Source organism: Eumetopias jubatus, unplaced genomic scaffold, assembly GCF_037043125.1.
Source record: "Eumetopias jubatus isolate StellerSeaLion01/CBP00866 unplaced genomic scaffold, mEumJub1_p1.0 scaffold_15, whole genome shotgun sequence".
In the NCBI taxonomy this organism is placed as follows: domain Eukaryota; kingdom Metazoa; phylum Chordata; class Mammalia; order Carnivora; family Otariidae; genus Eumetopias; species Eumetopias jubatus.
Genome location: NW_028274821.1, coordinates 64,605,322 through 64,749,500, shown reverse-complemented (window position 1 = coordinate 64,749,500; position 144,179 = coordinate 64,605,322). Strand labels below are relative to the sequence as shown.

General features: G+C 40.9%; 2 protein-coding genes across 3 annotated transcripts; one reads left to right on the top strand and one right to left on the bottom strand.

Moving 5' to 3' along the window:
* The first annotated feature begins 12,899 nt into the window (after positions 1-12,899).
* On the top strand, positions 12,900-17,242 carry LOC114213433 (acyl-coenzyme A amino acid N-acyltransferase 2-like). The gene is made up of 3 exons (XM_028108635.2): positions 12,900-13,362; positions 13,601-13,803; positions 16,652-17,242. The coding sequence occupies exons 1-3, from the start codon at positions 12,900-12,902 to the stop codon at positions 17,240-17,242; spliced, it is 1,257 nt and encodes a 418-aa protein (XP_027964436.1).
* Positions 17,243-29,415: 12,173 nt separating this feature from the next.
* On the bottom strand, positions 29,416-142,277 carry PLPPR1 (phospholipid phosphatase related 1). 2 transcript variants are annotated; one of them, XM_088018920.1, is made up of 8 exons: positions 142,200-142,277; positions 73,036-73,095; positions 72,451-72,639; positions 59,287-59,419; positions 42,328-42,578; positions 38,627-38,803; positions 34,771-34,902; positions 29,416-29,448 (listed from the first exon to the last, which is right to left on the bottom strand). In XM_088018920.1, exons 1-8 carry the CDS (start codon positions 142,275-142,277, stop codon positions 29,416-29,418), a joined length of 1,053 nt encoding a protein of 350 aa, XP_087875046.1. The 2 variants fall into 2 exon arrangements, with proteins under 2 accessions (XP_087875046.1, XP_027964657.1); XM_028108856.2 differs by lacking the exon at positions 73,036-73,095 and having other exon boundaries at positions 142,215-142,277.
* Positions 142,278-144,179: the final 1,902 nt, after the last annotated feature.

The following is a 144,179-nucleotide window of genomic DNA, read 5'->3' as shown; positions in this document are numbered from 1 at the left end:
TGGCAGACTGTTTCTATAAAGTTCTACATAGCAAATATTTTCAGCCTTGTGGGCCATGAAGTCTCTGTCACTGTTGTTGAGCTCTGCCATTCAAGCACAAAAGCAGTATAGATAGGCTGTAATGAATGATCGTGGCTTTGTTCCAATTAAACTTTATTTATGGACACTGACATTTGCATTTCATATAGTTTTTACATGTCACAGAATAGTAATTTTCTTTTTATTTTTTTCTAAGCTTTGACCAATGTAAAAGCCATTTTCAGCTTATGGACAGCAGAAAAACAGGCTGTTGGCTGGATTTAGCTCACAGGGCATAGTTTGATGACCCTGGGTGTAAACAGTCCAAATTACGTTGTCCAAGGTCAAGTCTGACGCATTTTCTCTAAGGGGTAAGTCACAGCCCACATATTCCTGAGCTACTGAATTGCAATGGATGGAAGTGGAAGGTGAGTAGGAGATAATCAAGTGAAGATGAACCAGTAAAAAAGGGTTTTGAATGATTCCTTAGTTGTGGTGGGGAAGCCAGCGAGGAATGAGAGTAATAGAAGTAATAGGAAGACACTTCATGGTACCTGCCTAAACTCTTTTTCTTTCATCTGCTTTCTGATGCTCCCTCTGTTTAGAGTAAAATCATTCCGTTCAGGATGAGTGAGGCTATTAGCCTCCCTCCTTTCTCACTAGACAAGTTTTCACATTTTCCAGACCCAGTCAATCAGACCACATCACTCCTTTGACTCTAATAATCATGTAACTGCAATGGCTAATACCACCTATGCTGTATGCTACATGGTAACGATGTGGGTTAGATGCTGTATCATTAGTTATATACGCCATATGCTATATAATAGCTATCATAGTGAGTTTAGTGGGTATAATTATTTTTGTTTCCTGTTTTGGACTTTAGGAAGAATGCTTATGTTTATGAGATATGATGTTTGTGTTTGGTCTAATATATATCCCTTGATTTACATTTTGTGGATTTTCAGAACCAAGAAGGTTTTGAATTTTTTTTTTTCATATATTCTTTTCCATATCACTACTACAAAGGTTGGCAGGAATGCAGATCAAATAACCATTCTTGGCCAGCTTCTCTAACCTCTTGGAAATGTAAGCGGTCTGATCTCCAGGCATTGACCTCTTGTGTGCACTGATAAAGTATCTGCACCTGGTTAGCTAATAGTGTGTCCTCTCAGCGTGGTCCAGGCCAGCTGGCAAAACCACTCTCACCCTCTGCTTTTGGCCCACTTGGCTTTTATTGTCCTTGCAAATTCTAAGTGTGAGTTGTGTCTTCTATCAGGTCCCTGGTGGATGCATATACCCCATCTCCTCTGCTAAAGGGTCAACTCACACACAGCCACAGCAATCCCAGGGCAGACTTGCTGACCTTCAGCTCTCAGCTGCCTTCCATGCCCATCACCATGAGAATCTGGGAGCTTGCTGAACTCTTTCACACACCAGGAGTGCAAAGGGAGACTTGCATGTGCTATCTCCTTCTGCCTAAACACACGATGTCCTGTTAACACTGTGCTTTTCAGAACTCCAAACAGGAAGCAGGAAAAAAGCTTCTGTGGACTTCAGTTTCTCATAATCCATTCCCACCTTGGTCAAGGCTCAGACCTTCTCTCTAGGCAGGGTTGCCTTTTTCTGAAGGACAAGCCCCAGGACATAGCCTTAATGTAATAAAGCTTCCAAGGAAGAATAAAGCAATTACCGAGAACATCACTGCTGTCAGGGAGGCATTAATAAAGATCATCCTTGCCTTATAAGAAATAGGTCAGGGGCGCCTGGGTGGCTCAGTCATTAAGTGTCTGCCTTCGGCTCAGGTCATGATCCCAGGGTCCTGGGATTGAGTCCCCACATTGGGAATCCCTGCTCAGCAGGAGGCCTGCTTCTCCCTCTCCCACTCTGCCTGCTTGTGTTCCCTCTCTCACTGTCTCTCTCTGTCAAATAAGTAAATAAAATCTTAAAAAATAAACAGGTCAGAGTACACAGATATAGCTAAACTCATTATGAAACAATGACAAGCATGTTTTGGAGTACTGATTTTTGTCAGCCTTCTCATAGCTGAGTAATAGACGTGCAGAGAAATTTTCACGATGAATTGATAGCAGGGCTGGAATCAGAACCCAGGGACTTAGACCTAAATTTTCTCTGTTACTCTGTGTTGAGATTTTCCCCCATGGCCTGTTAAACTCTATTCTCTGGAAATTTGAAATAAATTTGGGTCTATACATTAACACATTGTTTTGGTTGTTTTTAGCTTAGGAGAGCTAGAGACACTTCAAGTTCTATATTTACTCTGATTATGGAGAAATTTTTTAGGTTCTAATGATGACTAGGGACACTATTGGGTCTACCATTGAGAAGTCAGTTTTCCACTGATTGTTGCAGCTATGTGGAAGCTCAATGAAAGTACACCTGTAACTTTACCCCATTAGAGTAGTCTTCATTCCATAGTCACTAATTTTCACGCTTTTCTTCTTTCTCCTTTGAAGGAAACCAGAATATGTCACCCCAAAATATGCCTCTTTAACAAAAATTAGCAGTTAAAAAAAACAGCAGGTACAAGAAGGGCCCTCTGACCCTTCCTTTTTCCCTCCTGAAAGCAGGAGATAAAACTCCCAGATGGAAGGTGTCCTCCCTATACCAGAAGGAAAGTAAACTGCCCACATAGTTTAGTTACTTTTCCACAATTGTCTCTGTCTTTGTTCAAGCTAATATAAAAGCGAGTATTTGCTTTTCTTTGGGTCTCATTCCTTATGAGGGCTCCTGTGCCACATAAAACTTGCATTAAATACTTTTGGGTGTTTTCACCTCTTAATCTGTCTCATGTCAGTTACATTCTCAGGCCCTATAAATATACCTAAAGGTATGCGTAGAGAGAGAGGGAGAGAGATTGATGGATTTTAAGGAATTGGCTTGTGTGATTGCAGGGGCTCAAATCTTCAGGGCAGGTCAGCAGGCTTTGGGGTCCCAGGGAAGAATTGATGTTGCAGTCGTGGGTCTGAGGGCAGACTGCAGGTAGATATCCTTCTACCCTAGAGGACCTCAGTCCTTTCTGCATGGTTCACGCCTGCTAGTGATAACTGCTAAGGTCTCTTCCCTACACGGTCATCACTTCACTGCCCGGTGTCCCCACTCCTCATTTGCTGTAGCTCTTAGGGGCCCATGGACTGCTAGGTTCCCCAGTATTTTCCATTCTGGGCAGCAGAGTGGAGAAGACCTGGCTCTGTGCCAGCCTGACCTGCTCCCCTTTGATTACCTGGGTGCTGGAGCCTCCTGACTTGTGTTCAGGAGGCTTTCCTGCACTGCTCTTAGAATCTTCATGAAGGGGCGCCTGGGTGGCTCAGTTGGTTAAGCGACTGCCTTTAACTCAGGTCATGATCCCAGGGTCCTGGGATCGAGCCCCGCATCGAGCCCCGCATCGGGCTCCCTGCTCTGTGGGAAGCCTGCTTCTCCCTCTCCCAGTCACCCTGCTTGTGTTTCCTCTCTCACTATCTCTCTCTGTCAATTAAATAAATAAATAAAATCTTAAAAAAAAAAAACTTAAAAAACAAAAAAAGAATCTTCATGAAAATGACACTGAACCCACCCTGGGACCTGATCTTGGGAATTAGTCCCTCAGCTGGGAGGCTTGCTATCCTGCCAAGGTACCTCTCATCCACAGGGAGAGTTGTGTGCGGAGGCACCATTCTCTTTCCTTAGTACCTCCAACCTGCCCATGACTTCCAAGATCAGCCTCTTCCCTCAAGGCTTATATTTCACCTTCAATATATTTACATATCACTCCCATTTAAGAAGTCAGAAGCACAAGGAAAGTTAAGCAATCTGCCAGGGGTCAGTCACATGGATAGTTGAGGAGTGCAGGTTCCAGTCTAGATCTCTCTGATTCCAGAGACCCGTGGTCTCCCAGCTACACCTCACTGGCTGCAAAAGGTGCAAAAATGAAAAGACACAGTGCCCTCCCTGGGCGCCTGGGTGGCTCAGTTGGTTAAGCGACTGCCTTCGGCTCAGGTCACGATCCTGGAGTCCCGGGATCGAGTCCCGCATCGGGCTCCCTGCTCAGTGGGGAGTCTGCTTCTCCCTCTGACCCTCTTCCCTCTCATGCTCTCTATCTCTCATTCTCTCTCTCTCAAATAAATAAATAAAATCTTAAAAAAAAAAAAAAGACACAGTGCCCTCCCTCAAGCAAGTCACCACCAGGAGGCACAGTCTACAATCTGTAAATTTGATCATTTGTACATTTTTACAATGGACATCGGCTGAGGAGATTAACAGTGGGGCAGGCTTCAGAGGTTCTGGCCCCGGAGAGGCATTTTTTTGCATTGGGAGGGCTTCTATTGTCCCTTGGAAGAGTGGTTCACAAACCCAGCTATGCCTTAGCAATCCCCTGCTGAACATACAGATCCCAGGACCTTACTCCAGTTGGAATCTCCAGGTGAGGGGGCCCAGGAAACTTGACTTAACGGGCCCCTCGGGTGAGTTTTCAGCCCACACTGCTCGGAGGCTAGATATCTGGGACTTTCCTTGTTAAACACGATCAAAAAAGGCAGTTGCCTAAGAGAGCACCGACTCCAAGGAGGAAATGGAGAAGGGTTTGCAGGAAAGAAGACCAGAACTGGGAGTGGAGAGGAGTCAGGGAAGTGCTTAAAAACCAGAGCTATGTGATGAAACCCGAGATCCATTGTGAAACACCTGGACTGAGAGGTGCCCCAGCTGCACTGAGACCCTGCCCTGACCCCGTGACAGCATGGCCCATAGTCCCGTCACTGGGGACATAAGAGGAAGGAGCAGCTGACAGTTTTGTGAGGGAGAGCAGGCTAGAGGGCGCGTGGCTGGCTCAGTTGGAAGAATAGGCTGAGGAAGCCTCCAGTGCTTCTAGTTGGCTCAGCAAGCTGCCCTACTCCAGACTGCTCCAGGCAGGTGAATTCAGGGTGAGTGTGGGGGAGTCGGCTTGTCGCAGCCTGGCCTGGCTGAGGGCTGCACGGTATTTGGCAGGGCACCCAGGAAGGCATCTTTCATTCAGCTGTGTGCGTTCCTCTCAGCGGGGCGGCTAGCGCAGCTCACTGGGGGACCTGCGAGGACCATCGCCTCCCTCCTGGGTGGCTGATTGCTTGGCCACGCGGATCTATGTTTTAGAAGCATCCACTTAACAAGAGATCCTTTAGAGACTGTTTCGGGGGCAAAGTGAACACTCGGCTGCAAAGTCAGGGTCCTCTTACTCGTGTGAACTTATGGAGAGATTGTTTCTTGACTTGGGAAATTTGTCTCTGAGACTTATTGCTTGGAAGATGGGGTGGGGGGTGGGAGGAAGTACCCGTGATGAAGGAAGAAAAGACCCTAAAGGGAAAGGACTTTTGTTTCTTGATTAGTAAGTTTAACTCCTGTGGGTGACCTTTTGCTCTTTAGTTGTTTCCTGCCATCTATTGTGTTAACGTCCTATCAGTTCTTGGCTGCCTTTTCTCCAGGATGGGTCAAGTTCTCCCAGGCGCGTAACCTTGATACTCTTCCCCGTGGGAGTCTGGAAACTGCTCCACAAAATGGCTTTCGGCTTTCAGCCCAAAAGGTTGCTTCCACATTGCCTAGGGCTCTCTCTGCAACCACTGGAAGGCTTATCTCGTTTGAAGCAGCTTATGTGCCTGACGTTGTTCTAGAAACTGAGGAATAGAATGTTGAGCAAGGTGTAATTCTTGCCCTTGAGGAATAATTAACAATCCGGACTAGTGCTGTTCAATGGAATATTCTAGGCCGATGGAAACAGTCTCTATCTGAATTGCCCAATGTAGTAGCCACTAGTTATGTGTGGCTATTGAGCAATTAAAATGTGGTTACTGTGACTGAGGAATTAAAATTTTATTTGTTTTTAATACATTGAAATTTAATTAGCTATATGTGGCTGGAGGCTACTACATTGGATAGAGCAAAAAGGGAGGGAGATAAAGCAGCAGATTTTTACAATATCATAAGCTAAGTGTAATAATGAGATGGTTGGACTAGTAAGTAGGTTGGGGTGACTTGTAAAAGCTTTGATTGAATCAGATTGTTATAACGGGCACCAAACACAAAGGGAAGTCCAACTCCAAGACTGACAGATTCAGCTGGTAAAGAAATAGTGAGCCCCTGTTAGATTCAGACAGTTTATTATTTACATAGATAATGAAGGCAAGAGAAGCCAAAGGCACCTGCTGTCTGAGTCCTGAATGATGGCTCTGAAACAAAAGGGGCCCCGCGACCTCAACACAGTTGCAGTTACCCTGTTGCTGAGGATCCAACTCCAGACTGCAGCAAAACTGTCACAGAACCTGCAGCCGTGCCCCAAAGTCCTCTATGCCTCTCTGGAACCAGGGAGGTGGGTGGAAAAGCTGTCTCATAGCGGCCTCCTGTAAGATAGGGAGAGACAATTAAGAGCTACAAACTTCCACGTATAAAATAAATAAGTCATCAGGTACAGCATAGGGAATATATAGCCAATAACATTGTAATAACTTTGTATGATGACACATAGTAACTAAACCTTTCACGCTGATCATTTGGTAATGTATAGAAACTAATCTCATATGTCCATTCTATTCCAATTAAAAAAAAAAAAAGATAAGAGGGGCTCCCGGGTGGCTCAGTTGGTTAAGCGACTGCCTTCGGCTTAGGTCATGATCCTGGAGTCCTAGGATCGAGTCCCGCATCGGGGTCCTTGCTCGGCGGGGAGTCTGCTTCTCCCTCTGATGCTCCCCCTCTCATGTGCTCTCTCTCTCTCTCAAATAAATAAAATCTTTTAAAAAAAAGAGGATAAGAGAGACAGGTGAGAAAACAATCTTGTGAAGCCCCCTCGAAAGATTGCCTCTCTTGCCACATTCTTGCGATTGCAAGGCCTGGTGGTATAAGTTTTGCCTGTGGACACAGGGAAACCGTCCGGGGTGTTGTGGTGGAACCATTACCCTGCAAAGGGTCTTAATGCTAGGCCAAAGGATTTGGACTTACCCCATCACCCTTCAGCCATTGGAAGTTTAAAGCAGGAGAGAGATTCGATTATTTTTGTGTTGAGATCTGACAATATTGCAGAGGTTAGACTGGGAAGTGAAAAAGCCTGTAAACAGGGAAGAAGAATTAGGTAAATGGATGAGAGTTTATGCGAATGAAGTGGAGCACAATCAATAAGCATTTTTTTTTAAAGATTTTATTTATTTTTTGACAGAGAGAGAGAAAGAGCAAGAGAGGGAACACAAGCAGGGGGAGTGGGAGAGGGAGAAGCAGGCTTCCCGCCGAGCAGGGAGCCCGATGCGGGGCTCGATCCCAGGACCCTGGGATCATGACCTGAGCCGAAGGCAGACGCTTAACGACTGAGCCACCCAGGTGCCCCAGTCAATAAGCATTTTGAATAATCAGTTGAATACCAGGAAGTGAAGGGCTCCGTGTGCAGTGAATGTGACAAAGACAAATCAGACAGGATCCTGCCCTCAAGAAATTTACGGATTCACAGGAGAGCGAAAATACAGCGTAAATGGCTCTATGGTGTTTCAGTAACATATTAAGTGCTCCGAGTGGCATGGCAGAGAGCCCAGAGGATAGAGCCATCTTCAGCTCGGTGTCCCCGTATACAGTAGGTGCTTTATTGATGATGATGACAATACAGCGTTGGACAGGATAAGCATTAAGGCTTCTTCTTTTTATTTTTTATTGAGAGAGAGAGAATGGTAGAGAGCATGAGAGGGAGGAAGGTCAGAGGGAGAAGCAGACTCCCCGCTCAGCAGGGAGCCCGACACGGGACTCGATCCCGAGACTCCAGGATCATGACCTGAGCCGAAGGCAGTTGCTTAACCAACTGAGCCACCCAGGCTCCCAGCATTAAGGCTTCTTATGACTTATTCGAGAAAACCTGTGAGGGACTGCTTCTGAGAGGCAATAAGCCTTATTAACTAACAAAGGTATTAATTCCTATCACAGTATGTGGATTAGTTGGGATCCAATGGAGAATAAGACAATAGAAGTAGAATACAGGGAAAGCAGGAAAAAAGTCACAAATATTAAGTGTGGTGAGAGGTAATAAGGAGAAAGTTGGAGGGCTTTGGATATTAGGGGCAGGGCTAACTTGCCCTACACCACTGGAGATAATATTGTACGAGTCCTTACCTCCCCCTTCCCACCACTGTATTTTGGTATTTCCATTTTACCTTGTTCTTCTACCTGAGGGAGATCGGTTCCCCTCAGTGCCTCAGGAAACGGTGGCACAACACAAAGGGAAAAACAAAAAAGTGCTTTCCTGCCCTTTGGGTTACAAAAAGCCTAACAGGATGATGTGAATTCCAAAAGTCACAAATAGGTGTGTTTTGTTTGGTACCCACCTTGGGGTTTTTGTTGTTTTTGTGTGTATGTGCTGTTTTGTGTTGTTTTGTTTTCAGGAGAACACATTTGAATGTCTTTATATTGGGCAGATCTTCTTCAGTTCACTACAGTCTTTTTTTTTTTTTTAAAGATTTTATTTATTCATTTGACAGAGAGACATAGTGAGAGAGAGAGAGAGGGAACACAAGCAGGGGGAGTGGGAGAGGGAGAAGCAGGTCTCCTGCCGAGCAGGGAGCCCGCTGAGGGGCTCGATCCCAGGACCCTGGGATCACGACCTGAGCCGAAGGCAGACGCTTAACAACTGAGCCACCCAGGTGCCCCAGTTCACTACAGTCTTATATTGCATTCCTTCTGACCTTTATCTGCAAACTGGTATGACCTGCTCGGCATTCATTGTAAAATTGGTTTTGGAAGAAGGCATAAAAACATAGGAGCAGGGTGTTTCGGCCAAGTGTTTTAGCACTGTACAAGTCACTGGGACTTACTTGGACTGCAAGGAAAAGCAGAGTGCTCTAAATTCTGTGAGTACATCTCTGCCACCTGGAGGAACAAGGATTCAAAAGAGAAATTACGTTGAATCTAGAATGATAGGAAAACATCGCATTTTGTGCACATGTGGGTTTGTGGACTAAAATTCAGTCCTACTATTCTATTATCAGTCCTGCCATACTATGCTTCAGGCAGTATCTGTCACTAAAAGCTTCAGAGTCAGGGAAAGGAAAAGATGAAACCAAAGACAAGAAAGTAGTAAAAAAGAAACAAGGGTGGGAGAGGCCAGGAAAAAAAAATGCACATTCACATTTCTACTGTCATTTGGGGAAAATAAGATTTACATGGAAGGTCAGATAGCATGGGTTAAAATTCTTGTTGCACCGTTAACACAGGCAAACTTGGGTAAGTCACTTAACTTGCTGAGTTTGATCTCCTAACTTATAATGACCAGGAAAGGACCTTGAAAATTGGAAAGGCTTTATTATGGGAATTAATATCACCCCCGGCTAGGTTTTAGTAAGTGCCCAATAAATGTTTGCTGTTAGAGAAAAAAAGGGAACCAAGGGGGAGAGTAGAATTCCAGTAGCCATTTAAAAGAACCAGGCCCTTTACTTGTCAAATGATTGTGGTGTATGATTGCCTTTTCAGTTTTCCTGGAGCCGTTGCTGCATTTTAAAATTATTTGTTAAAGACAATGCACATGGGACAGGACAACTTATATTACCAGCTAGTGTAAATCCCATCGGTTGGTAGCTTCATTGTAAAGACAGACTTTTTGGCGTGTCGACTCTTGTGAAATGACTCAGAAGATGGTAATTCTCCATTTCTGATCTCATGAGACATGTGTCTGGTCCTTTAATCCTCTTCTTCCACTTTATTTTTATTTTTTTAAAGACTTTTATTTATTTATTCATGAGAGACAGAGACAGAGAGAGAAGTAGAGGGAGAAGCAGACTCCCCGCTGAGCAGGGAGCCCGATGTGGGACTCGATCCCAGGACCCTGAGATCATGACCTGAGCTGAAGGCAGACACTTAAACCATCTGAACCACCCAGGCGCCCTCTTCTTCCACTTTAAATTTATCTTCAAAAATCAGCCTATTGGACCATCAGACATGTTTATAAAAGGCAAATGCTTACTAAAATAAAAAAGCGGTATAATAAATAACCAAGGGAGAAAAATTCTTTTTTTTTCAAAGATTTTTAAAAATTTTATTTATTTTCAAGAGGCAGACAGAGGGAGAAGCAGGCTCTGCACTGAGCAGGGAGCCCGATGTGGGGCTGGATCCTGGGACCTGGGATTGGGACCTGAGCCGAAGGCAGACCCTTAACCCACTGAACCGCCCAGGTGCCCTGAGAAAAATTCCTCAAAAAACAATTCCTATTACAATGCTCTTCTGATCCTGCCCCTACTTCACGATGCCTTTCTTACTCAGTCCACACTTTGCAATGCTTACAAATAATAGCAAAGTGTCGGAGCTCAGAGGAGTTGCAGTGTGTAAGAATTCATTTTTTGGAATGCAAATTTCCCTCCAATTTTCCCTTATAGCAGTAGGGTTTGTTTACTACCTTAACTCATTTCACAAAGTGGAAAGGGAGTTTGGAGTACGTGATTGAGGAAGGAGAGGCAAACATCATCAGCCTACCATCATCCCCATGCAATAGAGTGCTCACTAACCATCAAGGACCTCCTCTGTCTTGGATCCAAAACTGAAAATGAACATGATCCTTTTGCACACTGCCCTCATGGGATGAAAAACTTGTAAAGAAATCACTAATAGGACCACTCAATCACTATCCATCATTATGTGCACCATAATCACATGACACTTGAAGTTCAAAAACAGTTTCTTTTTCTCTCAGTTAAGAACTCTAGTGGAAACCCCTAGTAACATTTCACAAAACCTCAGGGTTCCTCAGAACCCCAGGTGTATAGGTACCAAGTCTTCTTTCACATGTGTGTTGTGTATGTGTGTATTTTAATTCTGGACTCTTCTTGTTTCTTGAATATAAGGGAATGATGACACAGAGGCTTGTTAAGTCTGAGGACTGTTAGATTCACAGCCAACTTCTGGGAAGGCAATCTGTCAAACTTTGCCTTGGATGCCTACCAAGTCCTCACAAAGGTACACCCATCACAAGATAGAAGGTGTGAAAGACACTGACTTTATTTAGCCCATACTGCAAGGGGCAATGACTATGGGGTTACTGATCATCTGGTCCCTTCTTTGTCTTTGGTAGGGAAACCGAGACAGCATTCACAAGCACACACTGTTGGCCTGACAAGTTGTCTTTCTCTCTCTCGTTTATTTGTTTCATGGTTTCGTTTTTGTCAAATCCATATAGTTTTCTTGAGAGAACTGCTTCTTATAGGAATGTCACTCTCATCTAATCTCTGGCACACACTTTGGTGGAAATAGCAAAAATGTACACATAGAGTAAGAGTGACCATTATGGGGAATTTCTTTTTTTTTCCTTTAAATTTTTTTATTGTTATGTTAATCACCATACATTACGTCACTAGTTTTTGATGTAGTGTTCCATGATTCATTGTTTGTGCATAACACCCAGTGCTCCACGCAGAACATGCCCTCTTTAATACCCATCACCAGGCTAACCCATCTCCCCACTCCCCCTCCCCTCTAGAACCCTCAGTTTGTTTTTCAGAGTCATTATGGGGAATTTCTGACAAATCAGAGTGACTGGTGATCTCTGGGTCCCCATTCTAAATAGGTAAGGGAAAAATATCCCTGGCGCATCTTGAATCAGGTATTCAGCCCTGATCCAATCCTCAGTGGCCCCAGGTTGAGGTCACATGGTATCCACATAGCTGTTGAGTCTCCATCCCTGGGCTTTAGGAGGCTTTTCCATCACTACAATTTGTATCAAGATTTTGTCAAAAAAATGGCACATACCTATGTCAAAGTTTCATATAAGAAATTTCTTATAGAGCTAAACATTGGAAAGACCTCTCTTTTTCCTTTCCCCTGAGGACCTGGTAACTTTTTCTATGATAATAATTAGAACAATGGAACTGACCAAGTTACCTTTTCTCCTTTGGCTGTCACAAATTCTGTGCCAAACTTACAGTCCATAAAAAGCTTTACTTTTCATGCTGTAGGTTTTCTTTGACCAATGCCTGATTTTGGTTCACACTTTCCCAATTCTATTTTATTCTTATTTTACTCTGCATCTGTTATCTGTAAATAGGTTCAACCTTTTTTTTTTGGTGAGTATGAGGTATGGAAGAAAGGAGAAAAGTGAGGAGAGAGAGAAGAAAGGAAAGGAGAAAGGATGTAAAGAAGGAGGAAATACCCCAGATTTTGCTCATTAATGGAGCAGAGAACGAAATAGCTGACCCAATGTCTTTTACAGTCTCTTTACCACAAATGATATTTTGACATTTATCAGTCCATCAGAAAGGCATAAAAGAGACAAGATCATGGAGTTTTATTTTCCCTTAAAAGGAATAAATAATGGGAACACACAAAAAAGCTGGAAGTTGGTCTTATTTAGAGACTAAAACAAAAAATATACAACACCATAGTATATTTCTTGTTTATGTAACTCTACCCAGGTAGGTATGTGGCTTGAAAAGTAGCACTGATCCTTCCTGTAAGGGCTTTTCCATGCATTACCTCCTTAGATCCTAACAAACACCTGGTGAAGTAGGTCACAGGGGTATTATCTCAACTGAGGAATTAAAGCTTAATTTACCCCAAACCATAAAATGAAGGTTTACTACAGTGTTATAATGGATAAGAGAGGAGGCTGCGGGTATCAGCTTTAGCTTGAATTTCCAGTTTTACTGTTAATTATTTATGAGGTTTTGAGCATGTCACTCAACCTGTTTCCTCATGTGTAAAATGAGAATAATGAGTCCTCTTGCACGTCTTCTTTCCCCTCCTCCTAATGTTCTATATATTTTGCATGAGGTCTCTAGAAGTAGAGCTTGGCCAGACCTAATGCAAGCCTTGTCTTGATCTTTCTCCTGGGATTTCGGTCTCCAACTCAAAGTCTCCTCTCACCCTCCAGGGCAGGGAATACCACCTGGTCCCTTTGTAAGCTGCCAATGTTCCAGCTGACAGCCACCCCAGCAAGCGCCCTTGCAGATGAGCCAGTGCATATCCAAGTGACAGGCCTGTCCCCGTTGCAGTTGGTGACCCTAACGGCGTCTCTGAAGGATGAGAAGGGGAATGTGTACCAGTCCAAAGCCTTCTACAAGGCGAACGAGGTTGGTGAGCTGGACCTAATGCGGGCTCCTGCATGTGGAGGCGACTACGTGGGGGTCCACCCGATGGGCCTCTTCTGGTCTCTGAAGCCCCAGAAGGGTTTCAGGAGGCTGCTTAAGAAGGATGTGATGAACAGCCCCTTTTGGGTCACTCTGAACCTATATGACTCAGTTTGTTTCCAAGATTTGATCATAGGTGAGCCCATGGCCAGCCAGGTGGTCCAGCGCTGGTTCTCAGCCCCTGGGGTACAGCGTGTGCAGATCCGAGAAGGTCGGGTGCGAGGAGCCCTTTTCCTGCCTCCAGGTGAGACTAATCGTTGGTGATATAGGAAATGTTGTTGATGGATATGAAAACAAAAACAAATGGCATCACATTATTGGAGAACTATTATTTCTCACAATAGTTTAAAAGCAACATGCCATTTTGTGTGTGTGTGTGTGTGTGTGAAGGTGGAATTCAGTTTGTTCACCTTGTACTTCCCCTCTTAGAACCTCCTTCCACTCTTTCTGATCCCATTCTCTTTTCTTTTTGTTGCTTTCAGGGGAAGGTCCTTTCCCAGGAGTCATTGATTTGTTTGGGGGTGGAGGGGGTCTGATTGAGTTTCGGGCCAGTCTTTTGGCTGCGCATGGCTTTGCAGTGCTGGCCTTAGCCTACTTTGCCTACGAAGATCTGCCCAATTTACTGCAGGAGATCGACCTGGAATATTTTGAGGAAGCTGCTAACTTGCTACTAGCTCATCCCAAGGTAATTTAGAATACTTTTCATTCTACCTTGCAACATTATAGCAAAAAAAAAAAGAATCAGAAATGGCTGTTTTGCCTATTTTACCAATCTGTTTAGATTTGGGCATAGCACAGTTTACCCTTAAAATGGGGATGATAATGTCGACCTCGTAGAATTGTTGGGTTGCCGATCAGCTTTCTGGCACAAAAGACAATAAATGGTGGATAGATTATGGTTATTTTCAGCGGGGGAGAAAAAAAGCCAAGACTCCTTACGTTTGAAGTGCATGTGACTTATTCATCAGTGGCTCTTCAATTTTTATCAGCCACTGATCTCAAATGATGAATTCTCTGGCTTGCCGTGGTTTCAAACTTCAATGATTGTCTCTGCATGGGGTAATGCTCCTGAGACTGAGAATGCGCAGAAGTTCAGTTTTAGAGCTGGGCCACAGGAGCAGAGCAGAATTATCAGCAGAATGGAGGTGGCTGCACCATCAGATTAGCTGAATTAGCTCTTCAGTTAGTATCAGATCTAGGAGCAGAACTAAGCCCCAAGTAAGTATCCAAGGCCCCAAGCCGGGAAAGGAATCTAGAAAGGAAGGATCATTTTAGTACTCTGTCAAGTATTGTTGTACCATCGAAAATGTGGCCCACTGTCCAGAGGCCTTGGTGTGACCAGAGAGCTGTTTGAATGCAGACTCTCAGGCTGCAGCCTGGCCAGCATCTGCATGTTAACAAGATCCCCAGGTGATGCGGATGCACATTCACATTTGAGAAGGATTGAACTAGTACATCTCTTAATCCAGCTTTTTTTCTAGGATATAATATAAATATTAGATGAATTATAATCTAGACCTCTTGAAGATGTCTCGAAGGACTGATGTTTGTGTTAGTGACTAAAAACAGACACATGGGAATAAATATCACATGGTCAGGTGTCTGGGTTGACATTCTGTTAAGTTGAAACATAATAATTCTGGTTTTCCAGTTTGAAAACGTTCAAATATCAGCTATGTTCTATGGCTCAACCTGTCATGGTAAAACAATCATACCAGCTAACATTTATTAAACGACTCTGTTTGACTCTCTGCTAAATACTCTAAAAGCACTCTTATTTAACACTCACAATTACTTTGTGATGTGAGTACTGTGGACATCCTCATTTTTCAGATGAGAAGGCACACTCAGATTAAGTCATGTGTCAGAACTAGACAGCCCTTGTGGCAATGTCTTTGCTCCAAACCATTAGGTTATCCTGACTCAGTGACTCGTATCACTCTCTCCCTGGAGAGCCTTGACTCTTCTCTAGGAGGCACGAGGCCCTGTCTCCTATCAGAATATTATCAGTATCTTCATCTTCAGTGTTACTGCCATCATCGGCATCAAACATATGTGTGATTTTTCTAAGCATATTTGGCTCTCTTTACAGGATTGTTTGGAAGGAATTAAATCCCAGATAAAATGTTTTCAAGTTTAAAAACATTCTTTTTTCATTTCAAATGTCCCTATTTGTGACATTATCCGAGGAGGAAGTGCAATTGGCAAAATTCAATTTAGATTCGGTATCATCAGAAGAGAGTCAATTCCCACCTCGGCCCCTTGATACTGTTGTAACCTTAAGCAAGACTTGTAGACTTCCTGAATCTCTGGGTCCTTATTGGAAGGACAAGCTGAGACAATTTATGTGTAAAGCACTTAGCTGAGGACCGAGCATACGGTAAACTCTCGATAAATCAACCTTGTCATCCTTGCCCATCAATTTTCCCCCTCTCTCCCTTCCCTACATCCTCAACCAGTCCCAAAGTGCTTTAGGGTCTATTCCCCAATCTTTCTCAATACGTCACACCTTCTTCACGCTCCCTGCCACTGTTTTAGTTTGCTGCCTCATCACTGCCCCCCTGTGGTACCGCCATTGTGTAGTTCCCCGTCTCCAGTGATGATAGTCTCCTCCCTCACTCCCAAGTCTGTTCTTCTTACGGATGGTTCCCAAACGTAGAAGCACACGGGATTTCCTGGGGGGATATGCACTAGTATGAGATTCTTGGGCCCACTCAGACCTATTGCAGTAGAAACTTGAAAACTGGATCTCAGAAAGCTCTAATTAAAAAAAACAAAACAAGACTTTTTTTTATTAGGTGATCTGATGACAGGTGCTGGGCATACAACTGTAAGCAAAGTAAACATATCAGGTTGCTATGTATTTGCTTCTCTCTGTCCAAAATGCCCTTCCTTTCCCTACTCATCTGCCAAACTTCTTCCTTCCCTCTGCTCCCTCAGCGTTCCACAGAATTAAGGGCCCCTTCCTATGACCTACTACTTTTCCTATTAGACAGGGCGCTGGAATTCAATTGTTTATAAAATTCGAGTCTTTCATCTTTACCCTCCCAATGCATTCATGATTAGCTCTTGGATTAATGGATGTGCAAAACGTGTGCAACTGTAAACTACTATATAAATATGAATAACACCTACATAATATTCAAAAGAACCCGGGAAACCTCTTTTCCTAGCTGGAGAGAAGAATTTGATTCCTAAGTTTACCTGCTTCTACAGGTGATGTTGAATGTTGCTGGTGCATTTAAACTTTTTGCTTTTATGGAACTCTGCCTTTGATGAAGAGTTTTTATTTCTATTGTTTCACTAAATCCTTCTAACAATCCTGCAGGGTAGGGAATATTATCACCCCCGTAAGACAATAAGGCTTCCAGAAGGCAAAGAGGTAATGTTTTCAGTCACAGAAGCTGGTAAACCCCAGCGCTAGGATTCCCAGCCCATATTGTCTGACCGTTTCCATGACACTAGCTTACTGGCCTGCAGGGCAGCTCCTTCGAGTATGGCATCTGATGGGTTCCCTTTATTTTGTGCTGCAGGTCCAAATGCCAGGAATCGGAGTGATCTCTGTGAGCAAAGGTGCAGAGATCGGGCTGGCCATGGCCTGCTTCCTGAAGCAGGTGGTAGCCACCATCTGCATCAATGGGCCCAATGCCATCTATGAATTTCCGCTCAGGTACAAAGATCTGGTTATAACACCCATCCCCTCGTTTTTGGAGCGCATGCAGTATGACATCTCAGGGTCTCTGCGCCTCCGCCACTACAGGGGGGACCCCCAGGATGAACTGAGTCAGCAGAGCGTGCTTCCTATTGAAAAGGCCCAGGGTCCGATCCTCTTCGTGGTTGGAGAGAATGATGAATGCTCGAATAGCAGGAAGTATGCTGAGCAGGCCCTGCACCAGCTCTGGAGCCACGGGAGAAACAATGGAAGGATGCTGTTGTACCCTGGGGCGGGCCATCTCATTGAGCCGCCCTATGCACCCCTGTGTTATGCCTGCCCAAACAAGAACTATTCTTGCTTCCTGCTCTGGGGAGGGGACCCCGTTGCCCACGCTGCAGCCCAGGAGCACTCCTGGGGAGAGATCCTGAAATTCCTCAGGCAACACCTTATTCAAAGTAGGAAACTCTGAGCCAGGGCTCAGTGTGATGATGAAGTGGGGAGACAAAAAATGAGAATAAGGCAAGCATATGATGGGAAGAGGGGGTTCTTCTGGCTTCTCTAGATTCACAGTTATCTTGAATCAGTTGGAAGGAGACAGGGCAAAAATCAAGGGCCAAGGGCACAGGTTCAATATCTGACAAATTTGTATGTGATTTGAATTTTTTGTAAACTGAATCTTAGTTTATATGCACCAGGGTACATTGCTATCTCAAAATTGTGATACCTTTGCAAATTGAATAATCTTTTGTTTCCCAGGTAGGGATCCCTTGGACCCAGGTATTGCCAATCTAGATGAATACTCTGGAACTTCCAAGTTACTTGTGGAAAAACAAGTAACTTCTGTTTAAAACTGAGTTTCTGACATTTGATATGAAAAGTTCTAAGGCCACCATCAAACGTAACGCTCGTTATAGATTTCTGATAGATGCTTTATTTTTTTCTCAGAATAGTGATGTTTCTTTTTATCCCTAAAATATATTTCTTTTAATAATTTAATCAGGAATGGGATTGAATTTAATCACATGCCTTTATAGCATTTATTGAAATTAGTTATTGAAGTTAGTTAATATAGTTAAAGCAATTACAACAGTCCAGGTATGTAGCGATCAGCGTATCAGAATTGGCTATAATTATTTTCATAAGGCTTTCTTTCTTTTTTTCTTTTTTTTTGTTTTTTGGGGTTTTTTTGTTCTTTTTTGTGTTTTTTTGTTGTTCATAATGCTTTCTTCCTTCAATCTGTTAATGTGGTGAATTACATTCATTAATGGACTCATGTTGCTTTTGCATCTAATTTTACCAGATGATTTTCTCATATTGACTAATATGGGTTTTAAAGTTTCTTTTGGAGCCAACCTGGTCATTCCTATTTTCTCAGAATTTCACCCATATTTTCTAGAACAAATTTTTCACTTATAATTTTGTACGTATCCCCTATTATTTATTTGCATGCTTTCTCTTTTTTCCTCTCAGTCTGACTTACCGAATATTTTTCTATTTTTATTGATCTTTTCCAAGAACAGTTTTTGGGTTTTTTTTTTGGTCAAGTCTTTTCCTCCTGATTCTTTGATTTCTGTTGTTTTAAAATAAATTCATTCCTTCTGCCATTTTTGTGTTTATTTTTCTGGCAATGTTCTCATTTTGTTAATTTCTAGATGGTTTCTGATTTACTCCCCCCCCTCCTTTAAATCCAAGAGTAACTTTACCAAAGCACAAGGTATCAGACTGTAGATACTTATTGATCATAAGGGGAAGGCGTGAGGAACCTAGCAGTGGAGGATCAGATTGTTACCACCTGAACCCACTGGTCAAACTTAGCATCACTTAAAATGGTCATTTTTACATAATGTGCGTCATGAGGAGATGTAATGTGGAGTGCCTAGCACTACTTATATTACTTCTAACAATGCGATTAAACTTGCACCTTGTCAAACTTTTAGATCAAACTTCTTATTGATACAGTGGCTAGAGACCAGTGAAACAATCCTATAAAGAGACAAACAAATCCAGGTTGTGGGTCATTGTCTAACTTGGTCTCACCATAAGTTAATTAGCAACTGACCTGGTTTTTTTCAGAAGCTGGTTGCATGAAAAAATTTGGGACCTTTTTTTCTTTGTGGGATTCCCCCCCTTTTTTTAGTTGGAGTGAGCTGTGGGACTATCAAGTATTAAGAGACTTAAGAGACATATCAACCAAATGCTATCTGTGGGCTTCGTTTGAACAAAATAACTGTAAAAAGATATTTTGGGGACAATTAGAAAAATCTGAATATGGACTGGATACTAAATGATACTGTGAAATTGTTATTATCTTGTTAGGTGTTATAATGGTATTGTGGTTATGTAAAAAGTCACTTTTAGATAAAGATGCATACTGATATATTTAAAGGTGGAGGGTTGCGATATCTGGGAATTGTTTTAAAATACTGCAGGAATATGGCAAAATGTGAATAATTATTACTTCTAGATTATGGCTATAGTGAAGTTTGTTATAATATTTTTTATGTGTGGCTGTAATTTTTTATATAAAAAGCTAAAAAAATAAAAGATACAATCAATATATTTACCTTTCTTCCCCCAAAGGCAAGAACTTTAGCATATACTAAATCTTTTTCTCCATGGCAGCCCCATTAATTTTAGATTACTGATTGGTTTCACAATAAATACATATTTAACAGCTATGCTTCAATGTGTCTTTCCTGCTTTTACAGCCTGACTTTTAAATTCTTGGCTTTATCTTCCATTTGGCCATTTCCTAAAGGATAAACTCAAGTAATCATTTTAAAAGATTCCTATTCAAAGAATCTGAAGGAAGGAAAAGCGCAAAAAAAAAAAAAGATTCCTATTCACCTGAATCTTAGCAAATTTAAAAATGTCTCTATTTTGCTCACTTTGCAATAATGGAGAATTTCATACTTGTAGAATTTGATGTTAACGGACTTTGATCTTTTTATTTTGGCATCCATTGTTGTCAGTGAGAAGTCGAAGTCTTCTTACTTTGTGGGATTTTTTTTTTTCTCCTTTGTTTCAGATTTTCCCAATTCTATTTTATTTTTCTTTTACTCTGTATCTGAAAGCTTTTTACAATTTTCTCTTTGTTCTTAGTGTTCTGAAATTTCTTCAAGAAATGAGTAGGGGTGGGTTTATCATTACTATGTTAATTAATTTTGCTTGGTCCTGTATGGGCCATTCCAAACTCAAGACAGCTATTTTCAGCTTTTTTTTTTTTTTAAGATTTCATTTATTTATTTGAGACAGAGAGATCACGAGCTGGGGGGAAAGGTAGAGGGAGAAGCAGGCTCCCCACTGAGCAGGGAGCCCTATGTGGAACTCAGTCCCAGGACGCTGGGATCATGACCTGAGCTGAAGGCAGAGGCTTAACCAACTGAGCCACCCAGGTGCCCTGTTTTAGATATTTGCTTCTATTAATTTTATGATCACTTTAACCTTTACATTTTTTCTATTCTCTCCTTCTGGAACTCCAGTTAAGAGAATTTTGGAGTTTCTGGATGTATCCTCCATGAATATTAAATTTCTCTCATACTTTTTTTGTACCTCTCCCTGCCGCCCCCAGCTCTCTGTATTCTTGGAGAACTTCACAGTTGAATTTTCACCTCACTAATTTGTGTTTCAGCTGTGTCCAATTTGCTATTTGGCTCATCTCTTGGGTATTATTTTGTTGATCATTATTTTCAATTTTCCCTTAGAGTCTGTTCTCATTTTTCCTTTCAGCTTTATTGAGATATGATCGACAAATAACACTGTATAAATTTTAAGGTGTACAACTTGATGATTTGATATACATATATATTATGAAATGATTACACAATTAGGTTAGTTAACACATCCATCACCTCACATAGTTATCAATTTGTGTGTGCACGCGCGCGTGTGTGTGTGTGTGTCTGTGTGGTGAGAGCATCTATTCTCTTAGCAAATTTCAGGTATATAGCACAACGTTAGTAACTACAGTCACCATGTTGTACATATCCCGTTCTCATTTTACAAATACATCATTAGATCATCCTTTCTTATTCCTGCTTTCACCTGTGGCCTTCAAGAACACGCACATTCTGTGCAGGTTACTGTCGTTGTATTTAAAAAGCAGTATAAGCCATTGGGGTTAAGAAAACCCACTTATCCCAGGACCACATGGATATTACTTTTCAGGGATCTGATTTCAGCAAAATGAAACCTATCTTTTTATGGTCTTCTATCAAGGCTTTCTAGGATCTCAGCTTCCATCTCCATTATTTCGTTTCCCCCTGTTATTTGATTAGAAAAACCTGACTAAAAGTGGTTTACACAGTGGGCTAATTATTGTCTCTTATATAAAGAAATCCAAAGGAAGGATGGCTTTGGTTTACTCACCAGTTCAGCAAAGTCATGATGAACCGAGTTCCTTCTATCTTTCTGCTCCCCCATCCTTAACAGGTTAACTTATTCTCTTAGGCTAGCCCCCCTATTGTTCTTAAGATGTTGACCACCAGCCCTGGTATCTCATGAAGAAGATCTCTCTTAGATTTCCCCATGTCTCAGTGGCCAAAACTGGGCCACATGTGTATGCCTAAAGCAATCGCAAGCAATGGAAGGGAGATCACCACAACAGCTTAGACAATCAAGACTTAATGTTAGGGGCCCAGCATCACTGAAGAACATGTCCACTTGGCAGATGGTGAACAAGAATGAAATTCATTATCGGCAAGGGCTACTGAGTTGCCAATCAGCACAGTTTGCCCCACGTGTGTTTCCTATTCCCTCTACTGTTTTCATAACAAATGAAAATTGTGAGTGGGGGGAGGGGCTCTTCTGGTTCCCCATGCATTCCAAATGTTTTTGTGAATGTGTGGACCAAGATTACTCTTGAATTGACCTGTCCAGGCATTTTGATTCTCTGAGCTCTGCTCTTCTTCCTTGTGTCCTTTGGCACACTGCAGCTGTCCCTCTGGTTTAAATAAATATGTAGGATACTACGTATCTTCCTATTATGTGTAACTAGGAGTCCCAATACTTTCACTCCATAGTATTCCCTTTCTAGGGTGGTTAGACAGTCTACCTCAAAGGCAAAGATTTATGTGCCTTTGAATATGTATAATTTGCAATACAGGATCTGGCAATGCCTCAATCTCTGGATTTCTTTATTCCTAGGGCTTGCCATTCTTCATTACACCATGACCAAACATTCTTGTCTCATCGTTTTTATGTGCTCTTCACAGATTACTGTTGCTTCTGGTAGAAAGTTACATTGGTTTTAGAACTCTGTGGCATGTTCTCTGGGTAGCCTAAAATCCTCCCTTCTAATAGTACCCAAATGTGTCCTTGGGCTTCAGTGATTCTAAACTTACTCCAGCCCCCACAGGTGAGTGCTAATTGGTGTAGACCAATCATGGTGGTTATTTTCCTTCATCCAGTAAGTAGTGTAGACACTGACATGAGACATAATTCTTGTCAATAGGATGTCAGAGACATCTGAAGAAAATGAAGATTGTCTGAAAGAGACATTCTGGGAATTTGCGGGAAGTCTTTCTTATCTTAAAAAAGCAAAGAAATGTGGGGCGCCTGGGTGGCTCAGTCGTTAAGCACCTGCCTTCGGCTCAGGTCATGATCCCTGGATGCTGGGACCGAGCCCCACATCGGGCTCCCTGCTCAGCGGGAAGCCTGCTTCTCCCTCTCCCACTCCCCCTGCTTGTGTTCCCTCTCGCACTGTCAAATGAATAAATAAAATCTTAAAAAAAAAAAAAACCCAACACACAAGGTCTGGCCAAATGAGTTGCAGAGAAATGGAACCGAGGCTCTAATTATGTTGTTTTCATGGATGCTCAACCCTTGGATTTCTTGTTATTGGATTAAATAAATTTCCTTATTTGTTGAAGCTATTTACATTGGGAATTTCTTTTCTTTGCTACTGAAGACCATCATGATCACGGACACTTCCCTCATCACAGCAGCCCACCCTCTTTTGGATTTGGCCTGAGGCAGTATAGAAGGACAAATTGCACAACCTAATTTTTTAAAAGAAAGGTGGGCAAGATGAATGGATAAGAAGATGTGGTATATGGAATGGAATATTATGCAGCCATCAAAAGGAATGAAATCTTGGCATTTGCACCAATGTGGATGGAACTAAAGGGTATTATGCTGAGCGAAATAACTCAATCAGAGAAAGACATGTGTCATATGATCTCACTCAATCAGAGAAAGACATGTGTCATATGACCTCACTGATATGAGGAATTCTTAATCTCAGGAAACAAACTGATGGTGGGGGGTGGGAGGGATGGGGTGCCTGGGTGATAGACATTGGGGAGGGTATGTGCTATGGTGAGCGCTGTGAATTGTGCAAGACTGTTGAATCATAGACCTGTACCTCGAAACAAATAATACGTTATATGTTAAAAAAAAAAAAAAAAGAAGATAGCAGGAGGAGAAGAATGAAGGGGGGGAAATCGGAGGGGGAGACGAACCATGAGAGACGATGGACTCCGGAAAACAAACTGAGGGTTCTGGAGGGGAGGGGTTGGGGGGATGGGTTAGCCTGGTGATGGGTATTAAGGAGGGCACGTTCTGCATGGAGCACTGGGTGTTATACGCAAACAATGAGTCATGGAACACTACATCAAAAACTAATGATGTAATGTATGGTGGTTAATGTAACAATAAAAAAAGAGTGAAAAAATTAATATCCATCTGGAATTTCATGAGACATTTCTTAGACTTTTAAAGTTTCATAAACTCAAATATGCATTACCTGAGGACCATGTATTGTTGCTAGAAGTGATTGTATTATATTTCGTTTGTGGTGATGGGATAGTGGAAAGAAGAAACCTCCTGTAGTAAGTAGAGTCACCTCCTGAGTGGAAATGGGCTGAAAGTAAGCCACCTATTTTGCAGAAACACAGACACAAAAATGCTTATTGAATGTTTACTGTATAGAAATGATGCTAAAACCTTTTCATGAATCATTTAATTGAATCCTCACAATCTTTATGGCATACTTTCCCCATTAATGCCCTCACTTTAATTGTAGAAAACTATGAGGCTGGGAGTTTGACTTGCATTGTGATTCAGCTAGTTACCAGATAAGATTCTGGGTTTGATTTTTAACAATCTCAGCCCTATGGCTACAGAAGATGAGAATCTTCTTCAGAGAGCACATAGAAGCTTTCAGATCATTTATGGGGCACATACATTGGGAATTTAAATCCCTAAGTTCAACATTTTCCCCCTACTTTGTCCAGTGACATCAAGAACAGCTAGCCACTCTTGTTATATTCATTAGTTTGCCAAAAATGTTCAGAAGTATCATATACAATGCCGCTCAGTCCCTTGCTTCTTATTAGTGGGTTGATTATGAGTATTCCATAGTGATGTTTTGCATATCCCTATTGCCAGATTATGCCATGGACTATTAGTGTTCTCTTTACTACTTGAAATAGAGTCATTAGCATCTTTGAGTCTAATCAGAATAAAGAGCCAATTCGAGAAACCCCAAAACCCATGCAGAAAACTCATCCTTAAAATTATGTTTCTTTACAAATAATGCAACATATGTTAAGAAAAAAGAAAAAGAAGAAGATAGCAGGAGGGGAAGAATGAAGGGGAGTAAGTCGGAGGGGGAGACGAACCATGAGAGACGATGGACTCTGAAAAACAAACTGAGGGTTCTAGAGGGGAGGGGGGTGGGGGGATGGGTTAGCCTGGTGATGGGTATTAAAGAGGGCACGTTCTGCGTGGACCACTGGGTGTTATGCGTAAACAATGAATCATGGAACACTACATCAAAAACTAATGATGTATGGTGATTAACATAACAATAAAAAATTTTAAAAAATTATATTTCTTTAGAATGTTCTCAGGACCAAAATCTGTATTAGAGAAACAGAACCAACATAATGTATATAAAGAAATTTATTATGAGGAATTGGCTCATACAATTATGGAGGCTGAGAAGTCCTAAGATCTGCAATCAGCAAACTGGAAACTCAAGAGAGCTGATGGTGTAATCCTAACCTGAGTCTGAAAGGCCTGAGCACCACGAGAGCCAATAATAGTGTAAGTTCTAGTCTGAAAGCTAACAGGCTTGAGATCCAAGAAGAACTGATGTTTCAATATGAATCTGAAGGCAGGAAAAGACCAATGTCTTAGTTCACAAAGTCAGGTGAGAGAAGTTCCCTCTCACTTGAGGGAAGATTAGACTTTTGGTTCCATTCAGCTTTCCGTTGATTTGATGAAGGCCACCTACCCTAGGGAGGGCAATTTTCTTTACTTAGTCTACTGATTCAAATGTTCATGTCATCCAAAAACTCCCTCATAGACATATCCAGAATAACGTTTGATCAAATGTCTGGGCACCCTGTAGTTTAGCCAAGTTGGCACATAAAATTAACTATCACAGCATAGGTAGTCCCTAAATCATTTCCATTTTGTAGATGAGTATACTAAGCCTTGGAGAGGTTAACTTATCTCAGGTCACACAAGTAGAGATGACTTTATAATACAGATGAATTTACAGTCTTCCTTTAAAACTCATGTAGCTATTCTTGACAACTAGACTTGACACCTGACAACAGTAGCTACACAAGTTGCTGTAGCTCGGGATGAAACAATTCAATCCTTTCTTACCTGTTATATTATAGCTTCCACTATACTTGAGGTCAGATGTGGTAAGGGTCCTTATAATTCTTCAGTTTGATTAGCTCAACACACAGTGGTAAAGATAGACTTTCTCTTGGTCCAGAGACACAGGGCCCAGAATATTTTAATTGAGATTACTATACACACAGCAAGGAAGAGCAGACCAAGCAGAGGTGTGTTCTGGCCTCAGTAAGAAAGGTTCAGTGAATGTTGTCCAGCATTGCCCTGAATGAGAAAAACTGGGACAAAGAAGAAAACCCACTAATAGAAAAAAATCTAGTTCAGTCAACTATAGAAAAAAAAAATCTTGGCCATCAGGGTACGGCTATGTGCAAAGTAAGCCCATCTCTTTTTTTAAAGAGACTGTCTTTAATGAAAAGAGCTTCACATTCACCTCATTCTTCACTCTGCGCATAGGTTTACTTGGTTTCATGGGAAGGCTCTAGATTGTAACCTTTTATGGATGCTGACACACACAGGATAGCAAAATGCACAAGCCCGGCTGAGGACAGAGGCACCAGCCTCGAGTGGTATAAACGTTGCTTTCCCAGGCAGAGGTCATTTCTAATTTTAGAATTGTGTGTGCAGTTAACTGGGCTCCACAGGGGTCAATGGGCTGGAGAGTAGAGTATCAATATGTCAGTTGATCCTGGGATATCCATGAATGTGTTAATTGATCCTGGGACATCTGGATCAAGAACTAGAGTGCAAGCCAGGGGCTTGGTGCTCACTACACAGTTCTCATGGTAGTCAGTACAGAGGATGACAGTAAATGGCAGACTAGTTCTAGTTCTAGTACACATCTTGAATTGGGCAGGGCAGGCTTAGTATAACAGCCTTACTGCAACCCTACTCCTTAAAACAAACTAGGGCAATCTGGTATTTCACGTGTTCGTCTCTAAGATATTTAGTACCCTTGAGAGTGTAGCTGTATAAAATAAGGAAATCAAGCCAATATTTTGAAACAAAAAGGCTCCTCCTGGCTCTTCTCCTCTTTAAATCATCCCATTTTACCCACTCCTTCTCTTTCGGAGTGTGGTATCATGCCTGTTTGCATTCTCTGATTCAGAAGAACAGCATACAGCCCTTCTATCACAGCTTGACAGGGAGATCTTTAGAATTTGCCAGAAGAGGCAGCCACACATTCATGAGTGCCTTTCCTCATCCTTATCATTCCTTTATCTAAATATACTTATCATTCAACTATCTGCAGGCTCCATTCAAATTCTCTTTATTTCCAAATGAGTCATTGTCTCCTTTAGCCAAATTAGGAGGATGTTTGGAATCCATCTATTTGGCAAATTTTAGTTATTTGCTCTGTGAAGTTGTTCAGGTCAACAGGCTTCCTTAGCCTTTCTTTTGTTCTTTCCCTCTTCCCTCTCACAGGGGGTCAGACTTCACAGGCTCCTCTGGGCTTTCCTTAAAAAGAGGAAATCTCATTACAGGATTCATTCTGAGGCTAGAGTGACCACCCATCCTATTTAGACAGAGGGCTTTGTCTTTGGTAGAAGGCCCACGTGGAGAAGTCCCTAGCCCTAAGAAATAAATCTCAAAGGACAGGCTTGAAAGATCAACTTGAGGTCTGTGAAGTGACTTGGGGCTAACTAGGGGCAATACTAAGGTTGCCACAGCATAATGCAAGGAATCAAACTAGCTCAGTGGTCCCAGGGATGCTAGCCCAGAGATGCCTCTTATTTCCAAGTGTCACAGTGTGGTGTCCTCTGAGCTTGACTCAGTCATGTACACATACCCCCCAAGCCTAAGACTAGGAAACTAGAGTCTGTGGCTAGAGCTCTTGTAACACTTGAGAGGTCCTTCCAGATGGAAACCAGAAAGGAAAGTAGAAGGATAACACTCACTCAGAAGTCAACTTATGTTCTTGGAAATACCATCTGGTAGTCACACATTTAAATGGCCTCTCACTGTGATGAGAAACGGGTAATGTAAAATCAATAAAGCCTGCCAGCATTTTTCAGAATGTCTTACCATGAACAAGAAAATAAAATCAAGTCCTCACTGCTGTTATTAAAAAAAAAAATCCTAAAATCTGTTTAGAAAATGAATCACTCAGAAATTGGGCAACATTATGCTTAGGTAGCTTATACAAAGTGGAGAGCTCCAAGCCTGCAAATTATTCCTTCTAATGAGCAGAATTCATCTTTCTCATTATGTGCTTTTCTTACAGACACCATCCCCTGAACTACCTAAGCAAGTAGATCAGGTTGAAAAACCTTTGAAAAGACGCAGCCTTGGTTCAAAGGCATCTTCTATGATGGCATCAGGAAGACCGGGATTCTAATACCAGTGCTGACAGGTAGAGCACCGCGCTGGGGTTGTCCTGGCTTCCCTGGGCTGCCTCAAGGACAACCAGATTATGTCCGTGAAGACATGTGGCATGGCATCTGGGATGAACAGAGCTTTCAGTACTCTTTCCTTCCTTGCCTGCCTACCCCACTTCATCAGCCAGACAGCACTCAGAAGATGTATGTGAAGGTGTGTGCATAGAAACGTAAATAACTTCAGGCCAGAATGAGATGAGAAATCAGGCAAAGTTTTATTTATCAGAGGTAAGTTTTGTTCCTAAAAATGACTAACTTTTTATTGACAACTCAATATGGGCAGGCTGAAAACCAAGGTAGCTTGTTAGGCATCCAGACTGTGTTTCCAAGTGTCCTAACAATTTCAAGAATTTTTAAATTTTGCCTACACACACCCACACCCCCTCCTCACACTCACTCACTCACTCACTCACTCACATACTCCCCCATGAAAGGACCTACCAGTCATGCCTCTAGAAGGACTTATCTCAGCAGGCATGGAACTAAAAAGTATAAACATTTATTGAGTTCACTTCATTGTGACTCTTCAAATACCTTTGCCTGGTGGATGAAGCTTAAAACAAACGACATGAGCCAGAATACATTTTGTGATAATTTTTTTTCTTCTCTTTAGAAAAAAAAATATGTACAAAACAAAGCTAAGAAGAGCCAACATGGAAGGTGTCAAGAAAACATTCTGATAGGTACAGACAAGGGAGCTCCTTCTCTCAAAGGAGTTACACGTTAGTTATTACCATGCTAGAAACATGAGATGCAGTTAAAATTCTAGAACAATTAAAAGCCACAAAGTCAAGCTATTGCTCTGGGGCTCTAGGTTGGAGATGCTCTGATACCGTTTCCATAAAATAATACTGTGCAAAGTGTAAAATATTCATTTTCATATAAAGTCCATACAATATGATATATAAAACTGCTGAGTTGACAGGGGAGACTGGTACAGGTTGCTTTTTGGAAAGAAGTCTGCAGTGTCATCTGCCAGCCCAAGGACATGATTCCAGAAAGACCTTGAGTTTCTGAGATGGGAGAAGCCATTATTGAAGAGAGAACCATATAGCCCCAACACCCCTCAAATCCAAGAGTCTCTGCCACTTGTTTATGTAAGTAAGTGACTTCATTAATAGATTAACTTAGAATACAAAACAGGTTAAGAGACAAGGACACAAAGTTCTTTTTGAAAGGAATATTTCTTTCTGCACAATTGATTTTGAGATTTACCATTAACCAACATTGCCCTCCCTGCAACTCAAAAGTTAACTTTCATTAAAATTCAAAAGTTCTGGAGGAGGCAGCAAGTATGGTAATAAAGGGTTAAAGTGAATTGTTATATTCATTTTATTTCTGTGCCTATAAAACTGAGAAAAGAAGGTTTGTGTACAAATATCACAAAACAACGTCAATCATTGAATCAATGTGGTTCTTCAATGCACACTGGAACAAGAAGAAAATTTTATTGGTTTAAAATTCTGGCATAAATATATTAAAGCTGACCAAAAAAAAAAAAAAAAATCAGGGCAAGCTACATCACTTCCTCATACAAAAAATGTACAAAACATTAGCCTCTAACTAGATAAACATAATACTTGTCTTCACAGTTTGACATCAAGTAACTGTGTGTCTTGAAGTATCGAATTGGAGGGTGATAAAAAAAACAGCTTGTGGCACCTCAGTTGTCTCAGGTGACTTCGGTCATGGAGGCAGAGTGATTCTGCAAAGACAAGCAAATGCAGTCTCAGAGTTGGGCTGACTGACTCACGCACACACTCAGGCTGTGCCCCTGTGCTCTTGTCTCCTGGCTTTGCACACGCTGTTCCCTCTTCCCGAAATGCTCTTCAAGGTCCCTCAAATTGTCACCTCCTCTATTACCTCTTCCCCGATATATTTTTTTAAAGTTTTATTTATTTATTTAAGTAATCTCTACACCCTGTGTGGGACTGGAACTCACAATGCCGAAATCAAGAGTCGCACGCTCTACCGACTGAGCCAGCTGGGTGCCCCAAAAACTTCCCTGATTTTTCAACCAAAATAAAACAATTTCTTCAACTAAACTTGGTCTCTATAGAATTGTCTTATATTATACTTACTCAACAATATTCTAATAGAGACATTTAAGGATCTCAAAGTAACTTTAGCTGCATCCCACAGTTTTAATGTAGTGTTTTAACATCAAACGGTTCTAATTTTTGAAATATTTCTGTATGAATTATTCTTTGAGTCATGAGCTATATAGAAATGAGTTTAATATTTTCAAATGTATAGGGTTTTTTTTTTGTTTTTAGGTGTAGGTATGTTTGAATTTTTTTTCTAGAGAATGGAATCTGTGTGATATAGATACTGTACACTTTCTTGAGACTTCTCTGTGGTTTATTTTCATGTTTCATGTGTTTGGAAGGTTATATATAATGCACATTAGATCAACCTTACTAATCATCTATATCTTCACTGTATTTTGTTTGCTTATTAATTAGAAATGTGTTACAATCTGTACTATGATTGTAGCTTTGTCCCTTTTCCTTGTAATTCTACCAATTTTTGCAGATACAGCTTGTTTATACAACCCCTACCCCTTGTTTATATAACATATATACAGGACCCCCCTTTTGCAGACCCAACATTTCCTCTTTTGTTTGAACTTAAAACCCCCAGTCTACGGGGATGAGAAATAGAAGAAACTGTGGCATTAGATCTGGTTGATTACTATGGGTTTCTTGATTCCTGTTTGTTTTTAGGACACTAGAGACTTATAGTACATTCCTGAGAGCTCAACTATACATTTTAGAAATGCAGTATTTTATTTTTCAAGGTACTTTTATGTGCCATATTTGTGAGAACTAGAGCTTGATGCATTTCTTGACATAGTGTGAAAAATAACTTTTCTTTTTGTGTTTTTACTTTTATAATATGCTTCCTTTTTGAAAAAAACTTCTGTGGTCAATACTTTGGTCAGTTACATGTTTATAAGATTCCATTTGAGACTAAATGGTAAAGATAAAGTAATTCAACAGCCGAAGGTAACTAAATGGGTGACTTTGGGTAGATCTCTTTAACTTTCCCGGTCTTTTTTTCTATTTTAATACAAAGTCTATAGTATCACTAGTTTCAAATCAAGGCGGGGGGGGGGCATTAGAATTCCTCTGGGAATATTTTCTTAAATATAAATACTCTTTTACCTCAGAATTGGTGAATTAGAACCTCTTGGAGTAAGGTTCCAGGCATCTGGGTGTCAACATAAATTGGATTCTTTTTCTGCTAAAGAAACAAAATGTCTCCCCCTCCCCAAATCTGGAGACACTGAGAAACTTTATACCAACCCAAATAGGTTAATATAACAGTTTCCTCTCTAACTTCATTTCTTTGTTAATATAAACTATGTTTGACAGGCACACAATTGCTCAACACTAAGGGTGACTGACTGCTTGGGTGCAGAACACGGATAATTCCACGCTCGTCTTTTTAGGATCACAGTCACTCTGTGGGTTCCTGGAATGGGGTCTCTGTGAGATCACATTCACTCAATAGGACCATAAAATCATGCTTTGGAAACGTGACCATTTTTGGTTTGTTGGATTCTATAATTACGTACTTTTTGGTTTTTCTTCAGTACCTGGGAAAGATTTTAGAAAATGTACCTTGTCTCAATCAACTATGCTAAGGGGAAACACAGAAGACAAATATTCAAACCCGAGTTGATGTTTTAGAGAGGAAGAAAAAGCGCTGGAGCTCTGGGGGCTCCATGTGGACAAAGGGAAAGAAAGAAGGTTCTTGGGAGGAAGGAAAGGAGGGTGACCAGGTCCCCTCCCCATCCAGTCTTCTTCTTGAGGTATCTTGAACAGTAGGATGGATTTCGCATGTATGAATGCATGCCCTGAAGAAAGGTTCATACTTTCTCTCAGTTCCTCAAAATTCTTCTTCCTGGGAAGATGGTTCAATCCCAGAAATTACAAAAGAGCCATCCTCTAACAGAAAGCACAGGTGCTGGGTTTGCACAGAGAGTTCCTGCCCCCAGGTGAAAACATAGGGCATATTTATTTTGGAAAATCGGTAGCTCAGTTCAAACACGCTATCCCCTACTGCATTTTTCCTCTGAACGCTAAGAGATGCAGATTTCCAAATGGAATTTTCCTTGAATGTCATACCAGGCTGTGTGGTATAGTACATTCAGTAGGGCCTTTAGACTTAGATGGGCCTGTTTTTAATTTTGACTTGGTGACCTTGGACATGTTTCTTAAATTCTTTGTGCTTTACTTACTTCATCTACAAAACAGAATCAACAATACCAACTGCAGAATTGTTGTGAGGAATCAATGTGATCGCTTGCAATAAATGCTAATTTTCTTTTCTGGGCCAATAAATAAAGAGTATAATCATCCTAACTACACGTGGAAACATGATACTAAAAGTAGGTGCTTTGTTACTTGAGCCTTCTACAGTTGGTGTGGAAGGCATCACTTGAGAAGTAAACTCTCTATCCAGCTTCCTGTAGCTTTACTTTGACCAGCCTGCTAAAGTCCTGCTGTTTCTTATTAATTTCTATTTTCTTTGGAGATTCAGATAGTGATTGCGGTCTGATTTTAGGTTCTTGGTTTTGTCTAAAGTGTTTAGTTCAGGTTTTGGTTCTGGCTTGCCTCTATCCATCAAACATTTGTTTCACACCTAGTGAATGCCAGGAAGTATGGAGAGTAAATAAGACATGGTTCATAGTGTTCAGATCCTCAAAGATCTCCAAGTTCTTGGGAGGGAGGGGCAGATATGAAGGGACACTATTGGCATCCATTGGGCAGGACAATCACACAAAGGGTTGTGTATTCAGAAAAGACCTCATTGTAACCAGATGGGGTGAGAGACATGGAAATGAAGATACATGGACAGATTTGAAAGAAGTTAACTACTGCCGATAGTGAATAATAATATATATTTTGAAGGAATCTTTTATCTGTCTTATGGAAGATCAGTTTTTGAAACTCTGGCACTTCATTTTTCAATGTGTGGAATCCCCCAAAATATGGCCTAGATGTCTCTGTGACCTGGATGGTCAACTATTAATTGTTCTGAGGGAGAAGACAGAAGTCTGGAGGAGGTTTCCAACCGAGCATAGTGCTTGAGCAGTGTTGGGCAGAAACCTGGGGTTGAAAGGGGGTGTCCTTAAACCAGGACGTTCAAGGCAAAGGAGTCAGCATTTAAAAGAACACAGACACTGCCATGTTTGTGGAACTCAGTAAATATTTGTTTGCTTTTAAAACTCACCTTTGTCTTCAGTTGCTTCACCTCAAAAGTAGAGGGAACCACTCTGATCTTATCAGGAATAGTAACATAAATAGATAGGGAAGACCAGAGAGACTGTCTCACGGTTTCATTACAAGGGATCCCGGTTGAGCCACTTTATCATTCAACCTGTATCAACAGGCTGTGTGTCCATAAACCAGTAATACATTTTTCAGTATGTTCTTTCTCATTAAACCAAGTCAAAATTTTCACCTTAATACAGGTTAAGGGAAAACAAACAAAATACTTGGCAGTGGGTTTAATGTAGAGCCCTAGTTTTCCCAAGGTAGGAAAAGCTTTATTGTTTTGTTTTTCTTTCCTTTTTTTTTTTAAAGATTTTATTTATTTATTTGACAGAGAGAGAGAGACACAGCGAGAGAAGGAGCATGAGCAGAGGGAGTGGGAGAGGGAGAAGCAGGCTTCCCGCTGAGCAGGGAGCCCGACGCGGGGCTCGATCCCAGGACCCCGGGACCACGACCTGAGCCGAAGGCAGACGCCCAACGACTGAGCCACCCAGGCGCCCTGTTTTTCTTGTTAATAAAATTAGAAAGACTTCATTAAACGTGAAAAGAAACAGGACTAGGGTAGTTCCTCTCGGAGAGATGTCTGATAGCTAATAATCTTTAAATAGGGAAAAACACTGTTTTGTATTCTCATGATATGAAGTACATGGTAATTCCAGTGGAAAGTGATTTGCTTTTCCATCGTACTATCTACAAAAATGGTTTTGTAAGAATATAAATATAAAGGAGATTTCAAGATAAATTATTACAGACAAACATTTTTGCAAAGTGGCTTGCCAGTGAAAACCCCGTTTTGTTATTGGTTATCCCCGTTCCCTGTCTGCCTCAAGAACCACTCAACTCAGCTCTCCCACTGGCAAAAGCTATGTGGCCTCGAGCAAGTTAATTGAGCCCTGCTATTTTCAGATTCCTATTTTTTTATCTGTGAAACGGGAATTCTCCTACCAATTTAAAAGGTGTTTGCTCAAATAAGGATGTATTTGTGAAGCACCTAGCAACCACCCCAGGCAAAAATAAGTGCTGGAAACCATCTTTAAGTCTACCTTCAGGTGGCAAGTCTCCATGGCTTTTCCTGTCTTCTCAGACAACACATTTTTTTTTTCTTCATTGGTATGCACAAAGCACTTTGTGGACCTCTGATTCAGCATGCCCTGCTATGATTACTCATTTATATCCACCTGCCTGATTATCTGTGAGTTCTTTGAGGACAAGGACTAGGTGGCTAATTATTTTCTGTTATCTGACATGAAATGAGGCCCTGATGTAAATAAGAGACCAGTGAGTAGGGGTGCATTGAATTTTTTGATTGTAGTCATCAAAATAGATCCCAAAGGACACTTAGTCATCACCTGTCAAAAGTGCTTCTAGTCGACATCTATCATTGAATGTAATAAAACTTTTTCCAAATACTGTCCTGGTTAATAAATCAAATTGGCTTCTCACATAATTGGTCCAAATTTCATAAGTGTGGTATTATGTAGTAGGTCAAGTTGTCTTAAAGCAGCTGGGGTTTCAGTTAGACATTACTAAGGACTTCCTGAGGATTCATGATTGCCAAGCCCCAGAATAAATACAGGACTAATTGAGAGAAGCTTGAAGTTCTTGAAGCCTTTACATCAGATTTTTTTTAGTGCTGAATGGATTCAGTGGTATCCTGCTTCCAGTAGAGGAATTGATAAGTTTACTTCCCAAGCTAACAGGCCTTGAGCCTGTGGGTTTGTTTTGCTAAAACCACTTTACTATACCTGTGCACTTAAGGTTTCCAGAGGACTTTCTATCCTTGGGAAAGCCATGAGGGGTACTCCACGGGGATCCTCGGGTTTGGGTTTGGAAGGAGATCCTTGTGTTCCTTTAAAGTTATGGACCACACACATTCCCTGCAGGATGAGGGGAAAAAACACTGGGGTCAGACTGCAGCCATCAATGCCTAGCCATCTCGGAGGGTGGCAGGCCTTTCCCCTAGAATGTCATTACCATCGTGACCTTTTCCCTTTGAGCCAGTGGGTAGAGACCACGCAAAGACCTTGGGCACGGTCTAGGTGTTTGCTGAGCACCTCTAAAGGCTGACGAAGCATCTGACTGATCACCACGTGGCCAGTGATAATCAACCCACCCCACTGAGCCTGTTTCCCCACCCGTAAAATGGAAATAACAACACCTCTCTCACAGATTTGTAGTGATTAAAAGACACAATGAATGTAAACCACCTCATAATAACAGGTAACATTTACTGAGGGCCACTCTGTGGCTGGCATTGTCCTGAGAATTTTACCTTCCTGCATAGAACCACTCAACAATCTTACAAGGGAGGAACTATTATCATCTCCAACTTAGATAAGGAGGCACGGTGAAGTTAGATCACTTGCCTAAGGTCACACAGAGATTTTTAACTCCGTAGCCCCTAGATCGTACCACCACGCTCTCCTGCCTCTTAAGTGCCAGACTCATAGCAAATAATCAGTGTGAGCTAGTCTTTACCTCCTGCCCAAGATGCCCATCCTTAATTTATATGACTACTGTTTGCTTGAGATTAAATAATTCAGTGGCATTTTTCTTCTATTGCTTCCATTAAAATACTCTCCCTCTAAATTACTACTCACTTTTCTTTATTTCCTACTGAGGCCCCCTTCATAACTGTGTCTGTCTTGACCATCTTCTCTGCTTCTTTTGCCTTCACAGAGTATCTGTCTCTTTCCACGCTCTCTCTTCCCTTGTTCAGCATCTTTGTTTCTATATTCAGTATCTTTTTTCTAAAGGAATTTTAATTTTTTTAAAGATTTTATTTATTTATTTGACAGAGAGAGAGAGAGAGAGAGCGAGAGCAGGAACACAAGCAGGGAGAGTGGGAGAGGGAAAAGCAGGCTCCCTGCCAAGCAGGGAGCTATGCCAGGACCCTGAGACCGTGACCTGAGCCGAAGGCTGACGCTTAATCAACTGAGCCACCCTGGCGCCCAGTATCTTTGAATCTTTCCTGTCACTCTTCAAACACTGGAACATTTATATAAATGTTCTCTACTTGGCTTTCTTTCAGTCTCCAGCTCTGCTTAAACCACCTCCATTAAAGAAATGGGGGAAGTGGGAGGTGTAGGAGCTCTGGAGATGGGAAGACCCAGGTCAGATCTATGGCTTATTGGTTGGACGGCCATCAGGCAAGTTACTTATTTTTGAGCCTAACTTTCTTCATCGAGAAAATGAGGATAAGAATATGGCAGGGTTTGTCCCAGGAGCGCATGATTTGGTAGATATAAAGGGTAGGGCATGTAGTGATTGTTCAGTTAATGGTCCTCTCCCCTCCATTTCATTTTCATCAGAAACACAAAACAAGAATGCACATATGCTGCAAGTATTCTCCTGCTCTGACTCCTCTCTCCCTGTCTCCTCTCCAAGTCTCCACTTTGGAGGGCTTCCAGTCTCTTCTAAGACCCATTTCCAAGCTCAGTGTGAGTGCATGTGAGGTGTGTACATGGGCACACGCAGATAACAGCAGGAGACCGTGGGGTCTGTCTCCTGCCAGAGCCATTCAGTAGCAGTTCTGGCTCTTACATAAAGACCATTTGTGGAAAACAAATTTTGACATTGGCCATCAACTGGGAAGCTAGTAACAAAGCAAACAGTAATTGAGCAGTAAGGAAACAGGGCTGCAAGTTACTGAGAAAACAGAAGTTTAATACGAAAGCAGAATTTGTAGGTGGGTCCTTAGAAAATGCAAAGGTTTTCACAGATTCCATCCCATAAAAACCCATGCAGTAGCTTGGGACAGCGAGCACCCTTCTTTCTCTCTAGCTGGGGAAGCTTGCTCCAGGACTGAGGGACAGCAGAGCTGTTTGGCTTTTGAGCCCAAGCCTTCATTTTTGAACTGCTGATCTGTCTTTGAAAACCCTCTCTTCTCCTGAAGCCTCCAGTACTCCTTCCCTCTTTTAGAAAGCAGTCAGGGGGAAATATCCCGTAGGGGGTAGCAACAGCTCAGGATCATTCTCAGCACCGTTTTTCCTGCAGCTTCATACAGACAATTTGCATTAAAGTCCTCCATCTTTTGCTTTAGAAAGTAAGCCTGGATCCATTAAAAATAATTTTGAATTAAAACGGAGCTTCCTAATCTACACTGAGAGATCAGTGTTCTGAGTAAATGTGAGCATTTTCTGTATCTCAGCAGGTAAAAAAGTTGGAAAACTCAGAGTTAGAGGTTGGGAGAGGCATATGTGTATTTTGTACGTTGGGAAGGGCAAGGAGGAGGGATTGCACAAGGAAGAATTAGGTCATGGGAACATGAAATCCATCTAAGTGTGATGCCAATCTTAATGGGGGCTTTGGACCAGAGTAGGCTAAATCTTAAAAAAAAGGGGGGGGAATATAGACTCTATGAGTCCATTCATATGAAATCCTAGAAAAGGCAAACTCATACAGCGTGATGGAGTGATGGAAAGATCAGTGGTTGCTTGGGAATGAGGGGAAGGAAGAGAGAGAAGGATGTATCTGTATGTCAAAATTGATCAAATTGTACACTTCATGTGCCATTTATGATCTGCCTAGCATACTTCAATAAAACTATAAAAAGAAAAAAAAAATTAGCCTCTTCACTTCCAATCCAACTCAAGATGAAAAGATTTCCTAGTTGAGCAGGTGGCAAAGCCCCCATCTCTTTGAAGAACTAAAATCATCAGAAATGTCAAGATATGGAGAAAACTATATTAACTAAAACTTTTCTCCAGAAAGATTATTATATGTGGTTGAGAAGCTATCTGGAGGGGAAATAAGATGCCCAAGAGCCATGTTTAGATGGTAACAGAAGCCTTCTAGGAAGTCTGGGTGTGGCTAGAGGAGGGTTTTCATACCGCTGAGTGGGATATACACGTGTGGACCAGAGCTGAATCTCTGGGGGTGTCTGAGAAGGGGTTGTCTTGCTTCCATCCACAGTCTTTGTTTTCTGTTCTTCCCTCAAGCAACACTTAGCTTCTCTCAATACCTTCTGCACAAATATTTAAAGAACACTGCTCTGAGGGTACGCCAAATTACATCTGCCAGGCCTCACTCCTTAGCCCAGCGTTGAAGGAAGTGGGGCAAGCCATCTGCCCCAGGCCTTCCTCTTCCTGACCCCCATGGGGAATATGCAGTCAGATTCCCGAAAGAAAAAGTACTTCAGAAGTCCTTTTTGCCCTCCCCTCCAGCAACCCTCAGTTTGTTTCCTGAGATTAAGAGTCTTTTATGGTTTGGGAGGGTAGGAGGGATGGGGTGGCTGGATGATGGACCCTGGGGAGGGTATGTGCTATGGTGAGCGCTGTGAATTGTGTAAGACTGATGAATCACAGACCTGTAACCCTGAAACAAATAACACATTATATGCTAATAAAATAATAATAATAAAAATTAAATATATCTTCACAAGTTAAAGAGCATTTCAAAGCTACAAAAAAAAAAAAAAAGAAGTCCTTTTTATGGCAAAAGGATGCATAATCCTTGGGGGGAAAATGGCCACTTACAAGGCTGGGGCAAGAGGAGCAGGGACTTACACTGTGGTCTGGCTGACCTGACTCGCCGTGACCCTGGCCAGCCTTTCAGAGGGCACGAGAGGGGAAGACGCCAGAAAGAGGGAAGCCGACCCACCAGAAACAGGGCTACAGCAGTGCCCAGGATGAAGCCCGCAATCACGTCGGAGCAGTGGTTCCGGTACTCGGAGACCCGATTGAGGCCTGTCAGGAAGGCGGTACAGAGGGTTCCCAGGCACAGCACGGGTTTAGCCAGCCGACTGCTCTTTGTCTTGATTGTGCTTGTGATGTACATCTGGAACAGGACGGAGACCAGTGAGCGAGAGGCAGCCTGCCCGTAGGGTGCACCTAGAGGTGTACACGCATGCACACACATGCACCAGCACGTGCAAACAGGGGGCCGTGCCAGAGGGGCCACACTGACTGCTTGAACAATTCCACTAAGTCACTTAGGGAAGAATTTGGGTAGGAAAGTAGTGCAGCAAGAACCCCAATAGCCACACACGAGTCATGTTGTTCTGTATTCCAAGGGACCCGTAAACAGAAACAGCGGTGCAGAGAATGGCTGCAGCATAAAGATCAGCTTGAGAACATGCAGTTTTCATGCAACAAATTCAAGAATCATCTGGGGGTATTAGGAAACCCATATCGAATCTCAGAGACCAAATAAACCTTCTGCAAGAATGAATTTTATGGAAGAGAAGACCAGGTAGGTGAGTGGCTATACATTTCACTTTTGGTGTCCCCCAGAGTTCTAGCTGATTCTCCGCACTTGCAGGCCACAAATACAAAAGCATTGACTGGTTAGTTGATTGACTGAAGTAGAACTGCCAAATGAGTGTGTCACACAAGGAGGTTTTAGCTGCGCTGGGAAATGGATTCTCACATTCCTTGGAACAGCTGTGGTGGGCTCTCTCCATGCATTTACTCTAGCGTGTTTTAAAATATTGAGCCTTTCTATGGGTCCCACGACATCTGAAAGGTTGGGAAGACCTGACCTGAGGAAAGGATGATGCAATTTATGACACCTGAGATGTAGGCTGTTCTTGTCCATTGTGGGGAGTTGGGCAAGACTCTTAAAGTTTCAGAGGCTGTGTTATTAAATGTGTGTCTCATGGCCTAGCGCCTCTTTCAAAAGAAGTCGTTAATCGCCTTTGGCAATGGTTACAAGAAACCACTAGAGGGCATTACTGATCCATTCCATAATTTCTTTAAAAATTTCACAAGTGAGTCTGCAACTCTGAAATAGGATGCTAATACTCATAGTGTATAGTGTGTTTGTATTGCCTGAGCACGGACCAGTTGAAATAGATGCATTTTACAATATGACCATGGAAACTTAATTTCCTAAATTCACAATTCACAATGGTGGTGTGAATACAGGCGGACGGGATTCTATATTATGTGTGATAGATGCCCTGAGGAGAACTGGTTAGATCAGTTACACAGATGAAGGCACATCATGACACCATTCTGACACCGTATAGGAAATGTCACTTAACATCTATACTAGATATGTGTAACTTGAGTATTTTATGTTTTTGTGTGTTTTTTTTTTTTTAGGTATACTCTTTATAAATCCTTCCTATTAAGATCACAAACTATTAAGAGCATGGGCTAATGCTTAGTATTCTTCACAGTATTAACTAGCACTTAGGAGATCCTTGTTGAGTAATTTCTTTTTTTTTTAAGATTTTATTTATTTATTTGACAGAGAGACACAGTGAGAGAAGGAACACAAGCAGGGGGAATGGGAGAGGGAGAAGCAGGCTTCCCGCGGAGCAGGGAGCCCGATGCGGGGCTCGATCCCAGGACCCCGGGATCATGACCTGAGCCGAAGGCAGACACTTAACGACTGAGCCACCCAGGCGCCCCTTTGTTGAGTAATTTCTGAAAGCATTTCACACATAATAGGGGCTCAGAAAGTGTTCACACAATTGGAATCTTGTATCAGGGTTTATCTGATTATAGTCCGCCTGTGGGGCATGATTTGAATTGGATTATACCTGAATTCTTGAAAACAAGTGCTACAGCAGCATCTATTCTGAGTGAGCAGACTTCTTTTTACTCAAAAGAAATTTATATCTCATTTGATGAGACAATCGATTATGATGAGTAACAGATTTATTTTCATAATGGTATTATACAATGTCATGCAGTAATGACTTGAGTTTGATTGATATACAGAAAAGGGTTCACGAGTACGTTGCTTCATATAAAATTTGGTTCTAGATAATTTAGAACAAATGGATATTTTGAAAAGTTGAAGAATATGCCGAATGCCTGAGAGGACTTTCTTTGTCTAAAAAATGTGGCCTGCCGATTGATCTATCTATCATCTATCTATGTATCTATGTATCTATGTATCTATCATAAAGCAAAGAAGGCTTACCAAGCTACAATGGATCTGTTTTGTAAGTTGAGGCTTCTCTATTATCTACATGCATGTTTCCTTAGTGGGGGTCAGCTGAAATCATTTTTACACATATTCATTAAAAAGTAGACCTAAAAGGAATAACTAGGAAAGCTAATTTTGGGTAATTGGTGGTTGACAAATTCATCCTAAAGATGTGATCCTGTGAACTCGGCACATAGGAACCATTGTTTTAAGAGAATATTCAGTAATTTATTTTAAATTGAACTAAATAGATCAGACCTGTAGTCAGTCACCTTCTCTCCATCCCGAATGTGTGCATCCGGGCGACGTCAGGGACATGCTCTGATCAGAGGCGGGAGAGCACAGTTACTCTCACTGGAGACGGTAGGAACACTCCCCTGGGGAGTGGGGTGAGTCTTGCTCAGAACCTCTGGGATGAATGGATTATTTTAAAGGGGTCTTTCCTCTGCCTTCTCCTTCCCCTCCCTTTCATTGAGAATCACTAGACTAGTCACACCTGGAACATAAGTTCAAGTAAGGAAAAGGTGTGTTTTTGACCAATAGTTGCTCTTCCACAGGTTAAGGCATAGTATATCCAGCCTTTGAGCTGATCCCTTCTATACTTCTATACTCCTGGTTCTAAGGAAGCAAAGGCCAGAGAAAGGGGAGATGAAGTCATTTCCAAAATGGACGCAATTAAAGAGTAGGAAAATAAAAGAGACACCATTGTTTCTTCTTGTATTTTAAGACATGGGACACACTTCAGGTTTTTTTCTGTAATGAAAGTAAAAAGTATAAAGAGAACATTACACCCTAGTGGGGGCAGTCAAAACCTGTATGATTTGGGGAGCAGTGAGAAGTGAACTTTCGGGTGTTGGGGGTCACGTAGGATCATTCATCTATTCTGGGTAAATGAAGAGGAAGAGTGTCAGGAGGAGCAGACGAACGCTGTGTTTTTATCCCGGTTCTGCTGCACTACCCAGGCAACCTTGTGCATGAAGGCCCATACCTGCAAATTTGTAGGCAGGTGTGAGAAATATGTGCTGTTCTGGAACCAATGAAACCTTTGGCAAAGAGTGTTGTTGTGGGCAGTGGGAGAATCCCAGACATGGTGCCAGGAGTCTGGGTCCCAGCTCCAACTGGGGGCTCTCAGCTATTCTCTGGGCCTCAGTTTCTGCCTCTGTAAAACGGGAAGATTTGACTAAGAGATTATCAACATTGCCAAATTAATAGCCTCTGATAGGTCAGTATATTACCCTGGGATGTTGGGTAGGGGGGTGTGGGGGCAACAGCGTGATGCTGTACAGGAGAAACATGCTGTCACGTGTTTCCTGTAACACTCTAAGTGACAGCGATGAGAGAATGAAAGTGAGGAGGGCAGAGAGACTCACATCCCAGCCAAACGCTCGTCTTGGGAGTGACAGCGGGACCGGAATACTCACCGTGGCATATAAGGCGGAGTAAATGCTCAGAGCAGCGTGTTTGGAGGGAAAGGATCTCCGAGCCTTTTCTATCACTTCCATGTCCCCAGTACAAATGTTCCCATTGTTGATGAACTGGTGGTGTGCCCGGCAGTCTGTACTGGTGTAGTTGGGCTTGCACACTGTCAGGAAGTATGGCGTTAGGTGCCCCGTGACCACCTGCCCGGCGTTTACAAAAATGTCAGTAGCAAAAAGTCCGAAGGCAAATACCCCTACAAGGAGAGTGGAAACGATCAGGAATGGTGACGTCGGTACAGTTTTGTCCCCAAGAGAAGACGTAGCGGCGAGAGTCCACAACAACCTGCCAAAGAGGTCCTCACCAGAGTCAGATGGTCCCCTCACTTTCATCTTTGCAGCGACTGGTGCCTGCTTCCCCAACCGCTTCCCCAACCATTATTTCCTCCAATCTGATGTAGACGTTCTGCTGTTTGCATTTTACTGTTTTGTATAAGTAAGGCAGAAGCAGCATGTTCTAATTGAAAGAACTAGGATTTTGGAGTCCTACTGTTTTGGGCTCCATTGAGCCCCAGCGTTGCTGACTCATTCACCGTGTATAAGTGATTTGCCTTCTCTGAACCTTGGGACCCCCAGTCACAACATGGTTGCGGTGGAGTGATACCTCACAGGTTGGAAAGATGACACAGAATAGGTCCAAAATACCCACTATGGTGCCTGGCTTCAGTAGCTACTCAACAGCAGTTACTTTTTTTCCCTGATAGAAAATATATTCTCCCCAGTCCTGTTTGGAAATGCAAGTACTCCGAGGGGATATCTATGACATCATGGCAGCTGAGAGTGAATGGGGTTGTGAGGGAGTTATCCCTAAAAGAGAGAAAAAAGGTCATTCCAGAAACCTTGATTGAATTGGATGTTTCATTTGATGTTGGGCAGAGAAAATGAGGAGAAGGGACGAGTGTTAAAGGCACGCTTTGCTGACTGCGGCTGTAACAAGGTTCCACAAACTGAGCGGCTTAAAACAACACAAGGGTACCCTCTTCTAGTTCTAGAGATCTGAAGTCCAAAACAGGTTTCACGGGGGTAAAATCAAAATGCTGGCAGGGCTGTGTTCCTTCTGGAAGCTCGAGGGTAGAATTCGTACTTGGCCTTTTCTAGCATCTAAGCTGCCTTCATTCCTTGTCTTGTGACCCCCTTCTAGCAATCATCTCATTTTGACATCTGCTTCTATTGTCACACTTCCTTCTTTGACTCAGATTCTCCTGCCTCCCTCTTATAAGGACTTTTTTATTACATTGGGTCCACCTGATTAACTCAGGATACTCTCCTCATCTCAAGATCCTGAATTTAATCACACCTGTAAATTCCCTCTTGTCATATAAGGTATCAAATCCACAGTTTCCGGGATCAGGATACAGACATTTTGGGAGAGGAAGCATTATTCTTCCTGCCACGCTGACTTTGCTGTTTGGCTGAGAATCCTGTGGGTAGGCTATCTTTCCTGGATTTTATCTGTTCTCTGGCAAATTCCATGGGATTAGTTCCAGTAAGATTGAACATGGTAAAGCAGAATTCCTTATAGGAAGCCTCACTGTGAACTCTTTCAAAGCCTATACAGTACCACTCTAGATTATTATTATTTTTTTAAAGATTTTATTTATTTATTTGACAGAGAGCGAGAGAGCACAAGTAGGCAGAGCAGCAGGCAGAGGGAGAGGGAGAAGCAGGCTCCCCACCGAGCAGGGAGCCCGATGCGGGGCTCGATCCCAGGACTCTGGGATCATGACCTGAGCCGAAGGCAGTCGCTTAACAGACTGAGCCACCCAGGCGCCCCAGTACAACTCTAGATTATCAGTGGACTATCGTCTGTTAAATATATCAAGCGGGGCTGCAGAGCCGAGGTGCGTACAAGTTGTTGGAAGGGATAGACACTTCAGAAATGCAGCTCAATTATGGGAGAAGTTGGCAAGTGCGAGAGGCAGTGTTAACCCTTGTCAAGGATCTGCTGTAGTTTCAATTAAATTTCTACCCCACTTGGACTCCCATATTCAATGTCCTCGATCTGCAAATTGTGCTGATATCAGCACCCAAAAGTTAATCCATTATAGCATTATAGAAGTGAAGACAAGTTTGGCTGAAACCTTCATCCGGTTTTCATTTTGATCTGTATTGATTGCTGTAATTTTCTTTTTTTGTGGCTTTGCCAGGATGTGTTTTATCACAATGAGAACTGGCTCTTTTAATAGCTTCAGCCGGCTCACTCCCAGAGGGTCTGACCTCTGAGAGTAGGCAATCATTGATCATTTGTGGCAATTTTCACCCCCAGGTTCTGGAAGTCTGAATGGTTAGACATTTTTTTACACCTTTAAGCAAGAGTCTTAAAGACCAGGTCTCTGGCTTTTTCAAGGGGGCAATAAGTCTGTCTAGGCATACTTTTCCAGGAAACTAGGGTAATTTATGATTTGAAAAAAGAAAAGTGGCAGCACTCTCCTCTGGCATTTTATTTGTCAGAAGTGCTTCTGATTAGGGCGGGTTTGAGCTTTCTGAGATGGGATTTCCAGAATCCTCAGATCCGGGTCTGAGGTGCCAGCCCCACAGTCATGGTAATGCTGCTGTGGGCAGCCCTGCTCTTTATTGCTTCGGGATATTTGTGCAGAAAGTGGTTTTCCTCTCTTCTTCTCTGCCTCCTTAGGATCATCTCTGCTTTCCCTGATGCCCTAACAAGCGTCTGCTTTCCAAACCTTTCATTCTGGTGCATTTGATCTAGCTTCAGAAGGGCACTGTGGCAGCACGGGGAATCCACCTGCCTGACAACAGGCCGTGCCAACAAAGGGCGGTAGACCCTGCAGCAGTGATTCACAGAGAAAGTCAGATCCTGCAGGGCTTTTGTAAGACATTCCAGCCATTGCTCTGAACCCTGAGCTCCTTGTGTGTCTTTTCCCAGCCTCAGAAGCTCACAATAGCTACTTTTGTCTTTAGGGTCAGGTGAAACACCATTTATGGTCTCTTGCAACGTATGATTTGAAGGAGAGGTTTTTAAAATGTCTATGGAACCTACCTTAGTGTCAAAAATTCTTTCAGTGAGGTCGTATTTTTGAAATTTTAACAGATATATTTTTCATTCCTATAACCTCCCCCCCCCCCAGTGGGTTCTATTTCTCTTAGGAAACTGCTCCCAACAGTCCTCCTTGCTTCGGGGGAGCTGATCACATTTATGAATGGATTTACAGCCAACACAACAGTCTAAAATTAAAGTGCTTCTGCTTTGCCAGAGCAATGTGCTTGAGACACCTGTCGATATTGTTCCTTTGTTTGGAATTCTAAAAAGGCTTGGATGGGAAGACTAAGAGCCATGGTCTGGAGGATGTGATCACTGAGGTTCTAAAATCAATCCCAATGCAGGGGAGGATGTGGCTGGGGAGGACACACAAGGAGAAGCCAGAACCCTGGCTGAGGGAGTGAAAAGGCATTCCCATACTCTCTGCCTCACACTGGCTGTCAAACCCAGGGGCAGGGCAATATGATGATTGAATGATTTTTGGAAATCTAGTTGAAGTACCTCCCATCCCATCTCAGGGTATAGCTCAGCCCTGTAAACCTTTTGGAGAAGCTTCACATCCAGCATGGCATCAAATAGGGTAGGTACCTCTATTAGCAACGGCAGAGGGAGGGGCAAATTGGTTGAGCCTAAAGGCCACCTCACAAGGCTCAGACATTCTGGTGTGGTATGGGGTAAGCGGTTGTGAACTGCCCCATCCCTAAGGGATGATGGGCATTAGAATGCTGAGAGGACAGGAGGCTAGAAGGGCCTGGAATTAGGACAAAGAGATTGATGATGATGTCTGTGGTCCTTGTCAGGATGACACAGATCAGCTAAGGAAACCTGAGCATGCATCTTCTTTGTGGCCTAAACAGGACACCTGTCAGGCATGAAGAAGGATAAAGGATGAAGAAAGAGGAAGACAAAGGTATTAAAAAGTCCTTACTTTTCCCCCTCAGGATTCCATGTGGATCCATCTGATCTCAGTCTCTCTCGGGATAAGTTAGGGTCTTTGATTGCTAGCAATTTAGGACATGGAGGTAAAACTCTGGGATCTGGTCCCTGTTATGGAGTCAGTGCAGGATTCTACCCTTATACTCAACTGTGAATGTAGCAGGAGCAGTGACATGACCAGGAAATGTGCATAAGGAGAAGCAGCAAAGCCACAGATAATTGGCATGCAAGAAAAAGGTACTAGGACTCATAGCAGGATACATTTAGGTCTTCCAGACAAAAAACTGGTCAAAGTACATAACCAGACTGCCTGGTGCCAAGGAGGATGCTACTGATTTTCACACAGGTGACCTTCAGTAGGAAGCCTAGCCCCAGACAGGACGGTGGTAATGGGGTGAAGAGGCATTGGTGGGGTGAGGGACGGACTAAATTCCTTTTAGCTACAAAGGCCCTGTGATCTTAGGGGAAACCTCTAAATTGAAGGCCAACCATTCTATATTAAATTATAAATGTGTAATTTCCAGTTTAAAATGGCACCTTGCTTAATCGCTCCTGGTAGAACATCTCTCAATCGTCTACTAAAGTATACACGATACCTGTGAAAAAAGATGGAAACTCCTAATGCCAACCCAAAAGGAGAATCAGGAAGGGGTTCCATTATCAGTAAGTGCCATGGAGTGGGTTCTCTCTCTCTTTCTCTCATACACACACACACACACACACACACACACGCACACACACACACAAGGACTTTTACTTCAGGAAAAACTCAAATTTCTCCTTAAAAGACAGAGATCAGGGGAGAAAACCTAGGAAGAGATTTCCTTTCTCTCCTACAATCTGGCCCCTGACTCAGAAATTCGGGATTGAGATTGCTCAGAAAATAGGGCTGTGGTCACTCTACTGGATGAGTTCTGTTTGAATTTGCCTGGAACTGTCTCCTCTCCTTCTTCATTCTTCTAAATGTATTCAGAGACACACTTCTGGGCAACAACTAGGTGGGAGGTGGCAAAGGCACAGACAGCAGCCCCTTCTGGGAACAGACCCACATGCTCTAGAGATGAGTGCCTGAGGGGCCCTGTAGTTGTGTGTGCTCTTCATCCACACAGCAGTGGGGGTTCAAGGAGATGCCAGTTCACTGGAGTTGAGGAGCTCCGGCAGAAAGCACGCTAACTGGGGACCGGACTCGTGCTGTGCACACCAACCTGCTTTCAAGTGTGGACAAGAGCAAGCCACACTTCTATCTGCTCATGAATATTGTGGATGGTCTTGCCTCACTTAAGAGTGAATAGGGTGAAAGAAACAATCACATATCACATGGGGTCTTGGAAAAAATATTCCTATTTTAGACTAGTATGATACTATTTTACTTTTTTGTACCCTTTGTCCCAGTGAGAATTTTACATTTGTGTGATTATCTAGTGATGTCCATCTCTCCCATTGGAATTGTAGAATATATAAGCTCTCTAGGAGCACTGAACACGCCTATATTAATGTTGCATCCTAAGTACCTAGTATCAAGTGTGGCACATAGTAAACATTTAATACTTATTTGTGAGTTAATTAATGGACTGCTAAAGAAACTTCAGAGTTAAGAATAGGAGAAGAGGATAAAAAAGCATAGGAACTTGTCTAGATTTTCTAGCTCGTGTTGGTGTCTCACATCCCTGATTCTACTGAACACAGGGTTGACATCCACACAAAATCCAGCATAGTGCTAGGCACTTGGCGAATAGAGAGGATAACTGAAAACTGGAACTTAGTAAGTGTCTCATGAGTCAGGAAACTTGTAAGTCATCATGTGGAAATTAAAGGATTCTCCATTTTCAATGCAGCAAGAATGAAAAAAAGAACCTTAAATTGGAATATGGAGATCCCTGCTATACACAACATGAGAGATTTCCTACCAGGGAGATCTGTGAAGCATAAGGAATCTGGAAATCACGATCAGCTTGGGTACAGTTTAATACCTAGACATCTTTGAGATAAACGTCCCCATTTCTGAATCCTGAGAACTTGCAGTGGTTGTCAGTTTAAATATTAACACAGGGGTACATGGAATCATGACTCCTACCTATTTTCATGTGGAAAAACTAACATCTAGAACTTTCAAAAAGAAAAGGATATTGAAAAAGACATAACAATGAGTTATCTGGGTTAGGTTGGTAACAGTACTCTCTGAAGAGGGGGAGGGAATCCCATTCCTCCCTCAACACATGTTCTCAGCCTTTTATCCAACATTTCTAAAAGAGGGCTGCTCTTCTGTCTATGTTGAGCAAAACAATGCAATGAAAGAGAGGACTGAAGAACTATTGTGCTGTGTGACATTGAGAATGCTTGAACATTTTCTCGTGTTCAAAATTTAACCAGCTTTGTGAATCTTTTGTCATCGCTTTCCCACTACGATGTTCAAAAAACAAGGAACACATCAGTTCCTAGCCTTTGTTTTAGTGGGAAAATGGATGAAAATCTTATCCCACATGGGCAAGTACAAGTACATGGTGCCATTTTCACCAGTGCCATTTTCCACAGTGGGAGGGGAACACCTAAGGAACTCGTAGGTTCAGTTTCCTCAATGTACTTTCTGATTCAATCACCAACTTTTAATTTGAAATCTCATCTTTCATCAAATCCCCATTGCAAATGGAATACCAAGATAGAAAGAAATGCACAGAGTTCCTTTTTGCTTTTACTTTTGCCACATCAAGATCCTTAGGGGAAAATCTCAATTGAGAAAGTCACTCAGCTGTTTATCTCAATTCAGTTGTGAAGACCATTCTTTCAGGAAACAACCATTTCTTTAGGAAAAGGAAAGATGGTGCAATGTCTTCTTTTTAACATGCTTTATTCAAACTGAAGGTTTCCTAACAAAGAGACTTATCTGTGGTTACCGTGTTTGTCCCATTTCCTCGCAACGATGTACTGCATGGATGAGATGTTTGAATACGAGTGCCATGGATACTAGGTAAAAATAATTAAAATAATAGCAAGGATAGCTAATACGCTGTGTTTAGTGTGTACTAGATATTGGTCTACATGCTTTAGAATATAGTTCACTCAGTCCCCACCACAACTCTATGGGGTAGACATTGTTAGTATGTCCACTTTTCACAGAGGAAATTGAGGCATGGAGAGGCAATTAACTCGACCAAGAAGAGCTGGGATTAGAAACTAAATAGTATAACTCTAAATCCATATGTATTTTAAGATTAATTTATTTATTTGACAGTGAAAGCGAGCATGTGTGGGGGGGGGCAGAGGGAGAGAGAAAATCTCAAGAAGACTCCATGCTGACCATGGAGTGAGAGGTGGGCTCGATCTCACCACCCTGAGATCTCGACCTGAGCCAAAACCAGGAGTCGGACGTTTAACCGACCAAGCCACCCAGGTACCTCTAAATCCATACTCTTAATCATAATCTTCTAAGCTTGTATTTTCATGTACTTAAAAAAATATGGGTAGGTATCAGGCCATGAAAAAAAGCACTTTAGTTCTATTTGCTTGGTCACACACACACACACACACACACACACACACACACACACACACACTCACATACACAGAAGAGGGAAGGATTTAGAACATGCCCCTGATGAAATGTATTGCACTTGTCACAACAGAGCAAGAGTTTCTCAGTATTTTAGACAACAGTTTTCTGACAAGAGTATGATAGAATACCTGAGATATGTCATCACTGAATGAGGTACTTTTTTCATCACTTTGGCAATAAATCTGACTTTTTTTCTAGTGTAATACAACATCATCAGTGCAAACTGATCTACACATCATCAAATATTATTTTATGCTTCAAAAACAAGTTTCTGACACAACTGAATACATCAGTTCCTTGGACAGTTAATTTCAGGTGTTCACCAAACAAGATCTTGTGGTCTCTTTCCTACAGAGGTCAGGAAAACACCAAAGGCTGACAGCAGTCTACTTGTCTTGATGGCATGGTTTTAATTCTAAGAACAATTTTATTTAAATCAACTAATCTGAACCTCAGTTACTTTGTATCACAGGGTTATTATGCAAATCATAGAAATAGTTGTAAGAACATTTTATGAATTGTGAGCTTGATATAGATATTAGTTATCTAATATCTATATTAGATATTATATCAGTTATAACTGAGGGAAATAAATGTCCCCAGTAAAGGTGTTTTACATAAATTGATTATAAAATTATTTTTAAAACATAGGAAAGAGACAAGAACCCTATAATTCTAACAACTTCAAATATTTGACTCTATGATATGTTATTCATCCTTTGTATTAATAAAGCAGCTTTTACAATATGATGAGCTGGTGGTTTTAAAAAATACCCAATATTTGTTATTATAACCACTCATTGATAAGTGAAGATAAAGGATAATTACTTAATAAAGATGATGGGTAATCAACTAGAAAACCCCCCAAATATTTTTATAAATGAGAGAACAAACACACTTCTACTTCCCCAAAGCATAAAATGACATGATTTCTCGATGATATGGTTTCATCTCAACAGGAGTGTCTTCTTTAGCTCTCCTTTCTGAGGACAGTTCCTCAGTATTTTTCTTTCTCAAATGTCTGACTTCTCTCTTACTCCTGGTCTTTAAATATTTGCTTCTCAGTTCCCCTAGACAGTGTGGATCGAAATCTGGTCGATAGAGACAAAGATCCTAAAAGTGTGCCAGAGGCAGTGGAATTATTTTCTTTTTAAAGATTTTATCTATCTATCTATCTAGCGTGCATTTGTGGGGGGAGGGGCAGAGGGAGGAGGAGAATCTTCAGCAGATTCCGTGCTGAGTGCAGAGCCCCACACGAAATCAAGAGTCCCGTGCTTAATTTACTGAGCCACCCAGGCACCCCGAGGCAGTGAAATATTACAATAAAATAGAGAAAGTGGATGCAAATAATTCTAGGAAGTATGCCCTAGATACAAACTAAATATGGAGCGGGAAGATTTTAGATTCCTTACCTACCAAAGAATGTAACAATGGGCATATCAAATTCTGGAGGGCTTCCAAACAACAGCCTTGGAGTTCCACCCTTTCTGATCGTGTTCAAAAGTTTCTAAAGCAAACCTGGTGATCTGAATCCTCTCCATTCCTATCAACAACCAGCATCAAGCCCTGTTATTGACTGACAGATACTGACCTGGTGTCTCTGCTTGATGCTTTTCCTAATCACGGTTATGATGTTCTAATGTGATAACTTAAGTTGTTTCCAAAACACTACTTTATTTTTTTATTGAGGTATCACTGACGTCTTAGTTTTAGGTGTGCAATGTAAGAATTAGATATTTGTATATATTGTAAATTTTATTTTTCACATAAGTGACCCTTTATCAATTGTTGGGAGTTGTTTCTAATATTCAGACAGTATTTCTGCATCTCACTATGCCTAATTTTGTGATGTGTGTAACATCTTCATAGCAAAAATATTGATATAATATTTTAAGCAAAAGTCTGAAGTATACTTGTTTTCTTAAATCTTTAAAACTGAGGGAGATTCTGCTCCCAGGGGACATTTTGCAGTGTTTGGAGACATTTTTGATTGTCACTAGTGGGACAGGGGTGTTACTGACATCTGGTGTATAGAGGTGAGAGATGCTACTGAGCGTCCTACAATACTCAGGACAGTCCCCTACCCCTATGTGGAAAAGAACAATTTGGCCCAACATTTCAGTAATGCTGAGGTTGGGAAACTGCTTTACAGGAAAGAAGTTCACTGAGGTGCCATGAATTTGCATTGGCTCTTCTGCAAAGTGTTGAGAAAGTGGCAGTCTATTCCTTCCTTTTATTAGAGTCCAGCCTTTAGACACTGGTGCTGGGAGAACCCTCAGGAAAGGATCACTAGAGTCTCATATGACTAAATAACTTTCTTCTTCTTCTTCTTCTTTTTTTAAAGATTTTATTTATTTATTTATTTGACAGAGAGAGACACAGCGAGAACAGGAACACAAGCAGGGGAAGTGGGAGAGGGAGAAGCAGGCTCCCTGCTGAGCAAGGAGCCAGACACGGCACTCAATCCCAGGACCCTGGGATCATGACCTGAGCCGAAGGCAGACACTTAATGACTGAGCCACCCAGGCGCCCCTAAATAACTTTCTTCTTGATAATGAGAGTAACCTATAGAGTTCTGGATCAGGAGTCTTGTTCCGGTCTGGAATGTTCTCATTCATGGAGGATGACACTCAAAGGAGAGCAGATTTGTTCTGTGCTCTGAGCAAAGCAACCACAGGCAGGCTCATCACAACTTCTGGAGACCTGAACAGAGGTCTAGTTGTGCCTTTTAGTCATTCAAGGCTCCCAGCTCCAGCATCGCTCCACGTTGTGCACCTCCCCCCCACCCCCGCCCCGACAGCCCCTGGCATCTTTGCTCCCTAGAAGGAAGTACCAAACATGTCAGTCTCAAAGTCTGGTGGCTTGGTTGCTCATGAAGCCCAGAAACAGAGTTTCCAGAAACAGAGTTTCCAGAAACAGAGGTTCCATTTTTCCCCTAAGATCCATCCTGGCTTTCTCCTCCTGATGCATATCCTAAAGCTTCAACTCTGGTTTCTATCAATGAGTTCTGGAAATATCTCCATCTGCTTATAGGCCCATGCCCTGCCTTACTTTTGGCATTTTTCTGTCAGGCATTTTTCTGCCTCTTGTCTCAGGACTAAAGGTGGGTGCCTGGGCACTGCAAGTTATTTTTTAGAAAAAATGGAACCTCAACTTCTTCACTTGGTACAATGGACACCTAGTTTCCTGGGATGGTCACTGTCCTGCTAAGAAGTCACTGCCAACTCTAGACAATTCTTGTAGGACAGCCTCTCCCTCCCCACTTAAAATTGCATATCTGCCCCTACAAACTCCCCATTTCCTTTTCCTACATTATTTTTCCTCATAGCACTTATCTTCTAATGAACACCATAATTTACTTATTTATTTTGTTTAATGCTTGGCTTCCCCTACTGGAATATAAACTCAGTGAGGGCAAATAAATCTCTCTTTCGTTCACTAATTTGTCCTCAACAACTTAATCAGTGCCTACTATATGGTAAAATTGGGTAAAAGGTTAGCTACTGAAACGCACCCTCACACTGCTACACAGAAAGGGTATATGGATACAGTCCTGCCAGAAACGAATTCGAATACCAAGCTTTTCCTTACCTTTGATGGCATAAAGCGTTACTTTGTTTAAAAATATTTTGCTAATTGACTGGTCATTTTGCAGTGAGAAGCTGATCATGTTTGTTGGGAAATACTTTTTATAATGGATTCTAGAATAATTACATATCTACTATATGGTAGATGCCCAACAAATTATTTGTTGAAGGTTGAATGAATATGATCAGTCCTCCAGTTTATAATTTAATTATAAATACCGAATGTACATAGAAATGGACTTACTGAATCCAATTAAGTCTCTTTTTAGATAAAGTACATTTAAGTGACTTTCAAAACTGAGAAGGATTTTCTAGTTCTCAAAAAGGCTGACATTTAGCTTGTCTCAGGGCATCAATTCTTATGACCATAAAACACTGTGACCTTTGAAGCTGCATTTAAAATATTCATGCTCCATTTAGATCACACTTAATTTATGGCAATTAATTAGTGTTACATGAATTAACTGTTTACCATAGTACTTTCTATTCTGTCCAGTACTACCTAATCCTCAGACCTGACCTAAATGGCATAAGACCTGCTTGATATTTAATTAAATTTTTATTATAAGTAATAATGGAGCAACTCTGTAATCCCAAATGGAAAGCCCATAATAAATAGCTTCTGGGTGACAGGCTATTTTAGTTGCTAATAGACAGTCTAATCTTGGCATATTTGGATGAATTTTTTTCCTTTAACCCAAAAGAAATTATTTATTCAGGAAAGGAAAGTTAATTTAGTTTTCCTTCCATATGGCAAACAACCTCAAAACTCTCATCAAATTCTAATGCTTTTTATTCATTACTTTTCAATATTAAACCCAAAGCTTACTATTTAATAATTGATATTTACAAGGCTACATTTCCTCAATATATTAGTTAATGTAAAGGATTTAACTAAACTTCTCTTCATGAATTTTTTGGAAAATGTGACTTCCTTATTTTGTCTTGGCTGTTGAAAAAAGAATGCAAGGGTTTATCTCTTTTGAGAGCTTAAACCCGTGTGGTGGTGGTGTTGTTCAGTTTAGTGCAACACCAAAAGAGATGGTATAGGAAGGGAAAGGAATGCAGAAGAAAAAAAATGAAGAGGGAGAAGTCCAAATACGTGTTACTAATTTGACTGCATTTGTTTTTATAAAATATTGGTGAAACTTGTTAGTTCAGTCAATTCTTTTCCTCCCTTCCCACGTCATGGAAACACAACTTGAGAAATTAAACCACAGTTTAGAAGTGGGTGGAACCTACATCTGGGAGGCAGGGCATCTTTCTTCTAATGACCACTTTGGGAAAACCAATTTATTGTTGGATCTGTGAATCAGAGCAATTCCATCCTCTCTGTCAAGGTCAACGCAGTTAGTTTTTATCTACAGGAGGAGATGGCTTCATTTGAATGTTTTCCCTCTGACTTCACTATTTTTGCCACTTTTTCACTGAACATTTAATTTGGATCTGTGGGATGGGGGTGAGGGGATACTGTTCAGGTCCACAGCAGTCAGACTAGAGAAGACTGAGAGCCAAGGTACCACTCTCAGCTCTGCTTCCTACACTGACGATCACGTTAAAGGACTTGGCCAACCTTCTGAATAGCCTCTACCTTTCCCCTATTTTTCCTCCCCTTGGCCCCCTTAAAAAAATAATGTTTAGCTATTTTTCTGATTTTAAAATTATTCATGATAATAATTGGAAATTATAGAATAGAAAGATAAAAATTATTCAACCATCCTGCTACAAATCAGAAGTGACAAAGGTTAACTGTGAGTGTATTTCCCTTCAGTCTTTTTTAGCTGGGATACACACACACACACACACACACACACACACACACACCTATGATGTTGTATCCTCCTTATTTTGAAATAATTACAGATTCGTAGTGTTTTGACTTTTTCATATAACATTATATCATGAATATTTCCCCTTTCATTAAAAATTCTTAAAAATAACATTTTCTGAGGTTGCAACTTACGGAGTTAGCATTATTTTGAAAAAAGTGTGTCATTAGATATTTCTAATTTATGTTATAAAAATAATTTTAGTCCATAAAGATTAATAGACATCAATGATCATCTCCTTAGGATAAATTATTTGAAGTTGGGTAAAAGGTTAGCTACTGAAACGCACCCTCACACTGCTACACAGAAAGGGTATATGGATACAGTCCTGCCAGAAACGAATTCGAATACCAAGCTTTTCCTTACCTTTGATGGCATAAAGCGTTACTTTGTTTAAAAATATTTTGCTAATTGACTGGTCATTTTGCAGTGAGAAGCTGATCATGTTTGTTGGGAAATACTTTTTATAATGGATTCTAGAATAATTATATAAACTGCAAGAGAAAGTCATACAATTTCAACTTAATCAGAATAGTTAGCTAAAGCAGTTGTCATTTTCTGATGATTTTTGGTGGCTATTAGGCTAGACAAAAGGACTGTTAAGCTCTTTACAATAACATTTCTAATACATCTGATTACTGCCTTACTTTAATTTTTTCAAAGGAAACCTCCCCATTTAAAGGATCTCTAAGTAGTATGTTTTTTCCTCTTATAAAAAACATTCATCCAGATACTCAAAAAAAGTAAGTTGCCTTTCTTAAGATACATAGACCCCTCTCCCCACCTCCAACTCTTCTATATGAAGTTAGGACAGACTTCTCTTTCTCTTAGAAATTGCCTAATGTATGTACTTTAATTTCCTAGAACTAAGCTGAAGAGTGGTAATAAAGTTAAACAGGAGGCCAATGAATATTTAAGAAACAGCATTTATGGAAACAATTTTAGGCAAATCTGTGATTTAATCTTTTTTCCTTACTTAGCAAAAAATATTATTGAAAACCTACTATGTGCCAGGCATTTTGCAATATGCTGTTGATAAAAAGCGAAAAGATACAGTCCCTGTTCTCCAAAGGATCACAAAGTAATGGGAGTAATGGACTTATATAATTACAGGGCTAGGTGAGTTCCTATCAAAGACGCAGGCTCAGTGGCGGGCTGGGAGAGGAGGTAGCTAGCTGTCTGGGTTGGTGAAGAGGTAATGTGTAAGCAGTGTTCTGGAGGATTAGTAGGATCGTCAGCTTTAGGGGTGGGAGGATGGCAATGGGGTTCCCCAGGCAGAAGGAGCAGCACATGAACAGAAACCAGGGAGAAGCATCGCACTGTTTAAAACACCAGGGATGCTCTGAAAGAATTTAAGCAGGGAAATGACTTGATCATAGTTTGTCTCCGGAAGGATCTGCAAAATGGTCAATGGAAGATATTTTTGTGTGCCTGGGGTGCTGGAGCCACGTTGCAAGATAAGATGTAGGGGGACCATTTACAGGACAAGAAACTTCACTGGCCTGCACCCAGGGCTCCCAAACTTCAGAGTGCATCAGAATCACCTGGATGACCAGTCATGAAACACAGATCATCAGGCTCCACTCCCAGATTTGGTAGGTATGGGATGAGGACTGGACTAAGAATGTATATTTCTAACAAGTTCTCAGATAGCTTAAGGTGACTTCTAGGATCTGGATTTAAGCAACTGGGCAGATCCTGGTGCCATAAAACAAAAGAGGGAAAGCATGAAGCAAGTGCTTCCATACCCAGCAACCTCCCTTCCTTCTTGATGCTGTTCCTCTCATTCTGCAAGCTTTGCATGTTACCTGCTGGCGGTCTCCCCACCCTTCCCTGTGAACACCATCTCTCTTAGCTTATGATAGACTCCAATGGACTAATGTGTCATTGATTATGAAAATGGGAGTTTTTTTGCTCCTCTAGGGTGAGACATTTCTACTTTAATCATCCTCCTGAAACCACACTTCAGCTTGATGAATGACTCCAGTAGGAATTTCAGGTACTACCACAGGCAATCTGCAAGATTCGTTCCTGGATAGTGGGGGGGGGGGTCTTTTGATATCCCTCAGTGAACCAAGTCTTGCCCCACGATGCAGAGAGACAGGTCTACACACACGATAGACGCCAATTACAATTTCTCTTCTTTGGAGTCTGCCCCAGATTCTTTCCTTATCTTTGCCAAGAAAGATCAACAGTGTCTTTTAAAGATATTTCCAGTTAACTGTAATCTAATAACCTTCTGCTTAAATTACTTGCTCTAATTATACGATCACACAGTGATCATAAAATCTTCTCTGAGTCAAATTATGTAAATGTGTGTATAGACATATGCACTCTCACACTCCTTGGGAAAAGTGACTTTACCCCATTTTATAGCAGGGTCTTCATCTGTACAATTAAGATTATAAACTACCTTACAGGGTGTTGGGTGGATTAAATGAAATAATGTTCATAAAGTGTCTAGTCCACTGTCCTGTATGATAAAGATTTTCTTCTCTCCTTTATTTTCTCCTTGATGGTTTGTTACCTAGCCACTCTGGTGGGAAGTGACCAAACTCTGGACATCTTTGAAAGGCACCACTGTTTGGAATGAATGAACTCAGACAGTGGTGACATCATATTGACCAGGGATTACCTAGTGAGCTCACTGCAGACTTCCACAGGTCATTCTGCAGGTACCATCAGTAGATGCTGAAGACTATTTTTTTTTTGTTTAAGATTTTATTTATTCAAGAGAGAGGGCAAGAGAGAGAGTGCGCGCACAAGCACGCACAAGCGGCAGGGGAGCAGTAGAAGGAGAGGGAGAAGCAGACTCCCTGCTGAGTAGGGAGCCCAACAGGGTGCAGGGTGGGGGGCCTGGATCCAAGGACCCCCAGATCATGACCTAAGCAGAAGCTCAACTGACTGAGCCACCCAGGCAGCCCTGAAGATTTTAATGTTAAGAGTTGCTTCTTTTAAATTGGATTTTCTTAGGCTTCCCACTCTACTACTTTCCTCATTCCCACTCCAATCACAGAAGTTCTTGCATATTCTATTTTAATGTGGTCATTTGCTTAAGACTTGATGTAATCCAACCCTTTTCTACAACAGGAAAAAACAGGATTAAGGATAACCAAAAGAGTCGAGAGGATGTTGTATTCTGGCCTTCACTTTCTCAGATGTCAATTCTGTAGGTTTTAAATGGTATCTCAGCTTGTTTTAATACTAGCCATGTTCACACTTTGGGAGTTTTATCCTGGCTCCCATGAACATCTGGTCATAGATATTTGTAAGATCTCATTTGAACACTGTAACAGTTATTTATTGAGTATTTACTGTGTAGGAGGAACTCTGTAAAATCTATTTCCTACCTATTCTCATATACATATTCATTCCCATTCTATAATCATTACCCCCATCACCTCAGATGTTTTTTTAAAAATTCTAGGAGGAGAGATATAGAACATGCCTTAATTATGTCTTATCATGAACACTAATAAAACTATTTGTTTTCCAACCTTGGAAAGGCACTGTTTTCCAGACCCTGATGAGTTACATTCCCATACTTGGTGTAGAGTTCCCTGCATAACAAAATTATACTGGATGGGAAATCTTTGCCAGGAAATTTGATTATTTCTATGTTCATTTTATTGGTGTCCCCTGCTGTGCCCCCACACCCTCGCCAGACTCAGTAAAAGGGTATATGACAGTATTCAGTCAACATTAAAATATATGTCCAGAGGGAATCTCAGATAAATATTGTATAGGGGAAAAAAATCCAAGTTGAAATCATTTGTAAGACAATTGAATAAATCTTGCTTCATTCACTTCAAGGATGAGAAACTGGACTTGGCACTATGATCAGGCTCAATATCTGCCCTTCCTGGAAAATCCCTAAAGAAACCCTTGCTTTTAAAGTTGATGCTTCCATAGCTTAGTTTATTCTATCAAGCGTGTTCATCTGTAGTAAGTTTAGTAGATTGTACCTATAAGTGAGGGCTCGGTTCAGCATGCTCTTGTACTCACCTATGAATCTTATGATCCTTCGGAGTAAGGGGTTCAGGTAACAGCATTCTCCAGTCAGAATGGTTTTTTCCTGGGCAATCAGAGATTCTCTGGTTGACTTTATGAAATACATGGATATCTCACCAATAAAAATCTGGAGAAGGAATGTTTAAGAAATGTCAAGTTGGAGAGAACGGTCTGATAAAAAAGACCAGTGACTTTAAAAAACCAAAAGCAAAACCCAAACTTTTGAGGCTCCAGATTCTTTTAAAAGATGTCATGCTGTAGAGATAGAGGTTTAAATAGTAGTTTGTATTTAATTCTTCAAAAGAATTAGAGATGGCAATGATTGATCATTTCGGCGAGGTTTCAGGCAATCCTATTAAATTCTAAGTTCATATAAAACCATGAGTTGCAATAATAAATTGTAATAGAATCTATGATAAGGCTCACTCATGCTGGGACTAAATTCTTTTAACTGAATGTGTGAGCTGCAATGATGAGAAATGACTGGGACAGTCATGTGCCCAACAAGGCATTATAAGTTCACATCACGATGAATTATTACTCTGTTATATGGCAATACATTATTTACCCAATAAATCTTTATTTGAACATATTGGCCCGAACTATACTTCTCATACTGTGAACTGGCTGACTGTCCCTTCTTTATAATTGCCACCTCTCTTCTCATCTTGGACTAATATGTATATATTATCATATAAATCATAATGCCTTTGTGTAGACTGTAAGCTTCCTGAAGACAGGGACCATGGCTTCTGTTTCTTGATTATGCTTCTAGCGTTCAGCACAGTGTATTCCTATTTAAAATAAGGAACTGGTGGGAGGTAAGTTGTCACCAACTCTGCCACAGGTGAAGACTGAGAACCATCAATGAAGAATAAAGTTACTAATTACCATCATCTATTGATAACTAGGTGTCTGGTACTTCATCATAGTATTGATCATGCTCAGAAGGTCCCTAGTGTAGGTACTGTTACCCTTGTTGTACTGGTGAAGAGAGAAAGTTCAGTCCCCGCCAGAGCATACAGCTGGCACGTGGAGGCCCTGGCACTGGTCTTCAGGAGAACTAAGTTCCAAAGTTCACACTTTCCATCACATGATATGCCATCTTTATTTTCCTCATCCCAACTTCAGCATTTCCCCGGAAGAACGTGACCTTATAGATGTTCTTCTTTGCTAGACACACGCTTATGGTGTTAGGTAAACTTCATCGCTGTGTAAGAGTTCCCTTTCTGCACATTCCTCCTGTCATTACGGAGTATGTATTTAGATGGATAAAGAGGACAACGTCATGAATGGCACGTGGGTGTGGAAATTAAACTGTAGAATTGCAGAACTGGTGTCGTTTACAGATATTTTCCACTTTACGAGCAAGGAAACTGAAGGTCTCAGGGACTTGGCCTCCCATAGTCGGACAGTAGGGGAGGCAGCACTAGAATGTGGCCATTATGCGTCACCCTGTGTGCACGTGTTACCCTGACTGCACAAGTATAACATCTGCAGCACAGAGGGATGAAATAAACTAATCTCTGACCAAGGTCAGAGCTAGTAAGTCACAAACCCCAGCTCTGGAGCCAAGAAGACCTGGTTCCAGAGCCTTCATTTTTACGACTTAGACTTTTACTTGGTAGTGACTCAATAAAAATAATTGTTGAATTTGTGTTTAATATTGAGAACATAGAAGACAAAACAAGTTAAGTGCAATATGTTTTAAGTACTGAAAAACTCAGATGCTATTAAAGTACAGGACAGAATGGTGTTGTGGAAACAGAACTGGAGGCAAGTCAGAATGGGATAGGACATTGGCGGGAGGAGATAGGACTCAGGGTCCGACAGGCACACAATGGCGTGTATCACGTTGGCAGGTGCTAAGTGTGGTTGTTCAGACTTAGCAATATTTTGTGCCTAATGTCCCATTAACAGTGAATTGATGCTCTGCCATGGACAAATATTTGAATAGCTTTAAGAACTCAGCCCTCCCTCTTTTCTAGTAATACCTATCCCTGCTAAAATAAGGTGCCAAGGGGTTTTGTTTGTCCTGACTGTACATGATGGAACTGCATTGCTGTTCCTTATCTTGGTGAACAGATGGGGATAAATTCATGCATGCTTGGATATGTGAAATAGTATTGCCTTGAGCGAGTGTTCTCGGATTCCACAGACTAGCTCAGACATTCTTGTTATACGTGGATTTCTTACCTTGTATTTCTCTTTTCTATTTCTTATCAGAAACGGTTATGTGTTCTTATTGTTGTTCTTTGTCATGGGATGTCCTGCCAGTCTTGTTCTTGGTTATACGCCCCCAGGGCTTAGCCAAGTGTAAGGTACAAAGTAGTTATTCAATGCGGAATGAGTTAAGCATATCAGATTAATGAAGGTCTTTTGAAATACAGGTTTAATGAGGTAGATTATAAAGAACACAAAACGATTTCCATCATGTATCCTCCCAGACCCAGTGAAAATGTCACTACCCTTCCCAAAGCCTTTACCAGATTCCCTCAGGAAAAGAGGGACCCTGTCTTGTCATTGCCCCACAACACAGTAGACAGATCTCTATCCTGACATCTACCCAATTAACTGCAATTATTGTTTGTATGTCCCTCTCCAGTTGACTATGATGTCCTTATGGGAAGGACTTTTGCCATTCCTTGTATGGTGCTTAGACAGGGACTGCTATATAGTAAGCTCAATCAATATTTGTTGAATGAATAAAAGATTGAATCTTTAGAGGACCTACTTATAGATAGAATCCTCTGACCTTAATTTCTCTGAAGATGAACAATGCAGAAAATTGACAATATGGACCAGAAAGCACACAATTCTTGGTGTACTGCTTAAGATTAAATAAAAACTAAAGGCTAAGTAATACAAAGTGAATTATCTCTTCTAACCTAAATTCACTCATACACTCATTTTGCATTCAACAATTCTGGAGAGGGAGAACCCACTCTGCCAGAGGCAGCGTTGTGAACAGATGTCTAGTATGTATGTGTGTGTAGGGAGGGCACAAAAACTAATAAATACACCATGTAATGTCATGAAATGACATATGATTACAAAGTAAATCAGGAAAATGGGACTGAGGGTGATAACCACATAAGGATAAATGTGAAAAGAGATAAGCATTGCTTGCCTTAGCCACTTCAGAAGCCCAAAACATTCTGACTCCACAGGAAAGAGATGTGCACATTCTAGAAATTCTCCATTTAGTGAAGCTTTCCACTACTCACACATGAGGGCAAAGAAAGCAAGAAAATGTGTGAGAGAATCTATACACAACCTATTCTTGTTAAAGATACACACGTGCATACACATATACCCACATAAAAATCTCAACAAAATCGCTCCAAGTCATACCAAACCAAACCAAACTTGTCATGCAAAAGGGTATGGGGCTCAAATAAAATGTCTATAAGTCAATCCTAAGACCCTCATGTCAACGGTAATAAGCAGTACAAGAATTGTTACCATTGGCCAACAATATTAAAATTCCAATTAACGTATGAAGCATAAAAGAAAAAAAAACAGAGCAAGGACATATACTAACTTATGTATCTAGGTGCTGACATAATGCTGGGAATATATAAAGTGATAATAAATGTTTACATAAGGAAGAAAGGAAGGAAGGAAGAGAGGGGGAAGGGGTCATTTTATAACTAAAAGGTAGGAAAATATTCCTGGTCCAGTGCTCAGACTCCAATGAGTGGGCTTCATGGATGTTCATTTTTCTGTATTTTACTGACCATACCTAGGGTATTATTTGTCCATTTACTGGGTCCTATAGTCTCATTCAGGGCCTGATTATGCTTGGAGAGAGAGAAAGAATTCTGCTTGATAAGGGAAGGGGTCCCTCTTCTTTCCTGCTAGGCCTCCAGCCCACATTGAGTGTCGTTTTGTACATGGTGGCAGATTTATGACTCTGGTTTTGGCAATGGCTGGGTTCCTCCATCTGTGTCTCTGCTACACACACTCTGCCTCTATCTACCCCTCTGTTCAGAGAGCAAGTGGGACATGTGGGACTCTCCAGGTGTTTGGCCCTGGCTGCCCTATTATGGCCGTTCTGATTGCTGGCTAACAAACGTCATATCACTCACAGCAAATGAGAACACCCTCTGGTGAGGAATGACCAAGGCCAAGCTCTAGATCTGGCAATGAATGAACTGCAAATGAATTCCATTGGTGCATTCCTTATCCCCCAGCTATACTAGCTACAATCCCATGTGACATAAGACATTTAGATAATAGTAAATATAGTTTAAGTAATGAGGATAACTGTTCTATCTTGATAAAATTGTATTTCAGATACGTAAACCCAAATGGCAAAGAAGTAAATAATCCTGGAATGTGGTGCATCAGTTCGGTATGTTTTATTTTTTTTTAACATTTTATTTATTTATTTGAGAGAAAGCGAGAGCTAGAGAATGAGACAGAGCATGAGCAGGGGTATGGACAGGGTGGGAAGCAGGCTTCTTGCTGAGCAGGGAGCTCGACATGGGGCTCGATCCCAGGACCTGGGGTCATGACCTGAGCTGAAGGCAGATGCTTAACCAACTGAGCCATCCAGGTGCCCCTCAGTGTGTTATCTTTTAGACTTCAGTTCTTCACAGTGCTTCACAGGAGATCTGATAAGTGATAAATAAGCGATATAAATGCAAAAATATTTAGGGGACAGGTTTTAGATTTCAAAATAAAAACAATTCACAGGAAAAAATAGTCACTGGAAGATGTATTACTATCTCATACTGTAAGGGGGATTCATTGCATATTATATGTGGTTGTCACTAAAGAGGGCATCTAGAACCCCTGCAATATATGTTTTGGATTCACACACACACTGGTCGTGGCTCTGGTACTTGGCAAGATCAAAGTCATTGCTATTTCTTGAATGTGGGCTATAGAGTCGAAATCCCAGCTCTCTCCTCTCTTGATGTGTGATTTTGGGCAAGTAATTGAACCTTTCTGAGCCCTAGTTTTTCTTTTTTTTCATGACTTTGAACATGAGGGTAATAGCTATATCAGAAAATAGTTGAGAGTATTAAAAATGTACGTCAAAGCATCTGTAGGTGCTCAAGGAATGTTTGTTGTCTTTACTTCCTGGTCTATCTAGGCAAGAATGTCTGTTGAGAATGATTTTAAAAAATCATTGTCTCTAGTCCTAGAGTAAGGAAACACGGTATCACTCTAGCTCTGCTCTGCCCTTAACCAGATGTTTGATCTTGGACGAGTCGCTGGACCTCTCTGGGCCTCAGTTTCTCATCTGTTGGACAAGAAGACCTCTACTGTACTTTTCTAGCCCCAATATCTTTGCCTTTATGATAGGAACTGACAAGAGAGGGCTGATTAAGGGAAACTAAAATCACATAATTGGGCTTCAATCTCAGTTCCATTGGTTAAACTCCCCAGGGCCTTCGTTCACTTTCAAAATCCCATGGGACTTTGCCCTCACCAAGTAATCTTCCCTTCAGCAAAGTGGATGCAACCTACTCCAGAGTCATCCTGTTACCTGATATCTCTGTCACTTGGGTTCCTACAGGACAGCTGAGGCTAGAGGCCCGCTCTCTTGGATTTCTGTGTATTATGCTCTGAGGAAAAGGAGAGGGTTCCCAATATTAGTGTCTAAATGGGGGGGAGGTGCCTGGGTGGCTCAGTCTTTAAGCGTCTGCCTTCGGCTCAGGTCATGATCCCAGGGTCCTGGGATGGAGCCCCGCGTCGGGCTCCCTGCTCCACAGGAAGCCTGCTTCTCCCTCTCTCACTCCCCCTGCTTGTGTTGTTGATGACTATTATAAAATATAGCACCAAGGTGGTATGCTGTATTTCCAAAGCATAGTAGTATTTTATGCCTTTTCCCCTGGACAGTGGGTATCAGAGAAATTGGAATTTAAAATGGGTTAGGTAGAATACTGCTCTCAGTAAAAAGTAAAATGCGTAACTAAATTGACCAACATGTATTTTTAGGCAAAGAGTCTTTTCAAAAAGCAAATTATCAAAGCTCCTTAACGCAATCATCAGCAATCATTAGAAGGGGCATCTCAAAGTTGGCAAGCTAGTCTCCCTGTGGGATAATGTGAGGGGAAGAGACAATCTGAGAAAGAATTTAGAGCACTCATGTGTAGCGTAGACAGAAGATGGGGAAACAGATTTTTTTCAGTTTTTTTTTTAAATCCACAACCATTAATGGGTATGCTTATAAATCTTCCTGCCCTCCCCCAAAAAAGGGACTGTAAAGACTCAGTACATTAGCATCAACAGTAGCAAAATGATGTACTCGGTAGAAAACAAACCAACCGACCAAAAAGGAAGTCATGTGATCATGTACAAAAGGCAAAAAGATGTGAGTTATCAAGTGTTAAAAGGGGCTTCAACGGATGAGATTGTTCAGAGCCTGGAAGAGGCCGATTCGGAGGCAGCGCAAGGCCCCACAAGGCCGCCTTTGCTTCAGCAGCTGCGGCCCACGCCCGCCAGCCAACAGACCTGCATTTGGTGAGAGCCCACTCTGTTGCACACTGTGCTCTGGGCTTTTACAGTCACCCCAAGAGCTTACAGCCCAGAAACGCCCCCGAATGAAGATTTACAATTTCCTCCAAATTGTGCCTTTCTATCAAATCGAGTTTGTCTCTTCTTTTCCTAGGAAATTCGAGATCAGTCTTATACACGCGTGCATGCGCGGTTGCATGCAAACTGCGAGCTTCTTCAGTTCTCGCGGGCTAGACATCAAACCTGCTGTTGCTTCAGTGCTAATTACTCCCCTGTCACTTTGTTGTGAGGCCAAGAAAAAGGTTTAATAGCTGCTTTCTCATGCCTTGTGGGGCTGGGGCTGAGGTAAAATAAAGGTAAACCAGATTCTCCACTGAGTTAAATCCTCTTATCCAGACAGACTCTCCGCTCTAGGTTCTGAGTGTACAAGTTTCTTTGGGAGGCCAGAGGCAGTGGTCATCTAGGGTTTCCACCCTGGTTAGAATGCACCCTGCAGATTTCTTGGAAGTGTGGGCTACCACTTTTGGCCAAACAGTTCTGGACACTATAAATCTGATCTGAGACAGCAGTGGCCTGTCTCTGTGCAGCTTATCCCATGAAGCTTTGCCTCAACATGATGCTGATCTCTTCTGACAGTAGCGCCCAGAAGGAGAAATAGGAAATGACAGGTCAAACCCTCAGCAGGGTCTTTTCCCTCGTGCCTTTCTTGTGCATCCCTGCAGCCATGAATGGGGTTGTTAATGCCCATCCACAGGGACACACAGCAGTGGAAGGTGCTAGGTTTTCCTATGGCTAATGTGCTTGAGAATGCACAGAAAACCAAGGGTAAGTCCAGGTTGAGCTACTTTTTTGAAAATTGCCATTAGTTAATATCATACAAGTCACCCCCGAGGGATCCTGCCTTTGTTCTAGTCCAGTGAAAACAGGAAATGGGTTTAAGGAAAGAATAAACTATGACAACAAAAACTCTACGCAGTTCTGTCAAAACCTGACCAGGCACAAGAGTGTAAAATCAAACTCCAGAAAGTTGAGACTTGGGGCTTGGAAACATGACATGTGGAGTTTTCCAATCAGAATGCCTTTTTCTTCTTTTTTTAAATAGCTTTCATGGAATGTTAGAACTGGAAAGATCTTGGAGATCATTAGCCCAACCCCTCCTTTTATTTAGAGATGAGGAATTGAACCTATAGTGGGAACATGACTCACCAGAGGTCACACAATTATTGGAGGCAGAGCCATGACTGGGATCCTTGCCTCTCCTGACATACCCATCCTGAGATCCGTTGACTGCAGTGTGAAGGGAATGCAGCATGCACACTCAGAAGCTGGGGCTGTGCTGAGTTAGACTACAATCTTGATCCCTGTGGCCCAATAAAGGCTGCCCTGGGACCAGCCATACCTCCCTAGGATGGGACAGAAGAAATAAACACAGTTCCTTCCTCCCAGAAAGTGTCCCTGAGTATCAGAAGGGTTCTGCTCTGTACCCGGACGCTGCTCACATATTTTCAGGTCCTGGGGGAAGATCAAGTACTGTCGGCAGGGTTCCAAAGCCGCGCGCTCTCTGCCATTAACCTATCAGCTGTAATCAGCCCTGGCGTCTAGCAATACCCCTCGTTTGGGAGAAAAAGAAAAGTGGAACCAAATGGGTGGCCACCTGTTCAGTCACCTACAGAACTAGCTGGACCTTCAGTGAGTCATTTAACCTAGTTAAGTCTCGAGGTTCTCAAGTCAAAAAGGAAGGGAACTGGACCACACCCTTTCTCTATGTTCTTTGGGATGTCTCTTTTCTATTTCATTGGGATGTTGGGAGGATAAATCAGGCAAAAACTACAGAATATAGGTAAATTAAGATGCCATGCCTATAATCCTCTTTTATGGAATATTCCTCAGCTTATATCTTAGGGACCTGCTAGCATTATTGGTCACACTGTTCACCCAGAGAAGCAAGGAAATGGAGAGGGTTCCATACCTGAGAGCTAGAGTACAACTGTAGGTTCTTAGTCCTCAGTTCACTGTTTATTGACCATACGCCTTGACTTCCCATCAGAGCAACTGACTCTCGTTGTGAATTTGTGTCATTTGGGGAAAATAAATCGATGGAAGAGACAGGATCAAACTTTGCAGCCCGAAGAACAGTTTCTGCTGAAGATCTTAGAATCAAAGAACTATCATTTTTGTCCAGAAGGAAGAGAATGTTCTTCACAAAGTTCTGTTTTCCTATTTTTGTTTTTTGGCTATGTGTGTTTTTATTAGAACTGCCATTTTCAAGTCTTATTAGAGATTGGTCATTTCATAATTATTGCAAGAACTGGATATACAATGTTTTAAAAATGTATCTTTTGATTTGAAAATAATACACATTCATGTAGAATTTGGAAAGGAATATATAAAAATATAAAAGAGAAGAAAACAATTAACTGTGCCATTAGCACTCATAGATAATAGCTGTAAATTTTTAGTTTATTTTGTACTAGTCTTTTCATATATAATTGTGAATTTGGGATTATCTTGCAACACACACAAGGTATCTTCTTAGGGTCATTAAATATTCAGACCCACAGACAACCACATGCTACATTTGGCACTGGTCTACTTGGAAGGAACCATAGCTTGCCAACAGGGAAGCATCATGTGCTCCCTTACAGCACGTGTCTTCACAGTGGTCCAGCAGAGCCGTAGAGCTCAGGAGCAAGAGACCATAGACACATCAAAGGATGCAGGAGCCACCGTGGCTTAAAAGCCTCATGCCCTACAGGAGCCAACATATGGTGCACAGCAACTCCAAAGGCATAGCCTTCAAGGTCCTACAATGGATGTGCCAAATTTCCAGAGTCATTGCACTTAGCAGTCATAGCGTGGCACCTCCTCGAGTAATTACAGTTCTCGGAGTCTAGATGCATTCACTCATCAGGGGTTAATCTTGCCTAGCAACACTGTTGATACATAGTACCTTTTTCTTTTTCTAGGGAAACAGACCCAGAAAATTAAAAGGTCAGATTCCCTTGTGAAAGGGAGAAAGATTTTACATGCAATAACTATATACATTTTTTAGCCCTTAAAAAATATCTTAAGATTAAATCAAAAGCCTGTTTCATTGCTATTAAAAGTGTTTCAAAAATACAACTGCCTCATAATATATTTACACAATTCCCAAGTACTGTGTATTTAGCTAGTTCCAAGTTTCTCACTGAAACTATTGCTGACATGAACATCCCTATACACAAATACTTGTGTTTATATAAAACTGATTATTTCCCTAACATAAATTCAGGTACTGGAATTAATGACTGCGTCTGAAGTTTATGAACTTTTAATACATCTTACTTCGACTAGAACTGTATGAAAGTATCTGTATCTTCAACAACATGGTCTCTCTTTCTTTAAAACATCTGCCAATTTTATATAAAGGGAGAAATACTGTACTTGTCAAAATTAATTTTCTTTGATAATTGATGAGTTTAGAAATGTTCAGGCACACAGTCAATTTACTGTTCTGTTAATACTGTCTATTCTTGTGTTCTCCTGTTTTTACTTGGGGAAGCTCTTTTTTTTTTTTTAAGTATTAAGGACATTTACATTTGAGTCTTATAGCCTGTAAACTTTTTGTCATCTTTTCCTTTTGTTAGAAATGCTTATTTTTAGGTAGACAAGTCTATCAATCCTTTTCTATACTCTTGCATCAACTTTCATAAGGGAGATTGTTTTTGCTACTGAGGGTGCTTTTGTGGGTGTGCATGCAGACTTTCTAAGTGTTTAAAATCCACATTTTTCTTGCTTTGTAATGTACGATAAAAAGCTTTCCATTTATTTTTAGGCTCTGGGACATTTTATAGAATTATGGATTTTATATTCCTTGAAAGTTTGAAGGAATTTATACTACAGCTACATGTCCTCAGTAGTATTTTGCGGGATAAATTTTAGACATGTTTAAACATTTATTCTGTTTTTATTCACTATTCAGCTTTTCTACATCTTTTTAGGGCATTGTTAGTAAATTATCTTTTCATAAAATATTACCAATTTTATTGAGAGGAAAGCATTTATTGGCACAGAATTGTAAATACAATTTATTTTTTTAAAAAGATTTTATTTATTTATTTGAAAGAGAGTGAGCAAGAGAGCAAGAGAGAATGCACATGAGCAAGGGAAGGGGCAGAGAAGGAGACACCCCGATGAGCAGGGAGCCTGACGTGGACTTGATCCCAGGTCTCTGGGATCATGACCTGAACCAAAGACAGACACTTAACTGACTGAGCCACCCAGGCACCCTGTAAATACAATTTAAATAGAGTATAGACTTTTTTTTTTTAATTTTTCCTTATTTGACAGAGAGACAGCGAGAAAGGGAACACAAGCAGGGGGAGTGGGAGAGGGAGAAGAAGGCTTCCCTCAGAGCAGGGAGCCTGATGCGGGGCTCGATCCCAGGACCCTGGGATCATGACCTGAGCCGAAGGCAGACAATTAACAGCTGAGCCACCCAGGCGCCCCTAGAGTATAGACTTTTAAAGGCTTATGTATTTTTGCTTATGTTTTAACTTTTTTTTCCTTCTGCCTTTCTTATATTAGATTTTTTGGGGGGTTGTACATTTTACCTTTCAAAGAATCTCATCCTGATTTTATTTGTTAATTCTATTGTTTTCTGATTCACTAAATTCTTTTTGTCCATAATTTTTCCTAATCTGTTTCCCTTGCTTTATTTATTTATTTATTTAATGGAAAAAAATCTCTCTAATTCCAAGAAGAAATTACAGGAGAACCTAGGCAATGATATATATCCTGGGACTAGGAAGAAGCGAGGAAAATACATTAGTAAGTCAACAGATCACTCAGAGAGTGTCTGAATACACAAGAAAATGATATGCTTCTGAGACAGAAAGAAACCAGGCTGTGATTCCAGACTAAGTCTACTGCCTGCAGTTCCTGGGATTCCAAGTGGAATCTTGTTCTTTTCAGGTACAGGAAGTTGGTCTGTGATCCTGAAGAGGGTGAAGAAGTTTCAAGCCAGGCTCTGTGTTGCCCTACTTCTAAACACTTCAGGGCGCCTGGGTGGCTCAGTCATTAACCGTCTGCCTTCAGCTCAGGTCATGATCCTGGAGTCCTGGGATCGAGTCCCGCATCGGGCTCCCTGCTCAAGAGGGAGTCTGCTTCTCCCTCGGACCCTCCCCCCTCTCATGCTCTCTCTCTATCTCATTCTCTCTCTCAAATAAATAAATAAAATCTTAAAAAATTTTTTTAAACACTTCGTACATGCCAGACATTGTGCCGAGCCATTCGTACGAACCATCTTATTCAAGTCTCATGACAACTCCATGAAATAGGGAGTCCTGTTATCCCTCTGTTTTTTTGGGGGGGGCGGAGGGCAATAGAGTGATTCGCCCAAAGTCACATAGACTGGATTTGAATCCAGGTGTGTCAGACTGCAGAACTTGTGTTTTCAACTGCCCCAACATACCACAGTTTTGTCACTGCTGACCTTAATTGATACAGCATAGTATTATCATTTAAGGGCGGGGGAGGGGGTAGAGCCAAAGATCAATGATCAGAATGAATTTAAAGTACTATGACTCATTATGCCCATATTTTTTCTCCTCAAAAATTCTATTCCATTTCTCATCTTAAAGCAAGCAAAACATTTGCATAGAAAACAATACTTGAACTGAATGTCTGAGCCATCGGTATATTTCTCAGCATGCCAGTCAATATTTTTATTACCAAAAGAGAGGGGAGAGGAAGAGAGTGGCGGGGGAGAGGGGGCAGAGTTGGGGGAGGCAGCTCTTAGAAGAGATATGGGGAAATGATAACTGATATTACATCCCAACTAATCTGAGCTTGTAGCCTGTTCAGACACAGGAAGGTTTATTTTAAAACACTCACAACATCATTTTTAAAACTGAAATTAAAATATCTAAGGGTTAAATCACTTTACCAGATAATACAGATCTGTGAACTTTATGCTTTTGAAACAGTTTCCCTCGAGAATAGTCTAGCCAATTTTTTTTTTTTTTTTTGCCTCATGAAAGAGAAGAATGAAATAAATGAAGGCAAAGTTACAACTGAATTGAATGTGATGTAATATGAACACAGCCAGAGCCACCAAGCATGAATCGCAGCAAACTTCAGGTCAAGCGATTTCTCTCATCGGCCCCTCTGGAAGTTCAGTCAGAACAGCAGGAGACACAGGCCCACGGGAGTCTATTCCACTCTGATCTGAGTCTTTATATCAGCCCCAGCATTTACATTCAAGACCTCTTCTGAATACACACAACCCGCAGCACATTTTTTTCAAGATCACGGTAGCTGTTCTTAACTAACATATTAGCCAATCAAGCCTGTTGATTTAGAACATTCACACTAACTTACAAAATGTATGTGTGTGTGTGTATGTATATATATATATATATATATACATACACACATATATATATACACATATATATATATTTACTAAAATTCAGACACCAAAAAGCAAAAACCACCTATAAAAGACAAGACCTATTTTAATGAGATTTTTTATGCAGAGCTCCATTCACTGTTTTGGCTGAAACAGGACCCCTCCCCCACCCCCCACCCCCCACCCCCAATAAGGCTGCTGGTGAATGCCCAGGAAGGGAGGAAAGAGGAAAAAAGGAAGACAGGAAACATTATTTAGGATCTGACAATAACAAAGGAAGTTTACTCTGTACTTACAATAGCAGTTGGGGTGGCAGCCAGCACACAATAGAGCACCAGAGGGGTGATGAAGCTTTCTTCCTCTGTCCCTGGGTAAGGCTTCATTAAGTCTCCGTCCTGACAGAAGAATCCTTGGATATGCACCTGAAAAGTGTCAGTGCATTCGAAGTAGTAGGCAAGCAGCACTGTCCCAGCCATGATGACAAGCTGAAAATACAGCATGGCCACACAGAGACATTAGCAGGTCTTCGGAGCAGCGCTCGCCCCGCAGAGCACACTCCCTCCATCACCCCAGCAGCTCTCCTCCTTTTGGTATTGGCAAGTGTGTGCGTGCCTGGCTCAGCGTGCTCTGGGCTGGGGAGTGTGTGCTTGCTTGTCTGCCTTGTACCATCTGTTACATAAACCTTCCAGAAAATTATGAACAGCTCCCATCGGAAAGGCAGACCACAGCAAGGCTTACAGAGACATAGCTTCTGCTGTCATCCTCTTGGAGGATGCATAGGCACCACAACAATATTTCCGTTTGGGACAGAGGTGAAAAGTCAAAGGGCAGTGGCATAAGAATTGGTAAGATGTAGATGGGAGAAATAGAGATAGACTTACCTTCTTATAAAATATTAGAGGCAGGTAAATCATGAATGAATGAACAAATAAACAGGAAAGCTAAAGCCTAGAAAGGTTAAAGCCTAGAACCACACCCTAAATTACTGGTAGGGACGAACACATGGTCCAGGAATCCTAGATCAGTCACAGCGGCTACCTTCTCCAAAAAGGTGCCTTTATTCCAAAGTGCTTTCCACCAGTAAATCCAGGACTTTCCTGATAACATCTTATCATAGACACAGATCCTTCATAAGGTTTAGATATAAAAAGGGACATAACTAACCTTTCATTTCGACTCACAAATGTCCTCGATACTCACCGAGGTTTAGATGCAGCCTTTAGTAGGTATGAGAAGTTGAGGGAATATAGAAAAGCCAACATTAGTTTTCTCATTCATATTCAGAAACACTAAAATGCCAAGATAAGACGGTGATAAAGATAGATAGAAAACAGGTTTTTGAGGTTATGAAATTACAGAAAATTAAGCTGGAAGAGGTCCTGGAGATCTTCCCCTCTAAAACCTTTATTTCAAAGATGAGAAGGCTGAGGCCCAGCAAGGGGAACTGAACACTGCTGAATTATCCAACAAGTAAACTAAACAGATACTTAGGTTGAGAATCAGCAAAGCAGGGAAACGAAAATGGAGGGAAAAAAATTTTCTTTAAGTGTTGATTTTTAAAAAAAAGTATCAAAGTAATCATTATGGGAAAAAATATCCGATCTTGGGAGGATGTCTTGGCACATTGTTTATGGCTTAAAATTGTTTTTGCTTGGAAGTACATATGGGGCAATGAGGGGGAAGGAAGGGTTTAGAAAGGCTAAAGTTCTTCTTCCAGCCCTGGAATGACTAACTCAAAGTCATAACATAGCTAGTTAGTGTAAGTCTGGGACTAGAAACCCACATTTTCTGATCCCCAGGAGGAAAAAACAAAACAAAACAAAAAAACACCTGTATCATGGCATCAAAATTTCACCCTCTACAAAAGCCTAGAGAGTTACTCTCATGCGAGAGGCACTGTCGGGTGTTTTTATCTGTTTCATATCCAGCTCTTTAGCCACAGCATTGCACAGAAGCCCTACACTCTGCCCACTCTCCGAAACCCTGCATAGCTTCTACTTGTGGGAACTTATTCCTGCAATTCCTCCTTGTTACAGCTAAAAGCATCCCAGAGCCTTGAGTTGTAGTGGGTCTTAAGTGCGAACTCTCAACCATTCTGGTATAAGGGTCTTTGTCTTTGGCCTCAACCATTGCCACCTTTCTTTACCTCCAGGCCGGTCACAAATCACACTTTCCACGCGCTGTCCTTCATACACGACTTGTCTCTGGTTCTACAAGGACATATTCTACTCTCTTGTATTTCCTCCCCCTCTTCCCCAATGGATCTTCTGTCACAACTTCTGACCGTCTAGTCATCTCCGGATATTCCCATGTGTTTCTCAGAGCCTGAGGGTATTTCTTGGTGATTTACCACATGTAAATCATCAGTGCTCGGGCCAGCTATCTGTGTTGTTTCAAGCACTTTCTTTCTTTTCTTTTTAGCCCCAGAGAGGAGATTTGGAAAAGTATGAGACAGAGGTGCTCCATAATGGGTGCTCCTGCTGGCAGCTCGTTTATAAAGTTGAGGCCATGAAGTTTCTATTTCTTTTGTGCTTCACTGGTCAGCTGACCTGAATGTTTTGGAACTGAGGAAATGCTATGATTCCGATAGTTTGGGGGAGCTTTCCCTCTAGGGCTCTCTGTGCCTCCTGCACAGGCCTGATCTGGGATTTCTAGGTGTCTCCTCCACGTGGCTGGAAACGTATTTCGTCAGCCCTTGGGAAACAACTACTTGGAGAACAGGCAGGATCTACAGGAGCTTTTGGATGAAACAAAAACAAAAATGGCATCTAGCTTCCTCCACTGAGGACAAGTGTCAGATTTTACTGGGCACCTCTGTGTTACCACTTCCATTTAAAAATGGGCGGGATGAAAATGAAGTCCATAAAAGCCAAAATATACACAGGTAAAAAGACTCACCAGAAAAACGTAGACTAGAAGCTTTTAGAACATAGAACCATCTTAACTTCAAATACAGCAAAATCAACAATAACGCCAACAAAAAGCCTAGGCCAGTATGCCTAAATTTGAAGTCTATAGAACAAATCTTGACTAGCTGCCTGGCCAGTTTAATCCTGTAAGCAGCATTAAGAGAGAACTGAATGGATATGTGAATCAGTCAATTTCAGGGCATAAAGTAAAGAACAGAGAACCTCAGAGACTCAGGGTGGTACGGGAAGGTGGGAACTTTGGCAGCTTAGCAGACAGAACTGACCCAGCAGCATAAGTCTACTGACCCTGATCAGCTCCCTGATCAGCCAGAAACCCCTGCCTGTCATCTTTAAGTAATCCTCAAACTCCCTGGAGAGGCCCCCATAACACCAGTTAGAGATGCACAGAAGCAAACCCAGAATAATTCAGATTTGATTTCTAGGTTTCTTTTCTACTGAACATTCTCTTGTGACCACATATTAAAAAGAAGCTTTGCATTTACTGTGGAAACAGAAACACTACCTTGGTTCTGCTTCCATTAGCAGAGAGGTCTGCCTTGCAACTCTGATGACAGCACACAATTAGCCATCAGCGTCCTCCCTCCTTCCTCTCTATCCTGGGCCATGATCCATCACTGTCTAGGTTTGTGTTGCTGGTACCAGCTGACACACTTGGCAACTCTGTTGCCTTCTCCAGCCCCATTTAGGGATGCATGGAGGGAGGCCATAATGTTGGTGTCACACGAGCAGATGGTGAGGCTGTGCCGGACCCAAGTGCTGGTAGAGGGTTGATGATATCCGTGTGAAAGGAGCAATTATAGCTGTTGGGGGGAAGGAGCTCACGTACCAAGGTTTTTCCTCAGCTTCACTTCCCAAGAATGACAATCCAATATATAAAAATGCATTAAATCCTGACCATTCTACAAGGATTCAGAAGGCCCATGCCAGCAATATCTGAAATCCCGCCTCTCAGGATTGAGAGCGTTGTGTTTCTACCCTCCAACAATTAGAGAAAAGTGAAGGTCACAAAGAGTGATAATGGGGAAGGTCACAAAGCTGAGGGAAAAGGCTGAAATGACAGTACATTTTCCTTCGGTCTGTAAAGTCTGGAGCAATTGTGGACACTAATTTATATGACCCGATATAAGCTCAAAGAGTGGGGGAAGAGGTAATGATGGTATGACTCATGACAGCAAGTGAATATGCGTATGTGTGAGTGTGTGTGGACACATGCACGCACTCATCCAGGAGCATCGGAGCAGACACGTGAGGTTGGAATGAGAGGACTGGTATCTGGTCTGGAGTGTAAGGGGCATATTTGAAACTGGGAAAGCCCAGTGGGTGGGTGACTAACCATCTCAGTTTGCCCAGGCTTGAGGGGCTCCTGGGACATGGGACCTTTCAGTGCTCAAACCGAGATCGTCCTAAACTAACTGGGGTGCTAGGTCACTCTACCTGAGGCAATGAATGTTTCCCTCCCCAAAGAGGTTTCTCATTCTGGTTTTGCCAGGAGCTATCAAGACCATTGCAAATTAATCAGTCAACCAACAACTGTTTGTGGGAGCTGCCTCTGTGTTCAGTCCCGAACTAAGGGCTGTGAAGGTGCAGAATCCTTGGACATGCTCTCTAACCTCAAGCAATTTGTGATCCAACTGGGGAGTGCTCAACACAGGAACCAGACAATCATCTGTAGATCTGTAGGAGGGTGTCTGCCGATCCCCAGTTGGGGTTCATACGTGGCTGCCTGTGCCTTGGTGAGCTGATAGGGAGGGGGTTGACGGAATAGGTAAAGGGCTGATGCATGGAAGAGAAGGGAGTACAGGGGGATGGACAGGGCAGCATGGGGTCTGTTTAGGAGACTGGTTTTGACTAAGCCCCATGGACATATGTTCAATTCCAAAGAGAGCAGGGATAAAAGAAACTCAGCAGAAGGAGCACTGCATCAGAGCTTAGATGATAAGATTTGGCGTGGTTGTGATGCAGAGGTTATGTCTTAGTGAGGACTCCAGGAAACAGTACATTTGAAGGACTTGCATGTCTTTCATATTAAGAAAGAGCAAGCCAGGCACAAGTGTCTGTAGCTGCACACAAGGGCTGGGGTGGGAAACCCACAAGCAGGGTGCAGATGGAAGTGGGAACCAAGGTCGTAACCTGGAGCGGAAACGTGAGAAAACGGATCATGACCCTTGTGAGACCCCCATGGGCACCTCTAGGAGTAAGTTCAACACCCTTGGAGAGGAGGTGGAAGTTCTTCACATAAACAACAGAGGCAAGAGCCAAGAAAGAGGAGATGGTGACGGTAAGGGTGAGGATATACATGATGCATATGTCCCAGGTACTGTCTAAGAACTTTACATACATTAACTCTGCTTCTGCCCAATGACCCTGCATGGTAGGTATATTATTATTTCCATTTTACAGGTGAGGAAACAGAGGCACACAGAGACTACATGAATTGCATAATGTCACACAACTCACAGGAGGGAACCCGGGATGATGACTAAAAATGATGCATTTCTCCACACAAACTTAGGTGGCCTGTGGAAAATCAGGTCACAAATATGTCAGCATGACATTAAGGGGTAGACTAGGTGCTACAGACTTGAGTCGTTTATTCAAATGTTTCCTAGTGTCAGTTTCCTTACCTGTAGGAAAGTTAATAACTAACTCATAAATATGCAATGAGGCATGTTTATACATTCTCATTTTGTTCCAAAAAGGAGTTTTATCAACCTCCATCAAATAAAGTAAGCAAGCATTGGTGAGAAGTTGGAACAGGAGAAGAAAGGAAATACGAATGGAGACAGAATGACATCCTGGAGTATAAGTTTTCTAACAGTCAACACACACAAGGAAAGGCTGGTCAGTTGCACACTTCACAGTCTCTGTAAGATACAAATGAACCAATGGTTAAAGAGAAGTGGAACCCTTCCCATACAGTGACTAGACCGGAATTCTTCCTGGGTTCTCATAAGGGGTGCGGCATGATTAACAAGGGCTCCATGTGGAGAATGTGAAATAGGATGGTGCTGTTGTTGTAGATGGGCGGGACCCCAGGTCAGTTCTTTTTTTTTAAATGTGTTTTTTAAAGATTTATTTGTTTGAGAGAGGAAAGGGGGGGGCAAGCAGAGGGAGGGGCAGAGGGAGAGAAAGAATCTCAAGCAGACACCCCCCCTGAGCCTGGAGGCTGATGTGGCCCCCAGCCCCACGACCCCGAGATCATGAGCTGAGATGAAATCAAGAGTCAGAGGCTTAACGGACTGAGCCACGCCCCCCCACCCCCACGCCCCGCCAGGCCAATTCTTAACATAGACTGATGACATCGCATCAAAGCGGAGTGCGCAAAAGCAATACTGCGGGATGGAATGGAGGAGGAGGGTATTACGGGACAGTCTAGGTTCAACTTGAGAGAGACGGCACAATGAAAGGCGAAGAGTGTGGGACACATTTCCTGGGTTGGAAACTCACTCTGCTGCTTACTAAGCATGGGACTTAAAATCTTGTGCTTCAGTTTTTCTATTTGTAAAATGGGTTAATAATGCCGCAGCATGAGAACTGTGTATTAAGCTGGATAGTAACTGTGTATTTAGAGCAGTGTCTGACTACGAAGAATGGACCAGATTATATATACTTCAAGCACTCCTTCCTAGGTATTGTTTCTCTCAGCTTAGATTTTTAGAAACTATTGGGTAGCAGTGAATTGGAGACTATTTTCTAGTAAGTAACCTGCTAGTGAAATACAGACCTGTGTGTTTTTTTTTTTTTACCGATTTGTTTAATATACTTAAATGTTATTATTAGACTAGTGGAAGAAACCTTCAATCAGGCTCATCTCTGTAGGACCAATCTCTTAACTTCTCCACATCCCAGTTCTTACGTGAGAAAAATTGAGCTACTTTTTAAGGTTTTAATGAGAACTGAGGATATTACATATAAATAGCAACAACAGTATTTTAGTGCATAGTAAATACTTAATAAATGGTATCCTTAGTTATTATTATACTCATTTAGTATTATTGAATATTAATATGTCCCTTATTATGTTGGTTTTCCAAACTGCAGGTCTGAAACCATTAGTGGATTATGAAACAAATGTATACAATTTTAGAGTTCAACTAGAATTCTTTTAGTGAAAGAGAACAGAATAGAATTGCATGTATCAGAGAGTTGCACACATAGTAAGAGCAAGTGTTTTTATGTGAAACTTGCTTAGTATATAACACACAGACAGAGGAAGTGTGTATAATATAGTGTGAAATGTATTTCTTACTATGAGAGTAAAACAAAATCTTACAATAAAGCATGATTTTATTTGATACTTGTCTGATAGTGTGCAAGTTCCTTATACTATAGTGACTAAGATACATAGGTTCAAATCCCAAATCCACTAATTACCACTGTAGGACTTTGAACCAACTACATAACCTGTCTATTCCTTAGTTTACTCACCTGTGAAATGAGTAACTCACTCCTTACATGAGAAATGAGTTCTCATTGGTATGGTATGAGAACTATATGATTTAGGATATCAAAACCACTTAGCAGGTACTCAACAACTATTAGCTGTTATTTTATTAAAACTTGGGTAGAATATAAATTTTTTTCTGAATAAGCAAACAATACCACATGCACCAAAGTATATAAGAGAATATAAAGTCACCACATTAGCCAGGACTGAATAATCAGCCTGTTTTTCCATCTACAAAATGATGCTTCTTGATATTGTATTTCCACAAATAAGAGTTTTTAAGAGCCATGTAACTATTCTTAGTTTTGCTATTTGCAAACAGTATTATCTCTCAAGATATGAAGGAATAAAAATAAAATATTCAACCATCAGTTAATTCTCCTTTGTCAGTATATTTGATCCTTATTTGACCTTTATAGTTTTATATTTTCTGAAAGAATTTTTGAAAAATTTATTTTATTGTGGTAAGAACACAAGATGAGATCTACCCCTCTGACAAATATTTAAGCATGCTATATGGTATTATTGGTCATAGGTGCAAGGTACAGCAGATTTTTTTGAACCTATTCATCTTTCTTAACTGAAACTTTATGCCTTTTGATTAGTAATTCTCTATTTCCCCTTCAGACCTGTGTCTTTTAATTAATAGGCAATTAAGCTGTGGTTAAGAATCTGGAAAACTTACAAGGGACCAGTTTGTGTATAAGAATTCGCCCCCTCTTCTTTATTTATTTTTATTTTTTTAGAGATTTTATTTGACAGAGAGAGACACAGCAAGAGAGGGAACACAAGCAGGGGGAGTGGGAGAGGGAGAAGCAGGCTTCCCGCTGAGCAGGGAGCCCAGTGCGGGGCTTGGTCCCAGGACACTGGGATCATGACCTGAGCAGAAGGCAGACGCTTAACGACTGAGCCACCCAGGTGCCCCTCGCCCCCCTTCTTTAAGGAGAACAAAGATATACCCATAGGCAAGAATATGTGGATGAAATGAGATTGTTCAATCATTCAACTAATATTGAGTGCCTACTACATGAAGACATTGGGGGTATTCACTGGCTAACAAAACTGAATAACCAATAATAAGACTGTTAACAAAACAGACATGATCATTGGACATGTGGGGCTTTCTGAGGGGGAGACAGATATTATAAAAGCACTCCCAAATAAAGGATAGTAAGGACTCATTGACTAACTACATAACAAGCTATATAACTTGAAATGCATTATCTTACATGATACTCATGCCTCACTGTGAGATAATGAGTTACTCTCATTTAAAGAAGAGAAAATTAAAAAAACAAAACAAAGAAGAGAAAATTTATTTAAGCTCATAGACCTGGTGAATGGTGGAGGCAGGATTTGAACCTCTGGTGCCATTCAACCACTCTTTTATACTTCAAACCTGCAGTTAGCATAATGAGATAATGTTTGTAAAATGCTTAGGGTAATGCCTAGCACATGGTAAGTGCTCAGTCCTTTCTCTTGTTCTTTGAGGGCTATTTACTTGTTCTTTCCTTTTTTTAAAAACAAGTTTTTATTTAAACTCCAGTTAGTTAACATACAGTATAATATTAGTTTCAGGTATACAATACAGTAACTCAACACTTTCATAAAACATGCTTATTCTTTTCAATGCTTTTTTACATGGCTTTGAGATAAGAGTGGGGGTTACCTGAGCCTACCCCCCCCAACCACCACTCTCCTTTCTTAGTATTTAAAATCACTACTTTCTCCTGCCTCTGACCATTCTTTCCCTGACTCTTTAATTTCCCTTTTCTGGTGCCTGGTTTGCACAACAGTAGTACCCTCATAAGATCTATCCTTACCCCTCTTTTCATTTCCTTTCCATGCTCTTTTCTTGGGAGATCTCATCTCTTTCTATGGATTCTACTCATACTATTCCATTGCTTCTTCCTATCACCACTCTTGGCCCTGCATGCTCCCCTGACCACCAACCTTATGGTCCACAGATACTCCAAATGCCGTAAGTCTGAAATGGAGTTTGGCATTTCTACTTTTTTTTTTTAAAGATTTTATTTATTTATTTGACAGAGAGAGAGAGACAGCGAGAGAGGGAACACAAGCAAGGGGAGTGGGAGAGGGAGAAGCAGGGAGCCTGATGTGGGGCTCGATCCCAGGACCCTGGGATCATGACCTGAGGCGAAGGCAGATGCTTAATGACTGAGCCACCCAGGCGCCCTGGAGTTTGACATTTCTCCTTCCCTCAACCTGCCACTTCTCTTGAGTTTCCCCATCTTGGTAAATCCAATCAATATCTTTTCAGTCACCCATGTTAGAATTCTTAATGTCATCTCAGACACTTCCTTAATCCTTCACCTTTTTCACTGCTCCTCATGCCATACTTGGTCAGTTGCCAGGTCTTTCTGGCCATAGTGCCCCTCCTATTTATCATATTTTTGTTCTGCCAGCTGCCATGTTCTTATTCAGGCCCCCACATCCCACCATGTACACATATCCCACCATATACACACATCCCACCACGTACGCACATCCCACCACGTACGCACATCCCACCACGTACGCACATCCCACCACGTACGCACATCCCACCACGTACGCATATCCCACCATGTACACTGAAATCTTGTCCCACCTGCTCTTGTTGACTTTGGGATCTCAATCCCTTCGTGCCATCACCTAATTTGCTGCTAAAGAGTTACGATCCTAAGACACAGGTATGATTATGTCTTTCTACTCCTCCCAAATCTTCAGTGATAACTATTTCAGGTAAACTAAGCAATTATCTCTGTTGAACACACTGGGCTTTGTCCTACCCATGTTTTGGTAATGGAGAGAAGAAGCCTACCATTTGAACAGAGAACAAGCCAGTAAACCTCATCAGGCATTACTCCTCAGGAGAAAATACACGGGTCTACCTCTCAGTCTGGGCTGCCTATGCCTTCCTGCCTGGCCACTCTTTAAAGAACCAATGTAAATACAACATTTTTGTCTCCCCCCCCCCATTTCTATCTTCCAGCATCATGTTTGTTATTTATTGGTGAATAATATGGAGAAATGTAAAGTGTATAATATTCTAGGTAGATTTACAATTACGCTAAGGAAAGGATAATTATTGAGTCTAAGTTAAGCTAAATTGGGCCACAGAATTTTCTCTTTGATCTTCTGCCATTAGGGATTTTTAAAAATTCAATGACATGGATGAATATAGCAATACAAAACTGGCAAGCACAGCTGCTATCAGAGAAAGCAGAATAAAAATTCAAAATGATTTTGTCATTTGAGAACATTCATTAGCAATAAATGTAAAGTTCTACAGTAAGGCTAGTAGAGTGCAAGGCCCAGAACTCTGGCCTGAGAAGCTCACCAACCTTGCCCTGTACTGGCCCTTCACTTCCCCAGGGCTGCCCACATTTAGCCATCATATTCTCATGATACAAAGGAGGATCAAAAAGGGAGGGGGACCATAATTTGGAGATGAAGACCTAACTTTTGGTCTTTGTTCTGCCAAGGACTTTGTAATCCTGGATGCGTGACTCTAGCTTCTCTGATCCTCTGACCTGCAAGAGGGGAAATACCCTAATAGGAATGAGATAACATTAGGAATGCGATTAAATGAGAAGACCTGGAGAAACTCTTTGCAGATGGCAAAGGACCATCCAATATATAAAGCACCTTATAACATTATACATATTATGCATATATATATATATATATATATATATATATATATAAGTGATTAAATTAACAAAAGTAAATCAGGCCAATATTAAGAGATAAACAGCCAAAACTAGGCTTAAGAGATACATATGCTTCTATTACTGAGATTTCCTTTAGTTTATGAACATACTTATGCCCACAGTCGGATTCTGCTTTATGCCAAAGGATGGTGACTTTAAGCCTGGGAGAGGTTGAACCAAGATCAATCCTCACTCTTTTTTCTCTTCATTTTATTGCAACAGGCAGAATTCTGAGCTGGTCCCCAAGACTTCTGCCCCCTAGTGTTCATGCTCGGTATGATCCTTCTCTTTGGTGAGGGCACGACCTATGACTATAATGGAATGCCATTTCCTTCATTATGGTATATTATATAGCAAAGACGTAGGAACTATAATGATGTGATTAAGGTCCCTAATCAGTTAATTTTAGGTTAATAAAAAGAGAGAGATTATCCTGGGCAGGCCTGACCTACTAATCACTTGAGACCTTTAAATGAAGTTACAAGATTTGAAGCAGTAGAAACACACTATGTTGGCAAACTGCCATATTGTGGAGAGGACCACATGGCCAGAAATGGCGGGCTGACTCTAGGGACTGAGGGTCTCAGTCCTACAGAAACTGAATTCTGCCAACAACTAGTGAGCTTGGAAGAAGACCATAGGCCTCAGATAAGATCACAGTCCCAGCTAACACCTTGATTTCCACCTAATAAAATACTGAGCAGAAGACCCCACTAACTCACACACAGACTCCTGACCCATAGAAAGCATGAGATAAGTTTGTGTGGTTTTAAGTGGCTCTGGTGTGGCAATCTATTACACAGCACAGAAAACTAAAATAAGGGCGGAAGCTCTCTAGTAATCACTATGAACAGGCCAGCCCCATAGGGGCTGCTCTAGCAGATGAGCAGAATTGCAGCTTTTATGCTTTCACCGAATCTCCTTTATAAATCCCAAAACCTGGAGTTGGCTTTCTTCTGCTAAGGCAGAAGTTCCTGAGCTTCTCAACACCAAGGTCCTCTAATTATTTTCCTCCTATGGTCCCTAGAATTGAAACATGTTGTTTATTTAACAGATTGCATGTATTTACTTTGGAATAATTAAATTGATTTCTAATTTTAATTAAGTAATTGCTCTTGAATTAAATATAAGTGCAGAGATTCTGACTGGCATGAAATGAACAGAGTAACCAAATCAATTTGTGATTTTTCTCCCAAACCAGAAACAACAGATACTTTGGTTATTCCTTTAAGACTTAACATGGATTAAATGTATATTTTACTTCTACTCAAGCTTTTTGAAAGACAGAAAATAGCTCACTGCCCCTAGGAGTTGACATCATTTGAGATGTGCACCCAGACCCTAATTGCCCTTTTTTGAGAATTATACACTTAGGCCCACACTCATGCTTCTACTCATTCCCTGGCTGGAGAGGACTTGACTAAGGGTAGACACCTGGTCCAAAGTAGGCCCAAGAACTTCTCTCTTAAGAATTCCAAGTGACAGTCACAGACTTTATGGGTCTTTGTTGACCACTTGAGCTCAGGACATAAAAGTCCTGGAGCTACAGAGCTGCTTTGTGTGGCCGTCTACACCTGGGAAACTTGTGAGAGCTAATGAAAATATCTACATAGAGAAGAAGGATATGCAGTCAAGAGACCATAAGGCCTGGAGACAATGGATAATTTTGGTTCTGATGGTTTTTTAATTTCTTGTTTTAGTTTATGCTGAGGCCAGTCTATGCCTCCTGAGTTTCATAGGATTCACTTTTATCCTTATTAAAAATTTTGGTTTTGGCTTCACATAGAGCAATTGGTTTTCTGTCATATGACTCCAAAGAGTCATGGCCAAAACCACCTACCCTGTCCTGAAAGGAATGGAGCTTCTGCTCTAAGGCCACAAATATTTTTGGATTCAATGGTCTCAGTTCCTGACTTCTTTATAGGAATGACCACCATTGGGTAAGCTACACGAATAAGAAGTGGGCTATTAGAATGCCAGTCTTTAGATACTAAAACCAAAGGCATTACTTTCCTCTTGTGGAGGAAGGGAAGAAGGTACAGAAGAGAGAAGAGCCTTTGATGAGCCATCTACTCCAGTCAAAAACACTGAAGAAAATCTTTGTAAATAGGATTGTTGAAGCTTCCGTAAGAGTTAGCCCTACTCAAAGGAATGAAGACTTAGGTCATTTCTGACAGTCGAGACATATGCAGCAGACTTGTTAACTGAATAAGTGGGTCTAAGGGAGTGTGAGTGGAAGTAGGGGAAGAAAATCTTATTAATCTGTGAAGATGAGGCCTTCTCAATTTTTAAAGAGCCATTGAAGAAATTACACTCATACTATAATTTCAAAAGGAAATGTAATTTTCTTGCCATCTTTAAAATTTCTCTCATTAATAATCAACAGAAGTTTCTGGTAAAAGAGATATGGACTTAATCAGCAGGCGTAGCCACTGTAGGAGCAAAACCTGGTGTCACAGGTGTACTCACGCGCCCAGTATCTGAATCGCCATCACTGCAGCCTTTGCTTTCTCACTGAGTGCTGACCTGGCCTTGGGGAGACTGGGTTGGCATTCTGCCTAGAGAATGGCTTTCTGATTTGTCTTAACAAATCCTCATGAGTCTTGGGCCTCATCTCAAGAAAAAAAGAGGACTTTGTTCTTACTTCCTTTGGCCTATTCATACCATAATAACATCCACATTAAAATCTCAGTGTATGATGTTCCAAGTAAAGGTAACTTACCTAGGGACTTCAACAATCAAATCCATTTAATCTCAGGAAAACAGAGTATGATTTAAGCCCAACAAAAGAAATTTGCCCAGTCATTATGGATCCTTCTGTAGTAGGATTAAGTTCTATGGGGCTTCATGGTAGATTTTGATTCTGTACTTTTCTGTATTTGGGGCTGGAGGCATGGAATATGTTTTCCATCGTTAGGACTACTTTGCTATAGGTTGCTAGGTGTGGATATCATTATGAAGAACCCAGGAGTGGATGGACAAAACACGCCAAAGCTCCTGAAATTGCTCTGGAAGTCCTCCTTGATCACCTCTGCAGTGTGATGTGATTGCTCCCATGCAGATCTCACACGATCCCAACACTTAGGGAACTGCATGGCCGTCCTCGATTTCCCTCCCACCACCATGCCGTGAAGCCCTAAGGGAAGGGGTCTTTCAAACTGGTAGCCACAGCTTAGCACAGGGACATAATAGGTGTTTAAACGACATCAGTTGACTGAGTGGATGAAATTCTATAGCTGGTTTTACTCATAGCAACTCTGCCATTTGTTCAAGGAACTTATCACCTGAAACTGTTTGGGATGGCTTATTAGTATATTGGCTAAAACTAAGTTTTTGATATAAATCATCATGCTCTGAACAGTGCTCTCTGGTATGGAAGATATACTTTGGAAAGACAGAGGCAGGGTGGGAGATCTGTGGTCAAATAAAGTTGTATTTATTTTGCTCTAAAAAATAAGGGATATTTTCATGGACCTTTTGTTTCCATAGTTTTAAGAGGATGGCAGAGATATAATAAATTGCTACTTAAATATTGAAATCATACTGTAATCTGTAATCTCTTAAATAAAATCACACTGTTATCTTTTTAAATAAAAAATATTATTGAGAATTCCTGTTTGTTATTTAAATTCTGGATCTACTTGGGAAAAAAGGTACTGGAAAATGATTTTATGACTCTAAATCAGAATGGAAACAAAAAACTAACACTGAATTTTCTGCATACCATGTAGAACAAATATTAAAGATTCCACCTGGAAAAAAAAAAACACTAAGGAAAGTACAGCTTCCTATGTTAGCTTTCAAATAATTTTAAACCAAAGTACTTAAGATACCATTTTAATTTCCCTACCAGAAAGGAACATGATTCTTCTTTCTCCATATGCATTGCTAAGTTACTTGGGAATTAGGCAAATGAGAAGAAAAGGAAAAACACTCTTTTAAATCAACTAGTTTGTTTTTCTTTCTAATTAAAACAGGTAAATCTCAACATGGCAAAAGATTTAGAGGTTCTCATTTTCCTTTAAAAATTACTGGGTAGGGATTTTCCTTGTCTCCCTTAAAATTACTGAATAAATTGCCTCTAAGAGAGTGACTCTCCCAAAGACATTACAAGATCTTGCATAAATGAACACAGACTTGAACCTTCACTCAAACTCCTGGCAGCTGTCAGATCACACACAGGTGTTCATGCCTGCACCTGCTTCACTCTGGCTGCACCTCAATGAAGCCACTTATCCTAGTGAAAGCAATCAGGTGAGCAATCTAGGCTCATCTAGCTTACCAGATGCTTCCCATCGTGGAGAAATGTTTTGCATTGATGGAAATGTTCCATATCTGTACTCTCAATATGTTAGCCACTTAGTGATATGTGGCTATCAAACCCTTGAGATATGGCTACTGCAACTGAAGAATGGAATTTAAAAATTTTATATCATTTTAATTGAAATTTAAATACCCACCCATGGCCAGTGGCTACATATTGGATGGTGCATGATGGCTATGCATTAGCAGGGTAGTACCATTAACCAAGCATAAAATTGAACCTTTAAAAAAATTATAAAACACTCTAATACATAAGGGTATAAATTGAAAAGTATATCCTCAGAGTTTTACTCACTAGAGATTAATCATTATTAACATATGAGGTGTATTTATTCTTCTAGAGGTTTTCTTTCTCTCCAGGGATATAAACATACACACTCATAAGTAGATTAAAAAATATATGAAGTAGAATCACACTATACATGCTGTTCCACAACCTGTATTTCTCTTAACATGTATTGACCACCTTTCTATGTTGGTACACAGAGAACCTACTCAAACCAGTAGGTTCCCTTCTTTGCTCAGCCAGTCTCATTTTTGTCATTTGTAATCAAGGAGTTCTGATTAACACAGGTGTGTCCAGGGACCAGATTCACCTTCTGGGTTAGCAGGTTGGGTATATTAAGGACCGTATCTGAGAATAAAAGAAGCAGGTATGAACTCAAAAGAGGAGAGCGCTGCATGGCAAGCAGAGGAAGTTAGCATTTTTATCATAGACTCAAAAGGAAATACCAAGGGTTTTGAGCAGGGAAGTGGCACCATCAAGCCTGTCATTAAAGAGAGTGACCTTGGTAGTAATCTGTCTTAGATGGGTGCACAGAACCTTGACAGAGAAACCAGTGGTTTCTGAGGTGGATAGGGCACCAGTCTAGAAGAGGCAATGAGGAGCAAGGACAACACCTACCCTGTCTTCAAGTCCAATGGCAAAAGGGGTGTGGGAGATAAAGCAAGGCCACCAGGAGGGCTCTAGGGAAGCAGTATAATTAAAAAAGACACGTTCATAGTAAGAAGAGGAAGGCACTGTTCAAATGAAGCTAAGAAGGTAAGGGACTTTACTGGTGACACTTGTGAGTTATACAGTTCATAGGGCCGCAGCTTAGGGGTTGAGGAGGGTGGGAGATTGGATCATTTAGCGTTGTGTGGAGCTGTGTGGGGCATGAGAGAGATGACCAGGAATCCTTGTTTCTGAATTGTGTTAATACAGACAAGGACAAAGGGCATGACAGAATTAGCTCCAAGGTTCTGGACGGCAGATTAGTGGGCCTGTATTGAGGAGGGAGGAGGAGACAGAACTCTTTCACATTGTGTTGTGAATTAACAAAATAGCAATCCTTTGGTGCTACTATAGGAATGTGACCTTTTAAAAGATTGTTTTTATGGTGAAATATGTTTCCTAAGTTGTGACAGTTCAGCACTAGGTATCCCTAGGCAGCATGGATTCCACCTTTATTACAATAAATATGTGTTGAATATCTACTATTATTCTATGCATGGAAAAGGATGGAGAGAAAGAAAAGCAATCATCTCTAAGAAACATTAAGTCCTCAAATGCATCTATGTCTGTTATCTAGCAGGTAACAAGAGAGACCTGGCAGTTTCAAAACCTTTTCTTGTTTTTTGTAATTCTGGAAGGTGTATCTCCTATTCTCTCCAGAGCAGAAAGGGCCAGCTGTCCACTTCTCCAAGTACTCCTATGTTGGATATTTGTGACTCAGAAATTCCTATACCATTTTTTAACATATAAACTAATAAACTATCAGAGAATGAGACAAATATAGGACCAACACCTTCATTGTTCAACGTGTGGAAAACCTAAACACATCCCTCACACCTAACCAGGCTTCTTTTTCCATTGTTTTTAAATACATAAGGAAAAATAGTAGAACAGAACTAGAAATGACAAACACATGCCAAATGTGTCATGTTCCACAATTATAACAGACAACACTGGTAATTTTGGGGACTCTACTGTTGAATACAGTTGGGTCTCCAATAGTTTTCCACATGGTACTCCAGACAGGTGTTATCAATTGATTAGAATTAAGCTACCCCTGATGACATAAAGAATACCACCTTTTCAGGCATATGAAGTGGGTCCTGAAATCAGATAGATACCAGGAGATTTTCAGGACACGCTTAAATGAATCCTGTATTCTCGGAAAATATTCCACGTTCTTAAGACAAGAGAACTCTGGTTCCAAAGTATGCTCTTTAAAGGAGGGGCACATGAGAAGCAATCTAGCAAGGGGAATTGGCAGACATTTGCTCATCAATGGTTTATTTTGATCTTGGAGGAAGGCAGTAGCTTCAGTAAAGATGGCTACCTATTGCTTCAGGTAAGGCTCTGATATCGTCAGCTGACAGTGTTACTCTATCATGGAATTTGGCATGGAAATGACGCAATCATGGTGATTCTACTAAATTCAGAGCACTGAGTGGAGCAAACATTCTTTCTCCCAATCTTAGATTAGGTTGTCCCCAAGTGCATTTCATTAGGAAGATCTTATTATACCCCCACTTCCCTACCATCCTAAGACCACCTCTCATCTTGAGTCTTGGCCTGGAAGAGGCTTTCTTCACCTTGTCTTTGGAAGAAATGTCCAACTATGTGGTCAACCACATGAGATCAGAGCTTGGAGTTATTTGAACAGTTTCATTTAGAGAAGCAGACATTGAACAGATACAGCATTTTTGTTCTTATGTTCTCTCTAAATTGAACGAAGATAAGAATAGGCATTAAGCTGCTTAGAGAGTTGAACAATTATTCTAATCACATGATAGCAGAAAGGCTCTCAGAGCCCATAATCTCCTGATTCTTATGAAAAACTGTCACTCTCTGGATATCCATGCTTGACTGGAGGTTCTGCAAAGTAATCTAAGCCTTCTTTTCTCACTTTTATCCTTTTGGGTTGATTTTTGTTTCTTTGAAAACAATTGTTCCATTTTGAAACTTTCTGAACATGGCACAATGCATAATCTGTATCATTTAGCACTCTAAATACTCTGCCATTATACGAGGATTCTTATGACTGAGCATGCCTTCTCAATGGAAATTTATTCAATGAAATGTGAAATTACTTTAGAAGACACATTTAGAGCATTTGATTTAAGCCCGGCATACTGAGCTGAAAAGGTTCAGGGAATAAGTTATATTCTACGTAGTTAATAATCATTCATCCCAGGGTACATTTTCATTCTTGACTGTTGCTTCTGCCTTTTGACCTCTGGCAAAGGCCACTGGAGGGCAGGGAATCCAGTATGGGAAAGATCATTCCAATGGTGTCTTCACATTTACATGTCATCTTTAATGTCACAAGTGTCATTATTATAGAGTATGCAGTCAGGGTGCTGGTCCAAGCCCCATCAACTAACACCTTACCTCACATCATTACTCTCTTACTGTCTCTACAATAGATACTGAAAACTGTTAGTATTGCTGTATGGGCTAATCCAGGCTGAGTTCAACTCCTTCCTAGGCACAGTCTCCTTTGTTTTCTATGAAGGAGGGTAAGAACTCTATTCCCTGGGAATCAGGAAAAATATTTTTAGCTAGATATGTTTAAGAGGTTATATCCACCCAACATGCTAAAAGGCTGAAAGGTATGAGAGAGAGAATAGCAATAATCATGCCACCGTAATTCCTAAAAATGTTCCAATGAGTATTCTGGGTCTGGAAAACACATTGTTCCACCTGGGAGATCATGAAAAATTAGTGCACCAAACTAAAAGCCTGGTGTGCGGTTGGTGCTTCATGCGTGTTTGTTCAGTAAATGGATGAAAGAGTAGAATCGCAAGATCCAGACACAAGCCAGAGGGGTGCCAATACACAGACCACTGCACCTACAGCCCATGTTCTCTCAAGTGCCTCCAGACAACCATAACAAGCAATACTCCGTAAATTGCCATGTAGTAAATCTAAACCCCATTAGAAACTGAAAACACTTTTCCTCATAAATATCTCTTCAGTTTCTCTTTCTTTCCTGATGGTGGCTATAAAAATCCTCTTCTCAGACATTATAGGTGAAGGATGAGTTGATGTTAAGGTTAGGTTATCTAGAACCTGTAAGAAGAGGAGAAAAAGTGTTGGAATTGCCTTTGTGTTGCTTCTTCCCTGTTTTTCTTTCTCTTGTTGGAGTATATCTAAGAAAGGAAAGATTGAGTTTGGTTGGGCTTTAACTCCAGAACTCATTTAATGAAAGCAGAATTTAAAAGATCCTCAAATTGAGCAGACATGGGTCTAATGCACGAGAACCTAAAAAAGAAATCAGTCGGAATGGCTAAAATTCTCAAAAATGAAGTTCTAATTATTTGGAAGAGGAGGAGAAACAACTTGAAAGAAACTCTTTGGGTTGTTATGTTTGTTGAGACCAAATTTGGCAACTGGATATATAAAGGATGAAAGGGAAGAAAGTGGATATCAACATAAGACAGTGCATCTCTTTTATAGTATGTTCACACATCTAAAATCCAAAGTAAACGACGGCTAACAAAAATGCTACAATTATATCTGATGCAACAAGACAGAATGCTAATATGATGTTGATGGAAGATCTGAAGAAAGCAGAATTCTTCAATATTTATTGGATGTCTAGCTTCCCTGTGTAGAGAAAAGATCTTACATTTATAAAGTTAGAATAGCATTTGTCCCAAATGTAAGGAGTAACTGAAGAAAGAAGAGTTGCTTTAAATGAGTTTAAATATGCTTTATAAGAGGAATCACATCTAGGAAACCAAAAACTTGCAAATGAGAGATTTAAGAAACTACTGAGAAGAGAAGGAGGAAGGTTGGAGATGGGCAAACATATTTCCCAATTTCAAAAAGGGAAGTATACAGAATTAAAAGCATTACTGATGATGACAACTGAATTTTACATTTATTCTGGGCATGACTGCAGAATGGATGTTACGGGCAGGGTAATTTTCCTTGCTCTTAGAAGAGGAAGCATCGATCTCTGAGCCAGGATGGATTCAGCATGAATCAGGTCATCTTATGTTTCATTTTTTAAATGGTAGAGCAGGGAAATGGGTTATTTGTGGCCTATTTAGATTGCATCCAGGAATCTGGCAAAAGGTGACTTAGAGAACCTGGTGGATAAGATAGACATGTAGACTAGGTGACAGGTATACTGAATATTGGATGAACTTAATGTGATTTTATTAATGAATCAATAGAAATAGAGAAGTCCCAGTGTGTGCATTTCTCAGTCTCATGTCAATGAGTTAGAAGTCAGCTTTATCAAATCTCTGACTGATGTGAACTGTGAAGGGATAGCATAATCAGAATCCAGAAAGTTCTCAACAGTCTGGAAAGAAAGACTGAACGCAACTTAAAGACACTTCATAGAGGTAACAGAAGCCCTAACACCTGGGTCTAAAATATTCCATTGCTCAAATATTGGCTGGTGGTGATGAGAGGGGCATAAATGTAAAGGAACAAGACTTGGGGGAGAAGCCTATTCTCTCTCAGATGTTAACTAATTTGTCTTTCTTGGAAATGCTACTCTCCATTATTTTTCCTCTTTCTGAATCTTGAACCTCTCCATCTTCACTGTTTCCGAGCACATCTTAAACATTTAGAATCAAATAAAGCACAAAACACAAATTAAAACTCTCCCTGGATTTTATTACTGCCTTGAGCCCACTCTTTCACTTTCTTGCACTGCAAAGCTACTCATGGGTTAACTTCATTTGTTCCCTCCGCTCTCATTAAGTCATCAGTGACCTCCTAATTGAAAAATGTATTAAATATTTTTCAATCCTCAGCTTATGTGATGCCTCAGCAGCATTTGATACTTCTGGTCACATTTTTATTCTTGAATTTTTCTCTTCCGTCTCAGAATTCCATCATGTCTCAACTCTCCTCACGCACACATCCCATTCTACCATTAGCTCCGTGCTTTCTTTTCACTGTCTGTGCTAGGTGGGGGATCTCACGTCCTCCCAGGGTTTCAACCGCCTCTTGTATGTTGAAATCTTTATTTCTTATATGAACCTCTTTCTTGAGCTCTAGACTTTACTTTCTACTGAACTTGTCCAATGGCTTCAATCACCACCTATACTTTGATTATTCACAGCTATGTATTTCTAGCCGAGACCTCTCTATCGAACTCCAGACCCTTATTTCTAAGTCCCTACTCAACAGCTTCCTCTAGATGCTTCTTAGGCATCTCCTACTCAAGATTTTCAATCTTAATTATCACCCACCCTCCTCTCTAGAAACCTCCTCTTATGGTATTTTCTTCTCTGAAAATTGTGCCCCTCCTGCCATATAGTTATTTAAGCCATGAAATGAAGACTTGTCCCTGATTCTTCCTGCTTTCTTTTTTAAATATTTTATTTTATTTATTTATTTGTTTGTTTGAGTGAGCGTGCAGAGGGGGAGGGGCAGAGGGATAGGGAGAGAGAGAATCCCAAGCAGACTCTGTGTGCAGAGCCCAGAGAAGGCTGGATCCCACGACCCCGAGATCATGACCTGAGCTGAAATCAAGAGTCGGACGCTTAACTGCCTGAGCCACCCGGGTGCCCCTCTTCCTACTTTCTATTTCACATTAAGGCAGACTCCGAGTCGTACCTCCACTAAAGCACTTTTTTTAAAAACACAAGTCTGCTGATTTCCTTTTTCAAGGGGATCAAAATCCTAACTCCTTAGCATGCCATCCAAGATCCTGATTAGCGGAGGCTGAGTCTTCCATAGCTTTCTAATCTCATCTCAGAGCTCTTCCCTAGAAGCATCTAATGGACTAATCATACATTTCTACTAAAAGTAAGGTTACCTACATTTGTCTTGATTTTTTTTATATCTTTGTGTCTATTTATGTTTTACTTTTTGCTTCAATTGTTCTTTCTTCCATTTCTTTGCCTGATGAATTTCCTTAAGGCATTGTTATCTCTCTTAGCAGCATTTGAAACTTCCTCTTCTGTACTCACATAAAGCCTCATTTTCCTATTACAGTGCATAACACAGAGCAGTATTACTTGTTTTGCATGAAAATCTTTACCACTAAACCATGAGCTCCACAAGGAAGTGACTAAATTTCTATAGCCCCAGCACTTAGCATAGTTCCTGGTACACAGTGAACACTTAAATCATGTTTATTTAATAAATTAGCTCAATGTGCATGAATACTGCAGTGTCACTTCCATAAAAGTTTGTTTTCTCCTTGGCTCTATTAACAGTTCTAGAACTCACAGACAGGGAGAGTTCAGCTTTTCTGGGGGCTGATCAGTCGACATTTAGAATATTCTGCTCTGATGCTGCTCTTAAATTGAGGCAGATATAAACTAAAAAACATTAAAGAAGAGCCACAGGAATCTGACATCATGTTGAAGGAACAATGATTGAACAAATGGGAAATATTTGTGTGAGGTATCATGGATTGAAAAGAAAATTAGCAGTACATAGTTTAACAGTAAGGGCCTAAGTGCAAGCCACCACCTTTTCTAATAAAGCACAACTACGGCAGATTAAACACGATGACAGATTATTTGCTGCTTCTCTCATTGAGAGGTGGAGTCTAATTCTCCCTTTGAAAGTGGTTTGTGTGACCAAATGGCATGGGATGAAAGGGACACTGCAAAACTTCTAAAACTAGGTCAGAGGAAACCTCGAAGCTCCACTTTGGTCTCTGAGAAGGTTTAATCTTGGGGTGCTCCCACTGTAAATTCAGTCACCATGCTGTGAGAAGCCCAAGGCATGTAGGTACTCTATTAGCGCCAGTGGGAACTCCTGGTGGACCGCCCGCTTCAACTGCCTTCAATTAGTGAGCTATTCTGAACACCCAACACAGCCTTCAGATAAATGCAGTCTCTGCCAACATCAAACCAGAGCCACAAAGAAACCTAAGGCAGGACCAGACAGCCAGACCCTTTTCTAATTCCCGATCCACCAATTGAAGTACAAAGTAAAATTGCTCTTAGCCAGTAAATTTGGAGTTTCAAATGATTAAAATGGCACAGCTGGTTACACAGCAACGGACACCTAAAATAGCAGCTACAAATGTGGATTGACTGACGAGGGATTCGGTAACAATAAACCATTGTGGCACAACAAGAGATGTGTTAACCCAGATCTCTCCCTTCAAGAAAGGACTTGCTGCCCAGCTGCAAGCAATGTAGGGGGCTGGCAGCCTCCAGCTGTTAGCTCCTTCAGGTCTGTGTCACATTCTGAGCTGTATGTGGTCTTGCTCTTTTCAGGCAGGCCCCAGCCAATGACTAAGCCAGGCAGTGCTAGCCAGGGCCATGCCAAGTTCTTCTTGGAGTGTCCCCAGTCAACGGCTAAACAAGGTGTGGTACAAACACCTAGCCACTTTTGTCCAACTGGGGACTCCTTAAATGAACAAACTTTGCACTAGAGCTCCCCAGTGGTTGGCAGAGATCTCTTCTGATCTGTATCACAGACTGATCTCCACCTGCCCAATACTGCCCCGGGCTCTCTTCACAGATGTTACTCCCCAATGAACCTTTTGCACTCCTATTCCATCTGTGTCTGCTTCCTAGAGAATACAGCATGTAAAACCATCCTTCATTATCTTAAGAAAATTATAATAGCAAAGAGCAACTCTTAAGACTTACTGGGAACAAGCCCAACAATACTAATGTGGCTGTTGGTTCTTGGATTAAGGTCATTGTTTGCCTTACTATTGTTTAAGTAAAAATGGCAATGGCCTTGGTGACTGGCTACCTAGACAGCAAAATTAAGACTGCAAATAAAAGGAGGGGAGAAGTTACACAGAGAGTTGGAGCCTTGATTTTTACATCTGCCTGAAGAGAAGTGGCAGAACTCAATGGAATGCTAAGCATTTCAAAAAGATCCAGTCGGCCTTGTGAGACATTTGCTGATTAAAAAACCTCAGTCCAGGGGCGCCTGGGTGGCTCAGTTGGTTAAGCGACTGCCTTCGGCTCAGGTCATGATCCTGGAGTCCCGGGATCAAGTCCCACATCGGGCTCCACATCGGGCTCCCTGCTCAGCAGGGAGTCTGCTTCTCCCTCTGACCCTCTTCCCTCTTGTGCTCTCTCTCATTCTCTCTCTCTCAAATAAATAAATAAATAAATAAAATCTTTAAAAAAAAAAACAAAAAACCTCAGTCCAGGTTCATTTCTCAACCACGTCAGAAATCCACATCTGACACTGTTTGCTTAAGACTATGTGAGCTGAAAGGAAGGTCTAACAGGCATTTATAAAGGAGCCTTGAGGTTGGATCTTCTTGGCAACATTCAAATCATACTATTACAGAAACTGAGCTTGGTTCCTGTTCTTTTACTAAGTTCAAAGATGGCCATTTTTAAAGTGTATGTATGGTAACCATGAAAAGTGTGTGTGTGTGTGTGTGTGTGTGAGAGAGAGAGAGAGAGAGAGAGAGAGAGAGAGACAGAGAGACAGAGAGAAAGAGAGAAACTAACAATTAGTACATCATTTGAAAATAGGAATTTTATATCCTATTGGCATTCGGTCCTAAGCCCTTGTACCCTTGGTCTCACATTTACAGAATTTTGCCTCTTCTCTGAAAGTTGATGTTACTCTTCCTGGGGAAGAGAAGAATGCCAGGAGAAGGGCATGATCTTTCTGTCAAAATATTTGAAGAATTAATAGGAATTAGATTTGTTAGAGCAAAAGTTGTTACAGCAGCCAAAGGATAGAACTTAGCCTAATATTTGGAAGCAGAACAGAAAAAATTTTGCATGAACTTTTTGTCAGAGCTGGTCAAAGTTGTAATGGGTTGCTCTGATAGGTGATGTGCTCTCTATTGCTAGGAGAAACCAAGCAATTACTTGATGGAGATGACATCAGATGGGATTCAAGTAATCTGGAGCATTAAGCTTTTAAAGTCTCTTTATGTCAGAAATTCTATAAGTACTGAAGAAACAGAAAGACAAATATAAAGGCATTCTGAGGGACTTTTCCCATTAAATACAAATATAATGTAACAGGAATTGCATTACCATAATCAAATGTTAGTTCTGGTTCTCATTTTGTCAGGTATAAAGCTATGCTGATACTTTTAAAATTATTTTTCTAATAAAGCCAGCCAAGCATGAGATAACTTCTAGCTGCTTTAGTAAAGACTAATAGAGGAAATTACCCTAATGAGAGGCTAATAAAGCAGACTAGGATGACCCTAGAAGCACATGCCCTTTTCAGACAAGGCTTGGGAACACTGTGCCTGTTGTAAAAGAGGCGGTTAGGCTCTCATTTTTCTAAAGAAAGGTTTTGGGAAATTATCAGTAGGGGGCATTGGTGTTCTATGAGCAGGAGAACTTGACTCGGGGGACTAAGTGCACTTGGTAATTCGGAACACTTTAAAACGATCAACAAATCAAAGCAGATAGGAAACTACTTGTCTTAGAAAAATCCACAGAGAAATGTCATCTGTTCTAAATGAAACTTAAGAAAATAAAAGTACAGCATGTATGTATTTGGTTTTTCCAAGATAAATGAAAAATGCTGGAGGCCTGAAATAAAAATTTCTTGAGAGAGAAAAAAATATCTCAGCAGCTGCAGAGTCAGCATTTCCCCATGGTGGCAAATGAGAGGAGAGCTGAATTTGCATCATGCTGCCCCAGCCTCCCTAATGCTTCAGCTCCCAGGTCGCTGTAATGAGAGTGAAATCAAACAGTTCTCTCTGTGTTAGAAACTTCTCTAATGCAACAAACACTGGTCTGTTTTTCTCTCTTCCCTTCTACTGGTACGGGCAAAGGCACACAATCATGAAAGGAACTGGGGAAGAAAGGGAGAAGATGTGGATTTGGAAGGCACATCTGTGAGATAAAGGGCTGCACATCCTCACTCTGGAACACATACAAGCCCCGCAATTCATCATGGAGAGAAAGATGATTAGATACCAATAAAAATAAATGCAAAATTTCCACATCAACCATGACAGAAATGCTAGGTGGTGGATATAATTACTTAGGAATGATTATGTTTTTTTAAAAAGATTTTATCTATTTAAGAGAGAGAGCACGACCGGGGGGGGGGGGCAGATGGAGAAGCACCAACATGGGGCTCGATCCCAGGACCCCAACATCATGACCTGAGCTGAAGGCAGCTGCTTAACCAACTGAGCCACCCAGGTGCCCCAAATGATTACATTTTATAGAAAATTTTGATATCCCAGCTTTTTTACCCTTTATCCTCAAACATACTGTTAGAGATCTACGTATCTTACAAGTTAGAATTCTGGGAGACCTTAAGGAATAATACAAGGAAGGATATATCAAAACACACAAATATACACATACTCAGGGGTTTCTCTGATTTGATTCAAGTCTATTTGATGCATGAGAGGCCTGCCTGATTCCCACCCACCCTTGAGGCTCATCCAGATGATTTAACTTAATTCACTTAACACACATTGATGAAGTCCCTCTCAGGTAAGTGGCAAACACGGGTTAGGTACCCCTCTATAAAACCTGCCTTGACCTCTGGAGCCATTACTCAACTCCTGAAACATGAGTTTCTAGTTGGGTGATATTTTTCTCAACTTAGTAAACCCTGATGGTTCTTCTCCCTGATGCTGCCTACAATAATAGAAGGGAAAATAGCACTACTCTATACACAACATTTGAATCAACAGCAAGCAGAGTTCACTTATAAAAACAGGATACACTTAGATGTTTCTGTACAACATGAGCTTAATTACTGTGGTGACATAAATAAATCTTAACCTCAGAGGTGAGAATTCTGAGTAATAATCCAAAAAAATTTCACTTTTGTACTGACATTTTCAAACCAATTGAATGGATTTGGAAGAAAAGTCAACAAAACTGTTTTGCAGTAGCATAGAATTTTGGTTAGACCCAAACAAAAACATAAATAGGACATCTTAAAAAACAAGGTGGAAGAGGGGAGGGTGGGTGGAGTATTGGGCAAAATAGGTGAAGGGGAGTGGGAAGTATAAGCTTCCAGTTACGGATGGAATAAGTCACAGGAGTAAAAGGCACAGCACTGGGAAGACAGTCTATGATGCTGTGATAATGATGTATCAGAACAGATGGCAGCCATACTTGTGGGGAGCCACATAATGTATAAACTTGTCGAATCGCTATGTTGTACACCTGAAACTAATTCAACTATACTAAAAAAGCTTCTTAGACAAGTGCATTAGTTTCTTACTGCTGTTGAAATAAATTACCACAAACTTAGTGGCTTAAAACAAAAAACAAGAAGACAAACAAACAGGGCGCCTGGGGGGCTCAGTCAGTTGAGCGTCTGCCTCCAGCTGGGGTGCTGATCCCAGGGTCCTGGGATCGAGCCCCGCATCGGGCTCCCTGCTCAGTGGGGAATCTGCTTCTCCCTCTCCCTCTGCCCTCCACCTGATTGTGCTCTCTCTCTCTTGCTCTCAATCTCTCAAATAAATAAATACAATCTTAAAAAAAAGAACACAAACAACAATGTGGAATCCTGTTTGGGGGCAGGAAAAAAACAAAACTAAAAAAAAAAGTCTCAGTTGATAGCAGGAGACTTAGGTTATAGATGGCTCCCAAGCAAACCACTGCCTCTTCCAACAAATGTTCTTTATAGAGTGCCATTTTCTGTTCCCCTATTCCCTCCTCCTGTTCTCCTAATGGCCTTGACAGTAAAAGGATAGAACGTCAGGGTAGCGATTGTGGGGAGGGACATAGTGAAAGCTTTCCTGAAGAAAGTGTTCTGGCCTGGGATCTAGACAGTTCAATTCCCTGCTCTGCGGCTACCTGCCTGCGAACGTCAGCAAGTCGCCTAGCTTCACCCAGTCTCAGTAAAATGGGGGAAAATAATTCCTAATACAACAGAAGAAAATATCAATGCATGAAGAATAACAGCCTCCTGCCAAGGAAAATTCTGGCCATTGACTGCTAGGTCTCTTCCCCATCCCTCCTTTTAATTAAATAGATCCAGAATTAGGTAAATGCTAAAAGGCTGAGACTATAGCGGAATTTACAGGAAAAATTGAGAACAGAGAGTGGCTAATTAAAACAGCAACAACAACAAACTCCTTGAAAAACACGCTTAAAAAAGAGTGCTTTCTTTGCCTTGTTTTTGAATTACAGGCCTTTGTGTTTGGTGGTGGTGACTTTTAATGGAGCTGGTAAATAGCACCCGTTTCACCTACCAAGTGTTTTGAATCAAGAGAGTGAGAAGGGAAATTAAAATGGGGCCTCATAGGGGGTATAGCTCAGTGGTAGAGCATTTGACTGCAAGACGGGGCCTCATTACTTCTAAAGACTGGGTTAGAGGATGTGGCTTAGACAGATCTCCTAATACTGAACCACGGAATTAAGTGGACTTACCTACTCAGACATAAACATTGCTAGAAAACCACAGTCCTTCCCCACATAGAAGGAACGGACTAGAACACACGCTTCTTGTGGTGTCTGACTCCCACAGGGAAGAGAGGAGGAAGGAGCTGAGGCACGCATGCCCAGTTCTCCCAAACTTGCCGGTGATGATAGTCATTCCACCCCAGGGGAGGGGCAACTGAAGGGATCGAGAAAGGCCAGGGTTTAATACCCTCCCTGATCTCTCTCACATGAAAGGAAATGCCAGGAGTGCAAAATGTGCTTCTGAGCACATAAGTCACCTCAATTCATTCTTGTTCTGCAGAATGAATTGAATTTTACAATAATGAAATATATTATAACAGAACTCTGCATCCATATCCTGAATGCTTAAACAGACCATGTTTTATCACCTTGATGAATACATCCCAGTTTTGTTCTGGAATGGCTTGAAATGAGACATGATAAGTCTGTATTTCCCTTTCCTTTATTAAACCTTTTAATGCATTCAATTTCCAGAGATGGTTGGATCGTTTCCAGGGGAGGGAGGGGAGAAGTATGTACGCATCTGTAATGATCTCTGACAGTGTGACACGGAGCACTGATTTTTACAACAGTAGCCAAAATTACAGTAATTAGAGAAAATATCCACATCTTTATAAACAGGGTGTTAACTGATTCAAAAAGAACTTAATGAGAATTTACAAGAGGAAGTGTGCTTTTGCCACCGAGTATTAAACATTAATTAAAGTCAGAAGGCAATAGTCAAATTGCCTCGCCACTTCAGTCACTTGGCAAGGCACAGAAATTGGAGAGGTTTCAGAATTGGCTGACTTTGCTGGCTGTGACCCTCCAATGGGTTCTCTAAATTTATGGCCAGTTTTGATGAATTTTACTTCCTCTTAAAGATTTTGTTAAGATCTAATTGCAGAGACTGAGAGAGAAAAGCTTTCAAATGCAGAGCATTTGAGTTAGGCATTTATTTTTAAAAAGTATTTTTAAATACTCTTTTTTATTATAAGGATAAGTAGGAGAAGCCATATATGAAATAGAGTATGATCCCAAACTATCAAATAAAGCATGCATAGAAAATATTGGAAAGACATACATCAAATTATTAGCAGTGGATTTCTTTGAATGAACAATGGATGATTTTTTTCTTCTTTTCTGCATTTTATATGCATTGCTTTTAAGAATGAAAAAAAAAGGAGTTTTAACTTCTAAAGTTCTGCTTATTCTCAGGGAAGAACTAATCGGTGCCCCCCAAGTGGATGGCAAGGCATTTATAGTACCTAGAAAATAATAAATAGAGGTAACATTTAAATCTTACACTGCACTTTTTTGACTGAATAATTGCAAATACACTTTATTTTCACTTCAATATAAAATTATGCTTAAGAACTAGTGTATGATTGTGGCTTTGATTCAATATCAAACTTCTGATCCAATAACAAAGGCAAAAACTCTGGAAACAGACCTAATCGTTTTTCATTCTGAATTAAGAACTGGCTGATTCTAACAAGGCAGGTCATGAAAATGGTCAATTTGGTCATCTGACTCTCCTTGGGGGCAGCTCAAAACACTTCCTATCGATTCCTAGGTAAATAATACAGTGATTCAGGGGGAGGAAGCATTTTTCATTTGCTTCTTCCAGCTCATGTATTTTCTATTTCTCTCCTGCAAACTTATTAACTTCCTATTGTTTCTCCCCAGTCAACTAACTCTCTCCAGTAATGGTTTTGCCTATACTCCCCAAGAGGCTGGGGACTCTTGGCTGAGCACGTATGTGTGCATGCTTTGACACAGCATACAGCAGAGTGCCCTGAAAACACCAGGCGTTCTCCTTGAGTTTGCTGAATTCACTGGAGTTGAAAGCAAAAGCAGTGACGATACTGAAAATCTAGAAACCTCCCCTGTTTAAAGAACTCTGGGCTCTCCTGTTTTCATGAGGTTAAATGAAGAAGGCACAGGGTTTGTGTGTGTGTCTGGTTTTTTTTTAACCTCAAAATAAAATTATGTGCAGTCTGAGCTGCTGGACCACATATTGTTCTGAAACTCTTCTGAGGGAAACTGCTACAGGAAAGCCACAGCTCAGACTACAGCAGAATATATATAGATTTACTGACGATCTCCCACATGCTTGCATTTGTGCTGGTTCCTGGGGGGATGCACTGAAGAGTAAGGCACAGACCTTACACTTAATGAGCTCGCAGTCTAGCAGGGGAGACAGTCCTGTACACAAATAATTATAATGCAGAGGGTCAAGTGCAATTATAGATGCATTTGCAAGATACAGTAGTAGCCCAGGGGAGGGTATGTGGTCAGGAAAGGCTTCACAGAGGAGACAAAACCTCCGCCATACTATAAAACTTTTCAGGGACAAATCATTAGTTTTGAAGTTGGGCCTTTTTATACACTGAAAAAAATGGGTACGATTCCAGTTGTTGAGGCAAATGTAATAACCACATTTTGATAAAAATTTTAAGACAAAAACGTGGGTAAAAGTCTTGCTATGAACTAATGTATTTTTAAAAAGCCTTTTTTAAAAGTCAGTTTCTAGCTGAGTTTGAGCCACCATCACACTGGGCCACAAGAAGTTTATTTTGCCATAATTATTGGCACTCCCCTATAGGATCTGAACAGCACATCAAAGAGGCCCCTGGGTGTTGGTCTGTATCAGGCAGTCCTAATGCCCTAGTAGGTATGCAGCTCACGTAGTCAGTCCCTCTGGTACCCTCGGCTGCCCTGAGCCACAGTCAGGGCACAGGCAGCTTTGCTGGGGCTCAGAGCCCCAGGGCTCAAGTACCAGCCTTCTTTGGTGTCCCATGTGGCTGTCCCCTTTGAGGTCTTGCCACCGTACAGAAGTTCTGCCACCCAGGAGGACAGAGGTCTCATGAATTGAAAGACCCACCCATTCTGTTCCCCTTCTCTAGTCTGGAGGAATAAGGCTCCTTCTCTCTCCCTCCTGGTCCTTGGGGACACCTGAATTTTCCCCTTGTCCCCAGGTCTCCTATGATAATCACTTTAAGGAGTATAAACTCTCATCAAGGACAAGAAAAGTCAGTAAATTTAAATAACTTCTGCTATTGTTTCTGACCTATATCTCTGGGATTAAAAAAGCACACTGAGCCCCTGGTCACTTGCTTGGCGTTGAAATGGAATAGGGGATGTGTGGGAAGAGGTGAATAAACAGCCACACACAGGAACAAATGAATATCTCAATATACTGTTCTGCCAAAGAGGCGGGATTTCACCAGAAAGTTCACCTTTAGAGAAAGCTACTATGATACCGGCCCAGAGTACAAGCAGTTGAGCCATCAGGTCCGAGCGTAAACTCAGGAAAAGAGGTCATAAAAAATGAAAAGCAGCCGTGGGCTCTTTGGTCTTGGAGAAAGAGCACTGAACTAGGGGTCAGGAGACAAGGGGGCAGGTCCTCTTTCTCTCACTAAACTTACCGAGTGACCCTGGACAAGTGACTTGATCTCTCTGGGCCTCAGTTTCTCCAGCTGCAAGATAAATGGTGTATCAGTGGGTCAATTCTAAGGGTCCTTCAAGCACCAATATTTGTTTCTGGTTTGGTATAATAGGAGTGGATCTATCATTTTTACAAAAGCATCTTAATCACCAAACCACTGGCTAATATTTAACACTTTTAAGTCATAGTGTTTAGCGAGGCAGGTACAGGGGACCATTGGAGAATAATGCTAAGTGAGGGGATCTGAACCCTCCACAGCCGAGTGCAGCACATAACATGGGGTATGACAGATGGTTGGGTCAGAGCCTCCCACTCCCACTGACTGCTGTGGGCCCTTCTCTGATTGCTCAATCCCAGCTATCTGCACAGGCACATTTTGCAATTGAGATGAGAAGTTCTAGAAACTTGGAAGTGTGTGGATGAGTCCTTGTGTGTTAGTGCTTTGGCTCCTGCTTTTGTTGAGCTGTGTGGGACCAGAACGCACGAAAGGGCTCTCCACAGCGAGGGGAGGCACGGCCCTCCTTAGCTCTGTCTGTGGTGCTTTCTATTTTCCAGAGGCTGCAGTGTGAGCACTGACAATATGTGTCTCCACAAACGGCCTGTAAGAAACATTAAAGATGTCATGTGCTCTAAAGGAATTGACCTAATGATTCTTTTCACTTAAGAAGGAATCGCTGGTAAAATTCATTCCTCAAATGACAGATTCCTGAACACGCACAAATTCAGGCCCAACAGGCTAACACGGCCTTTCATACCCAACAGTCTTCTCCACAGTGTCTACAGAAGCCCACCCTGGACCATCTACAGACCGTTGGAAAGAGCCCACAGTGCATTCTCTCACCCCAAGCAAAGCCACCACCAGGATGCCCTCCCTCAAAGACTCAATGACAGAGGCCTGAACACCAGTAACTTCGGGTTCAGGGAGGAGGGAAAAAACAAGAGCTTTTAATTATATTCCCCATCGTGGACTAAAAGGAATGCTCAAAATTCAACAGTGGATTATATCTTTCTGGATATGGTCCTGGAATCCGCACCATTTTCCTAGCAGAACACTTTACACCATTGTTAGTGTGTAACCCTCAACAACAGCAAAGACATTCACCACCTGACTTGTAAAGAAAATTCTTTTTGCAGACTCTTTCCATTTTATTCAGCTTCTTACACTGTCAATTGTCAGAGGCTAAAGCACAGCGGCATTCCTCATGCCAGTATTCCATCTTTATAAGGTGGGGGGAGATGCAGGCCCAGATACTCAGACTCAGCCATGGATTCCAGCACATTAATAGGAAACAGGAGAGGAATTTGGACAGGGGTTTCGCCTTGAACCTAACTTACTGAAAATTTTTAAAAATACAATCTAAAAACTGATAATTTGTTTTCTACAATGATGAAGTACAGGTTTGGTTATATATAACTAGATATTATATGTATAGGTTTCACATACATATTCATACATCATTTTCTTTAAGTCGATGGGCTTTAGCTAACTAGGCATTTCATTTTATACTGAAATTGCCATGTCATTATTTCCCAGAGGACCTTAAGTTACCCCAAACTACAGCATAATTTTCCTAACCAGAGTCTTCAGTGCATTTCTTAATACTCTCATGTTGCAGGTCAGGTGGAAAATAGTCTACAGCCTCCTTTCGCTGCCCCATTAGTTGGTATGGACATCCAAAGCCCTAAGGCCCTGGTGCTTTACTTAGAACTTAGCATTGTAGGTCCTTGTTGGCTGCCGGCGAATGACTCTCTGTCAGAAGCCTAGCTCTCTGCAGAGCCCAATTCAAGGGCTCCTGCTCTGGGCTATCGGCAGAACAAGCCAAATCATATACGACTGCCCAAGCTGTCGGAGACATATACTGGGGAAATGGCTACTTCCGTTTGTGCCATCCTACCTGTATATTATGAATCACAGGCAAAGGACTAAGTTTAACTCACACCCTTCAAAGGTTTCCATGGTTTTAGGATGGCAGGTATGAGGTACATAGAGACTGAGTTGGGGGGGCTGTTTTGATGCATTTTTGTATAGCTCAAAGCCATATTCTTGCCAGAGCTGAAAGAAATCCACACACTACCCTATCAGGTGAAGAGTAAACACAAATTTTTGCCTAAGTTGGCTTTTTAAGATAAACACTCTTCCTGTTTGTTCTATCCCGGACCACAGAGTTTGAATTTTAGCAAAACCGATGCTCATGTGTATTGGTGTACCATCTTTCTCTAACAGGAACTCCCTTAGGGCAGAGCAACCTGGGGGCAGAGCTGAAGTGCTTTATAATGGGACTGTCACACATACTGCTGGCTTGCCCTCTTTCTCAAGGGCTGCTTGGATCCCCACATCACTGCAGAGCTGCCCCAGCTGCTGCTGATTTCTCCAGGGACCTGGTATCACTGCCTGAAGTCACTCACTGCACCTCAGCTGAAGAACCTGCTTCACCCTGGCTATGGATTCTCCAGCTTTATGTGTTGGTGATTTCCCAGGCGCTGTCTGTACCGCTGTGATGGCTAAGGATCTTCACATTGTGCAAGGGGTTCATCTTTCCCATTTTCTCTATTTCCCTCTTCCATGTATTCATTCGTGCGGGGAAAAAAAGAGAGGTTTTATATTCACTTTCTATAAATAGTATTGAGGGTATTTCTTGATAAACAGATTTCTCAATAAATATATATTCCTTGACTGATCTTCTCCTAGGGGGTTCACTTTTGGAAACAAAAAGCACAAGCTTGGGAATGAAACACATGCTAGTTTGAATCCATGTTTTGCTTCTTATAGGTGACGGGACTTTGGCCAAGCTTCTTTACTTCTCTGAGCTTCCATTTCCTCATCTTTGAAGTTCAATAACAATACTTACCTCACAGGGTGGGTGTAGGAAGACATGACAGAGTGTATGAGACTTTTGTGGTATACAGTAGGTGTTCAGAAACAGGAAGTCCCTTTCCTTTTCACTTGAAGAATAAAGTGCTATGCTATTTGCAGTGAGGACAGTCTGGCACTGGAGTCTCCATGATCAAGAGAGGTTCTCACGGAACGACAGGGGCCAGCTGGGAGGCCTGGCCAAGAAGCAGTGGGCTGTCCCCTCAGCTGGCCCTATTCTAGGTTAGGACCTGCTCTGTGGGTCTTGGCTCACCATATTTGTCTACTGACTGTACGGGGGCACTTGTCAAGGAGTTTCCAGTGATGCCAGGTAAAGCAAACAGGTGTATGGTAAAAGCTCTGTGATAGAACAAGGTGGTCGTGGTGGGAGTGTTAAATAATGGAAACTACCAACTGTAGGAAGTAGGTTCTCAGAATTGGTCAAAGAGCATGTTATTTGCCACACCCCTCCCCAGCCCATTAGCACCCATTCTCCAATCTTTTGAGATCATATTCCTAACTTCCCTTGAGAAACCCCTTCTCCTCAATTTTGGCCCCATTCATAGTCCAGAGTTGTGCCTTGATCAGCTAATGTGAATCACACATCCAACCCATCTGGGGATGGGCATATGATGCAGGGAGAGCCAAATGAAATATTTTCTGGGGCTTAAGAGAGAAAGGAGTTGACTGTTTCTTTTGTGGAGCTACCACACAAAAACAATCTCTTTTCTTTTTGATGGTGTAATGTGAATGCTGGCTCATAGTGTTAATCCGGGGATGAAGTTAGCATCAAGAGAGGCAGCTGAAAGATGGAGGAGAGAAAGTCCTTGGTGAAAAGTCTTTGAACTTCTGGATCAAGCTGTACCTGAAGCCAGTATATTTAGTTATGTGAACCAATCAGTTATGTGAACCAACCAGTTTGAAGTCTGTTTTGCAGAGTTTCATTTGAGAGACCTAATATACTTGGGGAAAAGAAATCCTGTGAATCTAATTACTTTCAAAGATAAATTACTTTCCATTTAATTAGAAAATAGAATTGTAATAAAATTTGTGTTCTAAAAGGTACTGGCACTTTAATAATGTAATGACAGCTGAACTGATGTAACTCTTCGATGTTTTTCTTTGCTACTTTACCATTACTTTATTGTTCCATGTGCAATATGGATATTGTGATGAACTAGAGTTTGTCTTCCTCAAATTCATATGTTGAAATCCTAATTCCCAGTATAATGGTGTTAGGAAGGGAGGGCTTTGGGAGGTGAATAGGTCATGAGGGTGGAGGCCTGATGAATAGGATTAGTGCCTGAAGAAAAGAGCCCCAGGGAGCTCTCTTGCTCCTTCTTCCACACAGGCCATTGACGAACAAGAAGTGGTCCCCGCCCAAGACTCCGAAGTGGCCAGTGCCTTCATCTTGAACTTTCCAGACCCCAGAATTGTGAGAAATAAGTTTGTTGCTTAAGTCACCAAATCTATGGTATTATTGTCCTAGCAGCCTGAAAACATATGTAGTTAAATAATACTCTAGTTTGTCAAGTGGTAGAAAGAAGATGAGTTGTAGTCGGAGAAATCAGGTTCAAATCCAGATATTACTGCTTATTAGCTGTGTAACATTTGGCCAACAGAACCTCAATTTTCTCACCTGAAAAGTGAGTTTAATAATAACTCCCTTTTAAATTTGAGGTGATGAACAATACATTTAAATCACTGTACCCATTTAAATGGCATTTTTAATATAAAAGTGTAGGAGGTCCTTCAGAAGTGCCATCGAGAAGAGAGGTTCTACACTGGGAGTGAATTTGCCCCCCAGTGGACATTTGGTCATGTCTGGAAACATCTTTGATTGTCACGACTGGAGGGAACCTGCTACTGGCCGTTAGTGGGTAGAGGCCAGGGATGCTCCTAAGTATCTTACAATTCACAGCATAACCCTCACAACAAAAAATCATCTAGCCCAAAATGTCACTGGTGCCGAGGCTAAGAAACTCAGATAAGAGGACACATCTACTGATGTCAGTGGAGTGCTCAAATTGGGCCCGGAACTACATGATTTCTGCAAAACACTTGGGGAAACGAAGGAGGCAAAATTACAGATGAACGAGCATGCAAGATGGCACCAATAGGAAGATCAGAGGGCTTGCCTGCCCTTGGCCAAGGCTGGGGGTGTTCAACCGGAGTCACGTGCGTTTCCGAGTAAGAGAGAGGCAAGAGCCCAGCGGAGGAATTGTAGAGATTCTGGAGCACTGCAGAGTGCAAACCCGAGTGCCCAGCAAGGGGCCCAGCTGCAGGAAGGGCACAAATGTGTCCTGGTGGGTCGCGGGCCTGGCCCAGCTCTGGCTTGCAGTGTTCCCTGTAAGTACTGTAAGTACTGGGAGGTGAAGCACAGTTAAAATGTGAGGACTTAGAGTCAGGAGTAGTAGGATGTCTTAATGTCATTCACCAGCCACTGACCTCCTCTAAGATTGCTAGTGTTTTGTTTTTCTTACATCGATTTATTTTATCCTGCCCTATTTTATTGCATTCCGTTCTACTCCATTCTGTGTGTGCAGATGCTGAGGGTGTTTGCAAGGTCCGGCATGGTTAGGCAACAGAACGCTGCCTCGTTCAGTCTATCAGATAATGCCAGGTGTAACACAGAGAAAAAAGCTGGGATGATCCTACAAATCATGATCCGGCTTTCTGTGGCAGTGATCGTCACCACGAGGCTGTAGAATATGCCCAGCTTTCTGCATTCACTGCTTCTTTTCTCACAAAGCTTCCTGGCACCAAATGGCTAAAATAAATTCAGTGTTGTGAACCCAGCCTCCCAGACCTGGGAACCCCCACCATCCAGCTATGTGATGTCCAGGAGCCCCAGTGACCCACAGTGAGAGGTGAGGACCAGGACCGGGACCAGGCTCGAACAGCAAAGCTTCCTGGCAGTAATGCTGATGATGTGGCTTCTCTTCCCCTTTTCCCACAGGGGAGAAGCTGGGTGAAGGCGAGTGTTCACTACATGACTGGTTTAATAACCACCCTTTTCTCTGTTCTGCTGCTGACTTCATCAACTTCCCTAAAGGACACATAGATGTGTGTGAATGGGTGTGTGTAAGTGTATCCGGTGGCAGCTTTAATTATCGCTACTCATTACCCTTCCCTGTGCTCCTTCTAATTGTCTTTGTGGCTTTGCTTAGCAACTTATGTTAAGGCATTTCAGCAATTCTTGTCTCTTTTCTATTGGTGAAATCTTTAAAATTGTCTTTTTATTATCCCTGCTTTAATAGTTTTCGTTTGCTACCTGCTGAGATTGCTGCAGTCTTAATCATTACGTTTTAAAAGACGGCTGTTAGAAGTTTCTTGAACTGCACAAATAACATAACAACTGAACTAAAAATGAAATAAACTCTTTTAACTTCCCATTCTTTGCTCATAATAATAATAATAAGTAATAATAGGTAACATTTAAAAGTACTGTGCTATGTCATCTATACTTTTACATCTCACAACACCTTTACGAGATAAGCAGTATAATGTTATTTATATCTATTTTGTAGAAAAGGAAACTGAGTCTTTTTTTTTAAAGATTTTATTTATTTATTTGATAGAGAGATATACAGCGAGAAAGGAAACACAAGCAGGGGGAGTGGGAGAGGGAGAAGCAGGCTTCCAGCTGAGCAGGGAGCCTGATGCTGGGCTCGACCCCAGGACCCTGGGATCATGACCTGAGCCGAAGGCAGAGGCTTAACAACTGAGCCACCCAGGCGCCTCAAGGAAACTGAGAGAGTGTTAAGCAACTTGCCTATGGTCAGGCCAACAGGTCAGAGCCAGGACTCTTGCTCAGGTGTAGACCGACACTGGAACCGGGACTCCAAAGATTGTGCTCTAGTTGCTTCCTCTTTGGTTCCCCCCAGTATTTGCCTTTCTGCATGCATAGTTTTTACATTTCTGCAAACATAGCATTGACAGACTTTATCTGCTCTTTTCACTTAGCAGAACACTAAGAACACTTTTCTAGTTATTAAATCATATCCACAAAAGGGATTACTTTCACTGATGGCATATTCTTTCATAAGGTCGATAGATCATGGTTGACTTGAGCATACTTCCAATGTAGCACATTTATGTAGTTTTCAGTTTCTCATCTAGCAGTAAATCTCTAGTGAACATGTTTGTGCGTGTAGTGTTTTCTAAATTTGAACTATTTCTTGGGATAAATTTCTAGGAGAGAAGATACTGGGTCAAAGGTGACATGCTGTTTGATAATTCTTCAAATATATTCTTCAAACAATTTTCTGAGTTATGCCCCTGTGCTTTTTGAGGCCATATTTACCATGATTTCATCAGTATGGAAGTTCATCATTATTTTAAGTTTGCATTAATTCAACAGTTGTTTTTGTTAATAGGCATTTCTCTGAAAATTGTTGAAGTAGGACATTTATTTATATATGGTTCTTTTTATCAATTTCTATAAACCTTCTATATAGTACAGACAAGGGCAAACTAAGGCTCATGGGCCAAATGTTGCCCACTGCCTGTTTTTATAAAGTTTTATTCAAACACAGCCACATTCATTCATTCATGTATTGTTTACGTTGCTTTTATGCTACAGCTGCAGAGTGGAGTACATGCAACAGAGATCATGCGGCCCACAAATAGAACTGGCTACATAATTTGCAGAGGCCGGTAAAAAAATGAAAATGTGGAGCGTTTGTTAAACAATTACTAAGAATTTCTTTTTTTTAATTTAATTTAAATTCAATCAGCCAACATATAGTACATCATTAATTTCAAATGTAGAGTTCAATAATTAATAAGAATTTCAAGATGGCAACACCAAACATTAAATCAAGTGAAAGTTACAGGCTCATGAAGCTGACCCTGCTCACAAAGCCTAAAACATCTATTATCTACCCCTTTGTGTTATCCTTGGTGTACATATTAATCCCAAATCTGCCATAATAGGTTTAAATATTTTTCCTTGCCAGTTAATTTTCCTTTTTCTAAAAAAGTACCATTTGTGTCAAAACGCTGAACTCTGGTTTTGTATATGATAGAATCTTTAGTTTCCTTTAACAACCATGGTTCCAAAGATCAGATACATAGTTAAACCTATTTTTCACGAGTTCCTTTTAATGGTAGGATTTCTTATATTTAATTCTACTCATGTTAATTTTAATGTATAGTATGAAATCTGATAATACGCTAATCTAATTTAAAAATTGATTGTCACAATTCCACTTGTAAGGATTTTCTTTATTCATTGCCTAGTGATGCCTACCTTATCATAAGTGAACTTCTTATATATATAATTGGACAGTGTCTGAGCTTTTGAATCTGTTTCATTAATTTATGATTCTATTTTTTTTGTTCTTTAGCTCAGTGGTTCTCCACCAGGGATGATTTTGCCCCCAGGGTCCATGTGTCAGTACCCAGACACAGTTTTGGTTATGATAGCTCAACAAGAATGTGCTACTGGCATCTAAGGAGGACATGGCAGGGAGGCCGCTAACATTCTTAGAAATACAGAACAGCCCCCAGGGCAAAGAATTATCTGGTCAAAATGTCAGTGGGGTAGAGGTTGAAAAACCCTACTCTAGCTTCATATTTTATTTACTGATGCTTTATAACATGTTTAATACATGAAATGTCATTTAGAGCCACCCACCTCTCCCAATCCTGCTTCTTTTCAAAACATTCGTCTTTCTGAATGTTTATTTTTACAAATGAATTTTATTTTTTTTATCATTTTATTTATTTGAGAGAGAGAGAGCATGAGCAGGGGAGGAGGGACAGAGGGAGAGGGAGAAGCAGACTCCCCGCTGAGCAGGGAGCCCTAATGTGGGGCTCAGTCCCAGGACCCTGGGATCATGACCTGAGCTGAAGGCAGATGCTTTACCGACTGAGCCACCCAGGCGCCCCTACAAATGAATTTTGGAATAACTTCTGTCAAAAAAAATTCTTTTCAGATTTTGACCAGAACTGAACTAGTGCTACAACTTAACTCCTCTTCCCAGTCAGCCTTCTGTTTCAACTCCGTAGGCAAACATTTTTTGAGCTCCAGTTTGTGAGTTAGTCTCTACCAAATATAATTCCCAAATTTTCTAGTTCGCTTTACTTTGTCATAAACGTCTCTCAGATTTATTCCCTAAGTATTTTACCAGTTTCTTGCTCTAAAATGGGATCTCTTTATTATTAAATGGCTATTTCTGGATACTACTTTTTATTCCAAATAACTGTACTGAACTGATTATTTGAGTGGCGACTGGCTGGTTTCTTTAGCTTATCGAGTCATAAAGTAATATAATTTGTAGATTTTTTCCAATGTTTATCTTTTTAAAAAATGTTTTCACTTATTTTTTAATTTGAGTATAAGCAACATATGGTGTTTTATTACTCTCCAGTGTGCAATATAGTGACCCAACAACTTCACACATCACTCTGTGCTCATCACAATACCCATACTCCCAATCCCCTCCATCCATTTCACCCAATGTTTTTCTTGCCTAGGTCTTACCACATAGGCTTGGACTTCCAAACTAATTTTAATAAATAATGTTGATAGAATTAAAATGTAAAATATTTCTCATTTAAGTAAAATGTTCTTCAATCTTTATATCAGACAAATTAGATTTTAAACCAAAGACCATAATAAGAGATGAGGAAGGACACTATATCCTACTTAAAGGGTCTATCCAACAAGAAGATCTAACAATTGTAAATATCTATGCTCCTAACATGGAAGCAGCCAATTATATAAGCCAATTAATAACAAAATCAAAGAAACACATCAATAATGATACAATAATAGTAGGGGACTTTAACACCTCCCTCACTGCAATGGACAGATCATCTAAGCAAAAGATCAACAAGGTAATAAAGGCTTTAAATGACACACTGGACCTGATGGACTTCACAGATGTATTCAGAACATTCCATCCCCAAGCAACAGAATAACATTCTTCTCTAGTGCCCATGGAATAGTTTCCAGAATAGATCACATCCTGGGTCACAAATCAGGTCTCAACTGGTACCAAAAGACTGGGATCATTCCCTGCATATTTTCGGACCACAATGCTTTGAAACTAGAACTCAATCACAGGAGGAAAGTCAGAAAGAACTCAAATACATGGAGGCTAAAGAGCATCCTACTAAAGAATGAATGGGTCAACCAGGAAATTAAAGAAGAATTTGAAAAATTCATGGAAACCAATGAAAATGAAAACACAACTGTTCAAAATCTTTGGGATACAGCAAAGGCAGTCCTAAGAGGAAAGTATATAGCAATACAAGCCCTTCTCAAGAAACAAGAAATCTTGGTCTCAAATACACAACCTAACCCTACACCTAAAGGAGCTGGAGAAAGAACAGCAAATAAAGCCTTGACTTTGAATATTTATCATTTATCATTTTAAGTTAAAAATAACTTGAAATGATCCTCTTTATGAAAAATTTAAGTTCCAGATCTTTGTTTGAAGATCTGTTATTTTTACTACAAACTATATGTGTATCTATGCACATGCATGTGGACATATTTATCCACATACATAGGCACACATAATACATATAATAGGTCTCTGAAAAATTAATGTGACATGGCCAAGCACCGATGTGCTAGTGAGGTTAGGATGTGTTGGCAGTGCAATGATGTGCTTGAGCTCCTTGAAGTACAAGGAGCTACTCGGAAGCCATTAGGGTAAAAAGGTACCTCTGCAGCAGGTCAAATAGTAATTTCCACCAGCACCCCTGCAGAATAACATGATTGATTATTGAATGGAGTTGAACAAAAATATTTCTCACCTAATCTTTACTCCTTCAGTGATGGCAATCCCTAAACCCCTCTTTACCAGGATCTATTTTGTCACCTCATCCATCTCTTTACAGATTTTTCTGGAGGCCTTACAGGGCCATCAAGAGTGACTGAGTTGCAAAGTCTCTTCTCAGATCAAAACTGCAGACAAATACTTCTCTCCAAACTGACCTGCAGTTCTGGTTCTCTCCATGAATATATAGACTCACAGAAGTTTGGAAAAAGAGATACAATACTGATGAAATACATTATTTAGTCCAACTATCACACATTTTTTTCCTGTCAGTATTTAGCCTCCTGTGAATGCCATTAAAACAGTGGTACATTTGCATTTGAGGATGTCACGACTACACCAACTCCCTTTGCTTTTTCAATGTGTTTCCCTTCTCAAGGACCAGGTATTAGACCTAGAATCTGACTGGAACAAGGAGCAATGGGAGGGTTGTGAAAATGAATCGCAACCCAAACAATATAAGATAAAATGGATAAAGAACATTCTAATTTTAGTATATGTGCTGCCGAAGCGAGCACTAAAGAACGTTCTATATACCAAATGCTAAGAAGTATTTCCCCAAGCTTCAGGAGGATATGTTTTCCCATGGTTGCTCCAGATAATGAACAGGAAACCGTACTATAATCATGTCTAAACCATGACTTTTAACTTACAAAGTTGACATTGAGAAGTGTCAGGAAGGTAGTATTTATTTATAAATTTTATGTTCCTGCACATTTACTATTTTAATATTAACCTTAACATTTCTACAATGCATATACCACAGGGGAGGTGGGCAGGCAGATGGATGAAATAGGTGAAGGGGCTTAAGAGCACACTTATTGTGATGAACATGGAGTAATGTATAGAATTGTTGAATCACTATATTGTATACCTGAAACTAATTAACACTATATGTTAATTATACTGGAATTAAAATAATATGAAAAAGTGTTCTACAATGTATATATAATGTTAAACACATGCCTTATTTCAAATTTCATATAGTGCTTATTAAAAGCATTTGTAAGAGTGCTTACTCAAAATATTTTATGCCTTTTTGGGTATTCCAATAAGCTCCTGATTTATTAACTAACATTATTAATACACTTACAGGCTGGAAGAGGTGTAAACATGGCTAAAATAGAAATTCTGACAGACTGTAGAAAAAATGGCAAGTCAGCATTAAGGAGTGATCAACTAGACCAGGAAAGGAAATACCCACTGTGACTAAGAAGGACAGAGAACACAGAGGATTGAGAATAATGATTGGAGAAAAGAGAAACACCCTAGGAAATCTAATAGTGCTCCCAGGTATAAATACCCAACAAGCTGTTATCAATGAAGAAGAAAGCTACTGGGGAAACGTGCATTACAATGGACAAGACCATAATGCACCCAGTCCTCATGTTACACACATCTCTCATTCCTCCTGCTACAGGGAAGACAGTTTTCTATATGTTTGCATTTTATAATGATCCGTGATAATGCAGAGGAATATACTTTTGACAGTATTTGTGTCTGCAATCTGAAACCTGTCGTTATACACTGATAGTATACAGCTCTCTCAAGAGTTTTGATCACTGTACTCACTAACTGTTGGAACTGAGAATAATGAGGTTGGTAATTCCATTAATTCTAAAATAAAATATATTTTATTTTAAGAACTATTATTTTAAGAACTATTTTTCTTTTTAAGAACTATTTTAAGAACTATTTTTTAAGAACTATTTTTATGAACTATTATTATGCTCTACTAGAATGACTTATATTACTCTGGGTATAGCTGGCACTCTGAATTACTACCGTTTAGATCCTAGGAAAGGCAGCAGAATGTAAGAGTTAAGAGCAAAGAATGTAGAGTTAGACAACTTGAATTTGAACCCTAGCTGTGTAATCTTGGGTAACAATTCACCTCTGTCTCTGTTTTGGTTTTCTCATCTGTAAAGTGGGGGTAACAATATCTACCTCATAGGCTTGTCACAAGGATTAAAACAAGTTAATTACGTAAAGCACTTAAGCACATTTCCTGGCATGCAATAAATATTAGATATTTCATATAGTGATATCTACCTCATCTATCTATCCACCTATTCATCCATCATCCACCCCCCTACCCTCCCTCCCTATTGGTTTTGTTTCTCTAGGGAACCCTAATACACATTATTCATGTTTAGATTCTAAGGTGACTGTCCAAAAGACTAAAATCTTTCAGCATATGAATCCATTAAGAACACATCTCTCAGAAGAACTGAGGTCAGAGAGGGACAGAGCTGCTGCATCAGCAAGTCACACCTTGGGTGAAGGAGGTGGGCCTAACTAGCACAATTCAGATTTGTTATCCAGGAGGATAAACCAAATAAGCAACCCACTCATAGAATACTCTCTAGCCAAAGGCCACCAGGAACACACCAGTCCTTGAGTAAGTTGGGTCTGTTGCCTGTGGCAGAGAGGGAGAATGCATACCATGGGTAACTGTGGGGTGTCTCGGGAAAAGGGTATGAGCAAGGACTTGTAGAACAGGGGCTTTGAGTGAGTGATTTGAGGGGTGTCCAAGGAAGCAGGCTTCCCTCTGGAGTGGGTACTTTCAGAAAGCAATGATAGTTTTATGATTATCTCAATAAATCTTATCTAAGGGCAGGGGAGAGTAGAGGGAGACTAAAGCTGTAATTGGTGAAGAAACAGCAGTCCCTCCTATTAGCCGAGAGGGTATATTTAGGATTCTGTGGCTTGGACAAAGTTCATGTTTTACCTGTGTTCAGATGTGATTTCAGAGTAGTCTTGCTTTGGTCTTGATCCATAATGGCCCCAGAAGGGCCTTGTCTGATATTGATGTCCTGTGAAATTGTCTGTGTTCAAGAGGAGAACACCAAGGCCCAGCTGACAGTACTGAGCTAGCTCCTGGGCATCAGGGCTGCTTTCTCCTTCCTTCTTAGTGAAGCTCATTTCTGGCTGGCTGGGTGACCCCTTGTGAAATCTCCAGTCCTATCCTTTCGATGATTAATTTCAGCAGCAACATCGGAATTCTGAAATTAACCAGGGGCTCATAAAGTCATAATTGTAATTACAGCATGACTATAAAATTAAATTTAATTAAGATTAAAAAGGAATGATGCCCAACTTCCATTGTAAAGATAAAGAAGAAAATTGCATTCTTCCAAATTCTAGGTTTTAAATGCCTCTCTATTTTTTTTATAAACAACACTGACCAACAGAAATGTGTCAATTTCATAACAGTCTTATGATACAAGGTTAAATTTGGGGGAAATTGATGGGAGACTATAAATCCTCTTATACTCAAAACCCACTTTTTAGAACAAGAGGAGGAAAGAAGAAAAGTCAAGAGATCCCCTGCAAGGGGCTCCAGAGAGTGGGTTGGGGATGGAAACCGGTCCTCCCTGTCTGTTCTTAACCATGGTCATTTTCCACACCAACCCCACAGAGCCCAGGGAACTCCTTGCCTGTATTACGGAGCTAGATCCTTGTATTAAGGATCTAGGGGCCTCTGAAAAGCTGGTGTCATCATCTATATGTCTTGATCTTTCCCCAGATGATCCCCTTAGCCCTCTGAAGTAGCATGGGCGGGTGACATGAATTTCTGTGAGGTGCATACCATTCCTATCTTCTACCCCCAAGCCAGTGGTACTTTTGCCTATTGCAGAATGTCACTGTATACTTCACTGCAGCACTAACCATTGTTTATGGTGTTAGCAAAGCATGGCGAAAGATCACAACTCAGAACAATTATCAGGACATAGCAAATGTATGTAATATTTGGCTTTTTTAATTCTAAAAATAATCCTACAACTGAAGGAAACTCCAGTCATTCTGAAATGAACCCATATTCTCCCAGGAAGTACTGCTCATTCTTCACACCTAAGGCTCCGCTATTCCCGGGCTCATAGCTGGCTTAGCAATCACTGCACAACCAAACGGTCTGCAGGGATCAGTGTTCATCTTGAAGGCAGAGCCAATGATGAGATCAGCAAGGCCATGATCCAGAAGAGAGTTGATGTGCTAGTTTAAAAACTTCTCACTGGTAAAATAATCACATTTGTAGAAATTCCTTAGAGGGACCATCTTGGTAGCTGGAAAATGGACAACCCTGAAATGGTCAGATTCCTTTACATTCATTTGATGTGGAAATCAAATACTTTGGCCCCAAGAAAATTGCACTGCCAACTGCTCCCATTGTGTTGCTGATTTTGCCTTATGTGTCTTCATGGTTTGGACAAACCTAAGTTCTTCATTGTGAATTGGTTGATCTTATTTTTCTGGTCAATAGACGATGGAAAGGAGATTGTGGATAGGGAAAAGCACAGATTATCGGGCTGTGGAAGGGCTTGCCTGTGGACTGAACGTGCACAAGAAATCTGAGAAAGAATCCTAAACAGAGAGACAGACAAAGGGCAGATGTTTCTTCCTCTCCACAATTACCTTAAAGGTTGGTCCTATCACATACCCGTGCTGCAACACCCAAAGCACACACGTCTATTAGATGAAAAACTCATGGAGGAAAAAAGTCTGACTCTTTGAACTTCAAGCCTTAGCTTCCTTGGAAGCCTTGTGAAGAAACTTGTAGTAGAGTTGTTATAAACGGAACGTGGACTATGGGCTCTCAAACGTTTATGTGCCAGAATCACCTGAGGGCTTGCTAAGCAGATTATAGGGCCCACCCCTCGATTTTCTGATTCATTAGATCTGGAGTGGGAGTTGTGAATTTGCATTTCTAACAAGTTCCAACTTGATGCCATCGCACTGGCTGGAGACTGACCTTTGAGAACCATAGACCTACTTCTTTTTTTTTTTTTTAAATGTTTTATTTATTTATTCATGAGAGTCAGAGAGAGAGAGAGAGAGAGAGAGAAAGAGAGAGGCAGAGGCAGAGGGAGAAGCAGGCTCCCCGCCTAGCAGGGAGCCCGATGCGGGACTCGATCCCAGGACCCTGGGATCATGACCTGAGCCGAAAGCAGACGCTTAACCATCTGAGCCACCCAAGCGCCCCGACCTACTTCTTTATTAGTTTCTGAGCCCTCTGAGGGCAGCCTCCTCCCTTGCCCAAGGCCCTGACAGGTGTGCTTGATAATGAAGAAACCAAGGCACAGAGAGACTAAATGGCAAGCCCAACTTGGATGTTCCTCCCCTCCCCCCCTTTTTTTTTAGCTTGGCCAAAGGGGTAGGGGCTATAGGAGGTATAGTGGTCGGAAAGATCTATCATTGTAAATGCGAAAGGTACCAAATTACAGTTTACAACTAATTAGACTTTGTGGGGGTCTTTTAGAAAACCACTCCAAAGGATTCATTAGAAATTTTCTATATCCTTTTTCTGACTGCTGTGGAAAAATACTTAATGGAATTACCTTTACAAATGTATTAATTTATTCTACCCTGAGGATATTATATTCAGTGATTTGGCAAAACTAATCTGAACTAATAACAGACAAGCATTTACTGAGACTAAGCAAATTTTCCAGTAGAGAGATACTTAGCCACTTGGAACAAATGAAGGTTGAGGTATAAAGATTAAAGAATAGCTATAATGTCCAAAAGAGGTCCCAGTGTTGAGAGAGAGCAGCACAAACTGACTGAACTGCAAAGCTAAGATGTGTGCTGACAAAGAAAACCGTCACAAGGGGGTAGAAAGCCCACTCCTACCACTGTCAAGTAATGCTCAACCACTGGCAGATGCTCAGGCGCAAGGGGCATTCTCCACAGATCACGTGTGTCTCCTAAGGATGCCCGAGCACCAACCACCCCTTCTCTGAGCCCCTGGTTCTCTCCAGTGGAGTCAGGCAATGGCTGCCCATTCGCTTCCATCCTGCCAATGACATCCCCAGTGCATACTGTCCCTTTAAAAATCCTAAATCTATCCCACAGGCCAGAGTTGGAATCTTGCAGCTTACCCAGACCAATATAAGTGAGTGAAATTGGGAGAACATAAGGTAATAGGTAGTAATAGGACTTGTTAACCGAAAACTCCATGCTCTGTTTTAAAGGGGAAGCTTTTTCCCAACTCCAGGAGATTGTTGCATTATAGGATGTGATCCCAGTGTTAGCAGATCTTTGATTTTTCAAGAGCTATCAGAACTTGGATTTTCATGCAAAGTTTCTGGACAGTTAAAATAGTGTGTGACCCAAAGAAAATATGTTTGTAGGTAGAATGGGGCCATTAGCCTTCTATTTGGGACCTCTCCTTAGACTCTAGGAAGTCCTTTCCTGGTCCTCACTGTTTTCCTAGTTCTCTCACTACTTACTTCTGGACATGTATTCTGTCCTCCCCCTTTAAAGAGCACTCCTTCTGTTTTCAAACTCATAGGCTCAGAATTCTTCTTCTTCTAATTCCTGTAGGATAAACCTGAAGGAAAGATCCTTCAGGAATTCTTTGATTACTTCATATACTGAGATACAGTCCATTAGTGATGAATTTGCCATTGGTGGTAAGTGGGAGTGGCCTGATGTCACATAGGCTGAAGCTGGCATCAGGGGTAGAAGCTTGGTTCTACCCACCCATGCTTAGCCCCACTTTCTCCTCACCACACATCATTCCATCTCAGGACCCTGGAACAACGTTCTGAAAATGTATGCACGTTCCAAGAAAGAAAGCACGCTGCCCAACTGTTCAGAGTATGAAGACTGTCCCACCACAGTGGACAGAAACCACAGCACTGGAAAAAAAAAACCTGAATCAAAGAATCAGAGGGTATGAAGACAATTGTCCTCAATTCTCCCAATCCAGATACCAATAAAGGATAGAAGGCAGCCCTTGTAATAATACTGCAGGTCAGTGTGGTCCAATGCTTCTAGTATCTTCTCTGTTCCATTCTTCTTCATTTCTTATAAAAGGAACAAGTGAGAGGAAGGGAAGGGGGTTGGATATTTAGATTTTTCTTGAGGATTTAATCACTCACTGAACCAATATTTATTATATTTGTTATACATGGAGCTTACAGTCTATTGAGTGAGACATAATAAAAAAGGCAAACAAAAATTAAGATAATTATAGATTATAGATTATAAAATATATATAATCTCAAAAATAACCAAGATAATGCAAATAATCACAGAGGGAAACACACCCATTTGTTATGTGTCCATGTTCTCGACCTAAGTAGAGGGTGATAGGTGATGTCCCTTTTGGAGGTATTCCAGTTGGGAGGGGCTGTGTTCACTCAGCCTGGGTAGGTGATGGAAGAGCTGCTCTGGTGGTTCACTTTATGCCTCTACTGGGGATGTCAAACTCCACGGTCTTGACCTATTGATGCTAGGACCCTCTTCTTCCCTGGTGAGTTCCTGGAGCAGCTCTGAGTTCTTAGAGGAAAGAATAACTGCAGGTATTAGTGGCAGTTGCAGGGAAAATAAAATTAGCCCATGTACAGTTAGGCATGGGACAGTTTAGCAGGAAAACCTGGGTGTCATAGCTGGGAGCTGAATCAATGTTCATATTCAAGCCCTTTCAAGAAGATAATCTGCTGGCAAAGAATCCAAGTTTATACCTATCATTTTCCTGTCCCCACTTTTGATCCTTTACTATAGAGCAAGAGAACCTTGGACAATCTGCTTGCATCACAAAAGTACTGAACAAAAAAGGTCCCTTAACCGAGAGTGGAGAGCATAGACTCAAGGAAAAAGCTCAGGCTGCAGAAGGGAGCAAATGGAGTCTCAGTTTAATATATCAAAGGGGCAGGTGCTTTGCTAAACATCCTCAGATTTACTTCCTCAAAAATCACCGGATAAGGACTGTACTCAAAGTGAACTTCTAGAAAGTTAATCAGAAGGCTAAAGGTTTAGTGTGTGTGTGTGTGTGTGTGTGTGTGTGTGTGTGTGTGTGTGTGTGTGTGAAGTGTAGCCAAGTCTGGTCCACTATCTTCCTTCCCAGAGTATGGATTCAGATATTCACAGGTAGTCTTTTGTTGTATTGACAAAAGACTAAGTTAAAAAGGCCTCCAGATAATCATTATAAATCAGTAGTTTTTATTCATTTCCAGGTTTCAGCACAAAAAAAAAAAGAAAGAAAGAAAGAAAGAAAGAAAGAAAGAAAGAAAGAAAGAAAGAAAGAAAGAAAGAAAGAAAGAAAGAAAGAAAGAAAGAAAAAGAAAGAAAGAAAGATCAGTAGTTTTTAAATCTTCCATCTCGTCACTTTTGAGAAATAGTCTGGCTCCTACACATCTTTAGTCACTGTGACCTTAATTCTCACATTTTCCAGAACCCCTGGGGAAATGTTGGTGCGATTTGTGGGCACCCTCTCCCTACCCCCATGACTATCTTACCTACTTCCAACCATCAGTTGACATTCTCTACGAGGTGACAGAACATTTCTCTAGGGCTTTCTCACAATTATAGGAAAGTTTATGATTCCTAAACTGAGTAAAGCTAAGTAAACATAATCTCTTTGTTTAAGTATAACTTCTTTTTGTCTGAGCCTATGTATCTCACACCAGCCCTGCAGTACAGGACCCTCCTGGGACATTTATGGGAAAGCTCACATGTAACATCACTTCCGTGTGGGCATAGGGCCCAGCACACAGGAAAATTTCAACAAATATGTACTTAAAAGATGCTAGTTAAGTAAAATATCTGATTGAACACTTTTAAGGTCAATGTCTAGTCCATGGTATTATAGACCTTTTAAGTGGCTATATTTGTCACGTCCAAAGGGAATTGTCATTGTGAACTTAAACATCAAAAACCCGGTGAAAATGAAAAGCAAAATGCTTAAATGAATACCTGCTCCAAATAACAATGACCTTTGGGTGTGCATCTCATATCTATTGTCTATTTTCCTGTAGATGACAGAGAATTATCCATGATATACTTCTATTTAGAAACAATTAACTTCTGGCATTGACAAGACCTCTTTTTGGAATAGATTTCTCAGAAACATTTATCAGATGAGCTTCTCTAAAATAGTTTTTCTCAAAAGAAGATCCACCTGCCAATTGCATTTAGAATCACGGGGGGTAACTGTTTAGAGTGTAGACTCCTAATTCACTATCTTCTCCAAATCTAATCTTCGAGGAGCTAGGAATCTACATTTCTAACCCTTCTAGTGAGAAGTTATAGAACCACTGCACAAAGACCTTGAGGGTAAGGAAAGGTAATTTCTGAAAAGAAACAATAATAAAACTATGGATATATATGTGAATCTATCTATCTATAGAGAGAAACAGACAGATAGACAATGGAGTAATAAAAGTTTGGGAAACATTAAGTACCTTAAAGATTATAAAACTGGCACTGTAATTATTAAAATAAAATTCACAAGAAACCACAGAATGCTTGAGCTGGTTACCATACTTTTTTCTACCCCCAGCACATACACACACAGACCTTCTCTCCAAAAGGGAGAACCTAAACTTCTTTCAGAGACCCTGATAAAACTGAACATTGCCCACTTTACGATTTTTGCTACACTAGAGTGAACTGGGGTAAGCATGGACTCCTACACCTAGAAGTCCCTAGTTATTAAAAAGTTCCAAATTTGGATTTGACTCAAAGGTCTGTTGGGATCTCAGACATTCCTATTAGCGCAATAAGAAAATGTAGAGCCCTTTAGAGAAGGTAGAGAACCTCAGAAAGCTGTTCAATACTTGCAGGGTCCTAAAGACCCAGTCTGGAGTGGGACTGGTCTCCAGGGAGATGAACAGGTCCACACAATGGCGAAGCACTAACAGAAGGGTCTGGCCTTGGCTTTGCTTTCTCGGTACCGGGGAGCAGCTACTGCCCAGTGCCCATAAACTTGGCTGGAACTCAAAACCAGAGCTAATAACACTCTGTATCCTCAGCTGAGCATCAGCCAAGCCTAGGCATTTCCTACCCAAGTGGGAAGATCAGAGCCAGGGAGAATTAGGGGTAGTCTATAGTCTAGAATGTGAATCTTTCTTCTCTTTGACATATCTATCACAACATGATTTTTATCCTTATCTTGAAATACCTGATTTTCCTTATTTGTAGTGTGATGTAAAGTCCTTAAAGAGATCGGGGCTGGGGAAGGTGAGCCCACAAATTCCCAATGGGTTTGAGCTAGTTGCTACTACCCTTCACACAATACTCTTACCTCTTGGGAACAAATGATAAAACCTTATGTTTATTAGGATATGAATCCAACATTCAGGCTGAATCAGCAAAAAGAAACTCCTGGAAGGTTGATTTTTTTTTTAATATTAAGAGATAGGGAGTCTTTTTATACTAGCATAATCCTGCTGAGTTTATGAAGACAAATGGGAAATTAAGAGAAACTTGGCATCACATGCAGAAGCAACCTTGGGTTATTTTCACACATTTTCAACGGACCTTCATCTCTATAGACCACTTAGTCATGTCAGCCACAAGAAAAACAAGATATAATTCTCTTTATCAAATTCCTTTCCCTGTTCTGATTCTACATGGAAAACATATTCTTCTTTGTAAGTGGAAGAAGGAAACATGCGCTTTCAGGGGAATACAATCATTTGGAAAGGATATATTCTGAATGCCGTAAAAATTTGTGTTGGCATTTCTGGAATAAAAATAACTACAGGATAAATAGATACCTACGAATGTTACCGAAATAAATATGTGTATTTGCATTTATGTGTAAGTCTGTATTTCTTCTCTTAACCCTTACTTGATTCACATAACAAATACAAGTTCCATTGCCTTATTTCATAGGATAATCTTACTTGAAGCTGGAAGAAACCTTAGTGTTCAATCTGTACATTTTACAGATCAGCAAAATGGGGCCTAGAAGGTTCAAAGGGATTTCTGCAAGTCCACATGGCTACGAAGTCACAGTAGAAGGAAGAAGAAAACCCCAACTCCCTGACTTCTGGCCCAGCACTGTTTCCAAAGGACCATGAAGTCTTTATGCTTCAAGTCTCCACTGAGATCCCATATAGCTCAGTTTAAGAAGTACAAAGAGTACTTTTATTGTTCCATCTGTAACACAGCCCGGGTATAGAAGATGTACCAATAGTGTGACAAAGTTAGAAGAAAAACTGCCCTGCTGCTTTCGGAAATGGCACTGCTCCCGTATCATTCAGTCCTGACGAAGCTGATGCTGTTGAAAATCTGTATCTGCAGAAGATGAACAAAAATCAATGATTTCAGGTTTTAGGGTCATTTGACATTTCCGAGAGCTCTTGGCAAATTCCATTCAATTCTGTACAATAAGAGTTTATTAAGCATTATAGCAGAGGTGGCCAGAGCCCTGCCCACAGTCCTTTAGCCCTCACTGTTTTCTTACAAAGTCACTCCCTGCCTGAGGGTTTTCTGAGGCACAAAAGAGAACTGGCCAAAGCGCCCAGGAATCAATGCCCCTTGCAGAAAACCTCAAACAACAATGCAGCTACCATATGATGAATACTGCAACTGCCTCACTCCTTATGGGGAACGCTGAGGCATATTCCAGGCAACCTTCCAGAACTTTCCAACTGCACTGAGCCCCGGGTCTCCACAATGGCACCGGCTCTTCAGTGCACCCTCTCTTAGCTTCACTCCTTTGCCATTTCCCTGCTCTCTACAGGTACTTTCAAATTACTTGCACTCAAATCTTTGTTTTTGAGTCTGTTTCTGGGGGAATCCAATCTAAGACAAGCATATATTCTGTACAAATCATTTTTCTATAGTAGATACCAAGAAATATGAAGGTAAAAAAGATATCCTTGCCCTCAAAAAGTTGAGGCCAGTAAGCTGGAAGACTTCTGCATACAAAAACCCACAAGAAAGACAACAGAAGACAGTACTTTGGGAGGAAATTAGACATATATACAATGAAAATATGTTCACTAATAAAATATCCACACAATGAAAACTGGAATTTGCCATTGAGAACTTGGCATGAAATTCTCTGTAGCAGGAAGGAGGCAACAGCCTAAGTGGTGACATTACACACATCAAATAAACAACTGAAGTCCTGAGTTCACCTGGAAATATGGGTCAGAGAACTTGCCATTGCTCATACAGTGCAAGCTTGAAGGATTAGTCCAAAAGGAAAACGTTCATATAACCCAGCCTGTGTTTTAGTGGCCAGAGGGAGGTACATAAACCCCCAAACTGGTTGGACAAGATTCCATTGGCCTATTTTACATCTTGGGTTTAAAGAATGTCAAAACGATTTTTCTTTTTATTCAGTTCTGTCAAAACAGACTAATTTCTGTAGAAAGCAAATAAATTAAACAGTTGAATTTTGTGTATGTCATTAGGTTGACAAGTCAGTCAGTCATTTGGGTTTTCACTTGAGCTAGTGGCCGTGCCAAAGCCAGCCGAATGTTCACGGGTCACGGACAGCAGCTATGCAGAATTCTATAAATAACGCTCCTTCAGCCCAAGACAGTTACTGAACAAAAATGACAGAACAGAGCAAGTTAAATAAAAATATGTGGAAAAAAACCTTGAGGGCATTCAGGAGCTGATAAAATGCTGGCTTTGTCATGGTGCATGTTTCTAGCTGGGTTGTCATGTGAGCTAATGAGTGGTGAGTATCTACCTGCCTTGTGCTAGGCACCTTAAAAACTTTCTATTTAATCCTCAAAACAACCTAGTGAAGCAGGCATTATTATTATTATTATTATTATCCTTTAATAGATGAGAAAACTGAAACTTGGTGATGTTCAGTAATTTGCTGAAGGTGACACAGCTGTTTTGTCAAACCCTCAAATCCAAACCTTACCCCAAAATACCATGCTGTCTTCCTTTAGAGCTGAAAAGACACCAAATTTCAGCTTTAAAGTGTTTGTTTTAGGAGATGCTAAAGATGCATTTGAACAACTGTCAGCCAAGAGGAACTTATATTTTAGTAACATAGAGTTGAAATTCTTAGTGAAATAACACGTAGTTCCTAGGAAAATGAGTGTTTAAAATGCCCCCACCCTTTTTTGACTAACCAGTCTTTTGCCTATTATCAAAAGAAAATTAATTCCTAAGTTATCAAAATTCCATGGGTATATACAAAATTAATATTCATCTCCAGAAAATCTGAAGATTTTTTTTCCCTCAAGGAAAAGCTGCAGGATTTAATATCAAGTGATTGGCATCCTTTGGGAAGGATGTTGAACACATTAGATTTCATAGAAGGATGAACACCCACACAGAAATGACAACAGACAATGTAGGAAAAAATTGCCTAAACTGACTCAACTTTAATTGGGCAGATTTAATAAAATTTCCATCATCAAATCTCTTCTAAAAATTTTTTAGCCCTCCATTTTTCAAGTCTTATCCTCTAATTTGGAATAAAGTTTTTCTACTTCATATATATTCTCTGCCTTAGTTTGTATCCCTCCCCCACCCCAAAGTGGATCTTGAGACAATGACGTGGGTGCAAGCAGAGTATTTGTGAAATGATCCTAGGAAGCAGGTGAGGGAGTACAGAAGGGAGCAGGTGAGGGAGTGCAGAAGGGAATAGGGAAGGAGGCAGGGGAGGGAGCCAGGGAAGGGAGGAAAGCCAATAAAGGTACATTAACGAGTAGGTTATTACTACAGGCAACTGGCATTTCACCTGGCTGAGGACCTCTCAGAGACTGTACCAAACTCCCTTCAAAATGGTCCCACTGAGGACAGTTTATCCACCATCACTCCTTCTTCATTGGTCAAGGGTAACTGGGAGTAACTCAGCAATGGTGGCCTACTCAACTTGTTAGGTCTAGCATGCTTCTACAGGTAGAGAATGGCCCCATCTAGAGGATAGACAACAGAAAAACTGTATGTTTAGTCAGGACTGTATGCTAGTGCCCTTGGGAGGGATCAAGGGCAAATGGGCAGGGTATTGCCAGCATCGGCTAAACTGGGTCTATTGGTGTGCAGGTACAAGCTGCTTTCTTTAGTTCTCAAACTTTACTGTATATAAGAATGACCTGAAAAACTGAGAAAAAATGCGTATCTTTCACCTCCCTCCCCCAGGCTGATTAAGATCAGTGGTTGGGTTCAGGAATCTGAATTTTAACCAGCACTCTAATCGTTTCAAAGCAGGATTCTTCAGACCACACTGTGAAAATACTGTGCTAGTGAAGCGATCCCCATGTCAGCTAACGGGTGTCTCAGAGAGAAAAATCTTTAACTTGGCTTTACATGGACTTTACTTTCCTATGTCCCATTTTTTTCAAATATAAGCTCTTGTTCATAAAAGAGAATATAATGAGTGTATGGATGGGTTAGCGCTTTGCAGGTCTAATTCTAGAAAAATCTTTTTATTTATTTATTTTTAAAGATTTTATTTATTTATTTGACAGAGAGAGACACAGCGAGAGAGGGAACACAAGCAGGGGGAGTGGCAGAGGGAGAAGCTGGCCTCCCTCGGAGCAGGGAGCCGGATGCAGGGCTTGATCCCAGGACGCTGGGATCATGACCTGAGCCGAAGGCAGATGCTTAACTGACTGAGCCACCCAGGCGCCCCTGGAAAAGTCATTTTAAAGATGGATACATCCAAGTGATCTTGGGTCAGGAGCAAAATGATCAGATACCCTTACACTAGAGTGACCATACTTTTCCAAGACATGGCGTGATGAGCAGGAGTGAACTTATGAGGAAAACAGGATGGAAGAGTTGACATAGGGACTGAAAATGAAGTCACTGTATTTACATATGCCAGTCAGGAATCTTAGGGAAAAACGATCTTCAAACCTCTGCTCCAGGAAACCAGCATCTAAACCAGTACAGCTTGGGGAAACTTCAAAGATAGACCAATGGTTGAGACTGTCTTTTTCCAAGTTTCCTGGGTTACAATAAAGGGTGACATAGTAATTCTAAAGGACAGTTTCTATGCTCAGAAGTTTCACAATACTGCAGTCTCTGTCACATTTTTCTAATCTAATCTAGGGAGAGTGGGCACTGAGGGCCCTAGGGCCATGACACCTGTTCATCACTAAGAAGGTGAGGCTGGGAAGAGAGGGTATCTATTGTAAAGAGTGGAAACCCGAGCTCAGGGCTCCTCTTTGTGGCAGCAGGATCTCGTCAACTTCCCTGCCATTTCATATCACCAGGGGAGGTAAAAACTTAAAATATCCAGGAATGCTCTGGTTTCCCAAAACCCTGAGGACAAACTGATTCCTGTGGCCTGCAAGGTACGTCTGGATCTGACCTCTGCCTGCCTCACCAGTCTCCTGTCACTACTTCCTGTCTTATCTTCTAAGCTCTAGCCTTAATAAAACTCTTGCTGCTTGGGGCACCTGGGTGGCTCAGTCGTTGGATGTCTGCCTTCGGCTCGGGTCATGATCCCAGGGTCCTGGAATCGAGCCCCACGTCAGGCTCCCTGCACCGCGGGAAGCCCGCTTCTCCCTCTCCCACTCCCCGTTTGTGTTCCCGCTCTCGCTCTCTCGCTCTCTCGCTGTCAAATAAATAAAATCTTAGGAAAAAAAAAACAACTCTTGCTGCTCTTCACATTTTTGGTACCTTCTTAGGTCTTGGCGCATGCCAAGCCGCCCCTCCCTCCCGGAGCACTCCTCCCATGAGCCTATTCCTTCACTTGAGTAGAGTCTCACTAGGCTTTAGGTATTGTCCAAATGGATCTTCCTTTGGGATGTTTTCTCGACCCCTTCCAAAGGTGAGTCAGGGCAGTTACAGAATCTTTGTAGGCTCTGGGTTTTACTACTCTTAAAGGCTTCTCCTCCCAGTATATTAAGATAGATCCTACATTATGCCATACATTATATGATTGTTCTTGTACAAAAATTATTTCCAAATGTTTATAGCTTCTGCTTTTGAAATCTTTTGGCTGTGAATAACTACTTTAATTTGCTATTGATTATGACAGAGTCAAGAGTTACAGGTTTGGTTGCTCAGTCAATAGCCAGCTGTGTGATCTCAAACAAGTCACTTAACCTCTCTGAATCTCAGTTATCTTACCTGAAGCAAGAGACATTTGCATAAATGATCTAAATCCCTGTTTAGCACTAAGAGTTTATAGCTTTATCATTAACTGTGGGGAGAGATGTTTTAGGTGGTGGTGCCTGGGGATGGGAATAGGCATATATTGACTCCACTGATAAAACATGCACCAAAAGAACCTGAGAACCGTGGATAGACACTCTGGCCAGAGCTGCCAGTTGAGTAGAAAAAGACAGTTCCATAAATATGTGTAGAAAAGACAGTTTTAAAACTGAAAATAAGATACTTATTTTATATAATGAACAATTTCGTATACCAACCTATAACCAGAGAGAAGAAATTCAGAGCACTCAAATATATTTTCCTAAACAAGACCAATAATTAAAGCATGATTATAATTATTTATAGTAATGCCCCCTAAGGCTTGGTGTTACCCACATAGTGTATGTTGTAAAAAATAATCAAGTGTTAGAGCAACTCTCACTATTGTTTCAATTAACTCCACTCCGAGAAATAATGTGAGACTTTGAACTTTTGGAGTTTTCAAATTACAGAAGTAGTAACCGGTTTCTTTCTTTGTATAAAGAATTCCATACTTTATACTGCACACATCAATAACTTAGTGCAATTTTAAAAAGCAGTTATTTAATTTTTTTGATGGAAAAAGTAAGGAGGTTCCATGCAAAAAATATACCTTTAATCCCAACTCCCAGAAATGAACACTGATTTTTATGCATACCTCTTTTCTTCTGGGCATACAGCTGTATAGGTAACCACACGTATTTCTAAAAAGGCATTGTATTTTACATGTGGACTGCAGAATTTGAATGGAGAGATTATGTGGCTGGAAGCTGCTCTGTTTAGTGCCATGACCCTACCATACCTGGCATGTCTGAGGAGTTGCTGAGGCTGATGGTCCCCAAAAAACATTCTCCATGAATTAATCTGCATGGAGAAAATGGAAGGCAAATTAGGGTTGAGGAGACAGATGTGCCTGCCATAGGTATTGGTCCTACCATAAGTACATGGATTCATGTCTGAGTCCTGTGAACAGAAGGGCTGTAGCCCAAAACATAAGACCCAGCAGCACCCCACTAATGCTCAGTGATGAAGTGAGAGGTGAGCTTGAGAGCAGGGCTCTTTCCCAGCCTCTTTGTAGAGAACATAACAGTGGCTCACATATCAGCATCCCCAGTGTGAACAATGTTAACAATGGCAGGGTGAGGCACCTTTATGAGGCTCCTTTGCCTGAGGAAATGGATACGCACTGGCTGGGGTGGATGTAAATTCTCTAGTTCTCTGGGTAACAAGAGCCAAAAGCCTGCTTCATGAGCACGGCTGGTAATCCCAGGCTTACCCAGGGAAGCCTGGGGCTGCTGGAATCCATTGTGACCAGCTGTGAGCACCAGATAGAGAGATTTTGGTTCTTACTGATAATGTCACTGTTGTCTACACTCACAGTCTGGTGAAGCCCAGGTAGACTCTGATTCTATACTGTTTTGAACCCATCCCCCTCTAGCCCCATCTCCTTAGCTAATCTGAATATTTCTTTATAGCATTAAATATTTTTCTATAATATCATTTTTATGGATGCAGTGTTCTACTTTTTGAATGGGCAAGAATTTTTAAATCCCCCTGTAAGTGTAAGAGTAGAGGCTTTCCTTTTTCACCATTCACAATTTTAATGGTAAATCATCTTGCAGCAAAACCTGTCACATCCATGATTATTTCTGTAGCATAGATTAATAGTGTGCTTTTGGGGGTCATAAGGGGAATACAAAGTCTTAACAATTTGGTGCATGGTGCCAAGCTGCTCTCCCTACAGACTGCTATTTTATACTTCCTGCTCCTGTCAGTGAACATTCCTATAAATTATGTTTTTATATGCTGTGAGATAGGATCACCTCTCATTCTGATCTCAGTCAAACCACTGTAAATCAGGGACAGTCTGTAATACTCTTCAAGCTCTGAAAGAATGGCAGGTTGTAGGAATGGAAATTCACATTTCAACATTACTGCATTTTTGAATCCTGGCCTTTGAACTTATCAGATAGTACTATGTTAGTTCTCCACTGTAGAAAGTTCACTTCTTCTGTGTGACTATGAGACCAATCATCATGCCTACATAGATGCAGTGGAAGGAACATAAGGTAAATTTATGTTAAATTAAAATCCCAACTTTAACACCTATTGGCAGTGTGGCCTTGAGCAAGCCAATTAAATTCTCTGTACCTCAGTTTCTTCATTTGAAATTTAAAATGTGAAGACGTATTCCTATTGCATAGGGTCGATATTATCCTATTGATATTTTTCAGTATCCCAGTTCTATAATAAAATACCATGCAAATGTCAAATATGGTGTATTTAATGGTGTCATACCAGTATTTTCAGACTTAAAAAAACCTGAAATCTGGAGAACTTAGATCCTGAGATATATGCAGAGTTAGAATGCTGACAAGAGCAAAGTGGCTCTCATTCTGACCGCATCCTTGCCCTATTCACAATTCTTCCATGGTATTTTACAGTTACTAGCATTACCATTTTTAGGTTACCAGTGAGACTGCACATCTTTTCTTACACTTATTAGAGATTTGTATTTCCCCCCGGGGTCGGGTTGGGTATTTTATTATCTTTGAAAGAGCAGGTGAGTGAAGGAGTAGAACCAGTAAGGAAAACAGGCGGAGGGTATGGTGGGAGTGATTTAAGAAAGAGGGGACTGGAAAGGTCCCAGGCTCAGTTCTTAGTCCTTCCCTTGGAGTCCAACCATCTGATTCCCCCCAGAACCGTATTTCCTCCTGTCTTGATCTTTTGTCCTCCAGGACCAGATCTAATTTCTTAGTCCTAACTTCTCTTCCCCAGATGGTAATTTATTTTAATGGAGCCCTTGATCCCCAAACACCCAACTTGAAGAGACTCAATGCTGAAGAATCGAGGAACCCTCACACTCAGCTGGAAGAGCACCTGAGGACAAATATGAAGGGTGACGGCAACCATATCTTCTTTTTAAAATCAACACTGGTATTTTGATACTGTGAAAAATAATAGATACCTAAATGTTGTCATTGTCCTTTTGCTCCATATGGCAAACACTAGTCAAAGTGGGGATTACATAAGAAAAGGCACAGGAAAGTATAACTTACTGTCATTGTAATTTAAAAGACCAACAGATTTTTCAATGCTTTGTTTGAAACCATATCCAATAATACCTTAATATATATTCTAAAAACATTATCCCCTTAAGGCCAGCAATGCTGCATATCTGAAGATTAAACTGGCACATTAAACTCTCTAAGGGTCAGGGTTTTGGTGTCTGTGTGTGTGTGTGTGTGTGTATGGTTAGTTCTATTTTTCATCTCTGTTGGTTTTGTATTTGCTTTATATTGGATAGGAGCTTTTACTTTTAATTATTTTTATGCTACTATTTATTAACCACTTACTACTTGGCAAGTACTTTCAGGTGCATTACTCACTTATTTCTCAAATAAATGCCCAAGAGGAAGCTTTTTTGTTTTGTTTTTTGTTTTCATTTCACAGATGAAGCAACTGAGGTCCAAAGAAGCTATCCGAGTCTATAGCAGCAGTAAATGGCAAAGCTGAGATACAAACTCACTGCCTTTCATGTCAACTTACTTTCTCTTTGCATCCTACCTATGCCTAAGGATAAGATTTTTTTTTAAGATTTCATTTATTTATTTGGGAGAGAGAGAATGAGAGATAGAGAGCATGAGAGGGAAGAGGGTCAGAGGGAGAAGCAGACTCCCTGCTGAGCAGGGAGCCCGATGTGGGACTCAATCCCAGGACTCCAGGATCATGACCTGAGCCGAAGGCAGCCGCCCAACCAACTGAGCCACCCAGGTGCCCAAGATTTTGATACCTTCTCTTTGGCAAGTTCTAGATGTGACTTAAACACAAAAATCTTTGTTGCAATCTGAGTCTTGGGAGCAAGGGGGTCAGCTCTGCCAAATCTTAGCACCTGCAAGTAAAGAGCAGAAGGCAAGGCCAAGACTCACTGTTACGTTCGAGGCACATAAAAGAAAAGAGGCCTAGAAACAGCACTCATCGTCCCAAAATGATAATAAGCAATGCCTTCACTTCTGGCACCAGAGAAAAAAGACACTCAGAACCATCAAGTTCTTGCAGAACTTCATGAGATTATTTATCTTCAGGCTGGCATTTCTAAAAATCACCTGTTGGTTCCAGCTGAGAAAAATGAGTTGTCAAAAACAGGCAATAAAAACTGTAAGTACAAGCAACCGTCAAAATGATAAAACTGTCACATCTATACATATCAAGCAACAATTGCATTTATTATGTCCAAACTCCTGGTACTTAATATTGTCTGCCAAGGAAGCTAAGCTCCATTTAGAGTTTTGCTGTTAGCATGAATATATTTGAAAGAGACTTGACTGTTTGAGTTATTCATGATTTTACAGAGAATGCAATGAACTGTCTTGAAAAGAATCCACTGGTATCTGGAAAGATTTGTCAAGAGGGATATCTCAGTCCCAAAATATCTCCATATTTTGAAAAAATACGCTAGTATTGATTGGGGGGGCATGAGAGATCTTAGCGCAAGTCTTTATTTTTAGGGAAAAAAAACCATACTTCTATCACAAATTTGAGTGTGTTTTCCCCTCAAGGAAATCCTCTTTTGTTGATCCTCAAGCGGGAGAGGTGTTGCTGAAATGAGAGAGAGAAAAGGGGAGCAAAGGAAAGCAGGAAGACAGGAGAGGGGATCCGAAATATATTGAGAGACCAAGGGACAGGAGGAGGGAAGGAGTAAGGAAGGTGGGAAAGAAAAAGAAAAAAAAAAGGACTAAGGATGAAAAATGCACACAGAGAATATTTGATTATTTTGATCACTATTTTTACTTTCTTAGCTAATATTTTTATTTATTTATTTGACAGAGAGAGACACAGCGAGAGAGGGAACACATGCAGGGGGAGTGCGAGAGGGAGAAGCAGGCCTCCCGCCGAGCAAGTTTGTGGTAAGTACCTTTATCCTCACCACAAATTCGTATTATTGGTTTCAAGGGGTAAAAATGACAATGTGAAAGTAGATGTCCCCATGTTCACTTAAAAGTTATTAATTTCCTGCTGCCTCTTTCTTCAGCTTTAGTCTAGTTCAGCATTTGCTGTTTCTCACTCGCTCCAGTAGAACCAGATCCGACAAGAGCTGAAAGCTGTGGGTTAGAAACACTGTCGTGGACCATCTTGGAATTTTAGGGATTTTGGATTTCACTCTCATTAGTGATAGAAAAGTTAATATTCTTGCCCTTAAAAATCACTATTCACTTGTCAGAGGCTCTCCATTTAAGAGGCTCTGGTCAGCATGGCAAGTACAGTTTAAGGATGGGCAGACATGGGGAGATATCCAAAAGAGATGTTTTTCTGAATATCTAACACCCGAGGGCTTGGTTTCTGGAAGCACCTGTGTTGCCCATTATAGATCATGCTTCTCAATGCACTCTGCTGCCCTCCCACTGTTGATCTCCTCCCTTTCAGCTCATTACCTTCTACAGGTACTCTCTTCATCTACAAGCTCTGTTCTCTCTCCAGTGACATCTTAGTTCCCCTTTTGGTAACATCCAGGGATTACTCAGAGCAACGCTCTCCTATCTTGTTATCACCATGAGACCTTTTGCGCCGTATGCCGCTTGGTCAGAGCACCTCTCTACTTCGGTTCAGCCTTCTGGGTGGGTCCCAGGCAGCCTCCTCCTTGGTCATCACTTTCGAATTTTTAGGGGCTGCTTGGTATCTACTCACCTCACCAACTGCCACAAGTAAAACATCCCCCAGTTAAAATGTATGTTCACATACTTAAAATATCGCCAAGAAAATGTACATTGGTGCTCCACTGAGGACACTAAGTGGCTCTAATTTCCACCCTCCATCCCTCACACACACGTCAAGTGGTGGCCCAGCAATCCTGGCTTTAGGAAATACTTGATGAGATTCAAGTTACAGAAGACTGGTTAGCATGCAGAGTATGCAAAAAGGGCAAAACACACAATGCCTTTGAGGGGGAATAGGTACTGAAAAAAATAGGTGTCTAATGAATGTACGCATTCATGGAACAAAGAACAAGAAAACATTCCACTGCGAACATCTACAAGCACTAGCTTGCCTGTATTTTTCTCCTTTCCTTTTCTTTTTTTTTTTTTTAAAGATTTTATTTATTTGACAGAGAGAGACAGTGAGAGCAGGAACACAAGCAGGGGGAGTGGGAGAGGGAGAAGCAGGCTTCCCGCAGAGCAGGGAGCCTGATGTGGGACTCGATCCCAGGACCCTGGGATTATGACCTGAGCCGAAGGCAGACGCTTAAAGACTGAGCCACCCAGGCGCCCTATTTTTCTCCTTTTCATTCATAAATGAGCTGAATCAAAAAGGGTCCTGAAAACAAGAGTGGTAACCCAATAAACTGATGATACAGTGGACCCGGATGGGAATAGAGAAAGGGGTCCATGTCCGACTCAGTGACAAGGTTTGGGCTTTCATGTCTATGGGGACAGGGTGTGAGGACTGGAGCGTAAAAGCCGGCATTCCTGAACCTTGCTTTTCACTCAGGGAAAGAATGTTCTTTGTAAATCCACCTATTGGCATAGGAAGACTACAAGGAAGGTGAACTTTGGCTAATTATACTTTGATATTGTTAAGTTTGGGTTCTGAATAGAGAAACCTAAACCCAAGAAAAACAGACATGCAAAATCCCTCCCAAGAGATACTCTTAAAATCTAAGGCCCACATGAATCCTACAGAAGAAGCAGGTTCGGCTAAACAATGAGCTAAAAAAAAAAAATCACAAAAATAAATAACGAAGCAATCCACCACAAACTAGAGATGGCAGATACAACATACATGAGGATTAGAATACCAGTAATTTCAGAACACAGAAAAATCTGAAAGAATATAAAAACGGTGAGCATGGGGACACTATAATAATAGGCAGATTTCTGCACACAGAACTTCTAGAAATTAAAAAACAATATGGGTTAAGAGACATGGAATACAGAACGAAGATCCTACATACTGATACAGCAAGAGAACAGAGAGGATGGAGGAGCGAGGATATCTGCAGATGTGATGCCTGAGATTCTTACAAAATTGGTACAAACACGACTTTTCATACACAAGACATAAAATAAGTCCTAGGCAGTATAAAGTTCACACCTAGACATATCCAAAATTACAGACCGCCAAAGGAAAGAGAAAAATGTCAAAGCCACTGTAGAGAAATGCGGATGACCTATCAAGAACAGTAGTAAGAGAAGAGTCTTCACAGAGGGAAATGGATTAACATTACGGAAGTTCTGAGGGTGGAGAACAAACTATTCAATCCAGAATTCACCTTTCCAGATTAATTATAATATAAAGACAATTTCAGATAAATATTACGGATGTTTGCAATTCACTAGACCCATGCTGAAAGTTCCATGAGGAAATTAAACCCAGAAAGAAGGAGAGGAATAAAAAGAGGGATGGTGAGCAAAGAAAATGAATATGTGGGTAAATTCAAAGGAGCCAGGACTGAAACATTAGTGAAAAAAAATTAAGGAAGATATAAAAATCACGAATGACACCCAAGATCTCAAAGTGACTTAAGAACATCATAGTTTAAGAGAAGCCAAGAGCTATTGGTTAATCTTATTGTTTGTTATGTTTATATATTTAAAAGAAGAGTAAGCTTTAAAAGAATAGGAGTCAGAGAAAGACAAATACCATATGATTTTACTTATAAGTCATAATAATCAGAAAAGAAGAAACAAATCTGCTATTAATTGCAGGACAGAACTATCTGAAAAAAAATCTAAGAAATATACAGACACACTCCTAAAACAAAGAGTTTAACAAAGTTTCATCAAGGAAACAGATATAAAAGTACCAAAATTGTTTTTATACTGAAGCCAACAACTGGAAAATGTAATCATGCCCCAGCAATTCCACTGCTAGGTGTCAGTCCAAGGGAGGCTCTCGCACACGTGGACACGGAGACTGAAAAAAGGACATTTTCTGCAAAAGAAAGTTGCAAGAGTAAAATGTGTTAAGAAAACAAAAAAGAATCAGGCAAACTGTCCCTCACTGGTGTAGTCACTCAATGAGATAAAATGCAACAATTTAAAAGGAATGGCTTGCCGATCTGGGTAAATTTCAGAAACATAATGCTGAATGAAAAGGCAAGTTGCAAAAGGAAAGTTCAATATGGTATCATTTATGTAAAATCTAAGATATTAATTATGAATATGTGACCATGTAGAAAAAATATGAAAATATGAATGAGAATCATGCAGGGGAATAAAGCCTCCATCTTCACAGATACAGTTCCTTCCAGGTCCAGGACAGGAGGGCTTCCACCATATTTGTAATATTTTATTTTCCTTGAAAAAAATATTTGAAGCACCTATGGCAAAATTTTAAGATTTGGTTTTGATGGTGGGTGCAGAGGTGTCTGTTATATTTTCTCTGTTTGAATTATTTCATAATTAAGAAGCAATAGTGAAAAGATATTCATTGATCAAATTGATATTTTAACCAAGTTATTTTTTTTTTTAAAGATTTTATTTATTTGACAGAGAGACACACAGCGAGAGAGGGAACACAAGCAGGGGGAGTGAGAGAGGGAGAAGCAGGCTTCCTGCCGAGCAGAGAGCCCAAAGCGGGGCTCGATCCCAGGACTCTGGGATCACGACCTGAGCCGAAGGCAGACACTTAACAACTGAGCCACACAGGCGTCCCCTTAACCAAGTTATTTTTGACCAAGTTTTTGGATATCCCTGTTATAATACCTGGCATAATATAGGTAAACAGTGTTTTTGTTTTGTTTTGTTTTGTTCCTCCATCCCCAACTGGATTTTACTCAAAGTTTTGTTGCCCAATCTCAGAAGAAATATTTAAAAATTTCTTTCTTAATTAAAAAAGTTTGGGGGCGACTGGGTGGCTCAGTCAGTTAGGCGTCCGACTCTTGATTTTGGCTCAGGTCATGATCTCAGCATGGTGAGATCAAGCCCAGCCTCAGGCTCCCCACTGGGTATGCAGCCTGCTTTGGATTCTCTCTCTCCCTTTCCCTCTGCCCTTCCCCCACCCAATTTTTTTTTCTTTTTTTTTTTTTACTTTTTGACCCCCTTCACCTATTTTTCCTACCCCCACCAACCAATAATCTGTTCTCTGTATCTATGAACTTAGGTGGTTTTTTTAAATTCCACATGTAAGAGAGATCGTACAGTGTTTGTCTTCTCTGACTTATTTCACTTAGCATAATGCCCTTAAATTCCATCCATATGGTCGTATATTGCAAGATTTCGTTCCTTACGGCCGAAAAATATTCCATTGTGTGTCCACTCCACAATTTCTCTATCCATTCATCCATGGATGGACACTTGAGTTGTTACCATATCCTGGCTGTTGCAAACAATGCTGCAATGAATACTGCAGTGTTTGACAATGTTTGACAGATGAAATACAGCAGAACCATGAAAGCCACCTTGAAATATACCTCCTCCCCTCTCAATTTCTAGTTTATTTTACTTTACTTCCTCTTTTTCCTTCTCTTGCCTGTTTCTGAGAGAAGTCACTGATGTACCTTTTTTTTTAAATGTTTTAATTTAAATTCCAGTTAACAGTGCAATATTAGGGAGTACACTTGTGATGAGCACCAGGTGTTGTAAGTGTTGAATCATTAAATTGTACACCTGATGTACCTTAAGCTTCCATGCAAAATAAGAATGACAATGCAACAAGAAAAAGAATAAACTATCTTTCCTCTCCCAGATTTTTAGATTTATATTTATGTTTGTGCCAGGTTAAGGCAGAGAAAGACTGATTTATGTCTCTTTCTGCTTGTTCTACCAGTCAGCTCATCGTTCATGCGTTAGAGGACTGAAAATCTTCGGAGATATACCTTCCAGCAATAAATTAAACATCTTACTTTGAAGTTTGGTTCCTGTTTGATTTTTAGGAAAATTTAAAATAAAATTGCTACCAGGAAGATAAAGATAATGACAGATGACTTATTCTCTAATTTTGCCCAGCTTACTTTACAAATTATTTTTCTTACAACAAAAGAAAAAGGATTTTAATATTCAAAGACAGACATGGTGCCACAGCCTTCTCCCCTTTTCCCCATGAGCAACATGAGAAAGGACTCTTTCCCCCTCGTTATACTTTCAATATGAACAATCGTAACTAGAACCCATGATATACATAAGGTATAGCTATTGTCTGAATGGAGTTATTCTTGGCCTTGGAAGCAAGAATAAAGGAAGTTAAAGGAAGAGTATTAGGTACAACAAATTAAAGGGTCCATTTAAAGGAAGAGTATTAAGAAATATGTGTTTCTGTTGAGAGATGAGTTCTTTGTTTACCGTTTCAGAGATTCAACATAGTTTGAGTCTGTAAGTATCCTGACTTATATTAACATCTCTGTCCCAAGTTAATGTCCTATTTCCACCTAATTCTGCAATACAAACAGGTTCACAAATATCACCAGAAAACAAATCAAGTAATATTTGTACATCTAAAGTAAAAAGGGATTTCTGTAAAGTGAAACTCAAGGATCAGCCAAACATATTTGGCCAAAAATCAGAATAGTCAAAATTACCCAACAGACTATGTTGATAGCTAAGTTTACTTCAAGAGGTAGAAGATAAAATATTGTTGCACTGATTCATAGGAGGGGTTTAAACACACAGGTACTGAAAGCACATTTTTACTAATATAATTAGTGGTTTATCTCAAGTGTTGACTGTTTTCACATAGGTAATTAAGTGGATCAACATGCACATTCCTTCCACACTCAGCCAAAAAGATCCCATAAGAATATGCTACAGTTGGTCCTTGGACATCTTATTTTGAGACAACCTGGAGTAGCTAGCTTTTTCTTTTTTTGCATCAGATCATTCTAAACTTCCTAAAATTTCCATGCTCTTGTCTCCTCTATAGCAAACATTATAGAGAGCGAGGTACAGTGGGGAAGGGGTGTAAGGAGTTTAACCAAGAAGATGCTGGAGAAGCGTTTGTTGGTACAAACTTGGAGCAATTCAACAAAATCATTCATGACCAGAAGAAACTGCACGTTACACAAGCTCTCAATATCCCACTAAAGAAAAATGCCCAGTGGAAATAGTCAATTTTAAGATTTCTTTTTCTTTACTTGGGCTGCAAGGCCCAACATCATCTGTAAACCAACTAGTTTATTGATTCCTGAAATATGATATTTAGTTAAAAAAAGATCTAATTAAAATGCTGCATTCATAGTTTATACATTCAAGTCACTACTGAAAATAAAAAGAATATAATAAAACACAATTATTTTGTACCCCATAGATGAACCTTCTTGTTCTATGGCTTCCCATTCAAGGAACACTTTGCATAATTTATTCTTTACCAGTATTTGTGCTATCAAAATTTGTCAAATAACTTTACAACATAATCCAAGTTCTCAGCATCAAAACTACTATTATTCCAGTTTGTCCATAAAGGCAAAAAATACACATACCTCAACAAATATAAAACATGGGATGATGGAATAACTTCGTTGAGTGTTGTTTCCTACAGCCATTTCTTACACCATGTAGTGAGGCTGCACGGTCTCCAACTGTCTCCAGGCTGAAATAGAAATAGGTAACATGGTATAAGAACCACATGTTAAGCAGTCCCTTGGGTCTTTACGTAAAAATATCAGCTGCCCTCCAGATAAACAAGCTGTAGACAAACAATGCAAATAGTGATCTGGAGTACAGTCAAGTCAGAGTAGTCATCATTCTAGGGAAAAGAAATATAAATACTAGCATGAACAGTCTTAGAGTCTAAAGGACAGGTAGGGAGCCCCTGTGCACAAAGCTACAGGGGACAGAATTCTAATCGCATGAAACTGGAGGGTGCTTTATCCCAGGAGACTGCCCTCATGCCACAAAAGGCAGTTTCTGCTACAACACATTTGTTGTCCATCCTGCATGGATCTCCTCGGTCTGCGCCTGATTCTTTTGTTTGTCTGTTTTGTTTGTTTCTGCCCTTGCCTCTGCCTTTGGAGCTGACAGGTGGTATTGAGGCACTAATCCCTAACTTCTTTCCCTGCCTACTCTTCGCCCTTGCTCCCTTGACTACATGGCTATTAACTATTTTGGATTAATACATCACTGATCCCTCTCACTGAGTTCCCTCAGCTGTGTGTGTGTGTGTGTTCCAAACACAAAACATCGACACCATAATAAAATCTCTTATTTTACAATAATGGAGTAGCTAGGCAACAGCGGATTATTTTAAGTATTTGTTAGAATAGCTGTCCGACTTTGAACCAAAAATATTCCTGCATTAGATTTTTTTTAAGAAGCATCGAAATTAACCAAACAACCAAGTAGAGGTTTTAGACTTCTATAAAAACTTCCAAGGCCAGAGGAAAAGAATTTTCCAATACACTTTTTATTCTCTATCCAAAGTAATACTTGATGTGTGTCCAGTATCTGCTCTTGATAGTTACTGTTTTTTGTCTGTTCTGTTTCCGTGTCATCCTTCCTTGTAGTTGTTAGGGGCTGTGGTATGAAGAGCAACACAGAGACTGCCAGTCCATGTAAATGGCCAACTACACTTTCCTTAAAGGTCATGAATTAATGTTTTTAACTTAATTCTAGCTTTAAGTCCTCTTTACCTTTTCTAGAATGAAACTTTATAATACATTTCCTTCTCTTTTTCAGATATCAATTTCTCACTTGATTAAAACATTTTCTGATGAAACCTAACATTTATGCATGGTATTAAGTCCATACCAATCACAGTATTTGAATTATTTAAGTTTTAGGCAACTTAATTTTCTCTTTTTAATTTAATTTTATTGTGTTATGTTAGTCACCATACAATACATTAGTTTTTGATGTAGTGATCCATGATTCATTGTTTTCATATAACACCCAGCGCTCCATGCAGTATGTGCCCTCCTTAATACCCATCATTGAACTAACCCATTCCCCCACCCCCTCCCCTCTAAAACCCTCAGTTTGTTTCTCAGAGTCCATAGTCTCTCATGGTTCGTCTCTCCCTCCGATTCCACGCCCTTCATTTTTCCCTTCCTTCTCCTAATGTCCTCCATGCCATTCCTTATGTTCCACCAGTAAGTGAAACCATATGATAATTGACTTTCTCTACTTGACTTATTTCACTTAGCATCATCTCCTCCAGTCCCATCCATGTTGATGTAAAAGTTCGGTATTCATCCTTTCTGATGGCTGAGTAATATTCCGTTGTATATATGGACCACATCTTCTTTATCCATTTGTCTGTTGAAGGGCATCTCGGCTCTTTCCACAGTTTGGCTATTGCGGACACTGCTGCTATGAACATTGGGGTGCATATGGCCCTTCTTTTCACTACATCTGTGTCTTTGGGGTAAATACCCAGTAGTGTAATTGCTGGGTTATATATTTTTTATTTTTTGAGGCACCTCCACACTGTTTTCCAAAGTAGCTGT

Bases quoted from the DNA above. Each gene is read 5' to 3' on its own strand.
- LOC114213433 (XM_028108635.2), top strand. From the start codon at position 12,900: ATGTTCCAGCTGACAGCCACCCCAGCAAGCGCCCTTGCAGATGAGCCA. The intron at 13,363-13,600 runs GTGAGACTAATC...TGTTGCTTTCAG, and splicing joins AGCCCTTTTCCTGCCTCCAG to GGGAAGGTCCTTTCCCAGGA. The intron at 13,804-16,651 runs GTAATTTAGAAT...TTTGTGCTGCAG, and splicing joins TGCTACTAGCTCATCCCAAG to GTCCAAATGCCAGGAATCGG.
- PLPPR1 (XM_088018920.1), bottom strand. From the start codon at position 142,277: ATGGCTGTAGGAAACAACACTCAACGAAGTTATTCCATCATCCCATGT. The intron at 73,096-142,199 runs GCCTTTATGGAC...TCTAGGCTTTAG, and splicing joins TTGAGGTATGTGTATTTTTT to CTTTCCTGTTTATTTGTTCA. The intron at 59,420-72,450 runs GTAAGTACAGAG...TTCCTTCTCCAG, and splicing joins CTGCCACCCCAACTGCTATT to ATTTTTATTGGTGAGATATC.